This window comes from Syngnathoides biaculeatus, chromosome 18, assembly GCF_019802595.1.
Source record: "Syngnathoides biaculeatus isolate LvHL_M chromosome 18, ASM1980259v1, whole genome shotgun sequence".
NCBI lineage: Eukaryota > Metazoa > Chordata > Actinopteri > Syngnathiformes > Syngnathidae > Syngnathoides > Syngnathoides biaculeatus.
In genome coordinates, this window is record NC_084657.1 from 17,849,521 (window position 1) to 17,955,006 (window position 105,486).

At 39.3% G+C, this 105,486-nt stretch overlaps 2 protein-coding genes across 2 annotated transcripts; both read left to right on the forward strand.

Moving 5' to 3' along the window:
• The first annotated feature begins 1,180 nt into the window (after positions 1-1,180).
• On the forward strand, positions 1,181-31,513 carry gabra6b (gamma-aminobutyric acid type A receptor subunit alpha6b). The gene is made up of 10 exons (XM_061803175.1): positions 1,181-1,297; positions 1,412-1,536; positions 1,999-2,066; positions 3,436-3,656; positions 5,365-5,447; positions 5,810-5,953; positions 6,956-7,108; positions 10,646-10,923; positions 16,906-17,162; positions 28,473-31,513. Exons 1-10 carry the CDS (start codon positions 1,263-1,265, stop codon positions 28,483-28,485), a joined length of 1,377 nt encoding a protein of 458 aa, XP_061659159.1. The 5' UTR covers positions 1,181-1,262; the 3' UTR covers positions 28,486-31,513.
• A 27,235-nt stretch (positions 31,514-58,748) lies between these two features.
• Positions 58,749-90,653, forward strand: gabra1 (gamma-aminobutyric acid type A receptor subunit alpha1). Its single transcript, XM_061804344.1, has 9 exons — positions 58,749-58,828; positions 64,741-64,838; positions 66,339-66,406; positions 69,109-69,329; positions 70,916-70,998; positions 73,377-73,520; positions 74,871-75,023; positions 85,690-85,892; positions 86,587-90,653. The coding sequence occupies exons 1-9, from the start codon at positions 58,749-58,751 to the stop codon at positions 86,905-86,907; spliced, it is 1,371 nt and encodes a 456-aa protein (XP_061660328.1). The 3' UTR covers positions 86,908-90,653.
• The last annotated feature ends 14,833 nt before the right edge of the window (positions 90,654-105,486 follow it).

Genomic DNA, 105,486 nt, shown 5'->3' on the forward strand with positions numbered 1-105,486 from the left:
ATTAATTGGGCACTCTAAATTATCCGTAGGTGTGATTGTGAGTGCGACTGATTGTCTCTATGTGATTGGCTGGCAACCAGTTCAGGGTGTACGCCGCCTCCTGCTCGTTGACAGCTGGGATAGGCTCCAGGACTCCCCGCAACCCTCGTGCGGATAAGCAGCAAAAAGAAAATGGATGGATGGATGGATGTTCCAAGTGCCTTGTTTGCCATTTTGTTCTTGAAAGTAAATCCTTTTAGACTCCCACCCCAATGCCTTGCCGCCCTCCTTCCCTGCATTTGAGTCCAGTTCCTTTTTGACTCCAGCACCACTAAAATATCAATTCGAATAAAGTGTGTCAAATTCAACATCACATATCGTATCAAAGAATCAGGGGCATTATTTTGTTGAGTCCATTGTATTTTTGGGTAATATATATTTTAGGGGCACGAGGCATTAAATAAGAAATTGAAGAAACAAGGGTGGTAATTTTATTTCCCCTGACTGTTTAGCATAAAGCAAAAAAATGCTCAGATGTTATGTAGTACACTGTGTCCTTTCTAAGTAACCAAAATAAAGTGAAACTCAATAGCAGGTGTGCCTAACCAAGTGTCCGATTTATATTACAAAAAAAGGCAGCCATAACAGAAACATTTCTCAGCATAACAACTTGCACTTCAACTACAATAGAAAAGATCTTGTTGAATTCCTCAACACGGTCAAACAAAGCTGGCCATTTTTCCGCTTTACTTGATGAGACTTCGTTTAAAAAAAAAAAAAAAAAAAAACGTCTGGTTTGGGTGTATCTACTCTTGTGGTCAGTAAGATGTACAATATATAACTATATCCACCATTTCACCGGTTCCACTGTCCATGATGGTGCTGCATGATTCCTCTTTCTATCATCAGGTAATTATCACCATCAATCCAGAGATTTTTCTTTTCTTCTTGCAAAATGTTCCCCTCCCCTTCCCTTCCTTTCCCTTCCGCGTGTCCGTCCACGCTCTCCACTCTCCAAACTCCTCAGTGTTGTATGATTTCTTTATTTATTTTCGCTCTCAACTGAGCGGTTGAGGCTGTGAGGCGTGCGCACCGGGGAGGAAGTCAAGTCGTGTTGGACCGGACTGACGCGCCAAATCCTCGCAACTCAACAGGAGCTGATATTTTTATTTTTATTTATTTATTTTTTTTACAGTAAATCATGTCCACGCATGAAGATGGAATGTGCTATTTTGCGTAGCTGACCTCGGATTCTATACTTGTATTTCTTAATAGTACAAGGCATGGCTTTCCTTTTGACGTGCTTCTTTCTCTATTGGTGAGTCGCAAACTATTGGACTTTTAACCCACGACGAGCGCGCTAATTTTCGCACCACTTGCCCAACTCCTTTAATATATATATATTTTTTTACCCCTCGCACATGTGCTTTAGTTACAGCGTCTGCGGTGTTTGGGGTACACAGCACAGTGAGAGCAGCATCTATTTGGATAACATCACCCGCATATTGGATAGATTGCTGGACGGCTACGACAACAGGCTGCGACCTGGATTTGGTGGTATGCTTAAAACATTTTTTTTTTTCATCACAAAACACACTTTTGTTGTTGTTGTTTTAGTGCACAAAAGTTAAGCCGGGTTGTGTTTCCAGGGTGGTTGTGATGTGACTTTGATTGGTTTGAAATCTGGACGAATAGTGTATATCACATTTGCTCATTTGCTTTCATGAAATATGGTTTATGAGCATTACAGTAGAGATATTGACAAGTAATAGCATGCAATAAAACTGTACAAATCCAGTGATGTACTCCTATTACGTATACAGTACAGTACACTCAGTTCCAGTATAGAGCAGCATGACTAATCAAATCAGGTAAATGTATATATCCTCAAAAACAACATTTACAAAAATACATAGAAGATATAAATATGTTTGTATTATCCATTTTGTGACATTTTTTAAGAGTGTTTTGTGGCAAACAAACATGGAATATGTAAATGCTTGACTGCTTGTGCTGTAGGTCCAGTGACAGAAGTCAAAACGGACATCTTTGTCACCAGCTTTGGACCCGTTTCAGATGTCGAGATGGTACGTAAACAAGCCTCACAAAGTTAATTCGTTCACTGGTTGTCATTCACATGCGTGCGTCGTGTTGCACCGTCATCATGTAGACATGAGAGAAAATGTGCACTATTTTTTTTTCTTTTTCTCCTGGTAACTCAAGTCCTAGCCTTCATTATTCCAGCATTTGGGCAGATGTCATTAGTGCAGCTTAGTCAGACTTTAATCTGGTTGACAATCCCCCCCGTTAGAGAGAGGGAGAGAGATGTGGCTGATGTTGGGAGTGGATAGGCTGCTGCTGGTTACTCCTGACGTGGCATAGGCCGAGTGCGATATGTCTGTTGAATGTGATGCTGATGTTCAAAGCTTTTCATGTGGTCTCTAAAGCCTTGGACCACCGTGTGATGATGGTGATGGTGGAGGATCTATTTAGAGAGGCATAAAAAAATGAAATAAAATACAGCTCTCCGGGGCACTGAGGTTATCCACTTGACCTCAAAGAGTCCAGGGTTGACTTATTTAAGACTGACATGTTTTTTGAGGAATTTGCGAAATAAATCTACAACCACTGGCACATCATATTGGGCAATATTTGCCTCAATACTGAATGCTGGATGTTAATTCATTTGCTTATGGGTTGCTGTGAAGTGTTTCCAATAATATTTTAATTATTCAGCTGGACAAGCGAGGCAAAATGTTCAAAACATGTACGGTGCAGAGCAAACTGCACCAAAGATAATAAAAATTGACGCTTGCACTGTAATTTAAAAAATATTTTCGCATTGGGTCATTCCATTGGAAATAAAATAAAATACTGTACTTTTAAAACTAATGTGAGTACAGTGGTACGTCATTATAAACCAATATATTTACAAACATACTAACAAATGTATACACAATGTGAAGGAATGGTTGCGATTCATCATTGTTCGATGAATTTTGTGAAATTGATTCATACCAAGGTTGTTAAAAGAAAAATCCCGAAGACTTCTCATAATCAGTATAATGATGAAGATACAGTTATAAGTACTGAAGTTCTGTGGATCTGTGACGTTCTCTTGCTGCTTAAGAAAATACACTTTGGTGAATCCTGCATTTACAAACCTAATATTTGTTTTTAAAGTACATTAGCAGTAATTGCCAAAGGATGACATTTGGAATGTTGAAGTGAAGGTAGAATGCAAACATGTTCCAACCAATATTGGCCATGGAACAATAATCCTGTGTCAAAATTGAATACGTAGTATAAATCAGACACATTGCCAGCACATTGCACAGCAGGTTCCAAAGAAACCATGTGTCACTCCCCTTCTGCCCGTCTCTTCAAGTTAGAAGGGTAGTGGCATCACAGAGGTAGTAATACACACTTACTGTAAATTCTGCTTGCCCTGGACAGGAATACACCATGGACGTGTTCTTCCGCCAAACATGGATAGATGAGCGCTTGAAATTTGAGGGCCCTATTGAGATCCTGCGGCTCAACAACCTCATGGTCAGCAAAATCTGGACGCCAGACACATTTTTCCGCAACGGCAAGAGGTCGATCTCTCACAACATGACCACCCCCAACAAGCTGTTTCGCATCATGCAGAACGGAACCATCCTCTACACCATGAGGTAACGGTGCAGTGGCCAAGACCAGAATAGAGTGGCGGATTGAGCCTTGGATAGCAAATCAAACAAACCAGGCATCCAAAAACGGATGCACAGACACGCGTAAAGCCATTCCAAAATAAAATATGTGCCATCTGATCGTGAAACAGCCTTTGGACGGCAATTCAAAGAAACTGCTTTGTTCCAAAAAGAGTTTTCCTGGATGAAAAACTTCCCCTTCTGCAATGGAGGGCACATCTGAGATTTCTGAAAAATAATTGGAACAACTGAATGCAAAATCTTCTTTGACAAAGTCCAAACTAATGATGCACTCCATTCCTCATCATTTTTTGAACCCGAGTGGTCAAAAGGTACAGTCACACTATAGTTTAAGACAACCCGTCATAATTTTTGGGGCATGGTTTTGTAAAGCAGACTAAGTGCATACTGATTGTAATACCATAACTGATCTTGAAAATGGGAGGGACTCCACATGTGACAAGCTTTAGGTGTCTTCCCAGTTAGCTATTGTTCCATTTCCCCTTACAATCACGGTGTCCGTAGACCGGTCAACCAAAGGATTTTCAATCATTATATATGGAACATGTTTAATCCGCAATTGTCGGCCGTGAGAGTTTTCAAGGTGATGGATGAGTAAACAAACATTCTTAACGCACCCAACACCACAAGATAACCAATAAAGATAATCATATAAAGGCAGCGAATAATCAGACCTTTGCCAACTTAGATCAGAAAGGGGAAATCTGGCTCAAATTACGACCCATGATTGGAAACTCTGTAAACAACACATGAAATTGGAAAGTCGCAGATCTCAAACATGACTCAAACAGAAAGACTTGTGGAAAATGCACATACATCAAATGTAATTGGAGAAATTGGACGTAATGTACCATTATTGTGAGCCAGCCATCAACAGAACACAAGCATCAATTCATCCATTTTCTGAACCTCTTATCCTCACAACGGTCATGGGAGCACTGGAGCCTCTCCCAGCTAGCTTTCGGCAGGAGGCAGGGTACACCCTGAACTGGTTGCCAGCCAATCGCGGGGCACATGGAGACAGACAACAGTCACACTCACAAACACACCTAAGGGCAATTTAGAGTCTCCAATTAATCCATGTTTTTGGGATGCGGGAGGAAACTGGAGTGCCTGGAGAAAACCCACGCAGGCACAGGGAGAACATCCAAACTCCACACAGGCGGGGCTGGAATTTGGATCCTGAACCCCGATCTAACCAGATATGCCACTGTACAGCCCATCAAACACAATTACATAAAAATAAACACATTGGCTACTTTTAAAACATGGAGGCAGAAAAATGTTTGTATGTGTTTGACCTAAATGGCACAAAATGTTTACCTTAACGTTATCACTGCTGCTCCTCTTCGTTCTGTATCTGTAGCAGCAATTTGCGTTTTAGATATGACGGTTGCTTCAGGCTGGCATGAAATGGAGTAGATTTCAACAAACAAATCGGATAATGGATTTAAATAGGAATTGGAATTGGAAAAAAGAGCTGCAGCATGAATCCAGCCCAAGTTACGAACACTATGATACTGTTCGTGGCCATTAAATATCACTGAGCTTGTTTTCAGCCAAGGCTTTTTCAAACTCTTTCCATTCTCAAAACACACATACAACTTTTAAAATCTGCACTCAGTGCATCAAACATGAGCTAAAACAACTGTCCTATTCTCTATTCTGTCAGATTAACAATAAATGCTGAGTGCCCCATGCGCCTGATGAACTTCCCGATGGATGGACATGCATGCCCACTCAAATTTGGGAGCTGTGAGTTTTTTTTCTTTTCTCTCTTTTTTTCTTCCATTCTTGTTGTTTTTTCGTTAAGTCTATGTCACAGATGGTGCCACTCTCAAATGATCACCGTGTCACTGACTGGCTGACAGGACACCCTTCATAGATGTCAATTTTAAATGCGCGACTCATTTGAGCAGCTCTGGGTCTGTCACCATGTGTCATTTTTGCACAACTATTAATTAGCAAGACAAAATAGTTGGGATTCATTGTTTGAACATCACATTTTTTATGAATAGATTTCACAAAACACCACGAGTCTCATCTTTCTCTTTTAAAGGTACCAACATTTGATTTGATTTCGTATGTTTAAAGACCCTCTGATCTGTTCTCTGCAGATGCTTACCCCGTGAGCGAGATCATGTACACGTGGAAGAAAGGTCCTCTGTCTTCTGTTGAGGTGCCACAGGAGTCATCCAGTCTCCTGCAGTACGACCTCATTGGTCAGAGAGTGTCAAGTGAAAGGCTAAAGTCCAACACAGGTCTGCAAAGATCATTGTGAAATGATTTTAAGGTTGGAAGGTTAATGGACTCAAGTAGTGGATTCCTCTGGTCTCGACATGTACATGAGTTCTGCTCCCGTTAGAGGGTCTGTCTCCAACTCGCATGATTTGTATGGCTCAGATTTCTTTTCTTTTGTGATGCAACCCTCCTATTTACAAGGGCATGGGAAAACCACTGGAAATTGTTGGTTGCTGAAAGGTGGACTATTGCAAGAAGCATTACTATGCTACAAATGCCCTGATTACACTTCCACAACAGGAAATGACCATGGAGGACAATATGAAATTGATTTCTTTCCCCATTCACCCTGAAGAATATCTATGAGGTCGGACAAGGATCACAACCTCCATTCTAGTTCATACCAATCATTTTTAATTAAGTTGATGTTAGGACTCTAAAGTTCTTTAAAACTAAAGTCGTCAAGCTTTTGGTTTCTTTTTTTTTGCTTTCAGTCATTAGGAAATTGTTTCCCTCAAACTGTACCCGGAAAGTTTGAAATATAACTGTCCAAAATTACTCTGTCATATTGTGCTGTACAATTTATTTACGACCGTTGCCCTGCCTCCAGCTCCAAATCAGTTGGGATGGAGTCTGGATTTCCTGTGACCATGAAACAGATAAGCAGTTAAAAAAAAAAAAACAAATAACATTGATGTGAGGATGAACAATTAGGATTCAGCAGTTACGAAGGGGTGAAAACTATTCATGAGTTGATTAATTGAGGGATTAAAATTAAGACCGTGGTCTATATAAAGCCCATGTTTGAGGTATCTCTTCCACTCAGAAGTCAGATTCTTTTTCAAAAGTAAACAACTTGGAGTACAATCATTTTTTTCACCCTAACTAGTACTCTTACTGTGTGTTTTTACAGGTATAAGGGAAGGTAAAAGTTTCAGATTCGACCAGTCCAAAATGTAACAACGTCTTTATATATAAAGTAACAATTTGACTCCCTTAAAATCCACTGTCTTCTCTCTCAGGGGAATACGTCATCATGACCGTCCACTTCCATCTGCAAAGAAAGATGGGCTTTTTCCTGATCCAGACATACATTCCCTGTATTATGACGGTGATCTTGGCTCAAGTCTCCTTCTGGATTAACAAGGAATCAGTTCCTGCTCGGACAGTATTTGGTAAGAACTTTTTACTTAACTTCAGACAAGTACAGAACGATATCAAAGATGACAGGCTTCTCAAGCTCTTGAGTTATTCTAAAACATTAAACCGAGTTGTTTTAAATTGCAGCTTAAGGCTCCAAGAAGTATTTCTTAAAGTATCCAGAAGTCAAATAAAAAAAAAGATAAATAATCGAAATTTATTGATTCAACACCCACAGTTTGACCCTAATGCAAGTCTCGTTCAGTAAACTTTAAGCAGGCATCCTTTCCTCAGTTACTAGCTTATTGAGTCCAAGCCCTGATTGGTTCTTAATGCAAAAACCTTGCTAGCTCAGGAAACAAACGCAGAGTGATTATTTTTTAACCTTTTTTCATTATCTCTAGTCCTCCTCCACAGTGGTTGAGTTGAATTAATTGGGAATAAATGTCCTTTTTGAAATTGCGCATGCAAAGGCCTGAGAGGAGGAGGATGTTTATACTTGGCTCGCTTCTGAGCACTCACAGGTTCCGCTCGCTCACATTACATTACGCTACAGTTGCCACCGAGCTCTAGCCTCAGGAGCGGAGCGGGCGAGAGACACTGAAGTAAGCCAGAGAGAGAGGAGCGAGAAATAAAGACGCTGGAGACAAAGCAAAGAGGAAAAGATGGGAGAAGTGTGTGAAAGTGCGCACATTCCTATCCATTTTAATCCTGGTACCCTCATGTTAAACCTCAAAGAAACTCGAGCAGTAGATTTCGATTCTCTTTCTTGCACGTGCGTTTGTAGTTTTGAAATGATTTATCTTGGTCTCAGTTTCTACATCGCAGAGACATGCCCTTTGAACAAGGGTGTTTAGATGTTTCATGTTTAAATGAGAAGCGGTCTTAGTGTAGTATTATACTTTTTCTACTACAGTATTTAATGACCAGCCTTAAATTTGGTTATGGGATACCGTTGGATCGGATCAGGTTTTGGGTCTGTTTTTGGCAAGTTAGACCACTGTGCAATCTACTCTTGCTCACAGTGCGCTCTGGGTTTAATGTTCAAAATCTGAAAAAATAATGTCCTGGTCCATAATCTCTCAGAACATGAACATTACCAATTGAAACAAACCCAGATTAAATGACTGTCTCCAAAGTTGAGAGAGTTGGATGATTGTAGTTGTCTTTTATATATCCTATCTTCACACTCTAGAACAACAAACTTATGAAAATCCAAATTACATCTGTATCTCACCTAGCAATTTAAGCAATTGTCCGTTCCTTTAGGTTTGCAAGTATCTGTGATTTTTGGGATATTATGAGACTGTGATTTTCTCAAGACTGCGTTTAGTCCCACTCCCTTGTACTCGTGCTCTTACACGCACAAAACAGACATAGGGTGAGTTGAGGTATTACATTTTCACATTAAGTGATCTTCTTGGAGAATGACGCTTTAATAATTCATTATCTATGGAGGTTTTAGTAGTCCTAGTCTCATTTGTTTTCCTTGCTTCATACAGGCTAGAAATATGTCCCTCCTGAATTTTCCACAACCACAAGATGGTTTATCAGATATTAAATAAATGACATGGCTTAGATAACCTGTTGATCTATACAGCAGTGTTCTAATTAGTCTCTTCTTTGTTTTCTCATTTGAATCAGTATGAATTCTTCATGTATTTTGGCCAGTATACTTTAGTTTTGGTGAGGGGCGGGGGGTGGCTTCCAAGGGGCAGTCTGACTTTAGTTTTGTGCAGCTTTCAAGCAACCTCTGATGATAAGGTTAGTCTAAAATGCTGATGTTGTTTATTGCTTACAGCCATCCATTTGTGATTGTTTTAGTTAGTGCATTGTGGAAGGTGCATTTAAGAGCTAGAAGGGATTCAAAATGGAGACATGAAGAAACTATAAAGCATGTGCACAGTACATTAAGGCTATAATACAGTATATTGTGGACTGCATCGTCAACATCCGCACTAAAAGCTTAAAGTCCCTTGAGCTGAAGTCTCCCAGACTTAATTGAGTGTATTCTAATTTGTACCTTTTCCACAAATAAAAGCTCATAAACGCCCCAAGCATTTGATTTCTTTCCTGTCTTTATAACATCAGCCCTCTCCCTCACCCCCTCATATGCTTTCTTTCGCTTCCTTCTGCCTCTCACTGTTGGCCTGACAACATTTCTTTAATTCCTTTCACCATATTTAAGATGGCGACAGTCAGCATTGCATGTGGAAGATGTACTGCTTTTGAGGAGGTTTCTGTCCACTGGTGAAGTAATGCCTCACAAGAGAGGCATTATTAAGTCACATTAGGTAGCTAATTTCCTGGGCTGCTAATGAAATTCCAAATTTGGTAAAAGCCATGGCAGCAGTCTTCAATTACTTCTTTCCCTTTCTTACACTCTTGCTGAAAGTTAATTAGATATCTCATTTGTTCAGTGGCGTCTTAAAAGGATGTGGAATGTCAGCAATTTTGATTTGTCTTACAACAAGTAGCGATCAGGCCAAATGAGAATTTCTTGATTCCACATGCTAGTCACTACACTGTGGTTCAGACTAATTTGGTGGCGTCCTTGGTATTGTAGAAACTACTTAGTGGCTTCAACATTTGGTACGCCTACAGTTAACATAGCAAATGGGTTTCACTTCTATAGAGTTTCCACTATTCAGGGACTCCAATAACTTCTACAAGTTCACACAGTCACACTTATTTGTGAAATCTATGTTCATGATAGGAATTCATTGACAATGATGCAGCACCAATTGGGATTTTCAGTGTCTTTCTCAAGGATACTTTGATACAGGGAACAGGGGGAATAAATCCACACCCAACTGGTTGAGGAGCAAACACTCTAAAACCGAGACAAAGGCATGCAAAAAACAGCATTGTACTTTAAATTAATCTCAACAAAAGATCAATCTTTTGTCTACATTGCTCATTCTCATTAGGGTCAACTGTAGCCTATACTACCTGACATTGCGTGAGAGCCGTTACATCCTTGATTAGTCACCAGCCAATTGCACAAACAGACAAGTATTCACACTCACATTCAGACCAGTATGCAATCTAGAGTCTTCAAATTATTGGACATGGATGTTTTGGAGATATGGGAAGAACCTAGAGTACTGGTACACAAGAAAACACGCAAAAGACCGTGTAAACTCTACACACGTGGGCCTAAACTGAGATCGGGACCCATACCTCAGAACTGCGAGGCAGATTTGTTAACTACTTGTGCTGCCCCAATGACATCTAATGAAATTAAAATGTCATGCAATCTGTTTTAAAAACACATTTTGGCTTGTGAGCGGTTATCGCTCGCGATGGCTGTCTCCATGTTTGCAGATTGTGGTGCCAAAAGTGTGGATATTATGTCATGGACATCTCAGTTTCCATCAAAGTGACATTTTGGCACAGCATACTGTTCTGAAATGCCACCTGGTCTGACTTACTGAAGCAGAGTGTTACATGGAGAGTCAGTTGTGCGTGTGCCATTGCACAGAAATACATGATAAAATTTAGCAGCAGGTTATCATGATAAACTGAATGAAACCATCAGCATCAGTATCCACTCATTATTCTGTATTCAGGTATCACCACTGTGCTTACCATGACCACGCTCAGCATCAGTGCCCGCCACTCCCTCCCCAAAGTCTCCTACGCCACAGCCATGGATTGGTTCATCGCTGTTTGCTTTGCCTTCGTCTTCTCTGCCCTCATCGAGTTTGCGGCTGTCAACTACTTTTCCACGCTGCAAGCCAACCGGGAGCTACGCAAAGCGGCAGCCATGAAGGCGGCGGCTCAAGAGGCCGTAGCTGCAGCTGCCACCCCAGCTGCTGGTGCAGGAAATGATGGAGAGGTCTCCTCAGTAAGTGTCTCACATGTCAAAATGACTCAACGAATGATCAATATCCTATCAAAAACTGACATACCGTCTGCCAACAGATTTTCTTACAGTTACTTTATACAGTTGAATGGTTCATTTAAAACAACAACAACATAAGTTTGGATTTAAAGTTATTTAGCACCAGAAATATAAAGCAAAGTTGAATCCAGATACTGAAAACCATTTGGTCAGAAATATTTTGTTTTTCATTTTTATTGCACAATGTGAAATGCACAAGACAAGAATTCATTTGTATGTGCGTTTGGTTGGTTGGTTGGTTGGTGAACACTGCATAGCAACTACTGAATGCTTTTCCACAAAACTCTGTGGAGGTGTGTCATTTGGGGAAAAAAAACAAGGAAAATCTGTCATATGAAAGTGTGTGGAATGCTCAGGGTGCTTTCTACCCTCAGTAGATTTAGAGTAGGTGGTTATCTCAATAACTTATTATCGACATGATTATGTAACATTTTAGCTCTCAGTCAGGTGGCAGCCTTTTGTTTGGATCATGTGAATTAATTTTTACAAAAAGTGTTGAAAATATGAACGCGGAATTGGAGGATTTAGCCTCTCTATAGGAGCTGGGGTGCATATCGTGGAAGCATGGCTTTTGTTTTTATGGAATGGTTCAGAAGACTCATGGATTCGTTGTCAGTCAACCATCAGGCACATATACAGACAACTGCAACTTATCCACAATAAAATTTGCTGATCGCTGAGGGGGAACAGAACTCATGCTGCCTGCAAGTGAACCCAACAGTGTATTGGTCATTGCCCATCTTTGTAAAGGGTTATTGTTTCTACAGTTTTTGTAGTGGTTCTCATTCATTTATGCTGGGCAGATTTGCCCTAATGTGATAGCTAGTGAGTCCAAGCGCCACCTTCCACCTCATTCATAAGAAATTCACGTCAATCCTGCGGCAGTTTCATACATCCCCACATACCCGCCACAAGCACAGCAAACTTTGCACCACCTGACAATCAAGTTGAACGTTTCTCCATGCTTCTTTAATAATTTTCTACCCTGCTTTTCATGTACAAACTTTAATCTTTTGGCTGCTGTGTTGATTCATCCTTCATATACTGCCAGTGCACGCACTTAAACGACACCATTATCAGTTCATGTGCACACAGGCCCTAGCGTCCCAGTATAATCTGCTGCACACTTGCATCTATATGCACACGCTCACTTAATCTGGAGTATTATGCACCCCACATCCATACAACGCATTCATCCATTTCTAAAGTGACTTATCTATTCATCTAGGCTGAGTATCCATCTTCCTCTCCTCTCTGGCTGCCCTGTTACGATGTGATCACCACAGAGAGTGACATGACGAGACAGCCAGTAGTCGCCCCTGTGAACGACGCTGCCGCAGATTATGTAAGAGCCATAGATTAAGGAAATATCCATCTGAATGCGAAGGGAGGGCACCCACCACACTGGAATCGCCAGCCCGGGCCAAGATACATTGATACAGTATACAGTGCATCTGCTGGAGGGAGGGCAGTGGGGGTTTGTTTTTGTGTTGTGTGCGTAATAGAGTTGCACTGAAAAGAGCTGAGTGGGAGGGAGGCTTCATAGAAAATGACTGCTTTCACCAAAATATGTAGGAGGGCCATAAAAAGAAAGAGAAAAATAGCAAGCGACCATGGGTAGAAATAGCCTTCATCCAGTCACGATTTTTAACGTGATGACTTGTTATGGCTGCAAGGTAGAGCCATAGCAGGACATGAGTGATTTTTTTTTTTTTTTTTTACATGGACCAGATAAGTGAAAGGGATCTTTTGACACATTTTGGGCCGTGTGGAAATTGATGGGGTATTATGGAGGCACATTCTTGGACAGGAAAGACTTACACATGAGTTTGGTGCAGCCAAACAGGATGAAAAACATTTTTATTAATTCCAAAATAGCTTTAGTGATGAGTGTTTGATTACATGGGCAAATTTATCCATCCATTCATTTACTTTAAAGTAATTAAAAACAAAGGTTCTAAAGGAATGGAATATCTTCCGAACCTTTGTTTCCAGGCGAGTTTCATATTGGTTAGTAATAGCTAGTGTCTGCGTGGATGTAGGTGAGCTCAGCTTGGTCTTATTTAGACATCTGAGTTTCTGCAAAATTCAGCTCTCCATGAATGTTCTCTACTCCTATATTCATGTCAGTACCAGTTTCAGGAAAATAATGCTGAATAACTCACCATAGATCTGCCTGGCTGACAACAGGTCATGACAGCAAACAGGTTAGGACCCTATTAACAATGCATCTTGCTACTTGTCCCTACGTTTTGCACTTTTGCTGCAATGACTTTCATACCCCTAAACTCAGCGACACACCTGGGTTTCTGGTCTGAGTTGGCTTTCCTCCATTGAGTCCCTTCAGTGACTATTCAGTGCAATTTCCATTTCCTTATTGATAATAACTTCACCCATTTCTACCACTACAGCATGCAGTCAGCCTAAAGCTATGCCAACAACAACAAAAAATACATTCACCCCTCACAATGGAGACATTGAAGGGAAAGACAACTGCTTATTACATGATCTACCTCATGAGCTAACAAGCTATTTGTCTTGCAAGCTAACGCAGCGATCTTACCAGTACAGCGTCGGCATGTCGAACTCACTTAGCTGTGAGTCGTGTGTGCAGCCACATAGCAGAATCACATCAGGGAAAGTTAACTGTTTAACAGCACAGCAAAAGTCAGCTTGTAGCTGCAACATTCACTTCAGAAAAATAGATCCCTCTTACTATCACCTCTCAATATGTAGCTAAAGAAGTTGCCGATGAGTGTGTATATCGTAACCAAATAAGAGTATTCTTTTTCAAATGATGGTTAAGTGATCAATACTGGGTTGTAGTTTTTCAGTAATGTATTAAATAGCTAAACATTGCCATATACTGTAGATAAATGTAACTTCTACAAGCGCATTAATACACACTCGCCACCCACTCGGATGACCTTCGACGCACCCACTCCCAAACCACACATATTGACAATATGCAGCTACTGTAACCTTATTTTACACACACCTACAAACACACACACACACATTTACATATCGATTCCAACCGCCCCCGCACATACAGTACACATACCAAAACAATCTATTTACTTGTCCAATAGTAAGTGACCATCTGTGCCATGCCAGTGAGTGTGTGTGCCCTTGCGTACGTAAGTGGGTAAAATTGTAATGCAGTAGATAAAGAGGAGCGTATCCCCCTGGGATATGACCAGCAAGAAGCCAACCAAGCCAGTGTGTCTTTGCTAGAAAAAGCTCTGTCGGTTGCCATGTACAGTATAGTACATGCAAAGGCGCACACACCCGGTGGTGGAATTGATGAACTGACTGGTGATGGAATTTACGGAAATGTACAATGGCACCCAAAAATAAATCTCCAAATCATAATCCTAAAATAGGGCTCATTTAGGCAAATGGGATGCGATGGAATAATAGAAAGTATTCATTTTTAATGAAGAGTTTTTCGTTGAGATTTATTTCTAAAACTTGTTCTTCTCATTTTTAAAGTGTTTCTACAGCTCTCGTCCTCATTGCCATTGTAGGTTGGACGATTGCATCCGACTCTGGGCCAAAATTACTCACGCTCACGTTCATCCATCCATCCATCCATCCATCCATCCATCATCCATCCATCCATCCATCCATCCATCCAACCATCCATCCATCCATCTATTTTATCTGGCGCTTATCCTCACGAGGGTCGCGGGGAGTGCTGGAGCCTATCCCGGCTGTCAACGGGCAGGAGGCGGAGTACACCCTGAACTGGTTGCCAGCCAATCCCAGGGCACGTAGAGACAAACAGCCGCACTCACAATTACACCAAGGAGCAATTTAGAGTGTCCAATAATGTTGCATGTTTTTGGGATGTGGGAGGAAACCGGAGTGCCCCGAGAAAAACCACACAGGCACGGGGAGAACATACATGTGATGTTATTTTCATTTGCTCATGCAGCACCTGTTATCGTTTCATTCGGGATTGGCAGCGAAGCTGTGCATTTATATTTTTTTCATTCTCAGTATAATGCGAGCACAATCCGAGAAAATTCAAGAGAAAGACGTTTGTGAGTGTAGGCATTGATTTTGTTTCTGTTGTGCCAAGTTTTTATCATTATAATTGTATGGTGTTTTTCCACAAGTATCCGGACTGCGACTTCAGTACAGTGTCAGTACTTTTGTCAGTTAGGGTAATGAGTCAGGAAATCTTTCCTATTCTATTCAAACATGACAGAGAAAAAAAAAAAGACAAAGTGTGAGAAAACGTACAATGGCTTCTAACCTGAAACTGTGAGAGCTATTGTTTCGATCATATTTTGTAAGTTAGTTCTTTAGTTAGTGGCGTTAATGTATACATTTATTTTATGCAAACCAATGACTTAAAATGGGACCGATATGTCCAGAGGGTAAATATGGTATAATGTATGTAGTGGATTCTAAATACTGTTACATCGCCTGAATTTAAAATGTATACTTACTAGTCTTACTGCCTCAGGTTTTGGTACCTGGGACACCTGTGGTACCTTTAGACGCACTCATTTTTGCAGGTCAGCCACTCTTAAGAAGTTATTCCACTGTTCCATGTTTTCTCCATTCATGGAAAATGGCTCTCACTATGGTTCGTTGGCGTACTAAAGCTAAAGAAGTGACTGTAACCCTTTTCACACCATTCACTTTACTTTATTCAGAATCTCTTCTTGAGATTCCTTGGATTGTGGCATTTTGTTGCAGCTTTATGAGCTATATTGGCCCACTTCATTTTGTCAAAAAGGTTTCTTCAAGAGCAGTGACAAGGCTCCAGTCATACACGAATCTCTCTTCCACACAAAGATGTCTCCATGTGAGACTCACTGTGCCACATTTAAATGGAATCAGTGTAGCCGCTTTGATTGGTGCTGCTTGCAGTCAGCTGTTTTCACTTCCACAACGGCGCCTTTTTTAAATACACTGTCTGTGCACATCTGCCAGATTGTGAAAATCCAGTTTGATTTAAAATGGTCACAAAAATACCCAACTGGTCAACTCTTTACACTTTTGGTACATAGGCCCTCTACTGAGTTTGCCAATTGTAAACACAAATAAAACAACTGAAAACTCCTCAGTGGTTTCAATGTAAAAGTGTTAAGAGATGAATTGAATTACGAACCACAATAATATTTAAATGAACAGGAAATATGTACCAAACAGTTCTGATAAATAAACTGGCTAAAACGAAATATCAATTTTGCTTTTGCTACAATGTTATTATTCTATGTCGAGTCACCCGGAATAATCTCGTAGTTCAGCGTTTGTTCTATTTCTGGGCTACTGCAGGTAAAAGATTCCGTGCTGTTTTCTTTGGATTATTGTGCTGGCTGGCAGTCTCGCTCTCACGCTGACTCTATCTGCTGGCAGCATGGTGTTTTTTGACCCAATTCCCAGAAGTACTTTGGTTTTACCCTCCGAGCACACCACGTGTGATTTACAGCGAGCGGAGCATGGACTTCGTTTACTCAAACTTGATGAGGCATGCTGATAACCATGTGTCAATATGTAGGATTCTATTTGGATTTCTACACTTCTCTATGCCCCTAAAACTCTTGAAATCTCTTTTAGATACAAGCAAACATCATTGATTCTCTTTGTTGAGCTTCTTGTCTGCTGCTTATGAATGTTTTATACATTTTTTTTATTATTTTCTCACAAGCACAGAGTCAACACAAAAGTTGTCTTAATCAGGCATTACAGTCATTAGGGTGTTTTGACTATTTTGTTTCTCTTGGATTTTCAAATATTAGTAGTGTTGTGTTGTAGGATATGACGATGGCTTTTTTTTCTTGTAAAGTTCTTAATGCGTTGTGATCATTTGTGGGAACAAAAACCCAGCACTTTTTTCAGTATTAATGCTCTCATGTTACATCAAGCTAGAGTTCTTTTATTGTGAATTTCCATCTTCTCTCCAAGGCGGATGCGAGCAACATGTTGAAGAAGAGAATGAATTCCACGCCCCTCTTCGACCGCCCGGCTAAAACGTTCCCCAACCCGCCCGTCAGCGCCCAGGCCTTCTTGCAGCAAGGCTCCGCTGTGCCGGCCAACAACGTCCTGACGGGCACGAGCATCATCGACAAGTACTCTCGCATCCTCTTCCCGCTTTCCTTTGGCGCCTTCAACCTGGTCTACTGGATTGTGTACCTCACCAAGGACACCATGGAGATGACCAGGTGAACACATGGCATGCTTGCTTTTTTAAAAAAATGCTGCTTTGTCAGTGGTTCTGGGACTTCTTTACCAAACTACCTCTTGGTGAATGTGATGGGAAAGTGCTACTATAAACAGGATGGGTACCATCGCATGTTCTCTGCATTCATACAAGTGTACAAGTGACAAGTTCCCATCTCCGTTATGCACTTCTGTTTCTTTCAAGCATGCATTGTCTTCACCGAAGAGCTGAATTTGTTATTCCGCAGCCACATAACACTCCCACGGTTTCATCGCTAATTAGTCACCATATGGCTTTTTTGCAACAAGCCCGGAGTGGTTACAGCTACACAGTGGTTAACATTATCATTTCTCTACAAGAAAAACACAACAACACTGGTGGGCTATATGTTTGTTATTCAGTGCTTTGCTAGGACTCGCAGCTTGAAGATGTATTTGCTTTTACATGTACAGTGAACTAGATAATATGAAAAAGTGCAAAACAAGGGCACTTGTACAGTATGAAAGCCACATTAAGCTGGACTAAGCTAAGTAATGTAGCTATACTGTAGCCAGACTTCGTGGTTCCTGAATAATAATGCAAGATTCTAGGATCATACAGTGTTTTTGTTTTTTTTAATTGTCCAAAGGAGGCAGTTTCATTCTAAACGAACAGCAAAAAATGTAAAGATTGTGGTACACTACAATTTTCATTTAGTGGTTCATTTGTTTGTTCTCAGGCCAATTGCAGAGGATATTTAAAATGAAAGGAGTTTATCATGTTTGATTGTAGTGCAGGATGAATCTTTCCATTGTGATTCAAATGAAAACAACTAAAAAATAAATTGCGTAAAAAAATATGTTTTTTCTTCTAAACATATTCTTGAATTAAAGTGAAACAGGGAAAAGGAAAGAAAATTGTGACGTGGAATATTTGTGTTCATGTAGTAGGGCTGAACGATTTACGGTTGTCTGATCAAAATTGTGATTTCAGACAACACGATCATTTGATCGCCAAGGCTGAATCTTTTTTTTTGTAGCTCAGATGACCTGGATTCTGTGTTCAACTCTAGAACCTCACAAAGTTCACCAAACCGATCACAGACTGTGGAGAATAATACTGGCTGAGCTATCTTGTGCAAAGTATGCAGTGGCCACGAGCTCCACTTGGTAGCTGGCACGGCTAAACACATCTGCGGTGTGGATCGTCACCTGGAAGTAAATCCTCTATGGTTGCAAATAAGTTACAATTCTGAAACTTCGCGTTACTGTTTACAAAAGAGACATTACAAGGCATTATGCTGGTAAACGTTACATTAGAGGTTCTTAATGATTTCTGTCCGTTTCAGCTGCAATTTTGCTTTTGGGTTCTGCACTGTAATACAGTATTTTTAATTCACAGACATGAGGGACTTGACTCGGTCTGAAACTACAAAAAAAAAACAAAAAAAAAAAAACAATGAAAAGTGTCTGTACAATTCTGCGTTTACAATATACAGGTACAGAAGGTAGGAAGGTAGGCCTACCTAATAGCGTGGGATCATACAGTTTTCATTATAATTCACCTGCCTCAAATATGGCACATCCACAAACTTTGACTCGTTATAGATTTTTTTTCCCCTTATGTTGATAATAAACCTTTCTTAATAAACTCAAAAACAAATAGTGATACCTGTGACCTTTGCACCTTCATGTTTGGTGGAGGTAATGAGGTTTCAACATGCGGGTGTAAGTTGTTGCCACATCTACGACAATAACTGTAAGAAGTTATTTTATACCAGTAAATAAGTTATTCAGTTAGAGTTGAGCCGAAAAGCAGATGAACTGCACTATGCACCATTTTGGTCGCCGTGGCAAAAAATTTTTTCAGCTTTCCTAGAAGGTAAATATCGTATGTCCGATACTTTCTGTAAGATGGCATAATTCACGCAAGTGCACCAACAGGATAATGCATGAGGGACACTTGCACAACTTAATGGAAGACAGTACAAGAGCGGGATCAAAAAGGCCTTTGCATCATAATGCTGGGAAAGTACAGTAGTCATTTAACAATATTATATTATTGTGGTTAAATGAAAAAATTTTCTGATGTCTTATTTAGCTACTAGGTCAAAAGGGGTTGTATATTAGAAACAGCTCTCTTTATGATGCAGTGCAGCTGATACTTAGATATAGCTCTTGCTTTGGATCTCATTTGATTGTGCAAGTGTGCATAAAGACACACTAACAAAAAGAAGCTTCTGAAGGCCTTTCAGCCAAATCTAAAGTACAAAAATGCTTTCCCCACCACAGCAGGTGTCTTTAAAAACACATTTCCTCTCACATAAAAAAGCGAGATATGACATACAATGTAGACATGACACAAGGTTCTTAACCATTGCAGATTTTATGGTGTCATTATAGCAAAAACAATGTGATTTTTTTTTACCTTTTTTTCTGCAAAATGAGGCTTTTGTATCACCAGCTCCATGTGTGGTTTTGCATTTAGCCTGAATGCTGTTCAAAAGAATTAGAATAAGAACGTTTACGGTGCACACGTGTAGGCAGGCATATTTTTCCCACCTACAAAATATGATCAATGCTTGCATGTGTGCATCATATTGACTCCCGGAAGCTGTTTATCTGCATTGGTCCTAATGGCCCCCTGATGTGATCTATGGTTAAAAATGGAGGAAACGCACGTGCTAAATGAGACAGACTGGGTGTAACTTAACATATTGGCAGTGGAGGGAAGTAATCAAGTACTTGTGGGTTTATTTATGGACTTTATATTTTACTCCCTACATTTAAAAACAAATATACTGTACATGATGTACTTTCTGTTCCTTACTTTGTCTTTTACCCTTTTCAACCAGTGGGGATGATTACATGACTTCAAAATACCTGAATACGGAAAAATAAAGTCAACCACGGTTAAAATCTCAAAATACTGAGATCTTAAGATCTTAGAGGATGGTGGCAGAGATATGGAAAGTGAGGTGTTCCCCATACATAGTCTGATTTCAGAGAATTATTTAATGTTGTCGACTCCAAGAATGGTTTGTGTTGTGTCTTTTACCAATCTATAAAAATGACAGCAATTTCTGGTCTTAAAATGTCCAGCTCATCTGAATTTTTCCCCAATTATCATTAGGTTGTTACACATTTTTCTCAGTTTACAATAATAGGAACTTTAACTATATAAACACATCATTTTGACAGCATGTCCAGTGATTTTTTTTATCTTCTCTGTAGGACCAGTATGTTAGCTACTATAAAAAAAGAGGAAAATTATTTTTCATGCAGAGCTTTGGTATGGTTCTGTGCTAGGAAGAATTGGTATTGCATATAAGTGACTAAAGATTTTACTTCATGTAATGTTTTTACTTTTGTATAAAGGAAGACTTTGGTGAAAGTAATGGGAATGGGAGTACACATTAAAAGTTAGTACATGAGGATTCAGTGTTTCTTTTAATGCCAGAGTTTTCCACATATTTCACCAAGAAAAAGCTCTAAATTGCAAAAGTATTATCGAATTTCCTCTCTTGCTCAGACATTCCAATGAGCCCGGCAGGAAAACTGACAGGCAATCAGCGTTTGCCATGCCTGCAGTGCTTCCTGTTCTGAGCCCCCATTGCTCGTGGATACGTTTCACCAAACAGAGAACGTCCACTATCTGGCATTTTGTGGCCGATTTTTGTGAAAAATAATTACCAACAAACAAAACAAAAATAGCATAATGTACAATGTTCAAACCTGTCCGTTTGAGGCAGAATACACAGAGGCGGAACGTGACGTGTTGGAGAGGGGACGTGGCGCTGACGATGAACAACAATGCCATTATATGGACGGTGGAGAGTTGTTTGATGCTTTTCTGAGGAGTTGGGTTTAGATGTAGAGAATAGACAGCAGGAGTGGCCACACTTTTTTACCCCAAGATCTATTTTTCAAGCAGCCAGCCTCTCATGATCGAACAGGGGTGGTGTGGGGTGGGGGTGGGGGGACCGTGCACACGCGCATCGCTGTAAATAGGAGAAGTGTGGTGTGCTAAGAGCCAATAAAGCGAGTATAACAGCAAGTCGATGCTCCATGTTATTATTACTCCCACCATTGAGCAAACAAAACAAAAATAACAATGTACAATGTTCAAGCCTATGCGTTTGAGCCAGAATACACACAGGCGTAACTTGAGGTGTTGGAGAGGGGGCGTGATGCTGACGGGAGGGGCATAACAGGGACCTCGGAGATGTTCCAGACAGGCTCGTTTCAAAAGACTGGTGTTCGTGTTCTGTTTGTGACGTAATGCCAACAGTGTTGTCGTGAGTTTGAAAGCTCAAACAAAAAATGGAGCATCAATGAATTTCGGTCACGATCAACATGTCTGCATAACACACTAGATACTAGTACTAGATACTAGATAATACACACGAAGTTGTTTGTTTGGACGAAGGTGTGTTATATATGAATTTACTTATGATACATGACAGTTTGATAAAACATACATCCAGTGGAAAATCGGTGAGTACACATTTTTTTTCTTAGAATGCTATGATAATGCTATGTGAATGCTCAGTGAGCTATATGAATGCTATGGGTTCTGTCTAAAGTTTATCAAAAAGGCAAGCTTATTTTCTGTTTACGGCGTAGGACTCTCTAATGGTTTATTTATATCTGGAATACAAAATGGAAAAAAAAATGGGACTTCCCTAAAGTGATTACACGTATATATCCATCCATCCATTTTCTTAGCTGCTTAGTTGTACGAGGGTCGGACGAGTGCTGGAGCCTATCCCATCTGTCAATGGGCAGGAGGCAGGTTACACACACGTAGACATGGGGAGAACATGCAAACTCCACACAGGGAGGTCCAGCATTGAACCCGGGTCCTCATAACAGTGAGGCGAACACTTTACAGCTGCTCCACCGTGCCGCCTCATAAAGTATGTTGTTGCTTATACAGTACCGGCATGAGAGGCTATAGCTAAGTGGCTAATAACCAGTGATAGATGTGTGCAAATTTTCCCAGCTGATGAACAAGCCTCAACTGTGACAGCCACAGCTTTATCCTGTCAGGTTGACCCCACGGGAGGTTAAAGAAGGACACATTTGGGTGCCTTTTCTCAGTTTTGTTGCTGTTTGGTGCACAACACATCAGCATCTTGGCCTAGCTAGAATGAATGGTCTGTAATGCTAAGCACTGGCGACGTCAGGGGCGGGGTCAAAGACATTTTTCCAGGTCTGGCTGTGAAAGCTGGCACATATCCAGATTTTGCTTGGATTTCAAAAATGTTTTTTATTTTCTTTTCCGCTTATCCTCATGAGGGTTGCGGGGAGTGCTGGAGCCTATCTCAGCTGTCAACAGGCAGGAGACGGGGTACACCCTGAACTGGTTGCTAGCCAATCGCAGAGCACAAAGAGACAAAGAGGTGCACACACAATCACATCTAGGGGTAATTTAGAGTGTCCAGTTAATGTTGGATGTTTTTGGGAGGCGGGAGGAAACTGGAGTGCCTGGAGAAAACCCACGCAGGCATGGGGAGAACATGCAAACTCTACACAGGCGGGACTGGGATTGAACCCGGGACCTCAGAACTGTGAGGCCATTGCTTTACCAGGTGATCCACCATGCCGCCTATCCAAAATAGATGTAATAATAATATTACTTCACATTGGAGGATTTGTTGTACATTTTGGGGAGAGTCTTCCTTTAAGTCTTAGTACTTATTTACTGAAAGGGGAAATTTGTAGTTAGAAAACTGCTAGCAAGATTTGAATGCCGCCTTACTTTTCTAATACCGCCCTTCCCCACTGAAACCAGGTAGACACTAACGATGGCTGCAACATTGATCAGTTAGCGTTCTCAATGCCGTGAGGCACATTGGGAATTGTAATTGTAAATTTTTTTACTGGAGCGGGCGATTGGCTTACTGCCCAACCCCTGCACCTGGTATTCCTAGGCAGTCTCACATCCAAGTTCTAACTAGGACCGACCCTGTGGACGAGATGTGAGAGCATGTGGGGATTGGGACGGCTGCAATATACAGGTATGTGACGTGACTTAGTTTTAATATAGTATTCATCGATAAAAAATAAATACCGGTGGAATTTTTTTTCATGTACATTCAATTGAAAATTCAAAGAAGGTGATTAACCTTCCTGTCCAGTTGAAGGTTTGCTCCACATCTGCTCTGAATCATCTCTGAAAGGCAGCTTCTACATTCTGTCTTCTTTTTTCTTAGGATCTTTCCAATTACATCTTTTTACTTTTTCTTGCTCATTGGAAGTAGTTAAAAAAAATCAAAAAGTGGTTATAGAGCGTATACAACTGCTGAAATAAGTATGTAACGTGTATGTCACCATTTTTTTTCAACAGTTGCGATTGACATGAAAATTTCACCAGATGTGAACCAGACATAACCTATACATACAAAGAAAGTAGAACAAATAAACTCAGAAACTAAGTTGTGTCAAATAATGTGAAATGACACAGGGGAAATGTATCAAACATGCCAACTGGTACTTGTTTTATACTTTGTCCAAAAGCCTTTTTTTGCAATGACAAGTTCAAGAGGCCTCCTGTATAGAGAAACTAGCTGCATACATTGCTCTGGTGCATTTTGTCCAAAAGTACAAACGTAGTTTTCGAAGCGTGAAGGTTTTCATGGGCGTGTTTTATGGACCTTGAGTTTGAGTTCTTTCCATAGATTTTCAATTGAATTTAACTCAGGTGTTGGCCTGAGCCATTCTAGCAGTTTTATTTTTATTTTTGTTCTTTTAAACCAATTGAGAGTTTCATTGGCAGTATGTTGTGGATCATTAATCTGCTGAAGTGTCTACTCTCATTTTATTTTTATCATCCTCAAAAATGGCAGCAGATTTTTGTCAAGAATGTCCCGGTAGCTTTGCCGATTTATCCATTTTCACTCATGTGAAATTTACCTGAAGAATTTATTGAAAAGCAGCCCCACACCATCATGTTTCCACCTGTGAACTTCACTGTTGGTATTGTGATTTTAGAATGATGTGCAGTACCATTTCTCTACACATGGTGTGGATTATAGCATCCAAAGAGTTCAGTTTCGCTCTCATAAGAACAGACAATATTATCCTAGTATTTCACTAGCTTGTCTCAAAGTTGTTCAGCAAACTTTAAAGGAGTTTGGACAAGCATTTTCGTGTGTTGAGCATGCATCCCAGCCAATGGGGTAGAGTCAACTACTTAATCACATTAATGTTTTCTCTGTGACAACTGTACCTGCTCATTCCTGGTCTTTTTTAAGCTCTATACAGATGATCCTTGGCTCTTGGACAACTCTTTTGATTATTCGTTCTATCAGAAATCTTCCAAGGACCACCTAATCGAGGCAACTCTATGGTGGCATAATTGAATCTCCACTTACATATTATGGCCCCAACCGTGCTCACTGGAACATTCAGAAGCATAGCTATGCCCCTGTAACCAATGTCATCGTTCTTTTAGCAACAGTTAGTTTTGGATGGTCTTGAGACAGCTCTTTGATGTTAAATATCGTGACGTGTCTTGACTAACACCTTGGCAATGAGACCTTTTTGTAAGCCATCAAATAGATATATATCTTCATTTGCACTGACAAGGGTCTAGATTGCAATGAGAGTCAATACTCGCCCACCCCCCCTGTCATTTCATATTATTGCGTGTTTTCTGATCTTAATTGTCCTACTTTCTTTGTATGCATGTATTACTTTGATTGTTCCCAACATCTAGTGAATATTTCACATCAGTAGCACTGAAATATATATATATATATGAAATATATTCAGTGAGAAAAATGGTGACGTGTTAAATACTTTTTTTAGCCGCTGCATAAACACTTACAGATTTTACATCCAGTCAATACAAGTGTATTGCAAGAATCCATGGAGTGCTGAAAAGGCTAAATAAGGTGATAAAATACTCAGCATCCCAGAGGTGATAGCTTCAAATCCCTAGAGGTGTTACAGACGCTAAGCGGACCAGCCAGTCCAAAGAAGCCCTGTACGCCTGCTTGACATCATGATCGATTACACTTGATTTATCTTCACAGTGAATGTCAGGGTGTTTAACATGAAATAAATATCAAACACATTTTTTTTTTTTTGGATGGAGTTTATTTTAAACTTGCAGATTGGCTGGAGACCAGAGAATGTGTATTTATGCAAATGTAAAATGCACTGCCGCATTAATCATGACAATACTGATTTAAAAAAAATGTTGATGGGATCAGAACAAGACAGGAAGGACGTGGTGTTTATCTCATTTGTAATCAACGCTGAATTAGCCTTGTTAATTGGCATAATGCTGTGTATTGCGCTGTAGCTACTTTATACAGTAAGACGTTGGCATTTCTCGACATTGCCACCCACACTGTTGAACCTCTGACCCTAACTACCCTAACCCATCCATTAAGATCAAGCGGACTAAAAGCATATTACAGACCCTTCCCCCCCCCCCATCTTCTTTTTGTATATTTGCATCTATTAGTGCAGGCCCTCCTGCAGGGATGAGCTGGACCAGAAGAGTCCCTTCTGTTTGTGTGAGAGTGTGTGCAGGTGGATTTATGTATGTGTTTGTGTGTGTCTATTCCTGCTTGCGAGGATAAAAGCGAACAAGTGTGTAAATGTGCCGTGGCAGCAGCAGTGGCGCCGACTGACTGGAGGCCACTTTCATGAATAGCGCCATTCAGAGGGGGACGTGAAGGAAACAATTTTGCTGAAAACCCTTCCTTCCATGAAGGGACGCAGCTGGTGGATGCACTGGTGTCTGGATGGTGTGTGCGAGTGTGTGTGCGTGTGTGTGTCCTCTTTATTGTCCATCCGTGCCAGGCTTCGGGAGAAAAATAAACATTGCAATGTTGTTGTACTGAAACGAAAATCACAAAATCCTGCTTCCAAGTCGATCATTTTCTTTTCCCAAGTGTGGAATTGAAGCTCCAACTTAGCTATAATTCTCACTCCATTGCAGGCCACTCACACAGGCAGCCATTGAGAGGGATACAACCAGCGATTGCTATCTAGCATTTTCCCTTCGCCACGCGGGCCCCCAGGGAATTGTTGCATCCCCCTGGGTGTCTCTGGTTTTCTCTGCATGTGTGTGTTTGCGAATGCACGGCTCCATTTCTCACAACCGCAGTTCACGCTTAAGTAGACTTTTACTAATTCGAAGGGGACACGACACTCTTCCTCTTTTCTGACTTTCACACGTGCTGCCATCCATTGGTTGTTCCCATCTCAAAGTGTCCCATTTAAGGCAAGTGGCATCGAGGTCTATCTGTGGGACTGCATCTGTGTCTGTAGTGTGGACAGTCCATGTGCAATGTTTTAAGCCATCTGGTCATTTGACTCAACTGTAGCTGCCTCCACTGAAGAGGACAGATTGCTTAACCCAGAGGTCAAACGTTCAAGAATTAGTTCCTCTTCTGAAGTCGCTGCACATTAAATTGGGATTAATCAGTCGCAATGGAGTCCTTTGATGAAAAAGAATGAATTTATAGTAGACCCTCAAAAGGACCCCATAAACACCCCATAGGTCACGTTATTTGGAATTTTTGGAACATTTAAGTTTTAAAGACAGTGATTCAATGGTGTGCTTTGGCTATAATGCAAACGAATGTGGCATTAAATGGGAGAGAGATATCACGCAAAACTGATTTTTCTTAGTAAATATAAAGGGAACTTGATGACGACGATGGTGACAGAACCCAAAATTGTACAGAAATTCAAGCCATCACTAACCTACATTTAACTCATTATCTCAGTAAAGATTTGTACAAGAAAAGGTTCTCACCCAGGACTATAAAATAATCAGATGCAAAACAATAATTAAGATATTAATGGAACGCGCCTTCTTGTGCCACTGTTGGTGAATCCGACATGTCACATGATGGGAACCATGGACCCGCTATAAAAATTAGGGTCTCTGGATTGCCTGTAAACCCTTCATCTGTAAATTTCATTTCTTTTCTCTGAGTTGTCAGTGCCAGAAAACAAATTTTAAAGCAAGCTGTTCAAATTCTGACCCCCAATGAGAGATCGCAGTCAGTTTAACTTAAATAATACCCATAGCAACCACTACATGGGGTGTTCCATGCTAAAAGAAATTGATATATATACAATATATATATATATATATATATATATATATATATCTTTAGTATTCTGGCTCTGAACGTGACCAAACTTTCTCCACGAAACAATATGACTATAACCACAAAGAGAGGGAGGGAAAAAAAAGCATTTTCGCCAGCAGCCATGTGAGATCGGATAGTGAAAATATCTCCAGGCGATGTCAGCGTTCTCCTGCTCTGACATGTCAAGAGAAGCAATGAGGAGGTGGTGTGAGATACACAGCAGAAGTTTCCAGGCAAAGTTTGCAGGAGGCAATGCTGGTAGCAGTTGGACTTTGAATTTCAGAATTTGGCCTGTAATGAGCAGGTGCTGTTACATCATTCTAAAGATGCGAGGGTGTGTTGGCACATGTCGCTGATGGCAATAGTGTGGAAGTTACATATTGGACTTGGAAAACTATTATTGTAGTTGGAAACTTTTCACAGAGGTTGCTGAGGATACAAAACCGGTCCAATTTGCATGTAACTTCTTATTAGATAGCATGAGGATCCTTTAAACTGGTGTTGGACATAGTAATTCATAGATTTTGTATATGTATGATATTTGCAGGGTTGTTAGTAACATTAGCTGGATTCGTACAGCCAAAATATAAATGTAAATAACTGAAATGTAGATTGGACTGCATTATTTTACTGGGTGGGTACCATAGGGAACATGCATATTTGAGGCTATGTAATAAACATCACTGATTGAAGTTTTAATCACAAATATCATGGCCCCTCACATTCCCAATGCTTACTTGAAGTGGGGTAAGATTTGGAATTACAGAACATTTGTTTTGAAAGTCATACAAAAACCCATTTGTATTACTGATTTGAATATATTTTTTTTAATGTTTGAGAATTAAAATGCTGCTTTAAAACTGCCTATTAAATTAATCAAGGCTTTATGATGGCAAAATTTTGATCCTGGAATGCATTTTTTTCCTCTTATGATGACCATGATGATTGTGGGAACCAAACATTGTTAGAATGACTAGTAGTTGTGACATATTCAAAACGTATTTCCCTAAACAACATTAATAAACACTTCATTGCAGAAGGCTCCAATTAGCGCCCCCTATTAGCCAGCCACCACTAGTGTTAGGAGCATTATTAGGTGATATTTGGTATAAAATGTTTGAGAACCACTGGTCTAGATAGGATACACCAATGCACCCAAATTCTTATTTTTAAACCTCACATTGTGCTTTTGCTCTGTTTGCTTTCCAGGGACACCATCTGAAACCGGAGAACATGGACATCACACAGATGCAACTGCAGAGACACCCACATATCATGTATACAAGAGTGTGGCCCATTCATAACACTGGTCTCATCACCCGTTCATTGTGTGCGTGTGTGTGTGTGATGCATGGAAAGAAAGTCTCTAATGATGCGTCAGTGCACTGTCTGTCTTTTTAGATTTGCTTTCATACAATAATAAAAAAAGTGTCTTTAGAGTAGATTGCCAATGCTATTGCCAACTTGAGCCGTGTGAGTTGGCTTCATCTACTTACTGTATGTCTTCTTAAGACTTTAAAAACTCCTTTATCCATATCATTGGGGACTATGGATTGATGTTGACTGGTGGCAAGGCTGAGGAGCAGCAGGCTCTGCTTAACTTTTGTTATGCATGTCCAGACTCTGTCGATGAGACACTGCATGTGTTTGTAAATCATACATTCACCTCGCTTTGTCTTTTATTTCTTTCTTTATTTTTCTTATTTTTAGATGGCATGAGTGTACCCCACTCGATGGACTGACCTATCCTCTTTAATTATCACTTCACACTCAATCGCATCATTTCTCCGTGCGATTGCGAGGAAAGAGGACTTGAGGGAACATCTTCAAAATAGAACATTTTCAAGTGGTGTGCTACTGCCGATACTTTGCACAAATGGGATACGACAGTATTCTATCCACTTGGAAGCTCTTTTTTTTTTTCCCGGGGAGGACGGTGACCATTTTTGGGGTTTTAACTGCAACATAGAAAAATTGTCTGAATATGCACCCAATGGGAAATTACTGCTGGGTGATGTTATTTGACCATACCTGATTTTATTTTTTAAAAACATGCTGGTGGTGAAAATTAAAGATGGGCAAGATATTTATCAGTTTCAGAAAGGTTGAAATAAAATAATGTAAGGTTCTAGCCTTCAACGGGATTTCCCAAATAGAGTTGCATTTAATGTCTGTGGAAACACAGGATTGAGCCAAAAGCTTTCCCAAGATTGCTCTTTATAACATTATTCATAGTATACTGTATGCATTCATGCATTTTCGATTCTGCTCGTCCTTATCAGAGCCACGAGTGAGCCGGAGCATACCCTAGCTAACTTCATGCAGGAGGTGTGATATAACCTGCTCTGGTTTCCAGTCAATCTAAGTAGTTACAGTGTCAAACATTTCTTACAATAAAATAAAATAAATTTAAAAAAAAGCTTAGATAAATGGGTTGCTTAATGTATGTATTTAATGTATAAAATGTTTTCTCAATGGCACGTCAAATGTGTAGTGTACCTTTCAGCTGTCTGCTGGGATAAGCTCCAACTCCCTGCAACCCTGAACAGAATAGGTGATGAAAAAAAAAAAAATTGACGGACAGATGGATGAATGAATGCAATACGTTGTTTGCCTTATATGTCTCAAAAGAAGACGTTACTTTAGTTTTCTATGGGTGTTGCCCAAGGTTAGCAATCATTGGTGCAATAGATTCTTTCAACTTGGTAGAAAAGCTGGTGAATCACTCGTTTTGAGGTCGACATGTAGTCATGAATATAATTGTAACAATTGCGACTGGAGTCCCCCCAAAATGGAAGAATGAATTACATTGCTGCAAAAGACGAACAGAGCAAAAAACAGTGAAAGTATAAGAGATTTTTAAGGCAAAGTATGGGATATCATTGGCTGGGTCGGGCTGTATGCAAGAAACGTGGCTTTGAATGATCTATTTTGTTATTGTTATTTTAATATCTTTATTTCCCCCAAAACTAGTTCAAGCTAATGGAAGACAGGTGAGAGTTCTGATAGGGCGTCTTGCGTGACCCTCTGCAAGCGTAGTGAAGTTTATGAATGATGAAGGAGTTTGGGAACCTGTGCACCGCAGCAATCAGAATACCAACAGGTCTGTAAGTGGAGAGGCAGTGTTTTGAAATGAGAATCTTTCAGTATGTTTGTTTGTTTTTTTTCTGAAAGATTATGGTGCCAAAAATGTAGACAATCTCAATAATATAGTGAATGAGCAGGTTTTTCCATCTGTGTATTTGTTTCTTCCTGAAGATGCATGCATTGAACCCAAATTTTGAAAAATTGAGGTTGTGCTTTACACTCTGTCTCACAACAACTGTTGGTGGTAATAAATGTTGTAACATTGTCCAAATTGATCAAAACGATGCCACGGTGAATGCATGCAGTGATTTTTTTTGGGTGGGGGGCTGGAAGTTTATGATAATAAAGACTTTTATTGAATATATCAGAAACTGAATGAGGGGGAAGGACAGAAAACACATTACTGTTCATACACTAAGGCTTCTTTGTATCTAAGCAACAGCATATGCACACTTGAGAAAATGATGATTGTCATTCCTCCTGAAAAATGTATCCAATTATCACACTTTTTTTCATGAAGTAAAGAGTGTTCGCCAGTACTTAATTGAGAAGACAGCTTCTGTTTTTTTTTTTTTAATTCTCATTTAACGGTGGGCAAAAAATAGAAACCTCAGCACAGAATCATCAATTATCCAGGATGCCAAAACACATTTGTTAGTAATCCAGTTGTGTGGATTATGCATAGTTTACAGCTAAGCGGTAACGTTGTGTTGTCTAAATATGCACTGGCTCACCACATCCATCATCCGATTGCTTTTTCTCATTAAATGTGTCTCCTATTAACAAAAGGCATCTTTCCATATGACAACCAACGCTGTTATAGCTCGGTCCCAAAACATACACTACATCCATTACATCTAATATATTGTACATCGGTTATTAATAACTGTATAATGTGTAGTTACATATATGGTTTCAATATGATTTTGAAATATAAATGTTGATGATTACTTCTCCAACAAAAAATATAAATAATACAATTACAAACACCATCATCATCATCATAGTAATTTTATATTTTAATCCTTTTTTATCTGTACAAATCAATGTATGAGAAAAATGTGGTCTGCTCTGTAAATGTAGTATGAAAAAAGTATGAGTGGTAAAAAAAAAAAAAACATTGACATATTCTTAGTTTTTTATTTATTTGATTAGTCCGGTCTTGAAATGCATACTTTTGATCCTAATAAAGATGTTATGAATATAAGTAATGACTTTTAATTTGTGATTTCATTTATTTTAATTTTAAAATGTTTAAATGTTTTTTTAGTGACTTCATCTTATGTTCTGTTTTTCCTCAGTGGGGTCACGGCCATGCTAGAGCCAATTCAACCTGTTCAGAGTGGACAACGCATCCTACCCTGCTATAGGCTCCAGCACTCTCGTGACCCTTGTGAGGATAAGCAGCTCAGAAAATGGATGGATGTAATAATAATAATAATGATAATTTATTATCATTGGAATATTTATACAATGATTGCTGTCAATTATTATTTTAGTTTTTTTATTTTGGAATATTTTAAATATATTTATGTATACATTTTTACTTTATTAAAAATTGTTGGTGTATTTATTTAATTTTTTAACACAGGAATTTGTAGGGACAGCAGTTTGGCATTTCTCAGTGAGGATGTATCATAATCCATGATGAAAATGTAGCATTAGAAACGAAAACCTAACCCAAAGCACTCATGCAAGCCAGAGTGCAGTACTAAATTAAAGCAGCCTGCAACCTCCTAGTATTTGCCATGGTATGTCATTGCAACTAATATGTGTGACATTTTAAAAAGACTATAAATTGATGGCATTCTTGAAAGCATTTTATTCATCTGTGAAAGTAATTATTTTTCATTTTACTGCCCTCCTCACCACTTTTGTTAGGGGGGAGGACTAAGGAGACACTTGAAACTGCTTGTCCTCTCAATGCTAATGGATGCTGCTGGCATTTTGACCTCTCACCTCAAACACAATAAAACTTCAGAAAAACACTTAAGAAGGGGGGAGTGCCTGTGAGTAGGTGTGTGTCATGTTTTTTTTTTTTTTTTGAATGGAGGAATGCATTATCAACGAGCAATTGGATGACTTTCTTTGACTGCACCTCCAGGATGAGCACACTTGCATGAACTCCAGCGACTTTTGTGCTCCGCAGGATTTTTTTTTTAATGTAAATGTTTACGAAGTTCTTTTTTTTAAATTGCATTTAGAATTGCTCCCAAAGACACTTATGCTCTGGCAAGGTTGCATTACCACCCCCCCCCCAGCCCCCCGCCGCCTTTTCTTTTCAATTAAACTTCTTTCAGTCAGCGTTATCACAATTACTACTTTGGATTTTGTTGCTTTGGTTTTCCAGGAACTCATGGACACTAATGACATTCTGCATTAACGTTTTTTGTAATTGCAAAATTTGTATTAAAACAGTGGAATCCTGCTTGATAATGAGCTGCACTTTAATAACCGCAGTTGGACTGTTTTCATTGAGTCATCATAGACATTTTTGCTTGAGGCAGCTCCGCCCACAGCATTGGGAAAAATAAAACAATTTGTAGTCCCCGTTGAATGAACAATTCCCCACAAGAATGTTAACATTATTTTGGAATCCGTTTGTGGTAGTTGGTTCAATCCTGTCTCTCTCCATATATCATTCTTAACAAACCAGTAGGTAGCCTGCTCGCTACCTTACCAACATATAAACACAAATATGGGATTAACATATTTCTTCCCCACTTTTGTGAGAATAATTTGAAATGCCCCAATACAAAGAGAGATAAACATTGGTTCTAAGAAGTGATATTCACACTTTAATTAGGGAAGGCGCAGTTCCCTTGCACTAGAAAGCTAATGGTGGTTGAGTCCATGTACATCCATCATGTTCTATGAACCAGGAAGCAGCCTGTGAACTTCCGTATGAATCTACATAAAAATACAAGCACACCATTCGATTGTATTATCATACCCCGATTTGCATTTTTATTTTTGCTTTTTCTGTAGCACCCTAAGTAGCCACAACATGACAGCTGTCTAATAGGTCTGTCTGTTTGGTCCCTATGCCCCGCAAATAACAGTAATTTGTTTTCTCTATTAAGTTGTAGAGTCATGCAGGAACTCCTAAGACGGACAGCGTTGATTCAAGCCCCATATCCTGTGCACACGTCTAGTTATGGTTTGTCAATCAAAATGAGAAAAATGAATGATCGATTGAAAGAATATCTGATTAATACACTTGCAAAACTGTACAACATAAAGGGCCACTGCAGTACCATGCCAGCCTAACAATTATTACATAACAAATATAACAGTCCAACAAAATAAGCATGCAACCATAGTATATGGCACATGCTCGTGCAAGCACGCACACGCAAGTGCTGTATGACAACCTAAGAACATGAGTGGTTTAATTCTCTCAATCTATTGTGCTTCAATCCAATTTCACTCTAACTTCCTGTTTTTTTTTTTCTTTTTTTTTGGAACCTAGTGCCATGCGTTTGCTGGCCTCGCTTAGTCTGGGTCACAAAAGTGTAGAGTGCCACCTATTGGTAGTGCACAGCCACCTCTCCAACAACCATCTCTCCATCTTGCATCCCATCCCACACTGATACATATTGGCACTCAACAACTCCTACACACTGATTCACCATATGTTTTATTTATTTATTTATTTTGTTTTGAAGCATACAGCGGATACCACACATATTTGCACATGAAAAATGGTGACATGCAGAAAGGGAAGTCCACAAAGAATATATGTTAAAAAAAAAAAAAATGTACTGAATGTATAAAGACTCATTGAAATGATAGTGAGTTCAACTGTGATTTAATTACTGTTATGAAGATTATGTTTCAATTATTGTATGTATTTTCTATAGTGCTTGTCATCAGATGAGCTGCAGCATATCACAGCTGAGGTGGGGTAGACTGGACGAGTTGCCCATCAATCGCAGGAGACGTAGAGACAAACAAACGATCCTTGTCACTAACATTTACCAGAGACAATTTAGATTCTTTGAAAACTGTAAGATGCATTATCTTTATAAAATGTGCGAGGCATAATGATTTTGGAATGAGGCAGGACACGGAGAACATGCAAACTGTACTCGGGATGGTCGGAGATGGCATTTGAACCTTTCGACATTGAAGGGGATGTGCTCAGCACTCGTAAACCACACTGGCCTTCGTTCTTCGCCTGATGTTAATTCATATTTAATTGGAACATCACAAAACTCTTCCATCCCCTCAAAATGCTAGAAAAAAATCTTTGCGATTTCTACATCACTTTACGCCTCACAAAGTTTTACGAACAAACGTGCAAAGTGTGTGCAGACGAATAACCTCACTGAGAAAAAAAAAAAGAAACTCGCAGTTCCACTTACTGCTGGGCCTGTGATAACTGAGCAACACTTTAAATTCAACTTTCAAGCTTGGCGATGGTGAGAAACGACTTGTGTGATACTTGTGTGGGCAGCGGAGAAAGAAAAAAATAATAAAGGTGTCTATCACCTTTGACCCTCGCCCCTGGAGAATGATACTGAGCAGAGACGCCTACGCAACAAGCAGCCATTAAACTCCTCCGTTTTGTAAGTAGGGCAGAGAGAAGAATTCAGGGCCATCATGTAGCCAAGAACTACATTTTGTCCACAATGGACACCATTGTAACTACATTTTGCCATTTAAATGTCAGCTTTAGGAGCCGATACGTCAACCGAGAGTTCAGTCAGCGGATCAATAGGATTAACGGCGTGAGTGTTTGGCTTCTTCTTGAGCTTTTTTCTCATATGACCGCAAAAGCAGCTAACAGTCATGATAAAAATAAAATGGGAATTTCAACTGTAAAGATCTGGCTCCTGATTTCAATATAAGCAATACAGTGACATACAAAAAAAAAGAAAGTTGTTGTACCAATCAGATGCAAAAAAATCCTTAAAAACACTCCACGGTACTTTAATGACAAAATTAATTCAGCAATACCTACAGAATGTCAGGAGGTGACAGAATTGATTTGGAAACAAATTTCAGGTGCATTCACTGAGTGGTTTTGGTCTAATTTAATTTTATTATAAAGTAGTTAACATTTCTTTACATGTATCATTACCATTTCTAGTACAGGGATGAGGACAGTTTGAGTATGTACCAAATTAATTCAATTTGTTTACTAATAATATTAATACCAATAATAATTATTAAAGGTGTGTGAGTAGTGATAATAGGTATTAGTATCATGTGATTCCAGCATTCTTTCAACGTACCAAGTATTCGTGAAGGCTGCCACCAATACATAAAGGCAAGAAAATCTGACATTGATAAAATCTTCCTTGCTAGTAGTTAGTGCTACATTGCAGCAGTTTCACACGTTGCTGAATCGCCATGTGTATCACAAAGAGAAAAAAAAGGGCTTTGTTCTCAATTATTAACTTTTTTTGCATCATAAGTATCGGTATCAGTGAGTACTCAAGAATGAATACTTGTACTGGTATCGGCCTTAAAAAAAATATTTACAGGCGCCTTTCTGGGCACTCAAAGATACCATAAAAAGATAAAGAAAGATAAAGAAAATAATCAATACAATAAAAGAAACAGACGATAAAACATCTTAGTCTTTTTATAAAGATATTTCAAGACTACATTGGAAGCGGCTCACTGAATCGGTATTACGTACTAGAGCATAGTGACAATTCAATCATTACACCGTGTTGATTTAAAAACAAGTGCAATACATTCTACTCAATAACAAAGGAAAGATGGTGAGAATAAGATTGTTCAAACAAGGAAAATAAAAGGAGAAGCAGTTGTGATTAAATGCTCCAAAGACTAAACAAAATTGATGACTGGCTGGCAACCAGTCCAGCATTTACCCTTTTCTCCAAAGTCAGCTGGGATACGGTCCAGCCCACCCAAATCCATAAAGAGGACAACCGTTACAGAAAATGGAAAGATTCAAGGATCAAGTAAGACTGCATTATTCCGTAGTTCATTATCAGCAGTTTTGTGAAAGGTGTTAGGTTTCTTGGAGATTCCCCAGCAGTCATGTAAAGCCCAAGCCAAAGTGATGCATGCACTATGTAAGTGGCTGCTTATGAAGGCAAAAAGAACCAAAACAAAGACTCTCCTCCTCCTCCTCCTCCTCTCCATCAGCGACTCCCAAACACAATGCAGTGATGTTTTATTTGGCCCAGGATGAGCCGGCTGACTGTCATTTAATTCGTTTATATCTTCTTTCCCAGTGAAGGATGTAATGGAGTGTCATGCGCTCGCATCTCCTGTTCCATTTGGCGGCGACAGCACAATGCTGAAGGGCTTTCAGTTGCTGCAAAGTATCAATCGTCACATTTCAGCAGCTGAATATATGCCATACTTAATAAGAAGAGATCTACTGGTAACTTCGGTGCATTTATGTTATGTGCAGTGAAAGGCGATGCTGAAAATATATATTTGGTGCTTAATTTGATGAGGAGCTTCCTGTCCCGATTGGACCTACACTGAGGGCCTGTTTAAAAATAACCACGAGGAATCAGTGACAAATGACCACCTTCCACACACACTGGCACTCGGCACACGGAACCCCAAAAGTGAGTATGTTTAATAGAAGACAAATGGATGGCGTTCATTAAAAAAAATAAAATGCATTCATCATGTGGCGCATATTATTACAATATTTTGTTTTAACCCTGTTTTCAATTCTGAAGAACACTCATACATCTCTGAAAGTGGCATGTATCCAAATAGTCACACAAAGTAAAGAAAAATCTTTGGGACCTTGATTATTTTGATTTCAGTACTGCTGGTATAACACCATAAAACCACAGGAGTCCAGAAAATGTTTCAGCTGCACATTCACAAATGTTACCCTTCCTTCATACCTCGTCCATTTAAACCCACCCACTTTCTGATTCAGTTTGCCGCACATTTTTGCATATCCATTGCCAAAAATTTTGCTTTCCCAAAACAGCTTTGTTTTTCCCATTATCAAAGGTTGTGAAGGTTGCCAAATTTGATGAAAGGTGCTAAAGTAAAAACCATTTTTAGATGCCAACAGTACAAAAGTGTGCAGGTTTTCTTGGCGTTGAGGCAAACAAGTGGAGGACCCAAATGCTGGAAAGAAGGAGCCTCAAAATTGTATTCCATTTTTAAAATAATATAGTACATACTGGGTACGTGGAATAATCATAACATGATTATGACTTTTACAGACATTTCAATGCTCTCATATTAGTAAAGGGCTTGAATTGGATTTCACTAGCTGCAGGCCCACTTAATGTTTTGGCCAGTGAGTTGATGTAAACATGGAGCAAAGAGGGAAAACTAATTTACTCCAAACAGGCAAACTCACATTGTGTACACTTTAGTTCCGCTTGTCCGCAAACCCCTGACATTGCGGTAAAAGCATGAAAAAAAGAGAAGAAAAAAATTCACATTCACAGCGAGGATTAGCACAGTGGGGGGGGGGATGACAAAGGGTGGGAGAAAGGGAATCACATGGTGGAGAAAGGGAAAGCCAATGTGTACCTAGAGAGGAGCCACGGCTATTAAGCAGCTTGCTATGACCTCAACATGGAGATTATAGTGCAGATACAGAGTAGCGTTGTGCAGATGTGCTCTCACATTAATCCACATAACATGGACGTAGAAATTGTGTTGGTTCATATAACCAGAGGAATGGGGCATGCTGAGCTTTAAAACACATCACCAAACCTGGTCACTGACATGACGTAAAATTATTTCAAGTTATTTATAGCCACTGGCGACTCTAGGTGGCACCTTCCTTTCTGAATTAAAATGTCCCAAGCCAGGTTGTTTGGCAGCATGCAGTCAAGGGGAATAGAATTTTTACAGCCAAGAGATAGTGTCTGCTGCCTTTATGGGGGTGACACGTCAATGCTTTTCCAATTAAAGTTTGACATTTTGGAATATTATAAAGCAGGCAGATTGACACAGCAAAGGGCATTGACCAGTCAGGGAAGAAAACAACATAAGTTATACAGTGGCAGATTATACAATAAAGCGAACGCAAATAACCCTTCTATTGGCAGCCACTGTGGACGCACATATACATAAATATTCACACCCACACCTATGGACAACTTAGAGCGTTCATTTAACCTAGTACATACGTTTTTGGAATTTGGAAGGACAGCACTTGACTGGTCGCCACGCAATCAGAGTGCGCATATAGGGACAGGTGACCTTTCCAACTCACATTCAAACTGGCAATGAATGGTAATTGTGCCCATGCTGCCAGCACGAAAGTGAGGCAGTAGAACAATTCACCTTTGAAATTTCACGCAATGTTTTGTTTTTGACTTCAATTGTGACCACTTTGAATACTGTATGTTAATCTGAAGATTATTGATGCTGAATGCTATAGAGAGAGATTGCTGTATATGATAATGAGGACTTTAGGCGATCTCCCCAGGTTTTTGTTTGCATATTATATTTGACATGTTACATATTATATTTTGTTTACATATTGCAATGCGTATTGTTGATATCCATGGTACCACGAGTGAGTGTAAACATAGTTCAGTTGGATGCTCCTAAAATAGAGCAAGATAGAGAATTTGTAGGGGGACTGGAGGGATGCGCAAATATTCGACCCAAAGAAGGTCACTCCACATCGCCATGGTAACTTAGCAGAGATCAGCTGGACCATCTGTTTTTCAGCCAACTTTGAGTTGAGAACCTCCTACACCTCTGTGCGTTAAAAAAAACAGCAATGAATTGCTTCACTTAAATAACAAATACACACCGGAAGGACCACTGCATGGAGCCATATTATATATAAATATATATGATAAATATTATATAAAATATATAGACATCCAAATGCAGGAGAGAAGCCTCAAAATACATATATACTGGGGCTGTCAATTGTAAATTGTCAGCTTTATGAGTGCAATTTAATTTAATTTAACACACTTTAAACATATATGTGCATTCATCTGAGATGATACGCTTTGGCGACCCCGTAAGGGACAAGCCGAAAGAAACTTACTTACTCCTGTCATGCAAAACATTCCCACAAGTTTAATTTTTTTTTTTTTTAATTTCCACAACTGACCGCTAGCAACTCTGCTTCACTTGTAGTGCATTCAGCAGTTGGCATTTTATTATAGTTGTTACATTCTAGTCGAGAGTGCATGTTGCTTTGCCGCATTCATAAATACCAAGAAAGAGAGAGAGAGAGAGAGAGAGAGAGAGAGGGAGAGGGCGAGAGCAAGAGAGAGAGACAGAGAGAGAGTTTTGCAACCTTATGTGTGAACTAAAAGGAGAAGTTGGGGCAATTATCATAAAACTGTCCCATTCCTAGCTATGTTACGTAGTTGGACTAAAATATTCACAGTCACATCATAATTATTTTTAATCATCCCAAATTTGTAATTTCATACCGGTTTGAAGTATACTTCACATAATGGAACCAAGTGCACTTCACACCGGCAAGTGCACGGCAATGCAGTGTGTGTTGCTAAGTTGGCATAAATAACCCACTCACTAAAAGACAGTTCTAATGCGATATCTGATTACTGGAACAATAGTCTTGTATTGTATAATAATAATACTGGCTTAAAAATATGAATATGACATATCCAGAAGGTATTTAGTGATGCCATCAATCTGTTTAAAAGCGGGACAAAGCTCAGTGTCATTGATTTCATCATCTCGGGGAGGAGCTTTCGATGGAAGGGACAGAATTAGCAAAAAGAAAAAGATACACGAGAAGATAACAGATGGTTGACTAAAACTGGCTGTTTGGCTGAATGGACTGATAACTTCCTGCAATCTTGGATGATTCCAACTCTTTTAGATCAGATGAGGCAAAACCAAAAATAACATATTACTGTAGAGTGACAGAATAAAAAAATGATCACAAAGATTGAAGTGGGGAAAGAAACAATAGCAAACCTTATGAAAGGGCAATGAATCAGTTTCCTCGAAAACAATTCAACAAAAGCACAATTTTGTGAGTTTCAGAGATTTAACTTCCTTTTCTCATTCGACCATAATTTGCCACAATTATTAATGCCTCACTTTAAAAGTAAACAAAAAGTAATATTGGGGAAAAATTCAGCAAAACTGAGAGCAACTTGGCAGACCGAGTGGAACAAAGAAATGGTGTAACTCAACAGAATATAAATGTCGATGCACAACACAAGTCGTAATTTACTGATGTCATCTCCTTGTAAATGTAAACTCATTTTTAATACTGCACAGGTCTCCAGATTTTAATTGTGGGAGGCTATATCACAATCCATATCTGCGTGGACTTTTGCATTGTTTTGATTTTCCTGTCACTGATTTTCTTACTCCCTAATGCAACCAGAAACTCGTGTTTCTTGGTTACTTAAAGACCAGTTCTTTGGACATTGTTTTTCGTATATTAGAGGAAAAACATACCTTTTTTGTGAACAAATCACTTCAGGATGTACGACGAAGAATTCATTTTGGGAATTAACTACCATCAAGAACTAACCCAACAAGAAATTATTTATTGGAAAAAAAGGCTTCATCTGACACTCCCATCCTGTCCTACGAATACTTTTTGGTAAGAAATCACTGAATGGGAGCTAAAAATATTGTCCCTGCTCGTACTTACATTATGGCAAAAGATGGATGTCACCATATTCTGTTAAAAGATGCAAACTGTGAAAAAAAAACTCTCTCTACTAATGGCACAAGCCAAACACCAATATGGATTTTTTTTTTTTTAATGGCGTGTTAGTACTAGACACAGATGAGTTAGTACTAAACACAGATGTGAAAATTGTTATTAAAATACCAGTCAAAGGGCCCACCCTCGCAGAAACTCCCAACAGAGATCCATAATTCCAGTTGCACGGCAAGTAAATGCGTTATTTTTCCAGATGAGCACCCTGCAGTTCGTCACTTAGGTGTGACGTTACACGTTGCTCCCCATGTTTAAACTGACGACTGGTGGTTAATCTGAATCCCTCGTGTCCTCATGATTCCTCATCTTGCTTCAGTTGACAGGCAGAGTGACATCCAACACACAATGAGGTTGAAAGTGATGCTCACACGTAGTTACATTACTTATAGAATTTATAGTCTTCTAATAAATATAATTTGTCACATTTTTTTCTTTTAGTCCAACACATTACAAGGTAATTAGATGTAAAGGTAATTGTGTATGAATGACTAATCGCTAATGTAAACCAATATATGCAACTGTCGAGGGCAGAACAAGGGAATAGGACCCAAAATGCATGACTCCAGATGCCAAGGACAGAAGGGAAACAATGGCAACCAGATCGAATGAGACACAAGGTTTAAATGCATGGTGTAATTAGGGCAGACAGGGCACAGGTAGCGAGGCTACTCTCAGGAGCACGTAAGTGCTGGGGGCGGGGGGTGATAACGCCCATGACAGTAACTGGAATGGAATTCAGTAGAGTGCAAACTTTGTTTAAAGGCACGTCAATCCAAATTGCATCAGCATCAAATGGACCACCCCCATTGACAGTAGCCAACTCTTGCATATGTATTTCAATCATTTTTTGCATTGGTTGCCAGCCAATTGCAGGGCACATTGAGACAAACAGCCACACTCACAATCACACCTAGGGGCAATTTAGAGTGTCCAATTAATGTTGCAAGTTTTTGGGATGTGGGAAAAAAACGGAATACCCAGAGAAAACCCACGTAGGCACTGGGAGAACATGCAAACTCCACAGAGGCGGGTCCGGGATCAAACCCAGGACCTCAGAACGGTGAGGCCAGCGCTTTACCAGCTGATCCACCGTGCTGCTTTTTCCATTTTATGAAATACTTTGCAGAGAAGTTTAATTGCTATTGTATTCCAGAGGTGATATGTGTGTTTATTTATTTACTAGGTGAGTTCTTCAGTATGTTTACTTTATGACTTAATAATTATGATGTTGTAATAGTTGTTTTGTATAACAGTGGACAAATGGATGTCGTCATTTTATTGTTAAAAAAATTACCAAATAAAGCAAGTTGAAAATTAAAGTTATCTCTTAAAATGGCCATTCATCATGATTCAAAGTAAAGTATCGAATCCAAGATTTCCAAATTTATCAGCATCAGCACCACACACAATAAAAAACTAAACTACAACATTTAATGGATTAATCAATGGATTATTCCTTGGCTCATGTTCCACTCAAATGAAAAATCATAAAAACAGAACCTCCTGAGTGGGGGAAATAAGCTATATAAATAAACCCTAATCATAACCTTTCATTTTACTGCAAAACCCAATCATATTTGTTTCATAACCCAATTGCTTGGTGGTGAAAAAGGGCTAAAAATACTGGAATGGAAACTGAATTGGTTGGTTACCTTAGCAACAGTGTCCTAAAATGCGTCCAATTTAAAATTAAACATTCAGTGGGCTTAAGATGATCAAAGGAGGCGGCATATTGTACGCTATGAAGGTGAACTCAATCACCAACGTCACCGACTCCTCTTGTTGCTTCAGGCCAAGCAGCGGACGTCATGTACCGTATACAATAAAAATCCAGTAGTGGGTGGATTTGCATGACCAAGCTGAAAGCAACATCTAAATAATCCCTTTTGTGCTCACAGCATGAGTGAGATTGATTTTTTTTTTACCCCCCACAATAATTAAACAGCATTTTTCATGGTGACACACCATAATCCCTTTCTTCAGTGTAACATAAGAGGGAGCAAAAACTTGCATGAAATATGGGCATTAAATAAAAAAAAAGCAAAAAAAAAATATGTGCACTAAAAAAAGCTTCAATATGACTTCATCAGTTGAAGACAAACACCACGCTTTTACATGGTTATACAATATGCTGATAATACTATGTAAAGCTATAAAAGAAACAGAGACACAGAATTAGGGAATTTTGCTGAAACATTGTGGACACCTCCGTGAGAGAGAATGTCTAAAAATAGAGCTGAAAAGGGGAAAAAATGCATCCTCACAATCCTTCTGGGGAAAATAGAATCATACAGGGATTTTTAGGTGGAATGTGGGTCTGCTTTCGTTAATAAGAAGTCAAATTAAAAAGACAAAATATCATTTCCATTTTAGTTTTTGAGTAAGCGTCATGGACAGATGCCGTTCCTGAATCCATGATCCTAATTCATCCATGCTTGAGGCAGGTATTGAGTAAGGCTGGCCTCCTCACCCTCCATGAGGCTGTGACCGTATACATCCAATTGATATCAAGCGAGCGAATGCACGCAGCGGTGACGAGCTTTGCTCCTGGTCAAAAAAGATAGATTGACACGTGGGTGGCAGGAGATGAAGCAAGAAGTAGATAGATGAACTACATGTCTTGAGCACAGGTGAACTCGGGATAACTGTGCTGTAGGAGGAAGATAAGGGTTCGGGTGGGAAGAAAGATTAAAGCAATGGGTGGATGGACGCGTCAGTCAGGAAAAAAGATGAATTAGAGGGAAAGAATGGGCACAAGGTCAATGTGCCAACAAGATGAGCAAGAATGACTCAGAGAAGCAAGTGAATGATAAGAGAAACTAACAAGAGATGTGTGATCTGTATTAGGGCCCCGCAAGATCCAGCAGATAGTGATATATTTTTGTATAAGCCTTTTACATTTGTGTTTCTTTTTCATGTACCGTATTCTCCGCACTGTAAGGCACACCGCATTATAAGGCACACCTTCAATGAATGGGCAATTTTAAAACTTTTTCAGATATAAGGTGCACCACATTATAAGGCGCACCACATTATAAGGCACATAGAATAACACTACAGTAGAGGTTGGGCTTATGTTATGCATCCCATTAGATGGAGCTGCACTAAAGGCTCAATATTGATCCATATATAAGGTGCACCGGATTATAAGGCGCACTGTTGGCTTTTGAGAAAATTAAGGCTTTTAGGTGCATCTTATAGTGCGGAAAATACGGTAGTTGTTTTACATATAATTTGTAGTTAAATGAAAAAGGGGTTTTGTTATATATGTTAAAATTGCATGACCTGACAATAAAATATTATTTAAAAGAATCTTTTGAAAAGGTCAGGACAGCTGCATAGACGAAGGCACTGACATGAACACTGATATTGGGAATGGACCGAGGAGAACAGAACGAAACCAGGAAGTTAAATACACACAGAATGACAATACAACGAGGAACACCTGGACACGACACGAGTGGCTGGAGGGAGCTGATTGATTGACATTGAACGCAGGAAAATATGAAACAAAGCCAATGACACGTCTCATGTCTTTAATTAGTTTCATTTGAGTCATTATTTAACCACTGGCTGGCACAGTGGTGCAGCCGTAAAGCGTTGGCCTCGCAGTCCTGAGGACAGGGCTTCAAACCCCGACCCCACCCATCAGATGAAGAGTGCGTGTTCATCATGCCACAGGGATTTTGGATTCTGAATTGAGTGTTAAACCAGGCTAATCGTATTTTGGATCACATCTACTTTGCTCACCATGCAGTGTGGCTACACTAAACCAAAGGGGTCAAAAAGGGCTAAAATGGACTGGTCAGTGGTGGCCTCGTTCTACTTTGCTGCAGGGATCTACAGTAATTTTCCTCTCTCTAAAACACCACATTGCACTTTCATTAACAAACATGAACAGCCAGAGCACCGCTCTTCCTTAAAAAAAAAAAAGCAGATGTTTACACATTTTATCCATCATGCTTTGCACATTCGGAATGACCACAGAAATGCATGCAAGGACTCCGTGCAGACATATTCTGCATCAACCAATTTCCATTCAGCCGTTTCCAATGTGCTGACGGAGCTTGGGTAAATACTTGCTCCAACGGGAACTTTCGCGGCAATGTTGACTTGACATATTTCAGATAAGTGTTTATCATTGTGGGCCTGACACACAAACCAAACAAAGCATTTCTTTTTGCCATGCTAAGCGCAGGAGGCTTTCATCACACAAACTCTTTGGTCATAAAAATAGACACCATGAAATTACTTCCAGGCAATTTGAGCTCACATTGCAGTGCGATTTAAGCAAATCACTGAACATGAAGGCCACATACATAATTTGATGTTTTTGACTGCAAAGGAGTTTTGAGTTTTTCTTGAGCTTTTCGTCTCAACAAAAGTAGACTAAAATGAGGGACAACGTAGAAAAATTCTAAAGTTAATTCAATATTGCAGCAAATATTTTCATCATGCACAAAATATCACACTAATTTCAATGTGGGTTATTCAGAAAAAATACCTCTTAAGAACTATTTTCCCAGCATTTTTACGGTTTCAATGTAACCACTATTCAACATTCCTAATCTAATGAGAGGCACTGTAAGCTCTGTTTTTTGTGCATCTTACAGCTACATAATGTATTTGAAACAGCTCTTATCATGCTGCACTGCATTTCTACATACTGTAACTACAAACATCAAATGTTATGAAATATTCAATTAAAACTGAGCTATCACATTTTATTTTATTTTTTTTTTGCAAATGCAGAATTTTCCAAACAGTTCCTCTGTGAGTGTTGGTAATGTTTTGGACTGATGAGTTTATGGAGACTTGTTTTTTTTGTTCTCTTCAATTAAAATATAATTCAAAGTCAGGACATGCCTAGAAAACTTTAATTATTTGTCTGGGGCCTAGTGGTGCTTTTAACCTCTGTAACAGTTTGGACAGTTGGTTCAGTGTTAAAAAAAAAAAAAGTCCAATCTGCCATCTCAGCAGTTGATGTCATTGAAGCGGATACTAAAGCATTACCTGCATTTTAAAGAGTTCAGCATGACAATATCAGGTGCATGCCAACATGAATATTGCCATGAAAAACAATAAATCAGTGACATAAGGGGACAAGCTTTTAGTTTGTGAAAGAAATAATGCGGGAAAATCGAATATTTAAATTTGCATTTTTGGCAAAACCTTGAAATCCACAAATATAAAACACCAAAGATCTAAAATCAATCTAAACCCTTCCATAGCCATTAGAACTCTAATTTGACAACAGTGTATTATGAATTTCAATGTTAATTCCAAGACCTATTGTCATATAAATAATACTTGGGGAGTGACTAATAACTACTACCAACTAATTTATAACTATGTCCTGAAATCCTTCATAAGCATACCATATTGTAAGGTGGTACTGATAAATGAATAAATAAATTGCCCAAATGGTAGGAATGTGGAAAGGTGTCAATATTATCTTCCTAAATTACATGACTACTTGATACTTTTTTGCCTGGACTGTATACATTGTTATCAGTACAAACGTCATATGGCTGTTTTTACACACTTATTCACAAGGGGTGAATAATCAGCACACATTACATTCAATAGACTGCCATAGTTCCAGATTGCCATATTCACAAGGGTGCTGACACCTAACAGAAGGCAAAGCTACTGTACAGCTACAGTATTGGTTGTGGCACAATTGCAGAACATCCAGCATAGCCACCTCAGCCTCCATCACACCTTATTACCCCTGTAAGCTCCAGTGACCACCTCTCATTCACCAGTGTGCTCTTGTGCCTTCCATCAATCATGCTCAAGCAGCTGAGGAGCCTGAATGGGAGGCGAACACAGCAGTTGAGATGAATCCGAGATGAGCTAATGTACCCTAAAAGTGTTTCAAGCCTGTAAGGTAAGCAAACGCTAATGTGTACAAAGTCGTGATAAAATTCTCACTTAAGGCTCACTTCGGATATGTTCTATACAATCATTCTCCAGGTTTTGCGCTTGCATGGCCACACAATAGGAGATAAAAAGTCACGTAGAAGTGCAAAACATCACACTCGCATTCATCTTCATTAGGCACTTAACCTTGGATGTGACCGTTGAAGCATGGATGATACGCAACAGCGCCGATCTAGATGGCCGTTGCGCACTTGGAATGTGTGTTAGTAGGGTTTATGATCTGGAGCACTGGCCTAATGCAGCGATACAACACAGAAATAAAGACTTACACTGTATGCATGTGTGCTCATGTTTATGTATTTGGATTTCAAGTCTCTCCCAGGGGGTCGACAGCAGGTCAACAATAGCTTTGCAGTCTCAGGCACCAACATCTCATTTCCTTTCGTTGTCCAGGGGAGCTGGGAACAATAATTAAGACTATTCCTTAAAGGGTGCTCCAGGCGAGCCATAAGATTATATGTACAGTATGCGGAGGTAATCCTAATTGTTTACTAAAGCAAGGCAAGTGAATCCTCCAAAGAACACAATGAAGTGCCAGAATACTGTTTCACTTGTTTGTATCGTAAAATCTGATCTCTCAGAACAGTTTCTTTTTTAAGAACCTATTCAGTGGTCTTAATTGATTGATTTTCATTTCCAATCTTTCAGTCCCAATTCTATTCAAATAACCTAGAGGGTGTTTGACTATGCTGGTCTTCAGATTCAAAAAAATACAGAGGGAAGAAAGACAGTAGGCTACCATCCTGTACACATTTTTACACTTCGGAATTTTAGAATTGGATACTGTATTATCTTTTGTATTTGTTTGTTTTTTTGTGTCGAGATTTTGTTATCAAGCATTAATAGTTAAATTATGATGATAAATGATAGCTTCTTACAACTACAATCTTAAACTAATCAGTGAACAGTTAAGCAATTTTTTAGGGAAATGCTTAACAGTAATAGAAGCTGTATGGCAACTAGCAACAAACCTTTTATTGTTACATGTGTAATAATCATTATAAAAGCAAAAGCACCACTGATGGGAGAAAGGATGTACAGTACATCATATGACAAACATTTTTGACTCAAAGTGACTTCTGTTACTGTTTTCGATCAAGGGAAACAAACTTGTTGCCATATGTGCTTTCTAAAAATACCGTAATTGAATAATTTGCTGTCAGTGGCGTCTGACAGCAAAGAGGTTCTGATGTCCCCCTCTTTTTCACCCCAAAAAGGACAAGTATAGGCAGGTATAGAAAACAGATGGACAGAGGAAATAAAAACACCGTATCGCAGAATCTATGAAGTGACAGAATTACTTTTCCCCAAAGAAAAATTCCCACTTTCGCGCACTGACACAAAAGAACACAAATACTCCCACACTTCCAGAAATAGAAGCAGCAAGAGTTCCCCCCCCCCCCCCCATCAACCCACATGTTGATAATGTCACCTTTTTCCCGTGTTTCATTAACTTCCGCTAACAATCTTGGAGCACCTCTCACTCCGTCCCCTCACCGCATTCTCCCTGTCACACTTCGACTTTATTTTCAGATCAGTGGGATGTTTTGAGATGAACTGTCAGTGTGTATAATTGGTGCAGTTAATGATGCTACGCTGCAATCTCGCTCACTGGGTAGAGAGACTGTATGATCCATTAATGTCGGTGCTCTTACCAGACAAAAGGAGGATGAGGAAGGCACATGGATTGCAGTAGAGTTGAGTCATTCTTCAAGTGTCAGTAGAGGTGCAATGATAATATTCATACCATGTTAGAATGATGTGATGTATACAGATCAGATAATAAATGACATGGGTTGGTTTTACATCTTTGTATAGGCTCCACGTTTCCCCATCCAAATTGCTTCATGATATCTGATTCAAAAATAAATATAAATATAATGTCAAATTTAAACCTGAAGTGTTTACACTATTTGCTGGTGTCACACAGGTCACAAGATTGAAGTATCTCAGAAGAAGGCGTATAAAAACAAAGAAAAGAAGACGAGGGGCAAGAATTTTTTCTTTGAACTATGCTAGTGGCACATTCTCAAAGAGTCTTGGAAGAAAGCAAAGACGAATGACGAAGACAAAGAAAGATGGGTCTATGTGGGTGTCTTCAGTGTAAGTGAAGAAGAACAAGAAAGGATAGGCACAGAAGAAAAGTTGGAAGTAAGTAAGCTCTGAAATACCCTTGCATCACTTTCTCAAAGCATTTCGGAAGAAGGCTAAGAAGAACAGGATAAGGTGGATGCTATGGAAATAGGTGAACAAGATCAAGGTATAGAAGAACAAAGTGAAGGAGAGCAAGACAAGAATTTTCTGGTCTATGTTGGATATACATTCTAATTTTTGGAAGAAAAGGTATGCTGGCAACATACCCTGGAAGGAGATGAAGAAGAGCGGGCCATGAAAGAAGAAGACAAAAGGATGAACAATTTTGGAAGATGGGAGATGGAAGGATGGGGGACAACTACAAGGGTGAGAAAAGCAGGAAGAAGAACGTATGCTACGTACAATGATGGAGTTACAGCCTCCAAAGAAAAAGGAGAATGAGGAAAAGAGGTGGAATAAGATTGTTGGGTTAGCTACTAGGATGGCAAAGAAAAACAAATCTTGCAGAAAAACTATTGCATGCTTGAAGCATTTCCAATCAATGAAAATGCAATATATCTGACACAAGATGTTTTACTTAGTAAACAGCTTACACCCATACTTATTTTGGGTTTGGGCATTTTTACTTAATTTTCAAGACTAAGCAATGATGAAAAAAATATATAATAATAATGATGATTTCTGTGGGCAGCACAGTGGATCAGCTGTAAAGTGTTGGCCTCACAGTTCTGAGGTCCAGGGTTCTATCCTGGCCCCTCCTGTGTGGAGCTTGCATAATGTCCCCGTGCCTGGGTGGGTTTTCTCAGGGCATTGCTGTTTCCTCCCACGTCCCAAAAACATGCAACATTAATTGTACACTAGTCGAAATTGTCCCTAGGTGTGCTTGAGAGTGTGACTGTTGTCTCTCTCTATGTGCCCTGCAATTTGCTGGCAACCAGTTCAGGGTGTGCCGATTCCTGCCCACTCCCGTGAGCCTTATGAGGATAACCGGCTTGGAAAATGCATGGATGATTTTCTTACATTTAAATATAAATCTTCCTGTACATTTGCGACCCGCTTAATACTGAATGATTAGCTACAACTCAGCATTTGATCTAACCCTTGTTTCAATGTTATTATTTTTACTATCATTTTAAATCTTCTTATTGCTTTTTTTGTATGATTATTTTTATTTCATTGTTATTTTCATGAAGCACCTTAATTCAGCTGCAGTTGTATCTTTTAAGTAGTCTATGAATAAAGTTGTGATGAGTTGAATTGATATTTTGCAAAAGAGTTTTTTCCAAAAGAGAATTTGAGAGAGGCTTCGAACTGGGAAAACCTTTGTGGGGGTGTTCAAAAATGTGCCTTCAGACAACAGAGCCTGAATTGGGACGCCGCTCAAAGCATCTTGAGAAGAGCAACAAAGAAATAAGAAACGCTTTGCTTTGAACTATACTGGTGTTATACTGTAAAAGTAATAAAGGAGGGATAAAGCGAGCCAAGTTTGATCCAAACTACTGTGCCATTACATGATTGGATTGTCTTGAAAGGAGGCGAACAAGAACAAGCGTGGAAAAGCAAAAGAAGGACCAGATGAAAAAGACAGAAAGATGGAGAATGTTAGAAGAACAAAACAAGAAAGGAGGACAGAGCTTGCATGGGGGTTGATGTCACATGCTTGATGTGTCTTGGAGAAAGTTGAATCCATGGAAGATATGGGCCATTCTCATGTCATGTGTGATTCTTCACTCACTACCTAACAGCATATATTGCTCGTCTCCAGTGTTTGTGTTACATTTGTGAGCTGAAGCATCAACTACACAGTGAGCACAATTAGACAATCAGAAGAAAACACTTTACAGAGGACAGGCAAAGTATTTGAAGTGAAGCAACTAAGCGACAGAACAGATGGTCAGTGGGATTTGAATGCTCGGGCCAACCTAAACTGTTGCGCGTTGGTTGGATAAATCGCAAGATTAGAATCACATGTTATGTAAACTGACAAGTGAGAGTGAGGAGAGGCCCGTCTGTGTCCGCTGTGACGATAGCGTGCGTCACGTACGGCGAGATTTCACAACCGTCGCGATCAAGGATCATCACGACAAATCATCTGACCATTTTTAGGGCCACGCCACAGCATGGAATGCAAAAGCAAACAAATCAACACTTCCTCAAATGGCCAAAAGTGCTTGGCCTTACGAAACAGCACATATGGAATGCATAGACGTTATTTTAATGACCCGATTTAATGAAAATCCTCTAGTCTGCTGAGAATACTTCAGTTCGTAAGCATTATCTTTGTTTACCATTAGATTTACACACACACACATACACTGGACAAACAGATTCAGTGGTGGTCTGGCCAACGTATTACACAGAAGAGGGCGGAAAATTGGATACATTCATAGAGGCAAATCTTTTCCCCATAATTTACTTTTCACCTAATTCTCACCCATAAAAGTCTTCTGGATGTTTTATAGATGTGTGTGTATATATATATGACACCTACAAACTCAATATTTCTGAACATATTTGCTTTCCCAGTCTTAATTCATAGGTCCACCCTCAGTAGTTATAATAATTTAAACTGTTCTAGGAAGGTTTTTCCACAAGGTTTATAAAGGTAATTTGAAGATAAAAAAAAAAAACAATAATAATGTCAGAAGAACAGTATTTATTAAAAAAAAAAAAGTAGCCTTTTGCATTAAGTACTTCTCAGTTTTGAAGGGGATAGCAACCTGTGGTCTGGGCACTAATGTAATTAGCAAGCTGTGATCAAAAAAAAAAAAAAAATCCTCCTTCGATAGTTGTTAAACACACTTTTCATTTGAGCATTAGCACTGTTTTAAGGCTGAAAAGGTGAAATATGGTCAATATTTACTCCAATAGACACACTATGCCATACTTTTGTCTCATGAATGGAAAAAAAGCATTCTCAAGTAACCAAAGAAATGTTATAAATAATACCACACTTCCATGAATTACAATTTTTGTGAGATATATTTCAAGCAAGTTACAAGACAATAGTACAATAGTAACAGACATACATGTTTGTGTGCTTGTATGTTTGGCCCTAGACAGTACGTGACGTCAATTTATGACTTATTGTGGCATGCGGTTTACAGTCAGCAGGAGTTATTGTGTCCTCCATTTTAAACTTTGATTTATTTCACTTCATTGAAGAATATGACAGAATCTCCATGAAGAATAATAATGGCAATAAAAATGCACTGTATTGAAACTTATTGATTGAGTAGTCGTCCTCAACTGACTGAGATTAACAGCCTATAAATTTCTTGTTAGAATATCTTTCTGAAATATAATGTTCTTTTGAATAATTGCTGTGAGTAACAATTAAAATATTCAATTAAATGTAGCGTGCGATTTATTTTATTTACTCTTATCTGAAAATAATTTGAGCAAATACAGTATACATCAGTTTTGCTGACAGTGCTGCTTCCTTTGCAATTTGGGGCTGTCCCATAGAGTAGAACACGGATAAGGAGTGTTACCAGGTAAACAACACAATGTTAGTGAAATTCCAAAATAAATGACTCCAAGACAAGATCATTACAATTATGATATATTTCAAATCTAAAGAACATATGGGAAAGGGTTTTTTTTTTCAGCACAATGCCATCTGCTGGATGGGGGATGATGGTTTTTGGCTGTGCAGTAACAAAGTGACAAAAATGTCTATTTAGATAACGATAGAAGGTCTGCAGTATAATTTAATTGACTTCACCAAATGTTGATAAGGACTCGCTGAAATTCATCCACCCCCACAAGGACAGCCTCAATTATCTCCTTCTTCCCAGATTAAATCGATAAAAGATGAAAAGATACCTCGCGTGAAGGTTGGGCCACAGGGTGCTAACGAGACCCTGTCAAAGAGTTGGCGTGCCAACCGGAGCTGCTAACGGGTCGTGAGAAACCCTCGAGTCCCTGAAAAGGCAGAGAGCAAGAATAGTGACAAATCAAATGGGAGAACCGCACTTAGGTTAGTTCCTCACACTCTTTCTTACACAGCTTCATCAGAGAAGAGAGATTTCTTTTGGGCAGAATTCTCTCCAGTGACATCATCAAGGGCAAAAAAACGAACCTGGCTATGTGCGCTTACAGTGTTGCAAAAATGGCTTTGCTTTTAATTAAAAAAAAAAAGAAAAAGTCTACAAATGAAGCAATAAAGGTGTGTTTTGCTTGATGACTTTGTCAGATCCGTTTAAAATGTAGTCAGTGACAACAACTGTAAGTGGCCCTTTTACAATTCTGAATAACATTTTTACTACCACAGATAAAAACATTTAGACACTGCTTTCCAATCAGTGCTCTTCCAGCTAGATCATGATTTCCTGTCAAATTTACTGTAGCAGCGCATTGAACGCTGTCTTGTATTTCAATTTTGCCAACATTATCTCAAATCTCCATTTCTTTAATCTAAGAGAGAAACAAAACGCGCTCATTTGGACGTGAACATTTTTGTTGGACTGAAATGTAAGTTTGTAATCACGGGAAAAAGTCTTGTGATACTGTTATACTAACTGACTCAATTCAAAGCCCTATCGCAAACCATTGGTTCAAGACTAAAATTCTAGGTGTGAAATTTTGCGTAAATTTGGAATCTCCATGTGTCACTGGCGGGAGGAGACATGCCACGCCACCTTCTTGCGAAAAGTCAACTGTGATGCACTCTGACTTCTATCCACCATGGAAAACAAAAGGATGGATCGATGTCTTTCAGACAGATTTACACCAAAGCAAACCAACACTGTTCACAAGTGTGTTACTGAATAAAGATAAACATGTGAGTGACTCCAACATATGACACTTGACACGAATCACTGAGCACATCGAAAAGAGCACACATCTCTGCTCAGCACTTATGTGACTGCAGGCCACTATTCCCCCGCCCACCCCCACCCCCACTTCATATAAATGACACAATGCTGGCTGCCACATACAGCTCAGGAATGTCAATTTAGTGTGTAGCCCACTGTAAGATTGTGTGACACTAAACACATTATCGGCACGCATACAACGCGGTGTGATGGATGCGCGACGCAGAGGAGAGAGGGTGGCCCTCATCCCCTTTCCACTTATTCCTCCAAAAAGAAGAAAAATCAAAAAGCCTGTTCTCCGGGAGTGATTATTGGCTCATAACGTGCACATCTCTCAGGCAAATTACAGCCATCAATCTCCCTCAGTTTAGTCCGTCTCTCTTCGCTTCTTCATCAACTGGCCTGAGGTGGATGTGGGATTGGCTCATTCCCGATGACACGCAGAGTGTGGAAAAGTACCGTTGCGTGCGAATGTAAACTCTTAGTTACGAGAAGCAGTGTACCACCAGATGGTGCTGTCTATCTTTGCAATATTTATATTTAATACAGAGTGGAAATAAATTTCCATAGCTATCCATTTTATAGGCTGGTTGCCCTCATTAGAGTCAGGACTCCAACCTATTGCAGCCAAATTTGGCCAAGAGACAAAGGTCACAAGCCAATCACAGGGCACAAAAAGACAAACAACCATTGACAATAACAATCACACCTATGGACAATTCAGTCTTTAATCTAATGTTCAGGTTTTTGGAATGTGGGAGACAGCCTGAGTACACTGGGAGAACAACCGTAAGTACTATTAGAACGCATAAACTCCAGACATGAAGGCTGGGGGCGAGGCGCAAATCTTGAGGCAGACATGTTAACCACTAATACACTGCACTCATGGTTCATAACAAGTGACCACACAAATGTGGGGTGACTAGAACCAAGAATTCTGTTGATTTATGTTGCTGCGCTAGCTTGATAGTGCATTAAAACTTTACAATACACAGCACATGATTTGTGTTGGTGTCTTATAATGTTGCATTTGTAACATTTTTGCATGATGCAAGGTGGAATATAGCAGCGCTTCTCAACTGGTGGGTTGGGACCCAAAAATAGGGCATGGACTAATTTTGTGTGGGTTCCACACATCTATAGTAACAACAACAAAAAATCATGTGTACCCATTCAGATTTTTTGGGGGTACACTACAGAGATGTACTTAATTCCACATTCTCTAGCTACTAGTTTATTTTGTAAACAAATACAGTGCCGCTCAGTCGTTGGTTGGCGGACGGCCTCGCAAGTAATATTCCTTTGGCAGAATCTTTACCCCGGCCTTCAAAACTCTGAGGCAGATGTGATAACAAGCTGTCCACCGTGGCTGCCATAAACACATAATATCAAATCATTTTGTGAGAGCTTCAGCCCCCCTAAAAAAAATGCCTCGCGACGCTGGTGTGTATAACTATACAGTGCATACCCGAAATAATCATTACAGTGTTGGTTTTGGAAGCATTTTGGAGTCAGTGTAATTGAATGGCTGGATTTATATTGCAGGTCCTAGTGCTACCATTCCCATTCCTTTGCATACCTTATCCTATTTGTAATTATACTATATATACACTACATTTTAAGTGATGGCACCATATGGCTCATCACATTGACACATTTAGCGCAGATGGAAATTGTAACCCCGCAAGCGACAACAAGGAGTATTAAGTCAAAAATAATAAATCAACAATACCAATATTAATCGATAGTGTTTAGTTGGCTTGGGCTTTCTGTTACCACCCCGCTCATTTAAATGAGGGTATGTTCCATAATACTGTGTATCATTTACTGGCTGTCATTGGTGATTATTTTCCATATTTCATGGTCAACACAAATGTGACAATGACACAAATTGAAAATGTCTAAATACGGTCCAATTGCCAGCAGTTTTATTGACATTCAGTGTTTGGCTAAATTTAAGCTGTAAACGGACTACTTTATAAAATAGGGGGTCTGGGGGGGGGGCACTTTTTTCGGCAAAGGACTTTACTTTCTTGTGCTCATTGGAACTGCTGTCACATAAAATATTTACAGAAAAATGTGAAGGTTGCGTTCATATTATGTGACATAACCTATTGTGGACTGTCAGTTATGACGTGATTTTTTTTTGTCTGTTATTACAAAGACTGTTACGAGGAAAAAGAAAGCACCAAATTCTCCTCATTGTTGCGCGACACACGCGCACGTGTTGGACGCTCCTATCCACGTGCACGCGCTCAGAGGCGACTCGCGTCACTTGCAGATCAGACAGGGAAGAGGAGTGGGGGTGATGTTGGAAGGAAAGGGGTGCTTCTAAAGACGATACAGTAAAAAGTGAAAGAGTGAATATTTACGGCTTTATTATTATTATTTTATTATAATGATTATTATTCTAAAAAAATGGCTGCTGGAGTTGCTGGGCTGGATGGAGACACGGCTTCCCTTCATAACTAATCATTCACACTTTAACCCCCGTGTGAAAAAGGGGAGTGCGGGGTGCGGGTTGTGCGGGGGGGGGCAATGGAACCATGCGATGCAGTGCAGCGGATGCATGTATGCACGACTGACGAGCACCACTCGTCACTTTGCTGAAATGCAAATAAACGGAAAGCGACGCGTGACTCACAGGAACCCGGACGCTTATGGTGAATAAACCTCACAGTTGCACAATAAAATAAAATAAGCACAATCATAGTGTCGTTGTTTTTAATGTTCATGTGGAGCACATTAAGCGAGGATGATGATAGTAGTGCCATGCAGCGGGGTGGGGGTGGAGGGTGTTCGGGGAGGGGGGGGGGTGAAAATGTCCTCTGATTTGTAGATTAACTTGACGACTGCAAAAAAAATTATAGGATGGCTGGTTGGCGGACGAGCCCGTCCCCCCCCCCCCCCCATCCTCCCTTGCAGATGCACGCAGCTCGGCGCGCTCAGTGTGGAGTGGCGCGACTGCAGCGGCACATTCGCTCCTGCATCCACTTCTATTTCCACCACGAATACCGCCCCCCACCCCTCTCACACTCTCCTTATATTCCGCTTTTATTTTCCACGACGCGGAGAGAGAGATTCGTGGAGGATTTAATTTTGATTGCGTGAACAAAGCAAACAGGAGAAGCTCGTCACGTCGGCGGAAACTGGTGAGCTGCTGTCGCTTTCTCCACTTTCATTCGAATTGTTCTAGATGTTATTATATTTTAGGGCTGTCAACGTGCTTTTTTTTTTTTTGAGGGGCGTGTATAGATGTCAGTTCATTAGAGGGTCGGGGGTTAAGATGCCCTCCCCCCAAACACACACAAATAATAATAATAACAAATAGCATTCATTTTTGTGATATTCAGCTGCAATTGCAAAGAGATTACAGCAGCGGAAGTTAAACAGTGCTGCATACAGTATAAAATGGGCGGTCTCGCGTAATCTGACATGAAAAGCTAACATGCATCCTCCTTTACGTGTTGCAAAATGGAGATCACTTCTAATCTGGGGTGTGTTTTTTTTTTTTTTTTTTTTGGTGATTATTTCTTTATATTTTATAAGAGTTGACCGAAAGAAAGAGGAAGGGAGAGAGAGCCAGAGAGCGAGAAAGAGAGAGAGAGACCGAGAGAGAGAGACCGAGAGAGAGAGATAGAGAGAGAGAGAGAGAGAGAGAGAGAGAGAGAGAGAGAGAGAGAGACCTGCATACATATCGTCTCCAGCAGCCTCCAGCTAGAATTCGTCAGATGTGAGATCACACAGGATTTACTTTCTATCCCCCACCCACCCCATCATTTTTTTTATTACCAGTCTGGTTTAGGGAAGATATTCAAAGTTTGAGGAGGGGGTACAAGCTTCTATTCCGAGACCATCTGCTGTAAGTGCCTCATTTATTGCCTCCCTTTTGGATGCGAGAATATGTGAGTTGAGGGTTTTTTTTTTGTTTTTTTTTTTTTTTGGGGTGGTGGGGCAGTTAAAAGAGATGTCAAGGAGGAGCGTGAGGAGTTTGGAAGTCAGGCGTCGAAAAATATTTTAGGCAAGGCAGGAGGTGAATGGAGAAAGGAGAGAATTCAGCACCATAGCCAGCGCCCGGAACTGTGCGCGCGCCCGCGCGTCGCTTCATTACGCACAAACCGGATCGCCATGCATGGAGCAGGCTTGTAGTGATGCCAGTTGCATGCTAAATCTTCAACTCCGGCCCCCACGTAGATACATGTACATAATATTGTGGCGCCGTAAAAGAAGAGGGTGTATCTTTTGTGTGGATAACTTAGAAAGTGTGCCTTTTTTTTTTTTTTTTTTTTGGGGGGGGGGGAGGATTGTCCATTTTTTTATATAATCTGCATCAGCCTTAAAATCTTTGCCAGATAAAGGATTTACTTCTTTATTTATTTATTCATTTATTGATAAAAAGATATTTTGTAATGCAGATCTCATCTGATCTGATTTGAAAGTAATTCGTGCACAGCCATGAGAGCACATGCAGCCACTAAATCTTGTGTTTTTGTGTGTGCAGTGTGCATGCTTGCATCATTGATGACGCTCAACATCCCATTTTAATGACTGAGGAGGCAGCAAATGCTCTTATTTTATTTAGAGGGGAGAGGATAAGAGGAGGCTTGGGTGTGTGTGTGTGTGGGGGGGGGGGCTATCGAGGGTTTGATATTGCGGTGCGGAGTTCGCTCACATTGCAGGTTTAAGAAGAGGAAGGAGGCAGTGCACAGGTGTTACCACCTTCGGTCAGACATTTCGTTTTCAGATATCCTCGGATCGTGGCGACGATGCTTCCGTAGCAACACTGTCATCAATGTATGTGTGTGTTAATGATGCCTAAACCTCGCTGTGTTTGTGTGTCCCTCCGCTCTGACCTCCAGCAGTAAAAGGTCCTCATATTCAACAATGTGTGGACGGGGCAGCGTGGCCTCGCTGTGCCTGGGGGCTTGCTTGCTCGTAGCCAACATCGTCCTGGGTGCCAAAAGGTAAACACAAATCAACTCTGTTCCCGCCCAAAAATGTGCATAGATGGCTGTATTGCATTGTTTGTTGTATGTAACATGACAAAATGTATATCAAAATACAATTTTACGGTCTTATGTTCGCACGTTGTTTTATATTCTATTTTGTTGGTTCAGATCTGGTATAGTTATAAATGGGCTATTGCCACAAGACACCTCCATGCTTATTATTCCATAGGGATGATGACATAAGGTTTCAAAACAGCCACTAAACATGTCATCTCACTTTTGCATATTAATGCTGTGTGTATAATTGTACAGGGGTCATGATGAATGACACAACTGACTTAGTCTGTACAGTGTGGTGTAATTGTGGTCACATTTGGATGAGATAACAACAAAAAGACATTATTGGGCGATTATATCATAATCTGTCTCAACTGCTTGGATTATAGGGTGTAAAGCTCTCATAACAGCAATAGTAGTGGATCAATTACGTGATTACCAATCAGGCAAAGATACAGTTGAAATTCCTCATCTGATTTAACTACAAGGGACCTGAGCCCACCGTGTTGATGATCAATCAGGGCTTGCCTCGAATTATTCCCCAAAAGTGTCACAGAGGCGCAGTCGACTTGAACGTCAATTCATGTCGAGATGCCGCGGCCTCGCAAAACAAACAGCGTGTCCTCTTTAATGCAAAAGTGATGTCCTTGCATGATGATTTGAACTGATGATTTTAAGCACTGCTGTGTGTTGACACCACAAGTTTTTATTGTTTATACTTTAGAGGACATCTAATGTGAAGCTACAGAAGGCCTTCCCTGCATCATAATTATCAACTGGTCATATAATCCAATTTGCTTTCTGACGTCTCATACGGAGATTTGAGTTCACTGTTTTTTTTCTTCAATTAAATAATATTAATGAGAAGAATCTATGAGATTCACAATACAGTAGTATGTGAGTGAGAGAGACATCAATGTTGAGCAGCATTGTTGCTGTCTCGATGACCTGTAGATGGGGATGGTGCACAATGTTTTAGGAAGAAGTTGGCCCCCCTGGCTGATAAAGTGTAGGCTTCCCTGAGCATCCTTTCCGCCTTTATTCTTACCTGATGGTTTATTTATTTTCATCACATGCGACCCAGAGTGCAGTGAGTTTGGCACTTTCACGCATGAGCTGGGTTCTACGTAAATGCATGTGATAGTGGGATGGTGGTCTAAGTCATTTATAGAGGAGTGTTACGTACTTCATGCCGGATACTAATGACTATTATCTGGACAAACATGTTTCTTTAAAAGAACTATGGTAAACAGTCCACGCTGGATAAAAAAAGACAACATTGAAAGATCGTTTGTAGTAGATGTCCACAATGTATCCAACCGTAATTATACTACTCCATCTGTTTCTTTTTAAAACTGACAACAACAAAATATGTTCCATGATATTTATTTTACAGTGGAGTGTTTCATTAAAAAAAAAAAAAAAAAAAACATAAATGAGTGAGTTAATCTTCTCATAGTCATCTCTAAAAGTACAGCATTTGTAAGTGGATTTGTCTGGAATGCTTGTATACAAGCAAAGGCGTGTGAATGTAGTCAAAAAACTATATGACAAACACATACAGTACTTATTTACAAGGAGTTTATGTTTCTCTCAGTTTGACATCATGGGTAGAAACAACATGCTTACGCAAAGATGGCAATGCCCTCCAATCATTCTACTTCACATTGGAACTGGCTGAATATGTGATTGAACAACAACAAAGATGATCGTCTTGGTTGTCTTGTGAGTCTAAATGGTGCACTTTTGGTCTCAAGCATAAAAGAGAGTTGTGGGGGTTGATGGAGATACTTAAAAACAGGCAGTTATGACAATTTAATTTGTATAATGACACACTTAAGAGTACATGGTGTCTAGCAATATCCTTTTTGTTGCTGTTTTGCTTATAAATGAAAATTTTGATGGAGTGGAGTCCCGAGATTTACATTAGACAGCTATGGTAAAATTATGATCTTTCATTAAATAAAAATCTCAACTTCATCAACTAACGAGACTGTTGTGTGCTAATGTTGAGAGAAGTACAGAACTTTGGTAGTGACAATGATTTTTAATTTCTTAACCAACCACATTTTACAAAGTGAGAGACTCTACATAAGGCAAAGGGAAAAAGATCACCGACGCAGCACACCTCACACGCAAAAATATCTCTACCAATAATTGAGGGTCTCTTTGTGCAGAACTTAATTTTGCTGTAGTACCTGGACTGACCTGTGAGAGGCTGCACAGTGTGGCAGGGCAACAAGACTGCCCAAAATACGAAGTGGAAGAAAGAGTAGTAGCAGAAGAACAAGTAGAAGAAACTAGGCCGTTAACCTGTTCTTGACTCTGCTGTGGGAGGTCACTCTTCTACTTCTTACTTTTTTATCGTCATCAAGGACGTAGGACACACGATATCCAAACACTCAACACTACCAGTCGTTTGTTTCCTTTGCCTTTGTTTCCATTCCGTTTCATGTCACAATCATGGAGTCTTTGTCTCAGTCTGACCACTTGGTGACAACATGAGATTTGCGACGATAATATTAAACAGTTTTAACATTTACAATTGTCAACCCTAGCCATTTTTTGGGCAGATCATGGATGAAAGAAAATCACTACAAACACAATCCACAGTAAAATAAATGAAAATTATATTTATAATTAATTATATTGTATATATTCGTCTTTAGACACAAAATTTTAACGTGATGCAAATAAAATGATGATGTGTGTTCAGTAATAATGAAGAATATAATGTATCGGCAAATTTAACTGAACACAGTGATGAGCGTATGCTAGTAAAGTGACATAAAGTTGAGGTATAAACATTGCTCAATCGAATTTCTCCGTGTTTTATGGAGCATCCCATGAGGAGTTAAGGCAGAGCATGTCAAATTTCTAAATGGAAACCGAATGAAAAAAGCCCCAGCAGAACCATTCAGGTTGTTAGTGTTGTGGGACCACACTGGCATCTGTTCAAGAATATCAATGGAGACAAGGGGTTGAGGTGAATTATAGCCCAATTTAGGGTTTTGTATGTCTCAGTTAGGATTGTATGAAATTGGATAGCAGAATACATCCTCATTGTTTTTTTGTTTTTTTTTCCAGTTTAAAGCATCGTTTTCCCATTCTGGAAGCGAACGATAACAATTTCTGGGGGACTGGGGGCTGCCGAGCAGCGCCTTAACCCTTTATACAAATCCACGTGTGACTGGGTGACAGCATCTGTATTTAGAAAGCAAAATGTCCTGCAGCCCGCCCTCAATCAGCTCCAATCCCTCAGCTTCGACGCTGAGCCGTGTCTCGCTTCTCCCCTCTGTCTCGCTCACCTTTTCCTGACCTTCTCCCACTCCCCTTACCACCTCATCTACAGCTGCATTCTTCCCTTCTTTTATGCTTTCTTCTCCACCCCCCCCTTTTTGCTTTCTTACACGTTCCTCCACATGCCACTTTCCCGCCCACAGCCGCCATCCTTTCCCACTTCCCTTCTGTTGCGGCGAACTCATCACGATGACCTCTCCCTCTCCTTGGAGCTATTGGGCAAGAAGAGCTTGTTTCCAAACATTGGCTGTTTATTTAGCGGGACACAAAGTTTTGCCATTGGCATAAAAAAAGGGAGCTTATGATTGCTTTGCTGCATTGCTAGAGCCCTCTCGCTTGTTATCAGTGCACAAATAATGCGGATGGATGTGAGCACTGTACACAAATGCATCGATTCAGGTGTTGTATATATGTAAATGCATGCATGCAAACATTTTAAGTGCTCCTGGCTGTGACCGCACGTGTAAATATCTGAAATATTCATACACAATTGTCACGGGTGAGTGTTTTGGCTTGAAGCATTTTGTTTCATGTTCAAACCCTGCGCATCCAGCAGCGCCTCAGTGGCCTGAAAGACCATATTAAGGTATTAATAATGGATTGCAATTTCTCTATGATTATGCCTACGTGTGCATGGGTTGTGCATTCCCATAAAAAAGGCTTTAATGCTTGCACATGTCTCTACTAAACCACACAAAGCCAATATGGAATCACTTCTTGGGGTAATATGTTTAATGTCATTATTTGGTAGTAAAGTATCATCTGAAATCATTTTTTCCACTTATAGTTTTGACAACAGTTAAGCAAATGAAAAAAGAAAATGAACGAATATTGAGAAGCTTAAATAGAGTGCATTAGTTTATCACATGCAAACAAACATGAACACCTTTAATGTGAGGTACGACTGACTCAATGTTGTTGGTTGAAAATTCTGTGAAGCCAAAACTCATGTTTTTGTATTCAGCATATGAGAGCATACAGACAAAACAATAAAGTACATATTGTTATTTGCAGAATGATTTTTGCTCATGTTAGCAGTCATCTCCTTTTATCTCTTCGCACAACAAATAAGTTGACAAAATAATTACACATCTGCAAAGCTTTCAACAAGACCTTTAATGTAAGTAGGGCTGAATATATATTTTTTACCTTTTTACCATCGACGTCCATACAAAATGTGGTCATTTTGTCATCAAGCGAGAGAATAATGAACATCTCCACAAAGTCTTTCCCATGACATATTATTTGATTTGTTGCTCAATAATTTTCATTCTAGCTACTAGTGAAATTAGATTTTTTTTTTTATTATTTTTGCCCCCCAAAAAATTGGGTAGGGGTGATTATTCTATTATAAGGGCACGTAATAAGCAATTACTGACTTTCTTATTAGGGCTAGGGCTTGAATCGACTCGTCGACAATGACCTTATTACATTGCAAAGACGATTTGAGCATGAGGTCAATTAATCACCAGGCTACATGTACGGCTCACTGAAATCATCAGGTGGTGGGGTCGTGCAGAAAATACCTGTGCCTCAAGCATCTGGGAATATTTTACTAAAAAAAAAAAAAAAAAAAAAAAAAAAAAACATGAAACGTGGTTGATCAATGACCTCTATTTTAAAAATGTTAACCTTCCCAACTTGCATTTCTGTATATCACCAGCCTTCACCTTCACCTCGCAATCCTCTTCTTGCTTCTCCATCTTCCAAATTACTCATCCAACCACACATCATAAATGCCGACAGAATCTTACAGACAGATGAATACTAAAATAAAATTGTTGTAACAATCCATGGAACGCAACTGCTGGTTATTGTGTACTGTCGCAATTAGGGACTCTGCGGCTGTATTACATGAATTGGTGATTTAGTGTTTGACATGTTTAGACTGTCTGTCAGTGCATGAAGGTATCCGAAAAACAATCTGATTGTTACCTCACTAAGACCTTTCTTATGATTTACAGCATAATTTGACTTGTTGCACGTTGATTTTCAACCTTGTTACTCATGAACTCTGATTCAGAGACCTTTTCTCGCCCAAAAAGCACATTTTTCACATCACTAGCATTATCACGTTAAGGCAACGAAAGATATCAAAGAACTTTACCAAGCCCTCATTTTTGTATGTACTTAGTTATTAGACATTAATTTTACACCTCCACCTCGACAGCTTTTGTGCTGTAGCCTTGTACTTTGACCTTCAACTTAATCTCTTTAAAAGAGTGCCAAATTCAAATAACCTATTTAGTGAATGTGAATTGTTATTGTGCTTTGAACCCATAAACACGCACACACAACGCAATCAGGACAATTGCTTTTACACTTGTCTTTCACTTTTGTTGAGTTTTCTGAACAGTGAGTCACTAGCTATTGTGCAAATCTTCATGATCACAAATGCCTCTGTAAATGCAGACATCCTCCTCATTGTTTGTCAAACACAAACACATGAGTCATATTTCGAGCCTCTTTTTTTAACCATTCTTCAGGACTTTTATTTTTTTTATTTCTTGCCACGACGGTTGCGCTCTCTTTGGGCGGGACTTGACATGCTCTTTCCTATTTTTTGGCAGCGCTGGGCAGGACAGCGAGCACAACACTACAGTGTTTACCAAGATCCTAGACAGCCTTCTGGATGGCTATGACAACCGCCTGAGGCCAGGACTAGGAGGTCAGTAACCAACATAGCACACCACGAACAATGTTGGCTTATTGTGACGGATATGGAAATAACCCAAAGGTAACAGTGGCACATGCAATGTGACTACAGGGTTTAGAATCAGCATCGCCATAATGCATTCCGTTTTCAGCACTTCTCAGAACAGATTAGCAAGATTATTCAGGACAATTGCAAAGAAACGTCCTATTTTAGAATACTTAATTTATTAATTGTAGTTTTGTCTAATTTTTTTGTATTCCTTCTTTCATTTATATGTTGTGTTTGTTTTATAGTGTATGAGAATTTAAGTAACGGTCGGGTGTGGAGTAAAATTGGATAGGATTGCGGGTCATTCTTCGCGATGCCAGTTACCAGTTGACGATTTTCACTCATGCTCAAACTTGTTCATAAATGGGTGAATTTCCACTTCCTCGGGACATGAATGGGTTGTTCTCCACCATATGAGTGGCTCACCATGTGGGCCTTTTTTCTTGGGGTTGGTTAAAGGACCAAGTGTACATTATCAAACCCCTGCAGTTTAATGCTACCATAAAATAAGAAACTTCACTGGTACACAGGCTATCCATTAGCATCTATTGTATATGGTGATGTCGTTACCTTTCAAGCAATGGATAGTCATAACACAATTGGTGCTGCAACACATGAAAATAAACTATGTATCAACATGCTCAGGTACATATTCTTTATCCTCTGCAAAGAATCACAAATATTATTGCCAAACCAAGAAGCCCAAAGATAAGCTGAGCCTCCAGTACAGCATATCTTTCTGGTTGCCAGAACAGATTAATGGCATTTCTATTCATTTCAAAAGGGAAGGATGATTTGATGTATGATTTTTTTTTTTTTTTTGAGCTACAAAAATTATCAAGGAATAAATTAAAGGAACCACTATACTTGTTTGTCATCCGACATTGACAGTTGTTGCTGGTGTTGTGACACAGTATTGATATTTTGTCCCACATTTAATGACTGTATTATATTCACTTCATGAAGACCTGGACCATTTTGAGTACTTGTAATAAAAAAAGCTATTTTATCGTGCAGAAACAAGGGAACTATAATGTGTGAAATGTTTCGTGAAGGACACAGAAGTTTGCGTTGCTGCGATACAGAAGGCAGGGGGGGGGATGATTGCTTTGAAATTCATACTGTTAAGAAAAATGAGTTTGGAATCAAGAGGGACAGGAGAGGGGGAAAAAAATTCCCAAAGCAAAGCCCATCAAATGTTATTGGAGCAGAGTGGCTTATTTGCAGCACTGTGCAAATTTATGAGGAGATTGAACTGTGCACCTAATGGAGCTGACACTGAAGCCAATACTCGCAGAAATGCTTATTGACATCCAAAATGGGCTTTTTTTATGGTGCTCTTTCGGTGTGTTGAATGATTTGAGGGCCCAAGCCAGGTGGTCCTGCATTAACAGGTAGTCAGGAAGTGGGGGCTAATGAATGCCACTCATAGTCACTCACCCTGACAATTTCCTGCTTCAACAGAGCGTGTAACTGAAGTCAAGACTGACATTTTCGTGACTAGTATCGGCCCAGTTTCGGACCATGACATGGTAAGTCTCCCCAGCCCCCACTCCCCACCCCACCGCCTGTGTAAATGTCACCAGCGTTCCCTTTCTCCACTCCATCCACATCATCTTCATTGCCATTTGTAGACACAGGAGTGGTCTCCAAGCACTAAGAGAGATGTTTTCATGCCACGATTCATTTCATTAATCTGTCCTGTATTAATAAAACTGTCTAGTATGATGTGCGTTAGCTTGCTTCCAGTAACTAATCCTACTCGGCATGAATGCCACCCTCACGCCAACGGCATATGATGATCAGGACCACTAATGTTCAACTGTGCAATGTGTAATTTAGTAGCTTGCATGGGTCAAAACATACAAATGTTGAAGTATGTCTAGACAAATCTCTCAACCTTATTTTAAATCGGTGCTTATTTTAAAAGGGTCTCGGGAGGCTTTTGTAGGAAATTGTACAAAATGATAGCCACTATATTCTAATTGACCTTGAGTATTTAAAGCAGTGTGAGCATGTGAAACAAGCTGTGACAATCGCACAGAAGTAACCTTCGGCACACCAAAGGAAAAATCCATACAAACAAGGAAAAAACTCCTTATTTCTTCATAAAACATGATGTTGATAAAAAGAGTTCAGTGCATTTTATATATTTGTATTACCATATTTTCCGCACCATAAGGAGCACTGGATAGTAAAGCACAATTTCAATTACAGGGTCTGTTTCTATTCTTAACACATACATAATGGACGCCGTATTATACGGTGCATGCTAAAACATCCGGTCTACAAAAAAAAAAAAAAGTAACAGATGCCAAACTGAGTTTAATTGAACTTTATTCTACTATTTAAAATGACACATTTTCTGTTCAGTCTATTTTTTTTTTAGAAGGGTTAAGGTTAGTAGGATTTGCTGAACCACAGTAGTCTTTGAAGTGATAGAGAGATGACACTTTTTCATAAAACGAAAGCACAAAGCCAAACCTCCTTGAAAGTGTTTCATCTTCATGCCTTGTGCTATCCTTATTACCTTTAGTCAAATGGTGACTACAGAGACTTTGTCCCAGCTCTTCTGTGCTTAATAATCTATTGTTCAAGCCTTTAACTGTGGCCACCTTGTTTTGTCCGCATCGAAACTCTGTTTCGTCTTCTTAACTTTGGCGCAGTTCATTTTCTTGCTTCCTCCACTTCTGAACCATATATTCATTGATGTTGAATTATTTCACTACTGCTATATTACCATTGACAACCGTGTAAGTGATAGCTTGCAGTTTCAATTTCGCAAATTTAAGCATGTCTCTTCGCTGATGCAATTTTCGGGAGTCTTTTAACAAATGTTCTACAGCATACCGGTAGTATACCTACCGGAGGTGCAGTGGAGGTAAGCGTCCCTACTGTATATACGAGTATTACGGAACGTTTTCTGATTGGTTTAAGGGTGGCAACGTAAGTAGTGTACGTTTTACATAATGTTTGATTGGTTTCTCGCTGCCCACATACACAGTGTCCGTGTCACGTCATTCTCAGTGGGAAATGGCCCAACAGTCAATCAAGCAGAGCACTTATCAAATTCAGATAACATTTGACTACTTATAGTTTGAAACATATGGTAAATCAATTTCAGAAATAGGAGCCATGGTGATGAGCTCAAACCGGGCCTCATCTGTGTTGATGTTTGCACGTTGTCACTGTGCCTGCGTCTGTTTTGTCTGGGTATTCTGGTTTTCTCCCACACTCCAAAAACCTGCACGATAGGTTAATCAAATAATCTGAATTGTATGTAGGTAGGAATGTTAGTGTGAATAGTTGTTTGTTTATATGTGCTCTGTGATTGACTGGCAACCAGTTCATGGTGTATTACGGTCGCACTTTGCTAGAATAGGCTCCAGCATACGCAGGACCCAAATGAGGAGTTTCCACGTGTGCTGGAAACCAATTAACCTCATCCAAATGCTTCTTTTGTACGTGTCTGCTAAGAGCACCGACAATTGTATTACTTTTGACATCGTCCCTGTTAATTGCGCAGGCTGACATGCAAGCCAGAAGGAACATCAGAGGGACATTTCCTCACGTTTCCCTCCTCCATTACCTTGAATCCCTCTCACAAATTCTCAGTAATTATCTTACTGAGGCTGAGTGGCTAGAAGAGGGGCTACCCTGTAATTTTCACATGCCAACTTTACTGTGCAGTTACATGGAATCATTAAAATCTGCTCTTAGCTACAAGTCACAAGCATGCTTCAAAATCTTGTGTGGCACTTCCTTTTTGTGTTAACTCCAATTTGGATAGCTAGGAAAATTGGCTCTCTCGTGATCATTGTCCAACCTAACAATGTACCCAATAACCAAAAGGTGAATGATGCTTAATTTGTCACGGGCTGTATTCTACTGGACACATCATGGTTATTAAGGGAAACTAAAGAACATTTTTCAGTGAAAGAGAGATGAATGACTACACTCCAGCAAGGCAGTCATTCTCTTATAAACCCCACAAGGCACAGAACCATGCACCTCCACACAATGCATCCTGGTTACTGTAAAGCCATTAACACAAAGAGACAGCTACCAGCAGGGAAAGTAGGCTGAGGCTGCCATAGGAAAGTCAGAGTCAAACTGAGAGCTTGTCAAAGGGTAAAGATGCTGAACAAAAAGACGACTCTACTCCTTTCTACTCCATGAAGGTAGAAATCTACAGGGACTGGTGTCAACCTTATGGCCATTTACCCCATTGCAGGAATACACCATAGATGTATTCTTCAGACAGAGCTGGAAGGATGAGAGGTTAAAGTTCAAGGGTCCTATGGCCGTGCTGCGTCTCAACAACCTGATGGCCAGTAAGATCTGGACGCCTGACACGTTCTTCCATAATGGCAAGAAGTCTGTGGCGCACAACATGACCATGCCCAACAAACTGCTGCGCATTACTGAGGAAGGCACCCTCCTCTACACCATGAGGTACGCTGTCAAATTTTACTTGTGCGATAAAGAACTAGAATAAATGTGTGTTTCATTTAAAAACTGAATCAAGTGCTCATACTGGATCTGCCGGTAACGTTTGTTACAGATGTAAATAAGTAAGGTTACTGTGGAGTTGTTCACTTTGTGATTCCTAAACATTGCATCTAACTGTAAATTAAGAAACAGTTATTATTTCATGATCTCAATCTGCATTTTTATGATTGGAATGTTCAAAGAAATAAATGTCTGTGATTTAAATCAATATTATTTTTTTTAAATCAATAACTTATACGTGCGAGGTGTTCGTTCACTAATAGCGGCACTGTCTTCGTCAAGTTACGCATTTCTTCTAGGCGAGACCAGAATTATGTTTTTGGCCAAATGTTAAATAGAAAGAACATCATTTGGTCAAAATTGGTTTTTTACTACTTTTTCATTTGAATGTAATGAGTCCTCTTTGAGGGCAGCTTGGTGTTGTGGTGGTTATTATCTGCCTCATAGATCTTAGGTTTGAGGTTCGAATCTTGGCTTTCTATTTGAGGTTTACATGTTCTCGGTGAGAACTCGATCTTCCTCCCGAGTCAAAAAAACAAGCATGGTCTGTTAATTGAAGAGAAACGTCTGATTTGTTACACTATACAGATTGGTTAAACCAAGTCATGACTTGACTCAACCTGCTGGAAAGGTATTTGTGACTCACTTTTGGCACAGTAATTAGGGAGTTGTTTCAAACTTAAAGGTGAAGATGTACTTGCAACGTCACACATAGTGACTTACTCACACCTCTGCACTGATTATAGGTCGGCTCAGCTCATTCACCCCTCCATTTACAGAAGAAAAGTAACCATTCACAGGTGATTCTGGATATTGGGTGAAAACCAGCCACCCAAGCACCTGCCCTCTAGGAATTCTGTTGTTCAATGAAATTTCTAAATTGTCCATAGGTGTGAATGTGAGTGTGAATGTTTGTTAGGCTACAATGTCATTGGCTGGTCAGCAGGTTTACCCGACCTCATGTCCAATGTCACCTTAGATAGGCTCAAGATCAACCAAAATCCTAGTGAGGACTGGCACAAAAGGAAAAAAAAAGATGGATGTATACTATAGTTTGATTTAGTGAATAGGTAGTGACTAAATGATTAAGATTATTTGCATTGTGCTGTTTTGACAATATGAATGCAATCTCTCTTTGTAATGTTGGTGAAAGTTCATACAGTGTATGGAGTAGCATATTGCATTATAGTCCATGGTGCACTTGGCGAGGATTGTGAGACATTTATTTAGAATGTTTACTGGCAGGGGGAGGAGGAGGCCGTGTTGCTGTCACAGATGAGCGAGATGAGGGGACGGATGGAAGATTAGTGTGTCACGGGTGGCCTGACGTGCTGTTTTTCTGAAAGCTGTCAGAAAAGAAAAGCTCAGGGGGAAAAAAAAAGAACCTTTCTGAGGTCTAAGACAGAGATGCAGTTTGACAGCGATTACCTCCAATAGACTGGAAATAAACAAAAAGATTACACCACATGTTTGCAGAATGTGTTCCTGTTTCTTTTAATCATCTGTTCATGTCTGCATGATGGCTTTAGGCTGACTGTGAGAGCAGAATGCCCCATGCACCTTGAAGACTTCCCAATGGACGCCCATGCCTGCCCACTCAAGTTTGGCAGCTGTAAGTCCCCTGCGGAGGCTACACAACATCAGCATACACACAACAGACCTGTTAGATGAAAATCTAGTAGAGTTATGTACAAAAAGTGATGCACTGTCACGCTTCAATTCTTCCAATGATGATGGCTCTTTGTACATTGAAGTATACAGTAGCATAACAGAGAGAGAGGGGGGGGCAAGAGAGAGCAAGAGAGAGTGAGATATTCAGGCTTTTCAAACCTTTTTCTGCAAAACTTTGTCAAAATGTTACCACGCGCCAAGGAAGAAATGTTGAAGAACTTTTAATCAAAATTCAGATCAAGGCGCAGATTCTGTACAGGGAAAGTTGTGCTCTCATTGAAAATTGTTTGTGTGTATAATGATAATGTAAAACCTTGCTAATCTGATTTCTACTAAACATTGTGAAGGTCTGGTGAATTGGCCAAATAAGCTAAAAATGTGGCTGTGATGCTAAGAAAGTTATGCTTTGTCCAATTTCCACACAAACCTTTTGATGGGCAGGAGTCTTAACAAAGATTATCAAATGAAATTGTAGGGTGTATCTAAATATTAAAATCCCAACAATGAAAGATTTTACTTTTTCTGCATGTAACATAATTTACCTTATAAGAATGTATGAATCTTAAACAAAATAAATGTATATATATTGTGGATTGTGTTTTGATAAAATGTACTTTTTTGGAGAATGTCAGTGATTTGGGTTTCCACAGAATCAAAGTACATATGAGAGAAATGTTGATATCGTTGTCAAAAAGTAGTGTTGTGTTAAAAAGTGTGTAACCATACAACTGTATTCCAATGGTTTTATAGCCATAAAACTTCAAAGAAGCCTGATCTCATCTGATAGTTAAGCAGAGTAGGGGATGGAAAATTGGAAAATGTCAAAATACCATCTGTTCTAAGCGCCAAACGTAGTGTAGTGGTTCATATAGCCTAGTCATGCAGCTGGTCACCTATTCAGAACGTAGAATGTCAGTTGGGATATCTACTAAAGTTGAAGTGTTCAACATTTCTGGTGGAGAGTCCCCATATTTGTGGATCTGGTGTGAGTATCACTTGGGGCGGTGGTCACATGGGAGTACTGTGCTGGAAGGGATGACTGGTGAGTGACCGGTTTTGCGTAACGACAGGTAAGTCACCAGACATGTGAAGAGCACCAAAAGAGCACAAAAATCAGCTTTCTCCCAATCTGACATTGTCACAGCTATGAACATAGTATCAGCAGCATAACCAAGGTTTTCCTAGCTTTTTGCATTCTAGAAGTCACATATCTGTGCATATCTGATCGCAAGACATTTTTTAAAAGGGAGCACAGTCAGAGTCACGCTCTTCGCAAAAGGCACAGGCTGATAAGTATCGGGTGTTTTTAGCAGCTCGGAAGCACCAGATTTGTGGAAACTGCCTTTGAAAAAAGCTATGAATATAGGGACTCTCTACAAATTTAGAACAGATGAAGCTTTTTGGATTAAAGATGAAATCTTAGAAGAAAAAGACCAAGTGCCTTCTTTTGAGGTTTTCCGGATGACCTAGTTGACTGGAAATCGCTTTGAACATCAGCTGGGATAGACTCCAAATTCGTGCCTTGATCTTGAGCAGGATAACGGGTATAGAAAATGGATAGATGAATCATGATCTCATGTTACCCATACACTCACACCTCACGCAACTGGAAGCATGAGCAATAAGGGACAAGAAGACGTTAGCAGATGTACTCCCAGAGGAAGTGTCGGCTAAGGACCTTCTGGTCTCCTTCGACCTTGCCCGTCCATGCAAGTCCCTGCCAGACACTGGCAGGCAAGTGATGTGAGGACCTGTGTTTATCCAAGGCAGTGCTCTTTGAAAAATTTCCCGAGTGTCACACCAGCTGCTCACTGCTGACAGCAATATCGGCCTACAACTTGCATCCTGCTTGAAGACAACATAAGCACTGGAATGATAGAGGTTGGAGACAAGAATAGCCAATGAGAGAAAGGCTGCAAGCTTCCTGCTGCCATTTGTCAGATAGCTGTGCAGCGTGAGCGAGAGGACCCGTCCTCGGTCGACACCCGTACACCCACCAACCCCCACCTCCTCTTTAAATTGAATCCACTTCCTAAATATTTCAGTGTTTAGCTCTCTGCCTTCTGCTGCACTCTGCAGCGGGACCATCCTTTCCTCAGCAGTGGTCGAGCCACACTGCAGTCTTGACAGGTTGCCTGGCCAGAGGCAAGAAAACACTGACTTGGCTCTTTTAAGGTCACGCAGTCCTGTTGGGATGGTGTATGTTTGTGTTCCTTTCAAGTTGGATGACGAAGTTATGTGACATAACATCAAAAAAAAAAAAAAAATCAACACATTTTAGATGCTAATTCCATGCTTGTTTTTTTTGTCCCCACTTAGATGCTTACACCCAAGCAGAGGTGGTGTATGTGTGGACCAAAGGTGCCGACCAATCCGTAGTGGTGGCAGACGATGGTTCAAGGTTAAACCAGTATGATCTGATGGGTCAGAGTGTGGATTCTGGAGTGGTGCAGTCCAGTACAGGTATGTTAGGCTGCATACACAATTTGTGATCTCTGATTTAATTGTGGTTCAAGGGTGAAAGATATCATTTGACACCATTTGTAAGCCCGGTTCTCTTGAGCTCATATCCAAACCCATGCTTTGAATCATTGTTAACATGACAGGGAAAGTAGATTAAAAATATTTAACAGTATAGAGTTGCCCCTGCATCAGAAAGACAGTCCCTTTAGGTTTGCCTGAAGCTTCGTATGGCATTGATCTTAAATGACAAAAATAGCACGGTAAAGAAACACCAACACAATAAGTAGTCAGCATTTACATAAGAAAAATTTGACTTTTACTGTGTTTTTTACCTTTTCATCTTCTTGTCAGCTGATGGAAATGCCAGTGTGAACGTTATGTGAGAAAATGTGCACATTATGGATAAAAGTGACCAATTTTTCACTGCCATACTCTGACATGGGAACATCTGTCTTCCTTATTTGCCATCACTGCTCAAACAATGTTTTAAGGGGTACTGAAAATGAAACAATTTGATGGCTGTGTCACTCTCAAAACCATTCATTTGTCACTATCCAGAAATTACAGGGCATGTCCTAGATTTGGAATTTCCCTAATGGCCGTTGCATTGCGTTTTACACCACTTCTTTTTTGGTTCATTTGATACTGGAAAAAATTAGTCACAGCCAAAATGGGTGACCTGTATGCCGGATAGGTTGGAGTGATTGAGACCCCTCCATAATCCCCGACCACCACCAACCCCCCCCCCCCCCCCCCCCCCCATGACTCTCCGGTGAGACAGAGGCTGCCAGTGGTTACTCTCATGTTTTGTTTGTACTATGTTTGGATGCTTTCGGCAAACAAATCATGTTTTTTTCCCATAAAAACGTAGCTAATCGTAGGTGATATGACAACACATTTCTACAGTATTTAAATTTTTACTTAAATGTGGTTATGTTAATGAATTATTTTACAAGCAAGTGGATTTTCAAAACAAGAACCATATCATTTTAAAACTAAATCTAAGGCAAAATACCTGAAATAGAAGGTTTGAAAGTCAAAGCTTTACGGATTTCCCCTTTTTTGGGGCTCGTGTCACATTTTGTATCTTTCAACTACCTTTCAGTTACTATTTGAAGAAGACATCATGTGATGTTTTTTTCTCCAAGGGACAAGAAACATAACACAGGTGGAAGCCTCGACCACAGTGTAAATTTGACTACCTTAGACGCCATACGTTTGTAGAGGAAGAAATTATTTGAATGCACAACGCTGCAACAGCTGCACAACGAGAAATGTCACACGTCCTCCATGTGCTCATGTGCAGAAGGCAATGAGATCGTCCTTTACATGTTCATGTCTATTCGGCAGGAGAGTACGTGGTGATGACGACCCACTTCCACCTGAAGAGGAAAATCGGCTACTTTGTGATCCAGACATATTTGCCCTGCATCATGACAGTCATCCTCTCGCAGGTGTCTTTCTGGCTCAACAGAGAGTCTGTCCCTGCCAGGACTGTCTTTGGTGAGTACTCTGACCCCTTCAACGTCCATTCATCCATGTGGAGGACCAAATGAAGGAATTTCTGCATGTTGACATTACTGGGAAATAGGTGCTCAGAAATGGCTGGTGAGTGGTGACTTCCTGGAGTCGCTGATGGTTGCCTGGCAACACACTTCTATCACTAGTCGTCATCTGACTTCCAGCACTGAAGCTAATCAGCATGTTCTCTGCATATTCACTGCATATCTCACATGTCCCCGAACCATTCCCTTGGAGGATATGTGACATCTTTAAACTTACTAGCTTTGAATTGCATATTAAAGCCACAATGCGACAAGATTTTCGACTCCATTCTGCACCAATGAGGGCGAGAGAGCTTTCATCAGTTGGGGTTGCATTGAAATTTCAGGCAAAAAGCTCAGTGGAGTTTAAGCTTTGAATGTGTATTTGTGCCTCCTTGAGTGTGTGCGTGTGTGTAGGCGTTTGTACGTGTGTATCTGTCTGTCATACTCGGTTCTTACATAACACTGGCCAAAAGGGAAGCTCTTGCTTGCTAGTCTGCAGCATGCTCTGTAGCACAGCAGCAGGCGGAATGTCCTTGAGTTACCTCACACGACACTCCTTTTCCTCTCTTTTTTTCTTCCTTCCTTTCTTTTCCTTTCCCTCAAAGTTGCCAGTGTTTCCCTTGGCCCACTTTCACTGAAACATTTACACAAGCATCTGATTTTGTAGCTCTTTTGCGACTCTCATGTTTTTTTTCTTCTTTTTAATACGCCGTGCGCTGCAACATTTCGGTTTGTCTGGCTATGTGTAACGTGTGAAAGGGAGTCACGGCTACCTGTGCCGCTCATCACTTGTGTTGAGAGTGAGGGTGGCCCAGATTAGATTTGAACATCCAATGTATCTAGGTCAGGTGTGTGTTCTGCATGCAATCACTGCTGGTTTTTGCACCGTGGAATAGCAACGAGGGTAAGGCAGCATATGGACATAGCACAGCGCGCACACACATGTATCTGTACACACATTAACGCAGCAGGAGAGGTAGGTCAGTCGTGTAATTAATATGCATCATCTGAGATGGAAGTATAATGAGCATAATACGGAAAGAAGACAGGAAAGAAATACATTAATCATTCAAAAGACAATTTTGCTTATAATTAGAATTCAATTAGAGTGAAAATGTAAACTAAGACGTTAACTTAGATCGGGCATGTTACAGGCAAGGGCTCATGTAACGAATTTTCTTTTTTCTTTAAGGGTCATAACACAGGGCATTAGTTATTCTAATAACCCTATCAATGCAGGGTGCATTCAAACACATTCTTAACCAGGATGTCAAGATCAAATCTTTTTTATCCTATAGACATTGTATTAATACTCGATCAACTGCACCACCCCCTTTACTTGTAACATTCATTTTAATTTCATATAATGCTGGATTTCCATCCTTAAACTACATTTGGCTCCAGTATATGGCAAGAACTCTGTCCAGAATTTGAGACAAAATCAGCCTTTGCTAAATGTTCAACATTCGGAATTAGCAGTAGCGCGCCAGAGATGACCATTAAAAATAAATATTAACGACCATTCAGCCAGTTCAGGGTGTACCCCACCTCTTGCCCAAAGATAGCTGGGATAGGTTCCAACTCACCTGTGATCCAAATGAAGGATAAGCGCTTCTGAAAATGGATGGATGGACATTACACATATAATAGTGTCTTAAAAATCACTTATAGTCGCTCCTCTGTCATTTTTGGCGAAGTCTGTCAGTGGCCCAACACTGCTTCCTTCTGTAATAAATGTCAGTGTGAAATATTGGTTCTGGTGAGGTTTTTTGTTTTTGTTTTCTATTTGTTTTTTTTTGTTTGTTTTTTTTGGGGGGTGTCCAGCTGGAGTGTCACTTATTTTTAAAGTTGACTTGGCAGAGTTATTTGTTTTATTTTTTTTAGCTCCTTCCTTAACATTTTGCATACAATAATTAAACCTTGCAAACCAATTAGAGGTGCTCTGCTATTGTATTTTTAATTTAAATTTGTGTAATTTGCCTGCCTGTGTGCATTAATAATTGAAACTATAAAAAGAAAAGCTGTGTTAGACATGTAGGGAAACACAATACCTCCTGGTAGTCCCGGTTTTAATGTCATCCTCTCTTCTTATTTATGGCCAAGCAGCGCAAAACTAGGCACCCGGTTCTCTCGGATTAAAGATGAAAGTGATTGAAACATGAATTGAATGCGAGCTACACTCATGCTCACATGCATTTGGCTATTGATTAAGATTTCCAAAGCATTACGTTTTATGTCCTTCACTGATGTGTGCGCTTAGAACATTCACTTCCTTCAGATAGCGACTTCTAAAAACGAATGTGGGCTTTCTCTTGTCAAACATAAGTCATCTGAATGTCATCTGAATGGCCACACACCCCCCCCCCAAAAAAATACATAGAGCAAAATTACGTATTACTCGCTTAGGCACACAACATTGTTTTTCAAACGACTGTCTCCCATTTTTTTTACACAATATATCAAACTGATCACCTCTGTTAAGCTTAATTTGCATTTTGTGGTCAGATGTTTTCAACGCAGATGCATAAAGCCTCGTTAACGTGGGCAAATGCAGAGGAGAAAACATGATTGAAATCATGTGATGTGACGAGAGAGAGCATGGGCCAACTAAATCAAGCCTAAGGCAACTTCCAACAACAACTGTAGGAAACGTGATCTTATTTACTGTATCGCTGTGCTGATAAAGATTTGATTGACGCAAAATGTTTCATTCCAAAAAAAAAAAACTTCATTATGTTCAGATTTGCATCATAGTACTGTAACCAGGGGAAAAAAAAAAAAAAATCAATTCAATACGTGTAGATATGATCATGTCAGGTGATATCATTTGGTTGATTGAAGAAACAGAGATATTGGATATGAGTCACATGAAAGTGGATTTCAATAGAAAAAAAATAAATTCGCACTTGTGTACAGCACTCAAGCATGATTGCACGCACATACATGCAATGTAGTTGTATCTAATAAACAATTCCACTGTTTCAACCACCACTAATGCCCATCGCCCAATTTTATGGTGGAAATCAGGAGGGAGGCGAAACTCTGCCAAATTACCGTATAATAAAAATGACAAAGTGTGTTTGTACCGTGAGCTACAATAGACTATTATAGATCTGCAGTCTGAATCCATTCGAAGCTCACAGTCACCTATAGAGTTAGCGCTTTGTGGGTTCTACACTGTTGGAAGTGATGCACTTGGGCACAGTATGATCTATGGAGCAGTATGTTCAACCTGTCCATCCTGGACATGTTGTAAAGTATTATCAAAGTTGATATTGTCAGTTATTGATCAGAAACACCACCTTCCATGGCAGCGATAAACAATGATGAGAAACTGCATGAGCAAGAAAACACCAAAAATCTCCCGCTTGGATCAATGCGTTTTTGTTGGTTTATTAGAACGATTGCTAAAAAAATAACTACCACATTTAAAGGGTTGGTCTGAAAAGTAATCTATTAAACAATTAGAAGTGTTTGCTTATGGTACCCCAATTTTTATTATCAAAGATGATGTTGTCCTGTTTGTCCATTGATAAAACATTTCTGTCACATTATGTGATAGATAAGCAATTAAACACCAATTACAGTGATTTTTAAAATAACCATTTTTGTTAGCAACATTTTTGTTTGACTCTCACTAGAACTGTAAATATACTCATCCCTTGGAGACCTTTAGTTTAGTAACAAAAAAAAAAAAAAGGACTCCTCCGCAAGCGAGTGGTGAAGTGTCCTACTTCTCACTGTTCTTTTGACCTCATCCCACATTTTGGTTGTCATGTTTAATTGGTGACACACTCAGTCAAATCACTGTCAGTGGCAAATGTTTGCCCACAACCAGCCAGGCAGAGAGCAGCAGTGAGCGCAGCCATTTTTCTCTGAAGGTCCACTCTCCTCCACAGAGATTTGTTCTGTATGGCTGCAATCCAGTGGATGGGGATTAACTGCACGCAGTCATTTCAAGGGTACACAATCAAGTGCAAACTAAACCGGGGGAGGGGTATCAGTTAGATCAGTAATTATCATGCAGTGTTCAAGAACTACATCAGAGTTTGTGTACAGAATACAGGACACAGTTTTTACATACATAATCCAGAAGTTTGTGGATATTGCATATGTGGTGGTCATCAATGGCAAAGGACAATGAAAGCAATGTTTTTTTTTGTACATACCCTTTTATTTATCATGATTATTATTATAAATTTACAGCTTCTTCACTTGGTGTCTGTAAATCTTATAGAAAGCAGTCTCCTAGATAAGAAATTCAACTTTCCCAAGATGAGCAAGGTTGTATCAGAAACCGTTTAAAAGCCTGAACGTTATCTGTGCCTACATTTGATTCTTTTCCTTCACATTATCAAAGCTGTCCTTGCCTGTAGCAGCGGTAAAAAAAAAAAAAAAAGAAAAAAAAAGTAAAAGGTTGTTTTCACAGTGTCATTTATCACCTTAAACCCTGAATTCACCATCTTGCCCAGTCTCAGTGATGCGCTTTGACATCTGTAGGACATCAAGAACTCACTGTCCATGAACTAATCAAAGAAATAATTCAACAATTTGCTTTAATAAAGATCAAGTTGGATAATATGACCACACTTGTCTGGATAGTGCCAACAGTTTGGAGTTGTGTTAGGAAAAACCTTTATGGAGATGAGTGTCATGTCTTCAGTATTTATAGAAACCCGTCCCTCCTTGGAGAAAAACACATACCAACAAACTTTGTAAAAGATATACAGCGTATAAATCAAGGTTTAGTGTGAAGATCAAAGGAAAAAGATGAGAATAGAGTGAAAATTCTATAAGTCCTCCTACATATATTAGTTTGGAATTCTGCTCTTTACAGCACATTCTTAAATGTATTGGAACAAACCTTCGTTATGAGTAAAAGAAGTGAAGTCTCGGGCTCGACTGTTATAAACATAGCCACAATGCATATACAAGCACTGCTTACCCATAAATGATAGCCACTGTTTTAATTGCATCTTAATTAATCACCAGGTACACTGTGAAAAGGAAATTAAATTTGTGTAATTCAATATATTACATGGATTTTTTTTCTGCTTATTGTATGTGCAGGACAAAGATAGCTAAAGGTGCTAATAAATAGCATGACATCATAGCATTGTAATTAAACTAAGAAGAACAATGACAATCGGGAAGTCTGGGATGTCTTTGACTTTTCACACCACTACATCATTGATATAACCAACACAAATGTAAACTGGACACACACATGTAAACTGCTCAAAATATAAAAGACAAAAGTGACACTTGCTTACCGGAGAGAATGAGGACTACTTGTTTCCATGACAACATAACTAGTGAAACAGTCAGATATATACGATTGCCTTTTTTATGAAGACTTGTGTAATACCCAGGGGTTCTGCCTGCATCCTCCCCCACAATATGAAATGATTTACTGTGCAATTGACAACATTTTGTGGACACCGACTGATGCATTCACCTGCCTCCGATTCGCCTCCACACACTTCCTAATATACATGCACAGCAGGCCCTCATCCACCTGCATTCATCTCCAAGTCCACTCATGTCCAACTTTAAACACATTATCCATCCATCTATTTAATGTGTGCGGAAACAATGGCTGAGAGGTGGCGCTGTGTTGTACCTGGCAAGGCCATTAACACACATGATTGCTGGCACAGGAGCTTAGCACTGGATGCGCGCCAGCGGAAAATGCTTTGGCCCTCTCTCTTCATGAGCTCTGGCACCACAGTGAGTCTTAAGAAATACGTAGTGACAAAACAAGCTGGTGCTTTCACTCACATTGCACCTGTAGTCCAAGTACAATATGTGTTTGTACTTTGTTTTTTAGCAGTCGTGAAATATTACCGAGAGGCTAGCCCAAGGGTTCATTCTATAGAACTTGATCACGTTTTCATGTTCAAAATAAAGAATTCAATTCAAATGCAGGGAAGCTGGAGAAGCGAGGGAAAGGAGCAGCTGTAATATGGGGGAAAAAAAAAACAGATCTACTCATATGGAATATCCAAAGTTATTAACAAGTCACCCCCAAAACCTAAATTCAATCGAACAAAACAAGGTGAAAAGTAAACGCTCACCTCTATGGGAAATGTGACGTGGATAAAACTACGTGAAGAGTAGCCAGGCTTATATGGAGCCTTATTTTCTGCTTTATCTTCATGTTGGAAACGGTTTAGAAATAAGCACTACATCTGAATACAGAGTGAACACCTCAGTCTGAAAGAACAGGTTAAATCGTTCATTTTTATTCAGATAGAGATGGAGATCTTGTTCTTAAGTACTTGTCACTTGTTTTTAACGAATCTGTTGCTTTATTAAGTGTAAAAACAACCCCAACTACTGCACTGAATAGACGGCTGACCTCCAGCTTGATAAATCTGTGATGAAACAATTGTGCTGTACTGTAACGGTACGTGAAAAAGCCAGATCAGAATAGATCACGTCACATGTAAAGAGTTGAGCTGAGATATTCAAAATAAAGTTTTACAATCAGAATGAAAAAATAATGTCTGCATGCTTTATGATGGCAACTGCAACAATGAATTGACACTGGTTGAAAGAAACCAGGGAACTAAACTAAGACAACCACGCACACCTAGACAAGACGCGAGTGGCGGGAGGGAGCTGATTGGTTTTCTGCCTTATGTTACTCAAACGAGCAGACAAGACATACACGCGTGACATTGGAAAACAAGACAAAAAATGAAACCAAACAAAATCTAATCAAAAGCAGTGCAAAAGTTCACACAAACATTAATCATGACATATTCAGAGAGACACTCTCCCATCCCTTTCAATATCTATGTTTGTAGCATTATTTTCAAATGTATTCATTTCCCCCAAGAGCAATCCAGAAAATATAGTCAAATGTCCCTTGCTAATATGGAGCCTTTCAAGTTGTGGATGCAACAGCTAAATATATTAAGGGATCTCGAATGGATTAAGGGATTTAACCTACTCATAAATACAAACATAATTCCAATGAGGTTGAGACATTGTGTTAAAAAAAATAAAAACACAATACAATGATTTGCAAATCATGTTCAACCTATATTTAATACACAACAAAGAGAAGACGTCATTTTCAAACTGATAAACTGTATTGTTTAAAGAATAATTAACGTTGAGGTTGTCAAACATCCAAACAAATAATGGGATGTTTCCCTTGTTCGGCAATGGCCTTTGTTAGACTACAACAACCCTAATGATAATTAGAATGGAAAACTGGGAAATAATTGTTCAGTCCCACATGACTGAAGGCCCTGAGGATGCAGAGCAAAAGCAGCAGAGTGCTGAGTCGGGAATTTTCATCTCATAAGTTTTTATTTGACTTGGACTGACTTGGACGACCCACTTTTAAATTATATAGCCATTCATTTTCTTGACCGCTTATCCTCACAGGGGTCGCAGGAGCGCTGGAGCCTTTCCCAGCTGTCATTGGCCAGGAGACGGGGTACACCCTAAACTGGTTACCAGCCAATTGCAGGGCACACAGAAACCAACAACCATTCACACACACACACACACACACAATCACACCAAAGCGCAATTTATGCCTGAGAAATGACTGTCTTTGAAGTAAAAGATGACCAAGTGTGCAATAAAGATCACAGAAACTTCAATCAATAAATACATAACCTACTTATTCTCTTTTGATTCATAATGAATGTGAGAAATGCATGACCACGCACCCACGGACCAGCTATGCAAATGCCGTAAATCCATCAGAAGGGTCCTGTTTGGTTCTGGTCAAGAGACGAATTATTTATTTCACTCAGATTGAGAGAATGAGAATATCATGACCATACTTTATACTTTATGTCACAAGCAAAGCCAAAAGCATATGAAAACGAGGACAGGAGGCAGTGGAGAGCGTGATTCATCCGCTTCCCGTTTGTGTCGTCAGAAGTGAGGGAGACGAAACCTCCCGGAATGCTTTCAAAAAAATATACTGCACATCAAACTGATCATTGTGTCTACACAAACGTTTGGGTCCTGGTGTTTTGTTGCAATGAAGCCACTGTAGCCTGATACTAATGAACAGGTTATTTAAATTGTAAATGTGCATTTTATATGCCTCTTCAGGTGATTTAAATGGCAATTAAGGTAAGGTAAGGTATGAGCAAGTTCCAGTTCTAGTTCCAACTAAAACCAAAAGCAATTAATGCAAACGCCACTACATTAGTATATGGAGGCAGGTATCGGCTAATGTTAGCCTGCCATACGCCTGAAAATTAAGCAAAATGTGGACATATTTTTGTCTTGTCTGTAAATAAATCTGTATCGTATCGTAAATCGTGAATCTTATACAAAATATGTATATATATATATATATATATATATATATATATATTATATATATATATATCTCCATCAATCCATTTTCTTTGCCGCTTATCCTCACGAGGGTCGCGGAGAGTGCCAGAGCCTATCCCAGTTGTCAAGAGGCAGGGTACCCTGAATTGATTGCCAGCCAATCGCAGGGCACATGAAGACAAACAGCCACACTCACAATCACACCTAGGGGACATTTAGAGTGTCCAATTAATGTTGCATGTTTTTGGGATGTGGGAGGAAACAGGAGGAGCCGGAGAAAACCCACGCACGCACGGGGAGAACATGCAAACTCCACACAGGCGGGTCCGGGATTGAACCCAGGACCTCAGAACTGTGAGATAGTCCACCATACCGGCGCATACATACATACATACATATATATATATATATATATACATATATATATATATTATATATATATATATATATATAATATATATATATATATATATACACAATATACAACATAATCTGTCCCAACATTTATACTTTAAATCATCTGAAAAAATTATAGCATTTTTATTTGTTAGTTTGTTTGCATGTGCAGTAGTTGTATTTTACACACTTTTGGAGGCGCGCTATCTGTGTATATCAATAATGAACATCATCATCATAATCATAATAGTGAAAGGAATCTTAAAAGCTGTAATACAATTTCAAAAGATTGCATTTTTCGGACATCTTTTTTTTTTAATTCTTTACCTGAGCAAGGAGGGACACTAGTGAAAAGACGGGCTTTTCTGTTAAAAAAAAAAATCTTAATAGAGCTTTATTAAAAGATCCTCAAAATACGTATTACGTGTTGAGCACCAGAATAAATGGGTTAACTCTTTTTGGTGCGACTGAGGAACGTACGCCAGTGTCTTTGTGTGCGTCCCATGTACAGTAGCTAGTGTGTGCACACACAACGTGCATGGTTGTATGTCATGTTTCATATTTCCCCCTGCCCAAGCCATCCATTTGCTAGATGGTGTTCAGTTGAGGCTCACGTTATTTGATGTGTAAACATCTGCAGTTCTGTATGGAAGCTTGACTAACTGCTGGGACCTTGTTACTTTGATTCTCTGTAGTCAGTTACTGATAGGGCAGCGTTGGAAACACGCAGCAGCCATTATATTTCACAGCTTTTGCATTCTGTCTTATATTTCTCCTGGTGTGTTTTGCATTGGTATGCAGGATGTCCTTCCGCCAGCTTATTTTGCTTGCATGCTATTTATCAGCCGCAGCATGCGCGAGGACAACCGCATGGTGTGGCTGCATCTGGGGAGAGGGCTACCTTTGCAAGTCTATTAAAAGAGCAAGATACACAACTGCAGTGCTGCTCTGATAGATTAATACACATGTACAGCAAACCCGCTTGAAATAGTACTCTAGTAGAAAAAAAAAATTGCATGCGTTAACCAGAACTTTCAAACGCGTATTTTGATCTTGTTCACTCAAATTGCTTCCTTTTGTTCAACACAACCGTGACACTTTGACATTACAAGTAGCACGAATAGCAAAAATATGTCACCCGTGTGGCACAAAAATGGCATGCGCAGTCATCACCATGCCTCCTTATTTTCATTCGATTGTTCTATATCTATATATAATATCAAGAAATGCTTTTCTTCCGACGGGCAATACTTTGGCATAGTGCAATGAAGCGACTTGAAATCTGAAGTTTTTTATAACTTTACAAACATACATTTTATTCCTAATTTGTGTGTCAAAATAGAGCAGGGCTTTTGCCTTTCAACACAGTGCGTGATGGGAATGATAACTTTTAGATTTCGTGTGACTTTTGAGACAGAATTTTCCACAAAAAGATGGTTACAAATTCAGGGTCTTTGGACTTTCAAGACATGGGGCTTTATTTTCTTAGATAGCTGCTAGCTACTGGCGCAATGAGAACTTTGACACGCACCTGGTCTTTTTACGAGTAACGTGAAACAAGGTTGTTTGCTAAGGAAAGGGACATCAATTCAACCTTGAAACCATTTTTCGCACAGGTTATTTCTGACTAACGGAGCTGTCTGTTCTGTCGAACAATTGTGATGTTTCTCGCCTTATGATGACGTATATTTCAAAGGAGCACCATCCGAGCTTCCAGATGGACTACATATGTGAGGTATATCCAGAGATGAGAGAGGCCTGGGTTGGATTTGATAAAAAAAAAAGAGAAAAAAAAGAATTTACTTTACACCTTTTTCCAAACTTTCCACATTTTGTCCAATAATATGACTTTCAGTATATTGCATAGACCAGATATTGCATTCATTATTGTTTGTGTTATGGTCCTGCAGGAGTGACCACTGTCCTGACCATGACCACCCTCAGTATCAGTGCCAGGAACTCCCTCCCCAAAGTGGCCTACGCCACCGCTATGGATTGGTTCATCGCCGTGTGCTACGCTTTTGTCTTCTCGGCTCTCATTGAGTTCGCTACGGTCAACTACTTCACCAAGAGGGGTTACGCCTGGGACGGAAAAAGCGTGGTGCCCGAGAAGGTATTTGAGATGTTACTTTCATTCCAAGCAGAACCTCAGCTGATTGAATCACAGTGATAGTCTGAAAGGTAATGATATGGCGTCTGGCATCACAAGTTATCCTCATTTCTATAGTAATATTTGTCACCTGGACTTAGATTGGTTTTCAGAATGGTGTTATATGTATGAGTCCAGCAGAGAAAGGACCCATCAGACTTCTTCATTTGTTGCACATGGGGGCAGTCATCACTTAACTGCTGTGGGGGCAGCAGCAGGCAGCGAAGCTTTTAGTTGTCATCTTATAGAAAATTCAATTTGTGTAACATGACATAAACATTAATAGTTTAGTGTTCATCTCGTGCTTTGTGCTCCACTTGTCTGTGTGTGGTGTTTAGCGCCGCAACACTGCTTTTGAGAACATTTTTTTTTCTTTTTAGCCTTATTGATTTGTATGAATCATTAGGTGGCTGATGACATAATTATTATTCATCTTCATGTTAGAGTAATTTACACACAGCTTTTTCTCATGTTTTGTTATTTACTCAAATGGACTTTGCAACAATGACAAATTACTAAGGAAATGTGTGATATCCACAAATGTTTGAATGTAAAACCGAATATAGTGCTTTGAGGCAAAATACAACAATACAAAATATTCCATCATGCTGCACACTGATCCTCTCTTTGTTCTTCTTTGCTCGTCAAACCAAATCAGCAAAAGAAGAAGAAGGAGTCCATGCTCAAAAAGAACAACACAACAGCATATCCGGCCGCCACTGCTACAGCCTTCGCTCCCAACATTGCCAGGGACCCTGGATTGGCCACCATTGCCAAAAGCGCTCCTCCACCACCAACTGAGCCCAAAGAGGAGCCAAAGCCCAAACCCCCAGAGGCCAAGAAGACCTTTAACAGCGTGAGCAAGATCGACAGGATTGCCAGAATAGCCTTCCCTCTGCTCTTTGGAACCTTTAACCTGGTCTACTGGGCCACCTACTTGAATAAGAAGCCCAAACTGCAGGGGATGAATCCACACTAATCCATTATTCACTCCTTTTCAATTTGACCTATATAACTTTCATTTTCTTTGGTATTCCTCAAAGATAAAGAAAAGAAAATGTGTTTATTTTCAGACAAACATGATGTCCATACTGGTTTGAATTCCCAGTCGTTGCATTGCTTCTGTTTATATACATTTTGAAGATTTGGAGAAAACAAAACAGAGAACAAAAAATATAACAAGAAAAAAAAACAAAAGAGCAAGAGATACTGAATTTTAAAGGGTTGTTGTTCAGCTGTGGGATGATCCTTTTGAGAAAATGCTACCATAAATATATAGCCAAGAGGAGAATGCTATTCTACAAGTACACATAGCCCAGTCTTGTCTTGGGCTTTTTTTTTTCTTTGTACATTGTATATTTTCCCATTTTGCAGGGTTCCAGTTATAATCTTTGCAGCGAGAGTTTCTAGAGTTATTACCATTTGAGTAGGGATAAATACATCGAACAAATGTGGTTTCGAAGAGGGAGACAGTCAAACAATTTATTGCATCTGTTGCGCAGACTGCGACCAACCTGTAACTAACTTCCCAATATATCTGCAATATTGCAGAAAATATTCATCTAAGTAACATGGGCTTTGCTAAGGACAAAATGACATACATAATGCAAATTGTGCTGTCTCACCCCTAAAGTCAAGTCTGTTTCTCATGACTTTTGTTCTATTACAGTATGATTATTGTAATATAACCGTATTTCTTCAAATAGTGTCTGAGGCTTATCCACTTAACTGCAGATGGTGTAGATGTCTGTTGATATTACAAAATGTAAGTTCATGTAAAGTCAAAGTGGAGTTAGAAATTAAATGGACTGTTATGGTGGAGAAATGCTGAGAAACTCAGGCTCCAAGACCCTGTGAAACCTTTGACACACAGACAACATTGTGGAGCGAGCACACATCAGTCTACAGGAACAATAAATGTTAAAAAAAAAAAAAAAAAAAAAAAAAATTCTCCACATAGTGTAGAATCATCTTTAATTCCACTCTAGGGACCGACAGACATCAGAATTTAATTAATCCCACAGACTGTTTATGTGAATCGGTAGGTGCTGCTGTTTTGGATAGCAACAGAGTCCAATCGAGCTCAGCAGTTAACTTTTTAAAGTGTCCATTTTTTTTTTTACTTACTGCGGCGCCTGTCTATGGAAAAGACATCCACTATTTGAGAAAAATAGGTTATTTACATCGATGCTGTCCAGTGAAAAGCATGTATCCCGCCCAACTTGTACTCTTTTTACTTGAATGACAATGTGAACATTTGGAGATACATGCTTTTAATTGGTTTGAATCATGTTAAAGAATATTGCCAAAATATTATATTTCTGTGGTTTGTGCCAAAATCCCCAACAGTGTCAAAAAATGGTTTTACTTTACATACACAAACTATCGGTGAGAATATCTTGAAGAGCAGACTATCATTGAGACCAAAATGATCAAGATTCAGCTAAAATGTTGAAGCAATCTGAATCATTTAGTGAATCCAACACGAGCAAGAACAAAATTATGACGTCATTTTGTTGATGGATGCGTAAAGTAGGTTCAACATTTTTTTTTTAAACTTTTCTCTTATCCCGAATTTGATCAGTCAGTTTTTAAGAAACACAGTCTTTGGCACCATTTTGAAGGATTCTGGTAGTACATTTATAATACTATATCTAGAGGCTGTGAATCATTTTGGGACATGAAACCTTTTGTCCAAAATACAAAGAATGACATATCATCTTGCTTGCGTCATTTCTATTTAACATTGCATATGAAGTCAAAATTTGGCCAGGGCATGGAGCATTTTGGATTTGGCTGGAATTGTTTGGCAATTATTTTGTTGCTTCTGCTGTGTCACGTGGCTACACGGACATTGGTTAGAAGAGCTTAAAAGCCTTTCACCACTGTTCAGTCAGGTCAGCCAATTGCATCCATTGTACTATTAAAGAATGCATTATCTTATTTGAGTACTGATGGTAATAACGGCTATTCGTATTGGCACAAAAATGTAAGATTTTTATTACTTTAAAAGCTCGAGCCCCTTAGCTTCCATTGGTTTGAACACAAATCCAACCCTGCTTGTATCTTATTTTTCTTTTTTTTTTTTTAAACACAGACATGATAAATAGCATGCATGCATATGCATGGGCAGGGAATCCTTCAAAGAATATACAACAACAATCACCATTAATGAAAGGCTTTCATTTCTCTACCCAAAAGACTTCCATTCGCTGTTCTTCAAAAAAGGCTGGGGTTTTTGCAAAAGCAATAAAACACATCTCAGTGGACACACCGTTCCTTTCGCCCCCAAAAATATGTATTAAAAAAAACTCTCCGTTTTGAAATTTATTTTCCTTTCTGTTTTTGTAAACATTCTCTAATGGTACAGATGTCAATATTATGTTGTAGTAACTAAAGGGTATGTTCAAATAATACACAGAGGAGTCATTTCACATTCATGACACATACATGATGGTGTTTCTTGTGCTATTGGGACAATTCTTTTTTTTTATTGCCATGTTTGAGTAGAAATGTCACTTTTCATTTTGATTTAGACAGATGTAAAAATGGTGTAAAAAGTGATGAGCAAGAATGTATTGAATTGTTTTGAAACCTCTTTCGTTTACATCCAATGATTATTTTCCTTCTTGGTTGTTATAAAGTGGCAGGGGAGGGGCTTGTTTATCAAAAATGCTGTTTGATGCAAAGTCAAGTTGGCATAATTTGAATGAGGGATGAGGCACATATTATGGAGGAGAAGTGCCTTTTTCATATTTCAAGAGTCGGAACTGTGATGAAGGCTTTGCTAATTGAGGGCGTGTCTTGCATTTGGTGACCCACTGTGAATCTAAAAATGTTATGCATGTTTCTTGTTAGTTGTTTGTTTGTTTTTGGGGAGTTTTTTTTCTTTTCCGTTTTTGTGTTTTGAGCTGAAAATTGTAAACACTCAGAAAGTACCAGCTACACTGCCTTCAGTATATCATGCCCTTTTAGACTTAGATTTGTTGTTGCTCTATGGGTAAGCAACAGAGAACAAGAGCACGAGAGAGACATAGTGAGAGAGGCAAAAGAAGACATTGAGATGATGTGGCGTCGGAATTTTACGTTAGCTCACGTCGGCACAGAGGAGTTGCCAAGTCATTCTATGATAGTGTTGAAATGAATATATTTTTGTAGCATGATGTCAGCCCCTCGTCTGGGAAAAAAAACCAAAATAAAATAGAAAGATGATGGAAAAGCTTTTTTTTTTTTGTTTTGCTTCTTGCTTTTTTTTTTTTTTTTGCTTGCGCTTGATTTTTGTCGTTGTTATTGTGTTTACAAATATAAAACTATTACTTGGCGGCGGCTCATCAAGGTTTCGGAACTGCCCAGTTTAAATTCTGTTAATGTAGCAATATTACTTAGCAAGGGCTTTTCTTAGGACCTGAACTTGAAACTTAGTGAAGGGATGATTGCCAGCGTAGCTTTACTTCAATTCCTGTTTTCATTTGTATGGTGCAATTTTTTTTTTTTTTTTTAAACAAAGTTGTTTTGTTTGCTTTTGGGGTGTGTCCACATTGAGATGAAAACAATTTGTCACCTCCTCTAGGCTATAAATATTTTCACCCATTTCTAATTTGATGTAATTAATATGTGATTTCCATTTTATTTTTTGAATTGTAGTTTTACTTGATTTCGTTCTGCATTTTTATTTTACAGTATTGCATTAAATTTTTGACCACACTATTTATTTATTTATTGGTTTGTTCATCAAATTAATCGTTTGTATTAATTTATTTTAAAAATGTTAATACAAATATAAATGTGAGATATATTTATGTATATGTTTTTTCCCCCTGTCAACACAAAAAGAAAGTCAAAATATTTGTTTACGTTATGATTTGCATGATCATGATCCTTTATAGGCCACTTGCAAGCAGAGACGTGATGGAAGTATAAAGTTCAGGGTGAAGAGTTGTATACAGAGGTATAAATAAATTGTATGTATGTTGATTATCATGAAGAAACTTCTTTATATATATATATATAAATATATATACATATGTAAAATACATGATGCGTACAGTATTTGATTCTATTACTGAAGCTCTTAGCGAAAAGGATGAATATTGTTTGTTTTTTCAACCTATTGTTATGCATTTTGCACATTTAGATGAACAATAATATTACATGTACGTAGTCGGCTTCGTGCTATGCAAGGACAGCTTTGAACCACCGATCATCGACCTTGTCTCCATTGTGTTTCAGATTTACAAGCTATTATAGAAGGAAAAAATTTTGAAAAAAATAAATAAGGAGCTTAGGTTTTTTATATATATATATATATATATATATATTATATATATATATAATATATATATATATATCAGCTGTGCAAACATTAACTTTTTTTTATGAAACCATGGCTATACAGGGTGACATCAAAGAAAAAGAGCAGATTACATCTTTTGATTGTGCTTTGGATTTGTCAGTGCTTGAAGCAAAAATGGCTTCCGTTGTCAATTGCACTTTTTCTCTAGGGTCATGCAATAAAAAGCCTAAGACAAGAAAAAAAAAGAAGCAAAACTGTAACAAGCTCTTACATTTAAAAAATTCGGGAGCAAAATCTTACTGACATCAAACTAAAAAAAAAAAATACAAAGACTAAGTAGAAACAAATTCTAGAGACAATTTCCACTTTAATAGGCAGGTCAGGTTATGCTACATTTGACATTTAATGCTCCACATAGAGAATGTGCAACATGAGGTAAAGTGCAATCATGAGCTTCCGACTAACCTTATCGTATTACTTCTTTGCAAAGCTTTCATGTAGATATATTTGTTACTTGTCATTGTCCTTTGGTTGGCTGGTTTGATTTTAGACCAGTGACCATTAGCACTTGCTGTTCAGCATCAGGTCTTTTTGATCTTACCAGATATCTACTGGAGGTTTTTTTTCTTTTTCTTTTCTGGTTGACTTCTGACTTTCACTGGAATACTAACAACAATGTAAACAACAAAACATGTTCTAAAGCACAAACGTTGATGTGGATATAAGGAGTGTATGGACAGCGAGAGGACACTATAGACTCCACTGGGATGTGATGTGGACAGGAAACTGGTTGGTGTAGATGAAGTGGTGAACCTCCTGTAAATTATTTATTTTGTTTCTTTTGGTTACAATATGGCCCTGTAGATTCTGATTCACTGCATTAGTCTTTCAATAAAAAGGAAACAAGTGAGCGTGGCTACTGTTGTCTTCATTGGAGACTACGGTTCTCCTCATGTTAAAGAACGTGGTCAAAGTATTTCTTTGTTCCATTATATCCATCAGCACAAACATTCGATGGATTGAAATATTATCTTCTTTGTGGAAATAAGTCTTGATTTTGGAGGTCAACAGGGTTGGTCAAGAGAGGAATGCTGATGGCCTTTATATGAAACACAACCTAACATTGATAGAAAAAGAAGGATTTGGCTAGAAATACAGAAGCTGTCCTCATATTTTATCAAACCAAGCCTCTCAAAATTGGATGCTATAGTCCACACAAGGTTACTCATGAGTGGAATTGACACAGTGATGGTAATTGGCTCCGTTATCCCTGCAATTAGTCAACTCTCACCATGACACGACACGACTGTGAAACTTCAGGTGCAGGGGAACGTGCGCCTCTTCCGAGGAGCATGTGAGCTGCCCATCTCTGAGAGCATTATGTAACAAACTGCTTCTTGCTGGCAGAAGAGCACCAGAGGAGGTTTTTCTCTCACTCTGTCATCCTGTTTCTCCTTTTTTTTCTGCTTCCACTCCATCACTTTTCCCACCACTACAAGCACAGCTTTGAACGCAGACATATCAGACGCAGGTGTTGTAATCCTATACGATCCTTTTTTTACCGGCAATTTACACTGACGATATCCATTTGAATGCCGTTATTATCCCAAATCCCTCATGCAAAACCAACAGGTAGCTCTATGACTAAAACCATAAGACAATTTTGGCCAACTGGAAATATTATCATGCAGTGAGGCTTGATTGGTCGTAAGGATTAGTTTAGTTAGTAAAAGTGCCAAAATTCTCCAAAAATATACCTGTATTGATTTGTTGCTGTTCTAAGTCAACTTCCTTGATCATAGTGGCTGCTGATTTCAGAGGTGACATAAGGACCAAGTCAATTTACCCGTTTCTATTTTGAAAAACCAAAAGGAGTCAAAAAACTAAGAATTCCATACTGTGTAGCAACATTTCTGTTCTACTTTGGAAAAAATAAGTTCTGGCATGCACACATGAGTTTTCTGCCATGAAACGGATATTTACAGGGGCCTCTGGGCATGAATATCCAAGCCTGTGTGTATAGTCATATTACTTTGTAAACATATGGAGCAAAGGAAAACTACACATGTATCAATAAATCAGCAGTGGATTGTCAACTACAAAAGAATAAATAATATATGAACAGTGCACTACCCTTCATACTACACGAGCAAATGTGAAAATAAACAAAAGTAAGAGTCAGCAGCATTGTATGTGGTTAGTATATATGGAACAGTTAAGCTATAGATACAATATACAGTAGGTAGTCAGGAATGAAACCAGCAATAGAGTCCAACGGCACATGGATAAACAATATATCCACAATTGTGTAGATGTTATTGTCAGCAGCAGGTAGGAAGGATGGTCTTGCAGTACCACAAATTTGGGATGAGGGAATGGGTCACGAAATGGGCTGCTGAGTGCTTTGATGGTGTCCTGCATTGGGTGGGAGTTATTGTCCACCATTCCCCTCTCCCATATGCCTCCTGCACTTTAGCAGGGGACATGCCAGGACAGAGTTGACCTTCCTTATCAACCTGTCCAGTTTTTTTTCCTGAAAAATGCCCCAGCAGAGCGTTCTCTGTAAATAATTGCTACTATTGAGTCATAAAAAAATCCTCAGGAGGGCCCCCTGTCTGTCAAAGAACCTCCTCAGCAATTTGAGTCTGCGGCGGCTTTTTTTTTGTTCAGGGCCTGTGAGCCTGTAGACCAGTCAAGTTTATTGTTCAGGTGAACACCCTGGTAACACTCTCGGTGCCTGTCCTTCAAGTCCAAAGTTAGTCGTCTGTACTCTACATCGTCATCCGCTCAGTCTGAGGGTGATTATCATGTAAACTAGCCAGACTGTGAAGTCACAATCTCACAATAGCTTGCTCACAAACACATTTTCATTTTCAGAAAATGCATGCTCACAAAACATTTACTTGTTTTTTTTTCCCTTCCTTCTTTTGAGTTTTTACTTATTGTGTGGGCAGGCACCCCAGATGGCCCACTGCTTGTGCACAAGGAATCAAAAAGTTTCACAAAATTTCCATTTGTTCCACCAAGTTTGCCTTGCTTGCTGCTATTTTACAACATTCCTCCTTAATAAGCAATATTCTACTGAGTTTTAATCTCAAATTTTACTATGCATACATTCAAAGAGTAACATTGCTTAAATTCATTCCAAAAATGCATTTGTACAAATAAAGGGCATGTCCTGTTAGGCTACAAATTCCCAACCTTGCCAACACCTCCTGCGATTTGTATTTCCTCTTCATTTGCTCCTGCATGTTATTTAATTTTTGTGTAATTGGGACTGAGTTGTTTACTCAGCCACGTACCTGTCAGCTTATGTGATTTGGGCTGGAATGGCAATGAACAAATAAAAGCACAGACAGTCAAGAAAAGGACAATTGTAAGCAAGAGATAACTGCTTGAAGCTGATTTTAATGAAAAGAAATGTTTCTTGTGTGGATAAGGACAAGGTTATTCTTTTTTCCCATTTTTTGGTCTTTTTTTGCAGTTTTAAAAGGTGCGAAAACTACAATTTTAAACCCTTTATTGGGTGAATAAGCTTGGGTGCTCAAAATGGCTCAACTTTTCACTCATTAAGGCAGTCGAATCCTGTCCTTTCCCCAAGGGATTAGAAACAAAATAAGAATAAATGTAATAAAACAACGTTTTCTGATATATGTACAAATAAACCAGTAAGCGCAAGAAAATAATAGCACTGATAATAATATACTACGACGATTACTACTGCTACAATACCAGTAGTCCTACAATGATCATTTTGAAGATTCCCGTGAGGATTTTTTTGTCCTTGCCTGCTTGTGTGGGTTTCTCATCTTTCCTATACCAGCACCATTGTGTCCCTACATATTGGCATCCACACCAGAACAGATTCAAATCTCCAACTCCACCAATTTGTCCTTGTAATGGTCCAAGTGTGTGTGCGCATGCACGTTGACTACACAAAAGCCAGAACAAAGAACAATCTATTATCTGGCTTGCATCTGACAAGGATACAAACTCACATGTGCACACTTCCCACATCACTTCTTTGTGGATTCTCATCCTAATATAATCACTCAGCGGGGGACCTGCACTTAATGTTTAACAGTAATTCTAAGAATGGGACTTAACAAGTGTGCCCAGAGGAACTTTTGCATAAACAGTTGTTACTTTTACGGGACAATTTTGATCATTTCCAAAAGCCCCTAAGTGATTTGTGATTTGTAACCGTACTGGAACTATAGTATTGTGCTCACAAATTGGAATTTAGAGCACTTTCTGCAATAGAATGGCTCCATATATGACCTGGTGTGCACTGTATCTTTCATGCTTGTAGATTTATGCGACTGCAAAAGTACAAATCGACACCTTACAGATTTTAGGGTAGACTAGTTTGTAACAAAGAGGGGATTTTTCTCATTAGCCTAGACATTCAGGTTAGAAGTCTATAATATGGGCAAATCAATCTGAACAGACTTTGATTGCCTCACCAATTAGTGCTGATATATGATATATAGTTGGATCCAGTACTTAAAAAATACATTACTTGCATTCATTTTAATTTATTAGGCTTGATTTTCTTTGTAAAATCATTGTTTTCAATATGTACATAAAAGAAAAGAGAATTCTATTTTTCCTCTACATATTATAAAGTTAATTTGATAGCCATGAACTTTTGGAATCATTGTAAATATTAAATGTTTACATTTGTTTCGATAAAATACTCTATGCAATTTATTGCATTTAATCATAAAAAGGTGAAACCTGTGTATTTTCTTTATATTAATACAATTAATTTAACCAAAAATACATTAAATGCATTTGTTTCATCGTGCCACATTCACCCACGTATGAATAATCTGCATAAGCTTGTTTCACAGCAGTTTTACATTTAATAGGACACACGTGTGCAGAATATAATTTATTTTACAACTATAATATTATAATAATACTGAAGTGCATCATGTTGAATTAAATGGAAATCTTAAACTGTCAATGGTAACAACTGTGCTTGCAGAAACATAAAAACTAGCAGCAACCATGAATATCCAACAAACACTTAAATAATGCATCATTAATTAAAACATTTAACGGCTCGTTATCAGACATTGAACCATTACCGAACTATAAGTGTATGACCCCGGTTTGCATAGGCATCTCTAGAAGGATGTTTGCCAATCGTGTATATAACAAACATATCTGCGGCACACAACCCAGTTTTTGTAGCAACACAACCGGGCTGATGTGGAACAAATTCCAGCTGATAGGGCTTTCCGGTTCTTTTATGGTGAACAATGGCGCTGGCGTCCGTCAGCTGCCATAAGCTACTTGGCTATACAGTCAGCAAACAGCCTAATTCTTGCAGATCTTCATGCGATCAAACGCGAACAATAGACTTACATAGTTCAATGTGGGGCTGTTTGGAAGGACCTTTTGTCTGCATATATATTTTTTAACGGGAAATCCATATGCCGAATTAATATAATGGTAAAACAGAAATGAATAACCAGTAGTCTTGGGTTGGGGCCAGTGTGAATTCACTGATGACCACAGGTTGTCCACTGACCAAAGTCGGTTCAATTCCCAGCTTCAACTCTCCTCATGTCGAAGTGTCCTTGGGCAAGACACTGAAACTTAATTTGCTCTCAGCGAGACCTGGCAGCACCTTTCATGGCAGCAGTCGGCCATTGGTGTGTGAACATGTCTGAGTGGGTGAATGTGAAACTTTGTAAAGTGCTTTGGGCGCTGTTATATGTAGATAAAAGGCGATAAAAGTGCAGCTCATTTATCCTTTAACATACCCCAGAGGAGCTAGTGTAGATGAAGTGGCTGAGGAGAAGAACGTCTGGGCCCACAATCTGACCCCAGATAAATTTAAGACAATAGTTGGATGGCTGGATGGACGGACTTTTGGACATTAAACAGAACCAGTTGTTCCTCTAATTGTGTTTGTTTTTTGTTCCGATACACGTCACAATCACGAAGCCCACGCATCCACCGTTGACTTTGTGTTGACCACACCCATAAATTTCAAAATGATTATTTTCAAATAGATATTTAATTTTCAGAATTGTCACCACTAGCTGTTTTCTGAGCAGATAGGAGAGGCAAAATTACTCTTAAAATCACTCAGGTTAATTTTTTTCTGTGAAGCAAGACTTGGACTTTTGGTGACTTTGATTTTGAGCAAGGAAAAAATCCACAAATCTGTCCCGATGGACAGTATGCATAACAGTCCACTCAAGTTTCACCTGGTCATTGGCCTTCTTCTGTCTTGTGGTCATTTTGACCACAGTTTCACCCTGAAGGGATTCAAAAAGTTGAACCTTGTGTTCATTTTCCGCTTGTAAAACTATTTTTTTTTTCTTACCGTCTTTTGCCTTTTCTCATTCCCTTTCCCCAAAGTTCTCCGAGGCCTCGCGGATGTCCTTTGTCGAAACCAATTGCTGGCATGCGTGTGATCTAACAAGCTTGGAGGTTCAAAAGGCTACCAAGCTCCTTTCTGCTCAGCCACACATTGTCATTCAATCAAATCCTGTTACCGTGATATGCCCCGTTCAAAGCTCCCATTCTGAGAGGGGGAAAAAAAGCCACTGAAAGGGCACAAATTTGTATCCAATTGAATTAAAAGAGCTTCGATTTTTTTTTTTTTTTTTTTTTTTTTTTGAATGGGGTTGGGGCTTTGCTTTCACTTTTTGAGTTTGCCAATTAAAATACTTTCTGAGTTGGAAAAAATAGCATTGACCCTGTTTTTCCACTTTTGCAAAAGTGATTTCTTGACGACACGACGCTTTGTTAGGTGTAATCCAGATAAATACGTTTGCTGAAGAAGCTACAGAATACCATCCTCTTGGGACAAGTTGCTTCTCCAGTGACAATAGCGTAAATCAATTTAAAAAAAAAAAAAAAAAAAAAACCTTATCGGCCAAACACAGTTTGTGACTTTGGCTGAAGCATGGGATGCAACATTAATTGGACGTGCAGCTGACGTACACACTGCCTTCCTTTTGCTCAAGGAGAAAACAGATTTGAGGTGGGCATGCTTTTTCGATTCAGCTATTTTCTCCATTAAGCACACTTGCAGCCTTGTGTCTCCCATATGCACGCTTTGGCTCTCAATCTTGCGCCGTGTGTGGATGCCGGGCGGCACGCAAAGTGTGGCGGCAAACAGTAAATCAAGGCCTGATCGAGTCTGTGCAATGACTTGACATGCATCTCACATCAGCTCCCCGGGAGTTGCACGAGATGCTAAAGGCATCCATCAACACACAAATGCAAACAGCGGGGAGAGCAAATGGATCCTGAGCGGACCGCTAGCAAATGAAAACATATGGGTCCCCCTTCTTCGTTGTAGTGAACACCAGTTGTGGTTACAAAAGAATGTACTTTGCTGCGGGTTAACATCTGCGGTTTTAAATCTTTGTCACAACAGTTTTGCACAATAATTGAGGATGAGATGACTACAGTCAACAGGTCAAAACCAATCTGTTCTGTAAGATGGTCAGGTCAACTTCCTTTTTTCACCTAAAAAACATTGAAGCTAGAATTAGTGAATTACATCATAAAACATTTAATAGCAATGCAGTTACTGTTTTGGGGAATATTCTTAACCACTGTTAAGAGTAACACATAAAAACAATAAGCACTTGAGTCTTAAACCTAGTGCCAAAGTGCAAAGAAAAGATTACTCGTAACGCAGTTGCACTGCATAAATCTTAGTAATTAAAATTACAATACATTATTGCTCCAAATAAACCACAGATAGTGACTGACAAAATAATGCAATGATGTGTTTCCCTTGGTGACAATAAATCTATCCATTCACTTTTTGTGACGTTTTTGTTTGACACTAAGTTGTGATGTCCTTTTTTCCAATATCAATTAAGAGCCTTGGCTCAATAAATGCTGGGAAAGACGATTCTGACCAGCATGCCTTCTCCTGTCACACTTGCACTGAACTTAAGTCACCCCGTGAACTTTACATCTACTCAATGACTGTGACTTGAAACAGTCAAGAAACTAATCTTGGATAATAAACTGCATGCTATGCTATGCTATGCTATGCTATGCTACCATGTCTAAAGAAACAGCACTACTATTTGATCATGTGCAGCAGCTTGTTCTTGTCCACATCCATTTCTTTTTCAAATGTTGCAGTATTTATTAAAATGCAACATAAAACTAAGATGATTCAGTTTATGACTTGATGCAGTAATGTAATATTGTAATGTGTTGCTGCTGGATTCATGCATGTGGATGGAAAAAGAGAAAAAGTAGAAATTTTCTACAGACAACACAATCTGAGGGATGCTGTTGCACCTGTAATTTATTTTGGATTTCCAAGCAATTTTTCCCATTGGTCGAAGTTTTGCTGTCGTAAAACTTGCATTCCAATTTCAGATTGCCTAAGTGCACAGTTAACTTAAAGACTCCTAATGGAAAGATGTAAAAATAAAAACCATAAAACCAATAAGTATTTAAAGATGAGAGTGAAATGCAATTTCACATTGAAACTTTGTATATCGTACAAGTGTTTAAAAAAGGAAACCCCAAATAAAACATAAAATAATTCTATTTATTTTGAATGCAATAATGATAGCTCAACAGTCTTAAATGCCATGCATGTAAGAGATAAAATTAACTGTTCTGAAACCATAAGTCAAGCCACTTTTATTTTGATAAGCAATAAGATAGTCTCCTTGTTGTTGTTGGTGTTTTCGTTTTGTTTTTTTGTATGTGCAACTTTAAACTCAATTTCAATTAGTTCATGAGATAATATTTTTATGGATTCTGGCGATACGTTTTAAGTGACGACAATGTGACTGAAATACAGGTACGTACATGTAAATATAGAAGCTTTTGAGACTCTTTGAAAATATTCACACTTTAATTCTCACCCACATCCACTCTCATCAGCAGCGTTCTTCTTCTTTAACTATCACCCTATCTTTTTATGATTGAATAGATCTAGAAAAGTAGAACATACTTTAAAAACAACATCAAATGCTAATACTGGTTCTCTGTTCAGGGTGTCCATATATACCCAATCATTCAATGTGCGGGGGGTAAATCGCCAACTCTCATTTTTTTATGCGATGATCCTTTTGATTTAATGGAAGATATTTTTTCCCGATATTCTTTGTCAAATTCCAAATTGATCCACAAAATGAATCTAAAATTGCTGGGCATGTGTCACTGCGTCTCCCAATGGATGTCCCCACCCCCATTTCCATAACAAATCTCTGAAGCTTTTGGTGACAATTATTGAAGGTCTTTTTGAATTGACGTGACTCATTTAGAAAAAGACAAAAGATTCCAGTACACAGTGGACATCCACATTTAATCGCCATCATTGCCAAGATTTTATTACGTCCTAAATAATACTTACCTAAGTCCAACCTCTTTATTTTATTGTATTCGTGTGTGTGTGTGTGTGTGTGTGTGGTGTGTGTGTGTGTGTGTGTGTGTGTGTGTGTGTCTGTGTGTGTGTGTTTGCTTGGGTTACACCTTCGCATGCTCGTCGCTAATGCGGATGTACTCTGATTTGTAGTTGTTGACATTTGCAACACACCCTCAAGGCGAATCACTTTCCATTTCCCATCTTTGTTATTATTATTGTTGTTGTTATTATTATTTGGTCGTAATCCAGATTGTCTCATCTTGTGCTGTGAGTCTTCCCAGCATGTAACAAAGACGGACCAATAAGATCAATACATTTCTGGCCGGCCGGTTTGAAATGCTCAAAGTATTATTAATGGGCTGCTGCAGAGGAAATGCTCTGGAGAATGAGAGTGAAAGGATGAGATAGCGAGGCAGCACCTTCATTACTTATCAGCTCATCTCACCGCAGTCAATCCAGCAGGGGGGGGTGTTGCAATATTTGGATGATCACAGGCAAAACCTAATTATTAGGCATATGATCTCGTTTAAATGTATGCATATGCGGCAAACCCAAAACAGAGCTAGTATGCCTTTGGTACCTACAGTATTAGATGTCATGCAAACAGTATTGCTATGTCTACCAGTCACTCTACCCTAGAGTCTGAACTGTGCCATCAAAGCATATGCTGCACGTTTAGTTCCATATTTTTGCTCAAAATTAAACTCGGAAAATTCTAAGCTATGAATTTTTCATAAGTCGGTGTTTTGTCGAGAAGGGGAAAAGCTCCCTGTGACTGGGAAGCAATTAGATAAGTGAAGCGTGAGTTTAAAAAAAAAATGTCTCTCACTAACAGATGATGTCAACACAATCACATTTGGATGATCAACTTCCACTCAAGCAGACAGGCGTACTTTACCATTTCTAAGGCCCAAGGAGCCAAATGGTCAATGAAATTTTTCAATAAAGAAAACATTCTTTGCCTTGCAGAATTTTCTATCCACTGTGACTGGAACAACCTACCCCGGTTAACTTTGGGTGAGGTAGGGGAGGACATAGAACGCTTGCTAAGGAGTTGCAGGTTGCATATAGGCAAACATCAATATTCACACTCATATTCACCCCGATTGACAACATCAATTAACCTATCGTGCATGTCTTGGGGAGGGGAACCCAAACACACACACACACACACACAGAACATAGAGACTACATGCAGAAAGGCCTGAGCTGATATTCTAAAACAGAATCTCTAGTCTGAAAGAACATTAGAACAGTGAGGCAGACTTGCTAACCACCAGGCCATCATTTCCACCATTTCTATTATTTCCTATCGGTAAAACATCATCTAAATTCAAAGTTTTTAAATCTGTGGTGTCACAAAATTGACTCTGTTATGCCCAAAAGGTTCCACTACAGTTCAGCTTTAACATTATTTGCCATGGTAGCAACAATGTCCATACGACTAAAGTCTGTCCATTGGGGTGAGCGATGGAGATATATTAGTGGGTCAAACTAAAGTGAATTTGAGGTTAGACTCGAGCAAAAAACTTGAACAAAGACCCATTGAGAAGTCAAAGCATGCGCTGAGCCTCAAGTGCAGGTCCACGGTAGGTTAGCTTGTGATTGACAGACTATCAGATATGCCTCTGCTGGGGCACATCGGGACCAGCGCTATCTTGCCTTTACCCTTCTCAATCTACCTCTCGAGTGACTCCTCAGTGGACCGAGCCCGTTTCATACTGTCCGCTGCAGGCAAGCTTCAGAGCAGACGGTTAGGGAGTGAGACCAGACGGAGGGAGATATGGAGGAAGAGATCCAGGGTGTGGAACAAAACAGTATGGATGAAAAATCCAATTGAGATTTGAATGGCGGCCAGGAAAAGCCTCAAGAATTACTGAGCAAAAACCCATTATGTGCCTCACAGAAAGCAAACACCTCTAAATGTCACTAAATGAAATCATGCATCCAGTTCACATTACATGGTGTCTCCATCTTTAGCCCCTGAGTTTTCCAAACCACCACCAACATATGGCATGGTCTCGTCATGAAACTTGTTACAGACGAGATGAATCAATAAAAAAATAAATGTCATGGGTCATAGGGTTGCTGGAGTCTGTCCTAGCTAATTTTGGATGAGAAGCCGGATACACTCAGGAATGGTCAACAACTAATCTGAGGGCACTTATAGACAAATATTTACACTTTTGCTTTCAAATACCTAAGTCTCACACCACATAGCCAGAACCAGATTTTCACCTCAAACCTCAGAAATATTTGTATGTGGCATATTCCTCCCACTTGAGCTAATTCATGAAGACGCAGCATCCAAAAAAAATGCCATTTCATGGATGCCAAGGCTTTAAAAGCAAGCTGGGTCAAAACTAGGGCTAACCCGGCAGGATATTTCGGAGCAGCTGAGCTAAATGAGTAGGAGGGAGCATGTTATTTTAATTATCCCATTCACTGTGGTAATTTTAACAATAGTAAATATTAGGAGAGGTGCAGTATTACACCAAGAACACAAACCTACAGTATATCGTTAAGTTACCGCCTTTTTTTTAGTAACAGTCTGATCTCTTCTGAGTGACATTCAACTATCATACATATCTCAGTCATTAGCAGTGGTCAGAAAAACTAATTGAAACCCAAAAACCCTTCAAAGAAATGCTACATTTCTTTGGTCGAATTTAACTTATTGAATGTTAATGGTTCCTTTAATCATTTAATGATTTAATTCCCTCCGTTCATTTTCTGAACCACTCATCCTCATTCGGGTCACGGTTGTGCTCATGCCTACCCAAGCTGTATTCAGGCAAGAGGCGGGTTCTATCCTATACTCGTTGCCAGCCAATTCTAGCACACATACTGACAAACAACTCTTGATCACAAGGAATCTTATGTTTCGTTTAAGTATTGCAGCAACTGTTGTGTTAATATACCGCATTCAAAGTGTCTTCAGTGATCTCACCTCCTTGCAAGAAATTAACAATAAAGGATTTTGCTATTGTTCTACAGTGTTTATAACAATAATAGACAGTTTATTGTTATCTTCTGTCTGGGGCATTAAAACCTTTACTGTTTTACTTACAGTGCAAATGAAAGTGTTTACATTAAGTAGTAAGAAACATGTCATAATCACAACCCAGTGTAATCCATGGCTCTTGAATGTGTCGCATCAATAAGGTCCCTTCATTGTGAAACAGAAATAACAATCTCTAAAAAATATCTATTTGAGGCGGCACAGTGCCGCAGCTGGAAAGCGTTGGCCTCACAGTTCTGAGGACCCGGGTTCACTCCATATCCCTTTATGGAGTTTGGATGTTCTCCCCGTCCCAGCGTGGGTATTCGCTGGGCACTTCAGTTTACTCCCACAACGCAAAAAACATGCAACATTAATTGGACACTCTAAATTGCCCCGAGTTTTGATAGTGAGTGCAACTGCTTGTCTCTACGTGCCCTGCGGTTGGCTGGCAACCAGTTAGGGGTGTACCCTGCCTCCTGCCCGTTGACAGCTGGGATAGGCTCCAGCACTCCCTCCGACCCTCTTGAGGATAAGTGGCAAAGAAAATGGATGGATGGAAATCTATTTGAACTACAGGTATTTTAGATCATTCAAAAACCAAAAGGTAAGCTGGTGCTCTAAAAGAAAAATACACAATGTATAAAATAATAAAATTCCCAAATACTGTATTTTGTTTAAGGTGTTTTAGCCGTTGTTATGGGATGGTTTGGCTTCGACAACTTTGTTTTTTATGCTTGTTGGAAATAGATGTTAACCTTTTTGTGTTTAGTTTTCTGCCAAATGGTGCTAAGTTTACAATCCCTGAAATAAGAGAAGTTGAGCAATCCCTGCTGTTTTTCTCTGCAGCCAAAATATTTGGAGTGCGTAGTGGTACAAAGAAGTTACATAACCAGCTTGAAGTACATGATAAGTGGAGAAAAAGCATGTAAATCTGTGATTTGGTACCATATATGCATTAATTTATTTATGACAGTTACAGAAAAGTGTCAGTCACCATGGAGAAATCAACGATTTTCCTTTGATCTGCACTATTCTCACACAGCAGCCAGCAACAGCGACATGTATCTAAAAATAACTTAAAAATATATTGTTGCTCAGCCTTCACTGTCTGCAATCATGTGAGTCACAAAGCACTCTGCTGAACCATTAAAAACTTCCCATTCTCAAAAAGCTGTTTCCTTTATGACCCAGAATGACTCGGTTCTGGTCTGAAAGGGATGTTGAATGGCATCCTAATGGCAGACGAGTAAATAAATTAAATGGCTCCTTCTCTGGCGCTGTGCTTAAAAAGACTTTCAATCACAGCAACAAGAGCTGATACTCAGCGTGTCAGTAAAATGCTGTTTGAAGATCGTCGCTTGTGATAATCCTTGATTGTTGTATTGATTGTATTGCTGTAAGCATCTGGCTACAAAGTGTACTTGCTTTGAGGTAATTGGGTCTGCATTGCACAATGCATGTTCAAGGAAAACAAAACTGCACAATAACTATCTCGTGTATTTTGACAAAAATGAAAAAAACCAGCAGTAACAACAATATAAAGAATAATTGGATTCCAAAATCAGCTAAACCCCAACCCACTAAAATATAAAGAGAAACAGAATACTGTACATCCTGAACATCAATCACGTTCTGTGTTTGGATTCACCACATAAGCAGATCAACACACTCACTGGAAAATGTAATTCAACAACTTGCTGATGAAAAGTTGCCTCCTTGAGTGAAAATACTTTTTTTTTTTTTTGGGGGGGGGGGGGGCACTCATTCATAGAAAATCCCCAAAGCCACGGGGAGAATATGCAAACTCCACCCAGGCTGGCCCGGAATTTGAACCCAGATCCTGAGAACTGTGAGGCCGACGCTCTAATCAGTCGTACACTATGCC

Excerpts from the sequence above, each read along its gene's own strand:
- gabra1 (XM_061804344.1), top strand. The coding sequence starts at position 58,749 with ATGTGTGGACGGGGCAGCGTGGCCTCGCTGTGCCTGGGGGCTTGCTTG. Across the intron at positions 69,330-70,915 it reads ACCCTCCTCTACACCATGAG|GCTGACTGTGAGAGCAGAAT; the intron begins GTACGCTGTCAA and ends TGATGGCTTTAG. Across the intron at positions 85,893-86,586 it reads AAAGCGTGGTGCCCGAGAAG|CAAAAGAAGAAGAAGGAGTC; the intron begins GTATTTGAGATG and ends AAACCAAATCAG.
- gabra6b (XM_061803175.1), top strand. The coding sequence starts at position 1,263 with ATGGCTTTCCTTTTGACGTGCTTCTTTCTCTATTG. Across the intron at positions 3,657-5,364 it reads ACCATCCTCTACACCATGAG|ATTAACAATAAATGCTGAGT; the intron begins GTAACGGTGCAG and ends CTATTCTGTCAG. Across the intron at positions 10,924-16,905 it reads ATGATGGAGAGGTCTCCTCA|GCGGATGCGAGCAACATGTT; the intron begins GTAAGTGTCTCA and ends CTTCTCTCCAAG.